This window comes from Cyrtonyx montezumae, unplaced genomic scaffold (assembly GCF_038088225.1).
Source record: "Cyrtonyx montezumae isolate F1298 unplaced genomic scaffold, pur_monq_1.0 scaffold_8, whole genome shotgun sequence".
NCBI lineage: Eukaryota > Metazoa > Chordata > Aves > Galliformes > Odontophoridae > Cyrtonyx > Cyrtonyx montezumae.
In genome coordinates, this window is record NW_027072089.1 from 75,795,027 (window position 1) to 75,939,205 (window position 144,179).

The window sequence follows — 144,179 nt, forward strand, 5'->3', positions numbered from 1 at the left end:
GCTAGAAGCAGAGGGGCAATTCTACAAAAGAAATTGAAATACAAGACTTGGGGGCAGAGGAGTTGTTGCTTCTTGCTTTTTAAGTCTGCAGCTGTTCAGAGACATTTCAGCTTTTTATTTACAGAATGAAGCGATAAGGAGCTGCAATCACTTCTAAAAAGTCAAAGAACAGCAGCATCCAGCAGAGAGCAGCTCCTTGCCTTTATCTTGCTGTTGTTATTATCCCCTCCTCTATGTTTTAATGGTTTATTATCACTCTCTAAATTACTGAATGTTTTTTTTCTCTGGTTCTCTGAAATGGATTTAAAGCACCAATCCATTAAGAAAAGACAATCATACAAGCTGGAAGAAGTGAGGTAGCACTGTGGAGTCAAGTTTTAAAAACACTTAAGCACACCTCACGTTGCATGCGTACAAAAAATTGTGTTCATGAAAAAACACACTGATTAGCACAGAAGTGAAACTTTGGGAAGGCACTGGAGTAGTCTGATTTTTTCAGCTATGCTTGTGCCTTTGTCACCTACAATGAAGTGCTTTCAGTGCTCCCTACCAAACACCTACAGAAAGGTGCTTCAGACAAATGAAGAATTAGTACTGAAAACTAATGCTAAAAAACACCACTCAGAGTAGCACATGCATTGGGCAAAGGGCCACATTTATGCATCCATGCTCAAGAATCTTCCAGGTTACCTCATCAAATATATTTGTTATTCACACTAGGTAAGGTGCATAAGTGAACTTCCTAAAAAGATACAAAGGAGGTAGAAAATGTAAAGCTACAATTCAATTTTTTTTTTCTTTTTGTGAAAGGAAGATGCACAGATGACTACACAACAGGTACTAGGTGACTCTTTCAGCTCACAAATCAGAACAGAAATGAGTGGTGTGAAGCAGGCAAATTAAAAACAAAAACACGAACACCTACAGTGAAGCCAATGGTTGAAAAAGCAACAGTAGACACTGTGGCTGTTTGGGACCATTCCAAGTTTCCCTTTAAAAAAAGGGTGCCTTATACAAGCCTCAGATTTCAAAACTGAGAAACTGGATGACATAGAGGCAAGTCAGCAGACCTGGTTGGTCTAGTCTTAAAACTGTACACAACCTACAATCTACATTTCTAGAACAAATTCTGCTCTACTGTGGATACAACCATTTTTCAATGAACTTATCTGGAACAGCATATGTAAGGAGCATCTATCAATCAGCTACACTGGAATCTTCTGAGCAAATAAACCTGTCAGAAACCAATTTGATAAAGCAGTAAGATGAGAGCAAAACTAACCTTGTAAACATAAATTTTGTACATTCTCTACAAAAAACAAACATGGTATTCCCTTGCTTCAAGATTACCTTATTTTCTTCCCCCCTCCCCCCAAATTTTACAATACTGACTTAAAAGAACGACTTTCATGCATCTATGCCACTGTGCAGGTTTGAAGTGGACAGTTCAAAATGTTTAAAACAAAAGTGAACATCTCTTTGACTTAGATTACTGACCAATCTATGAAAATGAACCAAAGTTTATGGCTGTGGTTTAGAAGAGCCTAAAATTACATTTAGCTTCAAAAGTGAAGTTGGGTATATACTCTGCTGACGTAGGATGTCATCACATTTCCTTCCTCCACCACTGAGTTCATACAATAATTGACACAACACTGTGACACAGGAGACTTGCTGAACAGCTTCTTCTCCTACAGACTTTTGAAATTAATATTTTATTATTTCATACAAGATAGCAAAAGAATAAAAATAATCCCACAACTTTTCATAAAAATTAAAATTTAAAAACAAATAATACTGGAAAAAGAAAAAAAACCACATAGTTAAAACCAAACTGAAGAAACACTATATACACACTTCAAAGTAGAGATTATGATTTTCTATTTGATATCAACAGGCACTCCTCATTCATCATCCACAAAAAACTAGGTTAGGTCTCCATAGGCCACAGTCAGAGTTATTAGGTAAGTAAATATGCCACTGCTTCCGTGCCCTCCTTTTATTTCCTTGCTTCTTCAGTCTCATCTGTCTCTCTCTCTTGATGCTCTCTTTCCCACCTCATTTCTTTCAACTCTTGTCTGTATTTCCGTTCAATGAACCGTTTCTGATGGGCCATCTGGGGAAAGTTATCTGACACAAGAAAAAATATTTTACATTAATAAACAAACTGATAACACAGTGAAAGTTTCATTTTTTTAAGCTTTCATGAGATCAGGGTGGGATGAATAATATTATTACCATTTTTGCTCAGTTCTAGTAATCCATAGAAACCAGGACTGTTGTAAGACTGGTTTCTTTATGATTTCCACGTTTCTCCTGCAACAAAACACTGAAATCTAACACTCTCAGAAAAAACAAAATATAAAACTCTAGTCTAGAAACATGGCCAAGTGTTACTTAGATTTTACATTCAGTTCCCTTAGCAACAGGTGGTCAATTCTGAAATATGAATGCGATTCCACTGTCAATGCTGTCAAGATTTTTTGCCTTGTTCTCACTCCAAAAAGTATGAGCCGCTGGTTCCAAGCATTGCACAGGAGTTTCTTTTATTATTACTTTAGACCATGAGGAACCCACTAGATGCCCCACATTATGGCAAAGTTCCTAATGGAAAAGTAATAGCGTAGCAGAATAGATTGCAGTAAAATCTGTTCTTGAAAAAGTTAGTGTTTAGCTATGTGCCAGCATACAGGCTTAGTGCAGTCTAGGGGCACGGATGGCTGAAGACTGGCTAAAACAGACTGAGATGATGGAGAGATAGCTGGGGAAGTAGATACTTCTGATTTCAGACACTTGCCACTGGGCTGATATACAGGTACATGAATGAGAATGAAGGCTGTAAAACCAGCTTATGCTGATCAGAACTGCTCTCTATTTAGTGCACACCTGGCAGAAAATGGCATTTCTGCCTGACACGGGTGCTGACATTCATCTGCAGAGGACTGCTTGGACCTCTACCTTCAGCCAGCCTGAAAGAAAAAGGTGGGAGCCTGTGACTAGCAGCAAATCCTGCCAGGGTCATACAGCAGCTAAGCTTTGGGATCAGTGCAGGCTACCCACATCAGAGATGAACACAAAAGCTTGCTGCACTGACCTTTAAAGCCATAAACAAAGTCTGGCAAACGTCTTGGCAAATGTCCTCTGCGCTAGCTAGCTACCACAAGAGAATCTAGCTGAAGCTGCTCAGGGAGGAGGCCCTAGGCACCAAGAGAGGTCTAGGTTCTGGGTGGGCTTTTCCCAAGGAGAATTTCCCCTCTACTTTCCGGGTCCCAGGAAGCAAAGAATTTTTTCAAAGGGAGAACACAGTGCAGCTTGTGGAAGAGCAGAATGACTTTCTGCTACTGCATTTTATTGGCTGGTGAAATGTGTTCTGTTGTTTTGTTGTTTTTTTTTTTTATAATACAGGAATACAAAACACTCATCAGTTATTCACAACTTGGGTATAGGAGGGTATATTTATTTAAAATATAAAACTACCTAAACAAAAGTAAATTGTTTTTAAATTGTTGTTACATTTAAAACTTCAGTGCTTTGTTTAATGGAGTTCTGGGAGATTTTGTTGCTCGTATGTACCATAAAACAGAAACTGTATTTCCACCACTTTGCCTGTAACGTGATTCTTTAAGAACCTGCAGAACTCAGCTCGGTTGCAACCTGTTTCATTTATAGCCCATTTATGATGTAGAGAGATAAGCTGACGTAATCAACATATCACAACTATCAAATACATGAGCCCTGCTCCAAAAATAATGCTTTCTATTTTATTCTGTTGGCCCACAATGTCAGAGGCAGATGTTGGCGGTATGGCAATAGAAGTTAAACCTTCTCTCACCAATATTCTGTTATATTTTGTTGTCATGTGACAGATGGCAGGAGAGTGGCAGTTGGACAGAATGGCACCTGACATGGAAGTGCATACAAAGCAATGGTGAGTCATTTATTTCTCCCATTCAGAAACAATGGCACCCACTGACATTCATTGAAGCTTGCTGAACATTTATGATGACCAAACAGTGGATGGAAGTGAGCACAGTGAGGCAGTGGGTGGCGTGTTTCAGTAGTGGCGACAGCAGATCACCTCCACTGATGTTTAAGAGCATGGCATGCAGGCTCTTGTTCGTTGCTGGCAAAAATGCATAGCTAATGGTGACGACTGGTTCAAAAATAGTGTTTTGTAGCTGAGAATTTGCTCAATCAAATAGTGTTATTGTGTTCTCTATATCTGTTGTAGTTTCCATGGAAATAAATAAGAGGCATTAACTTCAGAGCAATCTATGTATGAATAGGTACATGAAAATGAATTTTACTTGAAATTAACTACACATATTTCTTTAAACAAAAAAGGTGCCCTGACCTGAGAAATATGATCAAACTTCAAAGTTGAGCTTGCTTTGAGGGGCAGATGGAATAGAGACCTCTAGACCTCTACCCAAACAAAAACATTAATCAGAAAAGAGCAGTGAGAAGTCTTACACTAAAATAGTTCACAGCACTTTGAGAGGCAACACTCACAGGAAAAAACAAATAAAACTTCAGGAAGATTTTGCAGTTATTTGCTGGAGAAGTTACTCCTTCTACTTGTCAGATTTACTGGTGGTGAGATGTCTAAGCCTGGCAGGTGGATATGAAAAAGTCTAAAATCCCTGTAATGACAGGGATTCATTGTCTCCTGAAAGTTTAAGTCCTGCAATTTCCACATGCAGAAATAACAGATTAAAAACCTCTGGCATTTGGGGAACTGCAGATATTTCAGTCAATTGTAAAAATGTACCTCTAGCCTTTCCACATAGAGTTTCTTTTGTGCACAGAATGCATGTCATCTGTTTGTTTACAATGGTATTTTAACTCTAGTGACTGGTTTTCATATAAGATGTCTGCATACGCACACTTCTTTCACTTCAGATTTCACTGCAACTGCTCCCATGCTGGCATTCCTTTGCATAATTTTGAAAGATGCATGCAAGGATCACTGTACCTTCAGCTGATATAAGCTGCTGCTAACAGAAAAGTATCAACTTACATTGGCTGGAGACCTGCCCGATAGATTTTAACCTGTCTAACCAATTTAATCGTAGCCAACTTAAAATTAATTTTCCTCCTCTGAATTACAACACGAGATAGATATCCTCACTATCAAACTAAGCAGGTTTATCCCACTGCATTTTTAAGCATGGAATAAATTCTAAATGAGACTACTGCACATGGTTCCCTTCGTGAAGCATTCACTGTAACATGTCAACTCCCTCTGAAATGATGAATGCTACCTATTGGTCTCATTAACACCACTTTTATAGAATTGCTTACAAGTACTAATAAACAAGCCTGTTACTCAGAAGCTGAAAGTATTCAGTACACTGTATTGGATTTTGCTCCCACACAAAACTTGCACCTCACATTAAAGTCCAAACTAAAACCAATTTTCTTTGTTACCCAAATATCTTACATTTCTCAAGTGCATCCATTGCAGCTCCCATTTCTGCTTGTTGAATACTGTGAAAGCCAAAAAAAAAGATGTTAAATGTGATTCAACTTGTACAGAATAAACCAAAGTATCTAATAAAGTTACTATGAGACAGAGTTTTGTAATAAAAACCTCTGGATAACCATGAGCTCATCATTTCCAGAGTATATATCAACCTTTCTATAATTATGAAAACAATAGCACTGCAACTCCAATACAACATTTTAAAAGTGAGATCAATAATACTGCTAACAAAATATTCTACTTTATCTTTTGCTGAAGCTTTTTAGCTGAGAGAAAAAAAATGGATTGAAGGTATGAACTCTATAAAGCCAAAGACATTTTTATAAATGCCACCAGATTTGGTAGCAAAGTAAGATTTTTTTTTGTTTTGTTTTGTTTTTTTTTGTTTGTTTGTTTTTGTTTTGTGTTTCTGACTAAAAACTTTGTGATTTTTGAAGCCATTCCAAAATACCTAGAAGTGATAACATCTGATGAAAATTAAGAATCTTGCACCCCAACTTTGCCAGCCTAACCTGAACAATAATCTAGCAGCAGGGCCAAAGACAAAATTAGTATTTCCAGCACTCTGTTCTGCAGTTTCCACTCTGGAGAGCCACAAACAGGAGTTCATTGCTGGCCACCTGGTTTTTAAGTTCAACAAAAATGAAGTTTAAGATCTAGGAGTGTACAAACATTGAGCTCTTCAGGTATTCCTGAGGCAGAAACTCAGAATGATCTGACGAATGCCCCATGGCTTTAATCTGTAAGGCTAATCAGATTATTATGTATCTTCACAGTGGGTCATTTTGGACACTGCCACAGTCAGACAAACTTTAACAACATGCAATTAAGTTTTTCCACTATACCTTGGGCCTTTACCGCACCCTATTCTTTCCCCTTTGAAATAAACAGCTACTGTGTATGTCCTGGCATGAGACGGTCCCACTGTCTGTAGAGTCCTGAAATGAGAGACATGATTTATTCAGGCAGGAAGTATTAAAAAGCAGAATCTGTCAGCGGCACATACATCACCAAGCTTTCAGTCCAGTAAATACATTCAGTGGAACTAATGCATAGCAAGGAGCAAGAGTTGAAGGATGGCTTTATAAACTACATTAACCCACAGATCACCCAGATTGTGCGTGTGCAACAAAGAGAAGTAATTTACATAAGATGCATCTCATTAATATTGAATGTACTTATTCTTTGATGTTTAGTCAGGAGCACTCTATGAAAATCAAAACTTTCACCTATAGGCAAAAATGTATACTATGCACAAAGTCCTGAAACACTAAATACATTTGGAATAAAATCACTTAAATTACATGAATCTGTGCAATTGCAAGTAAATACAGAAATATGATTGTGCACTCTATAATTTTAATCACTGAGAGAGGACTTAATATAGGACATGGTACCTCACTACACCACGAATTGTCACAGTACTTTTCCATCAGCTTTGAAAAGTTTGAGTTTCTGTCACAAAACAAACTTCCCTTTTGAACTAGGAATGTCTAGGACATGCATCAACAACCACCTACAGGGGAAAAAGATAATTCCCCAGACATACAATGAATTTGCTTTTTCTGCTGTCTCTTCCTTCTGTCCCACATCTCTCCCTGCTGTCAGCTTGAGTTCTGTCCATTAACTTGTTTCTTTTTCAAAGAAGCAACAATTTCACATCAATTTTTAAGCATCTAACTCTAGTACTCTGTGTGTTGTGTAACAATAAACATGAGCAAATAAAAATCACCCCAGTGTGGCTGACTGGGGTGCAGCACTAACTGTACTGAAACATAACCACAAGAAAAAGAATTTAACAAGGTAATAGGAAGATAACAGTGTATTACTAGCTCTAAGCTGTAAGACAGAAATCAATTTATTGCCATAGCAAAAACAAAACAAACATTTGGTACTTGATACTCAGTGGGTTTTACAAGAAATGGGAATCATATCTTTTGTATTCATCTCCCTCACTCAAGATGAAGGTGCAAGTCCTCAAACTGTGACACTGAGAAGTGATGTTTGCATAGCATCAGTTACAGTGTTGAAATGATCATATTTCTGAAGAGTACTGTTCCTCACTAACTGAACTGCTACAATTCATTGAGAACTTTACTTCAGTAAATGTGTTAAATGCACTCAGACTTTTATCCTTCATGTATTTTTGATAAAATAATCCCAACAGTAAAAATCTTGAACTTTCTTAGCCTTTAACTCTTCTTTTGGGGACTAATATTGCACATATTCCTACATAATTGAGTATATGTGTAAGAAGCATACAATTCTTAAATTGTATTATTGCCACTAAAGTAGCTATTATCTATTTTACAACTGAAAAAGAAGGGAAATCCACCCCATCCAGCTTTAAGCATCTAACTGAGGTGTCCAAGCTGAAATTCATTGCCCTGAGCTCTTCTGTTACTATACAGGAAAACAGATACCAGATACAGAGTGAATTGCACACCACAAATGTCCAGGATCTTTGTTGCCCTTCAAATGCACCTGACTCTGTGGTCTACCATCAGAATACGTGACAAAGCATTTATTGTGTTTCTGCAGGGACACAGAGAAACCTCATACTATTACTGAAAAATCAGATGGAGGTATCTTGACTTCATATCCGAATAGCCGCTGTTGCAATCATTACATATAAAAAAATTCCAACTCCTTACACTGAATAAATAAAAAACACAGAATTATGTCAATGAAATATTCCATCTGTCCATCACACGTAACCTTTTCCCCTGAAACTGTAGAAGTTAAAATCACTTGCTAATACTGTCATGGTTTAGGAGATCTAAAGCTTGGAAAACAAATAGTTCAACATTTTCCATCTTCAGACAGAGACTGGAGGGCTTGGATAACCACAATAAAACTAAGCTATGGAAAAGACATAGAATGACTGAGATCATCTCCCTCCTTATAAAATAAGGATTGATAAGTAATTTGTATTTGTAAGATGCTGTTTCTTACTTGTAAAGAGGAATGTCTGGTTCTTTTCCTTCGGTCCTGAGAGTCAAGCAGCACTGCTGAAGCTGAGATTTGGGGTCATTCCAATCTTGATTTAAAATGAATTCCTATAACAAGTTCACAAAAATGTTTTTGCAGTTGAGAGATTGTGGTAAAAGTCCAAAATATGATAACATATTAAAACATAGTAGCGATAGTCAAGGAGGAAACGGAATGGTCTTACCTTTAGCCGTGGAAAAAAGCATACATTCATGAAAGTGTGAACATATTCCAAATCTTTATCAATGTACAGGGCAGCAATAAAGGCTGGGGGAAGGAGAAAAAAAAGGTACTGTCATTCATCCAAGGAGAACGTTAATGGCTTGCACTTTTAGAAACAAGCATCTCTCTGAGTACTCTAAAGCCACATTCAATTATGTTTCACAGCAGCAATCTGATGAGGGGATTATTATCTTGCATACACAGGAAAAAACAAAGTTGACCAAGAGATTAAATGACTTACCCAAATCCACTCAGTCATTTAAAGAGTTAGAAACAACACTCAGCTCCTAATCTCACATTTTAACCAGCAGACCATGGCTACTTACTAATAAATCACTACTAGGTACCATAAAAGAAGTTTCAGATATAAATCACTACTGTTTGTGAGCAATTTCCATTTACTAAGAGGATTTGGCAAAAGCCAAGGAGCTTGAATGGCTGACAAAATGTATCAAAACACACATGATACAGATTAACTTCCTTTGCACAATATTTATCACAGTTTCCACTTTATAAATAAATAACTTAGCACACTTTCACAAATAGACAAAAAAAAAACTTTAATTTCTGTGTAGCTTTCCTTCTAACAGAAGGATCATTTTGAAATATCTCAAAATGTAGTTAAATGAACCACAGAAATACTCCTGGCTGATGGTATTACTTTATCTTTTGATAATAACAAGAACATAATACATTGAAACTGCTGCTAAAAGAGCTTGACTCAATATCAAGTTTTAACTCTTTAACATGTTCTTTTGACCCAGTCATCATTATCACCATGGTCAATTCTAATAAGACAACAGTTTTGTATCTGCAGTTATACCTCCCTTGCATATAGACTTGAGTAATTTAGGTTGGTGTTTTAAAATCTTGCAAGTACAGATACAGGCATAATTGATCAGAAAATCTGAACATTCTTTTTTAGTAACGATTTGTAAGATTTCTGATGGCTTAAATAAGCCCCAAGGAAAAAAAAAAAGTTGCATAAGTACTAAGTTGTTATAACCACACTGACTCACATTCCAAGAGATCAGCCAAAGTTTTAGTTCGAAGAGATACAGGTCTTTTCGTCTTGTCATTAGTGATGGCAAACTCTTGCATTCCCAGCTCTTCTGCCACTTTGGCCTGCGTCCTGTTGTTCACCAAAGAGCTTCTCAACAGCTGCAAAAGAATTTTACCCAATGGCAACAATTAGCAATGCCAAACTATAAAATGTTGTGAGAGCTGGGGGACATTATTAGTTTTTATTCTTGCTGCCTCCCACTTCTCTGTTTATTCGTGTTTTGTTTCAGCACATACTAAATTATTCACGTAGACACACAAACACACCTCTCCACACCCTCATTCTTTCTACTGCTGATTTCTCACTTACATTTCACTTCTCATTAGATTTTAATACTTTTTATATCCATTCCTTCTACAGGAAAGTCTTGCATTTAAAATGCTAGTTTGGGAGTTTCTTTGCATTCACAAACCATCTCTTCATCACTCCTATACTTCTTCAGTTATCTGCATTTTTCTACTATAAGTAGTACACAGAGATAAATAAACTACTTTATTCCACGCAAGGCATAAACATAACATTCTAAAGACTGTAGCACAGTCCCAGGTGTCTACCAAATAAGAAATGGGCAGCAATTGAAACAAATGTACATCAAAGCAAAACTGTCTAGTTTCAGTACCAGAAGGTAAGAAAGATGCTCTGTTCATTTGGGTAGAGAAGAAAATGCTTATCTGGATAGCCCATATGTACTATTACACTGTTCTACTGAAAGCAGTATAGCTGAACTAATGAATCCCTGATGAAGATCAGGCTCTAATACTTCCAGTGTGTGACAGTGCCCAGGATATCTGGTTCTCCAGCGGAGTCTCCAAAGTGCTTACCTCTGACTCTAGGCAGATTGCTTAAACAAACAGAAATCTGTCAAAGATAAAATCTCAGATAGCTGAAAGGAGTATTTTGGACTTTCAGGTTTCCATTCAATTTTCTGAACGTCTAACAAAGAGGAGTTGCTGGTTTTTCTTTTTTTAAACAGATACTGTAGTGTAATAAATAAGGGATATTCTGAGAACTACACCTCTCCTTTCCACTGCTTATATATAATCTAGATTCAAGAAGCTGCATACAATATTTTTACCTCTTTGTCTTCCATGTCACATTTGTACAGCTTATTAGATCCAAGTTATATTCTACCTGGCTCCAGAATGTCAACAGAGCTTATGAAAATAAAGATTTATTCACTACACTCGATACTTCATCTTTGACAACAGATAAATAAAGAACAGTATGTTCATAATTTGTTTGGCAATGATGTATGAAGCAGATACTCACAACTTGATCTTCATAAACTAGGCAGACTGCAGAAAGGATTAATACCTTTCTTTCTAACCTGTGCTAAAACTCATCTTCCGTTTGTTCCTTTCCAAAAATCATTCCTTTTTATGTCCTTAAGATAAACAATCAATATTCCTCCCAGTCAAGTCCTAACTACAGTATGCAACCTACAAGACAGAAATGCAACAAAAATCATGCGTCAAATATCAGTTTCTTGCAATGGGAGGAGCACAATTTCTTCTAATGCATTTGCAAAGTATTTATTTCAACAGGAACCAAATCCATGATTAGTACTATCATAAAAGAGCCACATACACACCACACAGAGAATTACAGATGACAAGAGCCAGTTATACTACTACCCATGACTGCAGCACAAACAGTGTTGGAGAAGTATCTTCCAACACTCACTTTTTTTTTTTTTTGACAGATCATTTAGCTGTCTCAAAATACATATGTAAAATTATAATCCCTTCCTTTTTCTTATATATCATTAATTTTGACTTTTCTTCACAAGTACATCAGAAACCACTGCATAGCCAGTCAAGCAGGATTTTCCCACCCTCTGACAACGCTGTCTTCAACCCAACAGGCACCATCCATCTGATATTTCAGTATTACTTCAAATCTCACCAGGAGAAAGGAACACCATGTTTGCTGTCTCTCTTCAGGTCCCACATCATTCATCTCCCTCTTACTCCACAAGCCTAATTTCATTTGTCCTCATACTTAAAAGACTTTCAAAGACTATTTTCTTTTCAACTGTATCAATCCACAAAATTAAATTTTCCTTCATGGCACTGCCTAGCTCTTTGTATTGTTATGTATTTTCAGCATTCATTCTACTCTTTGTAGTTTCCCCTAAATCTTGGGCAATGTGCAGCTTGTTCTACTTGCCAATTCACTTATCATTAAATTAAGCAACACAGTGACATTCTGATCACTGTTCTGAGTATTTACACCCATTACCAGCAACACTAAGTCCTTCCTGCCAAGCAATTCTTGAAAGATTTATCTTACTATAACAACACTGATGCCTACATTCTTAAAAGTCACCTACAAACGAAAAAGGATTTCTGCCTTATGTTTTTGTTTCCTCTGTGAAAAATTAATGACAAGCCTCTTTCCCTTTTAATTTTCACATCAAAAGATCAGGCTTTATCAAATCCTTCTCCTGAACAGTGCAGAAGAATTCATACAAATGTAAATGAAAGTTAAGTAATGGTAAGGAAAGATGAAAACGAGAGCACATATACTTCCTCCTTCTTGAAAACAGCTAAGTAGTATTTTCTTCAAAATACACTATCTGTCAGAGATTTAGTATCACCACCTCTTTATTGATTTCAGAAAACCATTTACAGTAGCAAAGACATTTAAAATGTTACTCCCTAATTTTAACTAGAGAACTTGGCATACATCCCTAATATATATCAATTTTTTAATCTAATCACCACTTGAAAAATAAGAAAAATTTAGAAAGACTAAGGAAAGCGCTGTCTTCTTCTCAATAGTGCTTAATGTGAGCTGCAGTACTAAAGGATTCAGTTAATCACAATAAAAAGCTACATATCTTACAGTCCTATATTTACAATACTGTATAGTACTGAAAAATCCCCAAACATCATTGTTCAGAGCCTGAACAAAAGAGTGACTGAAAGGCTGCACCAATCAGAAACAGGTAACCATAAAATTAAAACTAAATTCAAAAGTTACTATGGGGCATCCAGATTAAAAGCAATAGGTAAAACACAGTAAAACAAAGAATTTCTTGTCTGGAATGGTAACCCTGCTACCCTGTTGCAGGTTCAATGGACAAGAAGTCATGAAAAAACTCTTACATAATGTGCACATTTAAATAAATGGTTTTAAAAACCTGTCTTTAAATATGACCTAGTCTTACTCTCAATTTTTAACTTACATCCTTAAAACTATTGATCTATTCCACAGACAACAAAGATTATTGTACTGAGCTCATAAATCACCATTTCCTACTCACTGCACAACTCATGGCTTCAAATTTACCAAGTCTTACTAAGAACAGTGGTTGCTGGGATTTCTTTTATTAATCAAATCTAGAATAATTCACTTGCCACTTCCATAATTTCAGTCTCCATCCCACACTTGCTTTCCCGGAGAGCATGATTGATGGCAGTCTCACCGTTAAGTGCCCTTCATGATGATCGGGGAAATGTATGAATAAATACTCTGTGGCTACCAACTGCATTATGGAGTCACCCAGGAATTCCATCCTCTGATTGTGGCCTCTGAAAAATGAGACACCAATGCAACAAAATCAATAAGTACTCAGGAAGGAAAAAAACAAAAGCAGCATGCATATACAAATTAAAATAAAGAATGATCTGAAAGTGAGCCTTACTTGTTTTTAAATACGTTTAAGACAGATTTCCAGTGTTAACACTGGTGAGATGAAAACACAACAGAAACTGCTGTAATGCTGACTTTGAGCTAGAAAGCAAATCAGGGTAGCTACAGATAAACACAATTATTAGATCACAGGTCTAGGACAGCAGTTGACATCATGTCTGTGATAGGATGAAGTCCAACTATAACTTCTTATAAGTACCCAAACCAATGAATGCACTGACTGGTACAAAAAAAGGTCTGTCAAGACCTACACAAGAAATAGAAGGATCAGAGTTTAAGCCTATGCTGAGAGCTTGGACTAGGTATCCACTTGTACAACTGTTCTCTTTACCATAGGGTCTAGCAGCTCTAGTCAGACTCCCAAAACCCACTGCATGTTTAGGTGCTGTACATACAATACAGTACAAGGGCTGCAGTTGTCCAAGAAGCATGATTTTACTTTCTGACCCTGTTTAAGAACTACCATGTTCTGATGAAGCATCAGAAATGCTGTCTTAAAGTCAACGGTCCGTGAAGCCCAGCAGATACACCAGGATGGTTCCCTAACACCCTTAGAATTCCCAAATTATCCACTACTGACTACTATCAGAGAGAGGATATTCAATGGCAAACATTTCAGTTCTTTCTCTTCTGGAGAACAGACATATCATATAGTTTGTCATTGTCAGCAAATAAAGCAATTTCATCTACTAACAGTATAGCCATAGAGATGTAAGAGGGCACTTCCCAAAATACTCACAGAGTCAGGTGGTTAAAGCCTACAGTCCTCAGAGTGAATGCACGTGCTAGAAGTCGAACGTGAGTAAAGATGACTCCAATTGCCTCCTCAAACTCTGTAAGCTTTTGAAGAACTGGAGAGGTCTCAATGAGTTGCCTGTCAGTATTAGACTCCTGCAGCTGTAAGATGAAAAGCAATGACAATCCGGTACTTCAAGATATTTCAAGAATTTTTCAAAGAAAAAGATATCTTCTGTAAAACAAGGTCAAAGAACACAGTGAACAAGTCATTCCGTGTACAGCTTAACTGAGTAAACCCAGTTACCTCTAGGCTTTTGTCTTTCATAATTAGCACTCAATGTGAGGTCTGATGAACTTGCTTGAGATGTTTTTCACTTGTTTGTTTTGTCATTTGTGTTTGCTATAAATACCTCATGATGCTTTAAAAAAAAATTACATGTTGCTTATACGGTCTTGCCTCATGCGAATAGCATGATAATTAAACAAGATGAGAAAAAACAAACAAATCAATTTCTCCCACTTTAGTATTAAAAATGAAGAACAGTACATAAAATTCACAAAGACAAGAAAATTAAAATGATCATTTTAGGTCATTAAACATCCTTATCAGTTTCTCGTCTGACGTCCCTATTTTTGACATTGTTAAATGGCTTCCTGGGGCTGGGAAATTACTTAGGCACTTCCTCCAACCACACTAGGCATTTGTCCTGTATACCAGTGCCTCAGAGGAGAAAGCACTCAGATGAGGATGCCTGAAGGAAAAGTAGTAAGCGTGCAAACATATTAAGGACTGTCTGGATAAATACCTAATCCTCCAACTATCAACTGCAATGGACTGCCAAGTTTTACACTAAGCACACTTAGTGACCTGCAGTAGGTTGTGCGAATTTCTTCCACAAACTCTACCACTGTCACATGAAAACTTCCAGTATCTCCAGAAACATTCAGCAACATGTTCCAGATCCACTACCGTTTTCATAAGAACCAGCTTACTCACTTTTGAACTCCTGCTGTCTGTACTGGAACAAGCAGTGAGCTAACTGCTCATCTACTCATGTTCCAGAGATGTCTGTTCCAGGCCCTCCCTTCCCATCATCTCTTTCCCCAACCTGAAGATTGCAATCTAACTTGCTTTTCTTCAAAGAGAAGCTCGTCCGTACCTTTGATATCTTTGCTGCCTTGCTAGTTCTTTCTTCCCAGCATCTTTTATATTTCCACTATAGTCTTCTCAAAATGTGAAGCAGAACACCTGATAATACCCAAAAGTGTACATGAGCCACTCTGTCTGTTATCACCATTTTTTTGAAGTAGCATTATGATCTTTTCTGGTCTGTTTTCTGTCCCTTTTCAATTAATTGATAACATTCAACTTGCTTTTTTATTTAAACATTACTGAGCTTTAACCCTATGCCTCATAGGCTACACAGGATTTCATTCTGTTTTTCATAGAACAGCTACTGATTTCATATTCTGACTGTCAGGCTGCAATTTTTCAGCCACATGTCAACCCTGCTACCCTGAATAATTTGGTACTGTTAAAAAACTGCTACCTCGCTGCTCCTCCTCCTCCCTAAGGTGAGAATGCAAAGTACCTGCATTTCAGCCAAGATACACAGGGAAATGTGATGATGATCTCCATTCCTTGTATGATGTGGTCATTTCAATCCCCCTGTTTCTTATGCTTTGCCATTTCTTCAAATCTATCTGAGGAGTGATCAACTCACTTTTTTTTTTGTTGTTGTTTCTGTTTTACTTAATATTTTCTTAATCATAGTTTCCACTTATTTGGCTGCTTCAAAATGACAGGGTTGCAGGCCTACAGCTCTATATATTTCATCTGGAATTGCTATTATTTAATTTGAATCTTATTTGCCATATTGTAATAGACACTTCAAAAATTTTAAAAAGATACTCAGGCTAGCTCTACCCAAAGGCAAGCCTGAGGAGACTACGTGTTACTTCTTGGCACACAAGAGAACTAGGATGGCTTCTGGGACATGGGATGAAAATACACTTTCATCATACAGAAGTTAAGACAGGAGTAAGAAATGACAAGCTGCATGTGCTATATCCAATTTCTAAACAGAATCTAAGCCTTCTTCATGAGAATTGAGACAAAGATGATTAAAAAAATAATTCAGAATAATAGAAGTTTTCTTGGGAACTTATGCTACCATTTAGCATTGCTGGAGCTGTATTCTTTAAAGTTTATATTTCCACTAACACCCCTTTCTATTTAGTGTTGTCTTATACCCAGCATAAAGTTGGTTTTAAAATGCTTCAGATGCACTGATTCGTTGTGAAAGATTTTGTCTATGTAACCACTGCAATAACCAAAAAGCTATATGCAATTTTTCAGATGCAGGACTCATCCAGATGCTGGAGGGTGTGCTCCCAAAAGCGTTTCAAAGGAGTCTGACTGACTGCACAAAACATCAGAGATTTTTGGACAAAAGAAACTCTCTCAGATGTCTGTGTGATCCTGAAAACCTTACTGCCTGGATCACAATGCAAAAACAGCCATTCTTGTGGCACTCCTGCACACTTGGAAAATGTGAAGGTGGGAGCTACAGTGCAGAGAGGTTCTGTGACTTGCTCTAGCTCTCACCCAAAATTTACTCAGGGAGCATGGACTGAGAATGAGCCCTCCAATCTTCTGACCTTGTAAGCTAACAGCATGAGCACTTTACAAATGTGTGGAGGATATATCAGTTTTCAGACACCTTCAGAATTTCAGTGTTCACTTGCTATTAAAGGTACTAAAAATCACAGGAACAATCATGCTGTCAATGAACAAAATAGCTCCAGCACGATGCTCTTAAGACATTTAAATAACATGCCTTTCTACTGCTAAAGTTTCAGCCTTAATTTCATGTTAACAAAATACATGCACAGACTGTTTTTGTACTCTTCCACCAGCTTCCACAAGATGAACTGGAAGATGTCAAAATGTTACCTCTCACTAGATTTATCATATGGGAAGTACAGTTATATATCAAACACGAGCCAAGGAAAGGTGAATGATTAATCCAATGAGAGGCAGAAATTCGTTCTTCATCCAAAAAGATCACAAAGGCAAATACATATACTCCACTGGCCACTTTTTTAGAGAATTTTCTAAGATGTCACTACACTGAAAACCTATAGAAAAGCATCCCTGAAAATAAAAGAGATATGAAATTTATTACAGAGAAGAATACACTTACTTGGAGTGGGTGTAGTGGATAATTAAGCCATACATCCCGCAGGTCCTGTGAACATTGAGAGATGCCTTTAATGCTCAAGGGAGTCATTTAACAAATTCCACAGTACTAAATAAAATGTCATTACTTGAAATACTGAACTATTTCAGATGCTGACATTGCTTATTGCAAATTCAATAGTGCTGGCAAACTAATTTTTAAAAACGTGTATTTGCTGTTCAAACTGCCTGTAGTTCTCCCAATTAGCTTGTGTCAAAGAGGTGGAAAAATCCTTGAACCAAATACAAAGCGGTTAAAGAAATTAATAGAAAAAAGAAAGAATTTTTCAGGCCTCAGGTTCAACTTTATTTGCATGCTTCAGTAGCAAGTTTGATTTAACTTGAAGTGGGAACTAAAGAAAACAAAACCCTTGTGGTTCTTGTCTTTCATACAGGTTTCCTTCATTATTTGCTGCTTGGTGTCCATAAGCACTGAGTGACAACAGGCTTCAAATTTCAGCTACAGTTTGTTATTTCATGGACTTTCAAGATGGAAAAAGACTGTAATTAACCTCCTAACCACTGCCACGTGTACTGTCCCAGCAGAATGTACTGATTATTTCCCTTAGTCATTAGATGGGAAAAATTCCAGCTAACAGTGACTGAAGATCAAATATGCAAGAAAGAATCTGACTAATAAGGTATTCATTCAGTTGCATAACACTTTTTGCAAAAATACATCAAAATCTATTGGGAATCATACGATTTACTTAACTTATGGAACAGGAATAGTTGTTCAACGTGGCATCCGTTCTCCAAGGTATGCTGTCCAGATGGATCCACAGTACCAGCCACTTGTCAAGAGTAGCACTGCATGGAAACCTGCAGGTTTCCCACACCACACACACTTCCCTCCCCTAAGCCAACCAACACACAGCTCACCTGAGGGAACATTATTGATTTTTGTGCCTGAACCAATGCAGCTTGCTGTCATAAATGAAGTATTCCATTTAATTTCTAGGAATTGAGTTCCAGGTGTCTTCATTTGAGATTCCCAGATAAAATATTTTTTGAATGAAAGTTGAGTCATAAAAATACATAAATACCTTGTCATTGAAGAGCAAACGTCCAAATAATTGTTTGGCTTCCTCAAGACTACCCTCCAGATAAACTGCTCCTATATGAGGAGACCAAACATTAAAGTACAATAACACATTTAGTTCCTAGAAATTACTAAACACTCATTTACTAGTTTTTTAATAGCATGCTGTGGTAATAATCAAAACAGAATTTCCCATTTTTTGAGAAATCTGAAACACCAGCATAAATCAATGGCTGCAAAATGCACGGAAAAAGCTGACACAGTTAAGTCTTTGATAGAAAATGATGCATCCAAAGAGCAAAGTTTAAGCAAATTAGGCCAGAAGCAATCTATTTCTAGGAGCAGTCTGCACTTTTCCAGCTGTCTATACCATATGTGTAGACAGTGACAGGCATTAAATACATTTCAATATATAGCAAATAGTTTTCATTTACTCTGCACTTTCAACATTATATTCTGCATATAAACATGTCAGAACTATTCCAAACTTCAGCGCCTCCCCAGTACTGCAACAATACATTATCTGAAATGGAAACTGCATCTCTCTCAATTTCTAGAGATTACTTGCAGATACACATATTAACTGCACATTCAGTCCTTGCTATACCTCCACCTGAACATTCGTTAACAAACTGCACATTCCATGCTGGCAAAGTATGGTTTTTGTGTGTATCATATGTACTCTGTATCCACACAGGAGCTTTTAAAATTCAATATCAACACTCTGTCTTCTGATTATTTTTACAGAAGGGCTATGGAAAACCTCTAGCTAGACTTCATAAGCACATCTGCTTAAAAGCAAAGAAAATACACAGCTACATGAAGAATACACAACAAAGCAATCAATGTTCCCAAAAAGTGAGAGCGCTGCAACACTGTGCTTCCACCCCTTCCATCCTTTTTAATTCCCTCAGTAGGTCAACTATCTTCTTTAGACACTTAGGAGAATGGCTCGGGAGTTTTACGAGAGCGTCTTGCCCAAGGCACGTTATGAGAGCACTGAATTTCAAGCAGGCCTAGGCAGTCTACTTTTGCTTACAATTTTCATCCCAAGAAAAAAACATCAGACTTCTAGAAGTGTTCTCAAGTAGGTGCTTCAAGCCCCACATCCATTTTAACAGCCCTTCTGCAAGGTGCCAGATTTTTGCTACAGTCCTGACAAAACCTTACTGCTCAACCAAATTCACGAACAACTTTGTATTGGATGTTAAACAGCAAGCTTGTCCTCACAAAGAATCTCAATGCTTGTCCAATAGTCCTCATCACCAAGTCCCAGACAGGCTGAAGGATACAAATGATGCCAAAGATACAAATCTAGTGCTCCTTTTCTGTGTTGTTGGGTTTTTTTTTTTTTTATTTTTTTTATTTTTAAATTAAAGATCAAAACACTCACAGAAAGCAAAATACAGTTAAAACGACAACTCTCATTTCTTGATAAGATAAAATACAATTTGGCCCAAGGCAGAACATACAAAACTTGCCATCTAAGCCTGCTGTGATCTTTTTTCAAAGCAGAACAAAAAGCTTTGGGAGCCTGGATAGAATGTAAAGACTTAGAACAGAGTTAAGCCTTTACCATAGTTAGAATCACATATAGTACACTTGTATGAATGCAAAAATAAATCAGTCAAGTTTGAATTGTTTCATATACTCAAACAGATTTATAAAAATATGCTACTTAAAATAGAACTTGTGTGGATATAATAGAGCAGATTTCTCCCTTACTTTTTGCTGACTTCAGTAACTGTGGTCAAGCACTCAAGACTTCTCCCACATAAATTTATCACATACAGTCACTGATTAACATCCTACTGACCAGAGCAAATTTCACCCAATTCCCCTTCATCCTCCGCTAAGTAGGTTTTAGTAGCTTAATGACATACTGCCATGTTTTCTTTTATTTGTAAGAGAAATGAAAAATGGAAAGACAAAAGCAAAAAAGTTACTGGTCAAATGTCACACTTAAACCACAAGTTATCAGGGCACAGAGTGATTGGGCTGGTGCATCCTGAAAGCAACCCACTAAAACTCAGGTCTGAAGCAGGACTCCCTGTCTGCAGGTCTGTGCAAATACTAATGGAAGCAGGGAGTTTCCACTTTAAATGCCAGGCCATGGTGAAAAAACTGCTACTTCCCAGAGGACAGCACATGCCAGTCCATAGCGGTGCATGAGTGGTAGAGTCCCACAGTGACAGATAGAAACTCCACACCACAACATCATGAAATGGGTGCATATTCTGTATGTGGGAAGCAGAACACTGAAGATGAGATATTCTCCTTTATAATACTGCACATCTATAGTGTTACACACAGGGCACACGTACAAGAAATGTGAAGAGATGACAAATTTAAGCTTTACTATAATCTACCCTTACGAGAGATACTCAGGACAAACCTACATTCTGTGCAGACATCAAAACATAGGTGTTTGCATACACAAAAACACATGCTTTACCTATTAAAGCTTCAAAGCAGTTGGCCATGGCATGGCGGAGGTCTGATTCCCTGCAAAGGTCTGGACCATGAGCATAAAGCATAAATCGATCTAGTTCCAGCTTCTGCAGAATACATAAAAGAGTCAAAGATGTGGTTATAAAAGTACAAGAGCATAAGTACTAGTCACTAAAGCTCAATTACAGTACTATTACATAGCAACTGGATTTGAAGGAACGGTAAAGCTGTTCTCTGTAGTTTTGGTTCAGACACACACTTCACTTGACAATTAGAACACTATGCTTACAAAAGGCAACAGTGCAATGCTGGTAGAAAGCCAGAAATCACCAAACCCAAGTTTCAAGGCAGTCCGGATCAAAACACATTACTAGTTAGACTTAGGAAAGAGTTCAAGAGGAGGGTTGAGAGTGTGACAAAAAACACTGCTATCAGATGGATGTTAAAATGGGCCATGTTTCTTGCTCACAGACTTTGCCTTCAGAAATGCCAAGGGAAGGGGACTTTAGATTCCTTCAGGAAGAGGATGAGGCAGGACAGTGACAAACGGGAACTCTGGCAGACAGAATCCAGTAAACATCTGACTTATCCCTTTATAAGTTTCAACAGGTAGTAGTACCAAAAGCCTCTGGGCACTGAAGGGTGAAAAATGATGTTTTAATCCACAGTGCCACCTAGCTTTCTTTTTCCATTCAACTGTGCATCATTAACATTCATGTTTCCTTAAGCCATAATTCTGCTTGCCAGTCAGAATCTTAGGTAGTAAGATACCTTATATAATATATGATAATTCTGCTATAGAAATGCAGGCAAGAGCTACTAGCTTCTCTTTCTGTATTCATCTTCTTGACACAAGCCCATTATTGAGATTTTTAAGGAAGAGAATTGCGCATCTTGCAAAATTTGTATGAGAATAGGTTCTTCACAAATGGGTGCAAGTTGCTACTGACTGATTTCTCATTAACTTTCAACTTCATCTTTCCAGAGTATATTTAAGAGGCAAAAGTGAAGAAGCTAAGGTTTTGGGATATGTAGTTTAGACACATTTCAATTTGAAAAAAAGAAGTCTTCCATTTTCAGCGAGCAAGAGCTTATTCACTGCTCCTGAACAGAAGGAACTACTACCTACCCTTTTATACAGTGAGATAAGCACTTGTTAGAGTCAATACCAAAGTGGAATATTATTATTATTTTTTTTAATATTAAAGATTATTTGCATTTGTGTTCATTCTTTTCTCCAATATCTAAGCTCCATTTTTGGAGCTTGCATTCAGCATGTTTGGCATACGCTTTATCACTTATTTCTGATCAAGACACAGGGCTCAGATTGTTTTTAACATTTCTGCTACAACTTCCCTTAGAAGCTACAAAAAGTTATCCTTCAATTAAGACAGCACTCCGTACACTTTCAAGAACTTAAGGAGTTGAGAATTTTATTGAGGAAATAAACAGAACACAACATGACACTACTTGGGTTAAAGGGCAAGAAATCAAGAAGGACACAAGGTACGTGAGAAAAGAAAATAGGAACATACAGATTTTTCAAATACTTCCAGCTGTATCCAACACAAATTGAGATAAAAAATGTCACAATAAATTTTCAGAGATAGACCATTAAGAATGACAAATATTGTGAACAGAGCTTGAAAAAAATATATGAACTTGCTCAATGTTGGTTTTAAAAAAATAAATTCAACTGTCAGACAGTTTAATACCATTTTTAAAAACAAAGCCCCAATTGAACTGTTTTTCAATCAATTCATGTCTATCTAAATCATTAAAGAAAGCTTTGGAGGAAAATGATTGTATTCATTTGCTACTTTGCATTTCTTCTGAGGATTCAGCAAAAAGGCATGATAGAAATCATGCATTTTTTGCCAAAATCTCAAGACTGTATAAGCTTGTTTAAATTATTATGTGAGTATGAACAGACAAAATTAAAAGAGACTTCAAAACCATCTGCAATACACAGCGGAGTGGTGGGGGGATGTGCACACACACCCACGATGTAATACACTGTATCAGTAAGCCTCAGTCTAGTCTTTATAAAAACACTCCAAATCTATGAACACAGACCTCATCAGCTTCATATGCCATATTCCCACCCACCAGTATCATATGGAAATGTAAAAAATAATAAAAAAAAGCTTATTTCATTCAAATTAAACAATTCAGAGGCTATTCAATTTTTCCCATGCTGTAATCCTTTTCACCAAAACACTTCCTAATATATCATTCTTGTTCAGAGTATATTTGAAGGTAAATGCCTAAGTTACGGAGTGGACAAAATGAAGCCCACCCCTCAATCCCCACACTTTCACTACTGCCTACTGTCATACTCTATCAGTCAGTTCTTCGTAGTCAGCCAGTTTCCCCTCCAGCCCCACTACCCTTCTGCTATCATTTTTGCTATCTGTGCTGAAGTATTTAAATACAGAGACAACTTCAACTAAGCATCTTAAAAATCTATTCTGATAGCAAAAATTACTCAATTACTCCTCCTGAAAGCCTGCTTTGTAGGAAATTCTAAGTCCTACTTTAATATTATTTCCACGTTGAAAAAAGCTCCTGTATCCCAAACCTTGTGCGCAAAAAATTGCGAAGACTGATGCTTGAAGAATGATCCTTCAAGAAGCAAGTCAAGCACTAATAATCTTGTGTAAGGGTTTCAAATACAGACATGTAAATTATAGGAGCATACCTTAGCCAACATGGCCAGATGCTGGTTCTGAACTATAGCAGTGCGGTATGTAGCTAATCCTCCTTCCTCCAGAGTGGGAAACAGGTAGTACAAGTGGACACTGGGCAAAACAAAATCAAATCAGATGCTGTCAGCATTTGGTAAAAGATGACTCCCGAGTCTCTTTATGGAACACTGCTTTCCCATCAGTTCCTAGCTAGCAACCCCACTCGAAGGTAAAGGAAATTGAATATTAACACATTTCTCAATAATATTGACTGAGTAGCATAGGGAGTAGGGAAGGAAGAGTTTTGCCTCTTTACCAGACAGCATATGATTTCCAAACCCCTTCAATAACAAGCAGTGCCCTCATTTCTGTTATTCTGTTATCTGAAGGTGTCTAACAGCAGTGGCCTCAGCAAGGCTAGTACTTAGAGGACGTTGAAGAACAAAGCAGATGGGTACCAGGAAAGTTGAAGACCACATCACAGGGACATTACAGTGCTTTACTGATTATACTTGGGATACAGTATTTAACAATTTCTTACAGTACTTTAGCAAATAATTGCTCTTAAATGCCAGCAAAAACAGGCAGCTTAAAAACGACAGCATTGAACAGATGCTAATGGAGCTAAAGAACAGAAATCAACGCTCTATATTTACCACGTGTGAAGTCGTTAATATTGCGAACAGAAAAATCAGTAAAAGAAAAAATCAAAGGCTTCCAATTGCCCTTAACAACACTTATCATCATAAGATACTTCATAAAACAAAAACAAAACAGGAATTCAGTGACCCAAACAAGACCTGAGCAAAGGATAAATGATTCTCACTATATGGCTATCTAACCCATGCCAGAACAGTTTTCTGCATCCCACAACTGGATGACATTATAATAATTAGTGTTCCCCTACAAATATTTTATTAATCCACAACAAAGGGAAGGATCTGCAAGTGGGTACAAGATTTAAGAAAAAAAATTGGTGTGGAACTCAGAGGCAATCTTTTCAAGGATCATAAGTCACAAAAGCAGAATCCTGATCTTGTGTTGGGAAATAAAGTTACAGATTTAAATAGGTGCTTACATGCTTTATTGAACAGAAACTTGGCACAGTTTTTTTTCTTAATTGAGACAAAAGTTAGCTCAAAGTCAAGTGATGGTTGATGAAGAATGACAATGAAAAACCTAAGACAATTTATTCAGTAAGTCTTCCATCTTATCAGCCTGTACTTTTCTGTGAGAGAAAAGGCCATGGGTTTTAAGGGCAGCAGAGACCTTTATAGAGTAAAAGCTTTTAATAATGAATAGCTAATGGCTAGTGGAGTCTAACAGTGAATGGAGATACGAGCAATTTTGTTATTTTTAACACGAACTTACTGTAAAGTTTTTCTTAATGCAAACAAGACTATTCCCTTATTAACAATGGTAAAACAAAGTCAGAGTAGATAATCTTTATTTTGTGCAAATTGGTTGCACTAAAAAAACAGCGAAGGTAACTTTTAAATTATCTCTATATTATTCACTAATTTCAGAGTACTTGGAATGGACCCAAACTAGAGCAATTTTGATGAACGATGATTTCTTCTATTATTTCCAAGTAATTTAGATTTGTCCTCAACATATTCCTAATAGCTAGAAATTAAGAACTGCAACACATTCAATACCACCAGTAAATGTTTTTCACTGCCAGCTAGAGAAGAAGCAGCCATGGAAACAAAATGGCATACTAGAATAAAAAAATCTTTTCCGTAAAAAAAATCGTTAAGAAGTTGAACTTGTCTGTAGCTGAAATACTAACTTCTAATAACTCCAATCAAGTTTAAAGCACACTCCATGAAACAAACTCTAGTTTTTCCATCAGCAGCATGGGAAGCATTTTCAAGACTGCCAACATGCACAGAGGTGAAGCATGCACTACAAAGCTGAATAAGCCAAATGGTATGGGGATAACATACAAAAATGAGGGCTACTGAAGAATTCTCCACTTACCTTGTTAAGAACTCCACCACAGCATCTCCCAGAAACTCTAAACGTTCATTGTGGTTAATCCTGAAAAAGGTATTTTTAGGTATTTTTACTATCAGTTAAATATCACATGCTGGTTATTTACACAATGTAACTAGAACACATTTAAGTCCCTTGCTGGTCAGACATGAATAGCCATTCTTGTAGCCTTCCCTCGCACTTTCTGGTGTACAATCTTTTCCAAAGCAGAAAAACCATATCAATCCTGAAATTCATGAGTGATACCACTGTCTTTGAAATTTCCCTAAATGCTATTCTAAGATACTGCCAGAGCTTAATAAATGTAGAGAAGAAACAGTACTGTTGATTGGCATTGTGCAATACCCTACTGACACTGAGCTTCTTCACCCAGCAAAGGGCATCAGGCAACTGAAACAAATGACCACCTTGAGTTTTTCATGTGCAACTAGGGAAGCAGATGTAATTAACATCAACACCTGCAGGGCGTGGTGATACTGCAGCAGATCTTTTGGTATGGAAGAGCTACAAGGTAGTAAGTGCTTTCATTTTTCATGGCACTTTTAAATGCCGTACAGATATGCGCACAGTCTGGCTGTCTGTAATCTCCTTTGAGCTCAAAAGGAAGATCTGCTGGACAAGAAGATGCACTCGTAGATGCTGTAAAGCCAGTAAAACTTTATATTCCCTGTGTTTTTCCTTTCTTCTATGTCTGCCCATGTTTTCCCTTTGTTTTGCATGAAGTTAAATTTACTTATAAAACAAAGGACAAACAGCAGACAACAACTGAAAAAGTATTCAAGTTCGTCTCCAAATACATACAAATTTCTGCTCTACATCTTGAGGCATGTAAGTAGCATCGTTGTGACTTCGCAATCGATTCTAACACTTGGTTAAGCAAGGCCACAGACACAGGATTTCATTTTTTTTAATTAAATATTTCTCAAGTGTTTGACTGCTTTTACAATAATTTGCATTCCCTCAACAATTACATAGTTTATTTACCTTCTGAAATAGCACACCTTTGTTAATGGCTGAAAGAATTCAAGTTCCTATGCTGTTAAAAACAAAGTGTGATGAATACAGCAACTCCATCACATCACACCATAGCAGAAAACACATCTTTCAGGTGCAGGATTTTGTATTTGTGTATTATTTCCACAAGAATCAATACCATTTAGCCTTATCTCTCTTTGCTCTAAAAGAGCTGAAGTAAGCTTGATATTAACCAAAGAGAAGGGTATGGTCTAGGTGAAACAGCATTTGGAGACTACAACAATCATTTATTCAGAATTCAATTTCTCCCACTCCCCAGCTTCCCCCAGTATGATGACTCTTTAAAGACCAAGTAATAACATTAGTTAACCAACATACCCTCAATCCTGTAGTTCACACATTTAGATTTCACATACAACTGCTTCTTCCATTATCCCTGTCAGCTTTGTTTATTCAGTTTGGCTACATATGGTTTTTGCAGCTATTAAGCTCAACTAGTATTTATTTGCATGGACTTCTTAGTGGTTGTTTAAGCATTATTACTTAACAATGCCAATGATTCAGCTTTTTGCCCCCTCTGTTTATGCACATCTTTCATTTGGAACAGTACACCAGCAAAGACCACACTGGACATCACACTCATGTTAACAAGGTGTCACGCCAGGGAGAAAGTACTGCTATAAAGACAGGTGATGGAAAATCCAATTTACAGCAATGTTAACAATAACAAGAAACCTTACTTTTCATTCTGCAGAACGCAAAAGGTAACATTTTACTTTTCCTCACCTTAAGGATAAAGAAGAAATTGTAGGACTAGCTGTTAAAACCTTCCTCAGGAGGCCTCTGCAGGTATCACTAAATATTTACTATATCACTGCTATACAAACTTCAGCATATCCCCAGAAAATAAAAGTTAATTCAAAATGCCTTCTCATTTAAATTATTTTCCAAAGCTTTTACTAACCAGAAGTTCATAGATTTTATTAAATGTCTCCTTTTGAAACAGTTTCTCTCCTTGCAAACAGAGAAGGTAACTAATAGTGTCAACAGATCTAAAATCAATTATTAGTGTTACCTGGAAGGAGCTGGATCGTCCTGTCCCAAACGGGACATAATATTTATCAGGGTGTTTATCCCTAGAAATATAAACAATGTGCTATTAAACAAACCACTACTAATTCAATTTAAACAGACTTAGAAAGTAATTACACAAAATGCTGCTTTGTAATACCTGTAACACAAGATCTTCCTGTTTAAATTTAGAGTTTACTTACAACGAGTACCATCTTCACAGGTGCACTCTGCCTGACTGACCACAGACACGTATCAAGCTGCTTTTGTATGTTTGTGCTCAGGGTCAGACAGAAAGCCAGCACGGAAAGACGTGCCAAACATTACAAAAACAAGGAACAATTTACTTCACTACATCTGAACGTATTTTTAAGGGGTAAAGAGTACTCTGCAGACTAATCTCCAAAATCCAGTCATTTAGAAAGGTCCCACTGGTTTCTGTGTAGAAACATTTAAATACTTCACACTAAGTGATCTCAGGAGAGCAAAGATCAATGAAACTATAACAGACAAAATTTTCTGACTGATTAAGAATGAAGCGAGAGAAAGTGGTAGTGGAGTAATCCATACCTTTTTTTCTCATATGCATATGGTGAACTTTTCTGTCTCCGTACTTTGGCTGTCGAATCCCACAGTTGGATAAGGAATTTCTGGCATGGTCTGGATTCATTCCAAAGTTTAAGTGATGGCTTGGATGAGTCATGGCAAGCTACAACGTAACACACAAAAAGAAGTCCTAGGCATATTTTTGCAAATGCAAGGAAAAACAGATTAGATTGGTAGCTAATAACTGTTATTTTTTAGTATGAAGAAAGGCTACAAAGTAGTCATAAATTACTAGCTTGGTTCCAGCAATTTAAATGTAGGATGTATGACTTCAGATGTCAGAAAGAAGTGACACTTGCGCTCAATCATCACTTTACCTAATTAACTTTCAGTAAAGTTGCTGGTTTTTGTTGTTGTTTTTTTTTTTTTTTAAGAAATAAATTAGCTTTGAAGAAGAAAGCATGAATTGTCAATTTGCCCTTTTTGCTTACCAGCTTTTGCTGACTTGCTTTAAATACAACAGCGTTTGATTATTTAAAAATATATTACAAAACCACAGAACTTTAAGAGTTAGAAAGGACCTCTAGAGCTCAAGTCTAATGCTCCTGCTAAAGTAGGTTCCCTACAACAGGTCACATAGGTAGACATCTCAACGGATCATTCTAACATTCATTCCCTAACAATCTATTAATTCTAACATTGTACCGTAAGTGTTGACATTAAAAATAAGAATAACTCAACCACTCAAGGATTTAATTAAGGTTACTTCACTAGCAGTAAAGTTTTCTTTTAAAATAACAATAAACAAGTATGTTATCTCTGCCACAGTTACTCACAGCAGGACTTTCCCACAAGACTATTCAGAGCCACTCTTCAATTCAAAGTTAACAGCAATGGCAGGATTGGTCTTCTGTTTTTACATCTGTACTATCTAGCACCATCAGAAGCTTAATCTTCTGCTGACACCAGTATATCTCCAGTCAGTGGAGAAAGACTGGGTATTTCAGGGGAGAGATCCCGAACAGAAGCTCATTTCCTTTCAGGAACTTCAGATGAAACGTAAGTTTGTTGAACAAACAGACAAGCAAAATAATTTTAGGAATACAAAACGGCAAGTAATTTAGTTTTTCCACATCTTACCTGCAGCAAACATCTATCTCGGAAAGTGTAGCCGATCAACTTGTCCAAATGCATCAGACACTGATGGTAGCGAATATGGTGGGTGAGGACAGGAAGCATCATTGCGTGCTAAAACAAACCATAAAAAGAAGCTTTCACCTTCATTGTACAGAAGACACTCAAGTAAGCTATAAACAAACACATTCCATTTGTCACCCACTGACTTTGGTTTAAATGAAAAAAAACAAGAGAATTGGAGTTTCCCAATCCCCATCATCATGGATTTGTCCATCTACATAATCACAGAGAGAACGCACATCTATATAAACACAAATAGAATGATGTATACATAATAATAGTCTTCTACTGGAGCATTTTGAATGAGTTTAAAAAATGTCCAGTCACTAGCAAGGTCCATTTTCAATAAGCTGTGACTGAATATGATGAGAACTGCTTCTTCACTTTGAAGAATTAATGGCTTTTTGAAATCCTGCAGTCTGGCAATTTCTGGGCTAATGTGGTAAAAAAATAGGAACAATTGCTATACTATCATCTAGTCCTCTGATAATCTTTCTGTTGGAGAAAAATTTAAATTAAAATTAAGCTTATGTTGCATCTACAAAAGTCTCCCTCTTTCAGAGTTTTAAAGCAGTATTTGTATATAGTGTTGTTGTTTATGGATGAATTTGCATTTAAATAAGTAGGACCAATTTATCAGTAAAGCAGTATAGCAAGCATGACAACCACCAACATCAAAAATCTTGCATAGGAGTGAAAAGTGAGAGCACTGCAAGAACTTTACAAATGTGACCACTTCCGTGGCACTGATGTCAAATTTCAGTTTGTTTCTATTAATGGCATTACAAGACTATATTCAAAATAATGATGTGTTTTAAGGCAATATAAATTCAAGAGTTATCTGTACTGATTTCAGAAAAAAGAACGTGTCTGATTAGAGAAAGTACACATATTGTGTGGAAAACTGAAAAAAAAATACAAAAAAGGTGATGTGCAATTTATAGAATAAGTGATGCTAATAATTTCTGCATGCCATTAAAGAAGGAACAGCAGAAAAAAATGTTGTAGAGCTGCAATATTGAGGAGATAAGAATAACCATCAACAAAGGTTTCCACTTAAGTAAAAGAAGGCCAGTTCAGTTCTTCAGAGCTGAATACATAGCTAAAAGGCAGCAATGTTGAAGTAACTAGCTAACAGTAAGAAAGCAGCACTCTGGATCTCTGAATAGCAGAAAAAAAGCAAAAGCATTGCAACCAAAACGAATAAATTAAAGTGAAATTGCTTCCCTGTTACTCATTTAGAGCCTCTTAAGGTAATGAACAAGTTGAGGGATATTTCTCTCATCTCCGCAGACCCTTTGGATGTGCTTCCTATGGTTTCCTTCATGGAAGGAATTAGTTACAATAAATAAAAAGGTTGCTTCCCTGCCTGTACATTCCAATGCACAGGCTGCCAGAAAAAGTCCTTCAAGCAAGATTTGATTTTCTTTACACTTAGCAACCAGTACATGTGGCCCTAAGTTTGAGAACTGGAATCTGAAGTTTTGGACTGTATAAGCTGTGGTGAAGTGAACGAGGAATAGTTATCTCCCTGGGAGGCACACAAGAGGTCTTTGATTTGACTCTTGGAGTCATATTGACAAAGTGCTGCTTTCACAGCACTAAATACTTGATTGATTCAATTAATGTGTGTCATGTTAGATTATAGCTATTTGATGTTCCTGATGTTTTATTTATCTCCAAAAGAAAATAAAATGGAGGCTTTTAAAGTTGAATTAGTCTAAAGAATGGCTAGTGATAACTAAAAAAAATTCCCATCATACAGTACGGGTACAGAAGTTACCCTATATCACATTACTTGAGTCTGGTTATAAACATAACTTTACGCATAGATTCTAGCTGTGCTGCATGTTTTTCCTGCTGCAGCTTCCATGGCAGGCAGCAGACCCTCCCAGACACCTCAGCTAGTCAGCAGTGACATCTTCCCCAACACTGCCAAAAGGCAAAGCTGACAGCCTCTGGGTAGGTGCTTCTGACCTGAAGCTACCATTAAGTCCGGCAAGACAAAATAGTCTGAAATGCATCATTTCTCTCCTCATCCTGAGCATTTAACTCAGCTGAGGAGGGCACATCAGAAGTAATATGGGCAATAAAGAGTAAGCATCTTTTTGGTGGGCCCCAGACTGCACCAAGGGTCAGCATGGATGATAAACAGGAGAAGCTGGAGGCCATTGTCTGGTCAGAAAGCTATGATATAGTCTCCATCATGGAAACATGGTAGAATGACTTGCACATCTGGAGTGCTGTAATGGATGACTACCAACTTTTCAAAAGAGCTCGGCAAGGCAGGAAATGTGATGGTGTAGCCCACTATGTTAAGAATGGGAATGCATGGAAATTAATGATGGTGACAATAGAGTTGAGATCTCATGGGTCAGAATGAAAGTGAAGGCCAATAAGACCAATATTATTGTGGGAATCTGCTACAGGCCACCCAACCAGGATGTAGAGATGGACAAGATGCTTTATAGACAGTTGGGTCAGGTTTACGAATGGTAGATCCTGTCTGACAAATCTGATTTCAATCTATGACAAGGTGACCTGCTTAGTAGATGAAGATAAGGCTGTTGACATGGTCTACTAGGCATGTCGACACAGCAAGAGCAGGGTTGGTCTCTTCTCACTAGTGACAGGATGAGAGGAAACAGCCTTAAGTTGTACCAGGATAAGTTTAGGCTGGATATCAGGAAACACTTCTTTACAGAAAGGGTTGTTAAGCACTGGAATAGGCTCCCCAGGGAGGTGGTTGAGCCGCTATCCCTGGATGTGTTTAAAAATTGTTTGGATATAGTGCTCAGGGACATGATTTAGTGGAGGGTTGTTAGAGTTCGGTAGTGATGGTTAGGTTGTAGGTGGACTCAATGATCTTTGAGGTCTTTTTCAACATGAGTGATTCTATGATTCTAAGTATCCCATCTCAGTGCAGGCCAAGAATTGCACTTCACCTACTGGATAATTTTATTTGAGCTTAGAAGAAGACTCCCACTGCACATTTTCAAACCATTATGCTCAAGCTTTCTTCCTCTCTACTTCCGAATAGATCATATTGAAAATGACAAAGAACAGTGTTACAGCTATGTAGAACTTGGAACAGCTTTGAAACTTAAGAGCTTTAATCTTTGATCTACAATGCTTTAAAAAGCTAAGGAAAATGAGCAGTTTTAACTCACTGCACATTCACTCTGGCCACAGAGTTGCTTTACATGTATTTAGTTTTAGTCTCCTTTAGTATGGGAGAAAGCACACAGCAATAATAGCAACCTTTTTTGTTTGTTTGTTTACAGATATACTTTTTACCTACTCTTGACCACTTAAAGAAATAAAACCAAAGGACTTTTCTAGAACTGCCTCATTTAGATATTCTGGTTGCAAATGCACACAGAAACAGAAAATAACTTCATTCCCATCATCAAAATGAGAATAAGAATATCCAACGACATGTTAAAAGATTAATCTTACAAGATGATACAAATGTTATGGTTTTATGATTTTAGTTATATTATTGATTTTTCACATCATAACATCATGTAGTGTATTGGGAGTTAAAGAGTTAATGCTCTAGCTGCATGGATTATCGATAGTTATGGATATGCCTGTCTCAGAAGAGAAGAAGAACTACATTCCCCAGAGGACTGTGTGATGCTTTGTATTTTTACGTGTTTCCGCTCAGAGGGAAAGATAAAAACTGTCTGTGGTCACAGGACCATTCCTCTTCCCTTCAGGACCGAGCTCAGCAGTGGGTGTTTGTTGCAGCCGTCTGCCTTCAGCGTTAGCGTAAGGCCTTTGGTTTATTGGACACTCTCTCTTGCTCATTTTATTTGATTCATTAGCCTCAATTCCAATTATATTGTATTACATTGTGTTATTTTGTTCTCCAATATCTTATTTAGAAAATTAGCTTTCCTCCTCAGATCATTGCCACTGTTTTGTTTCTAGGCCTATCTCCCTTTTCCCTTTCCCCCTTCCCCTTTCCTGGGGCATAGGTCACTCACACCAATCATCACGGGACCGGGCCAAACCAGTCTGGTAAACCGTTGACAAAATAATGAAGAACTATATCAATTCTCTCCTGAACTAGGATTTTATATTGTTTCCTTAACCTATAAAAACAGACACAGTTTACCATGAAAAAAATAGAAAAGGGCTCTAACTTTGCTCTGCTACTAATTCTTTGGCTTCAGAAGCAATAGTAGAATCAAAACAAATGTTACAGACAGGAGATAAAAGCTATTCTAGTTACTAGTTTTTTCTCTTTTATACAAATTCCCCTTCTAGCCCTAGAGAGGTTTCAATACAACAGCACGATTTCTGATTATACCTTTACAAAATCAACCCTAAGTTAATATTGATTAAATTTTTAGTCTTTAGTTCTTAATCAACACCTCCCTAACAGCAAAAAATGACCTAATTACACCACTAGTATATTTATTTGGCTGTTATACAATATGTTTCAGTCATACGATATTAGACAAAAAGTTTCACTTATTATATTTAAACTTCATTTGTAATCATAAAGTTGGTGGCTGTCATCTGCTTTGAAACAGGATCCAGCAGAGATCTATACCTTGAAAATGTCACACATATGGAACATTAACTTATCTGAAATATATCTTCCTACCTAGGGTTATCCTTTCATAAACCATGTTTGTTTTTTTCTTTCACCTCTTTTCATGCTTCAGTGAGAAAAATAAATTAGAAATCCTTAAATAGAAGAATACCTTAAACTAAAAGCATATAACACCAACTCAACTGATGGATGCAGAAACACCTGATGTTCAACACCAGACCCAACACATGGCTGATATAAGGTAAGGCTGCTGCATTTCAGACCTCCAAGCCTCACACTGGCCACTCTTGCAGCCCCCCTACACCATTTCCTGCTTCATTACACTCAACGGTGGCAAGCCTCTGGAAGGGGCTACAAAATTAAACCCACAAAATAGCTTTTTAAGGGGAAAGGAAAGGAGGCTAGAATAGTTCCCTAAAGCAAAAGACCATGCTGAGGCAAAGGTATTAACTTCCAGTGGTTGGTTCTTCAGCACAGAATCATAGCAAACTCTTACACAAAGTAAGTGGCAGCTATCAAGAAAAACAACACATCAGACATCTGTACAGTCTAGTCACCTGGCAGACATCAGAGCGTATCCCTGTTTTCCAGAATCCCTGGCTACTCAACTCGACAGTCACTTCACGTCTCATTGTGTTCTTCTGCCGGATTTTTTGCAGGGCTTCCTAGACAGGAAGAAAATGGAGCTCTTGCAAAGAACTTTCTACAGCAAAGCAACACTGAAGAACACACATGCATTCACAACATTTAAAGTTCACTTTTGTCAGTTTTCTAAAACAAGTCTAAATCTTGTAACCATCAGCCACAGACTGTGATGAACATCCTGGGGAATAATGCAGATAGTGGATTTTGTTATACCAAGAAGTGACTACAGTTTCTCTTGTAGATGAGAAAGCAAACCAGTTCTACATGTACTTCTATAATGATACACACACAAGCAAGTTAAGATACTTATAATGAAAACACTTTTTTTCACTGTGCAAAACAATCTCTTCATTCAAGTCTATGTCCATATCTATTTCTAGTTTGAAGTATTCAGTAGGAATAAAGTAATCAATAAATTGAGTAAAATAAATGTCTTGCTAAAGCATGCTAGCTACTTCACAACAGTTCCTTTCACTACTGTCAGTATCATCAGTTTTGGAAATTGATCAGCTAATTGATCACTGACCCTGGAGTCTATTACAGTAAAATCTACCAATACTATTACAATGAAAGAATCAAACATTTTAAAAATCTGTTCTGCCTTGACCACAGTTTGCTTAGTGTTGTGCCAACAGTGGTTTTGTCTGTATGAACTATGAAACGGATGCTTAGCTTCTTTGACAGAACCATTTTTAAGGAGTATTTTCTATAAAAATGGATGAAAGAAAAATAGCTGAAATAAATCACCTTCAGATTAAGATCTCTTCATTCTAATATTACCAAGTCTCTGGAGTATGGCAGCTCTTCACACAGTGTGCATTTATGTAAAATCTTCTTCCATCTTTAGTACACAAAATTTCACAAAGCTGCAATCCATTCTCCTTCTCCTCCTTTCCGCTACAGAGCACCTGCTCAAAGCCATCTATTCTCAGCTTCCAGTCTGAAGCCTGTGAGCATCTTTGGGCAGGAACAGGCTCTGCCTTTTGCTCTGCACGGACTCACAGAGTGGTTTTAAGAGGTATATCTATCCAGTTTCATTAAAGATGTTTCTAGACAGTACTGAGAAGTCTAGCATAGGAGGATAGTTAGCCTAGGTTCCTTTTACATTCAGTGAAGGAGGATAGACTGCTTCAAAAAATGCATTTCTCTCTCCATTGACTTCAAAGCAAACCTTAGACTCTCAACTTACGCTTCTACTGTAAGCACTGGAACTTAGGTATAAAGCCTCTAGGCACTACCTTATCACAAACAACAACATGCAATCACATGAGGCGATGAGGGCAGAGGAAAGAGAAGTGCTTATAGCACCACAATCCCTTGAGCATCATCTAAAACTTGCCTTTGAAGACTGTGCCATTGGGTGTTTTCCAGCAGGTGCTGCACAGCTTGCTGTACTTTCAGTCTGACTGGCTCAGAAGCACTCCAATTATTCATAATATGTGACAACCTTTAAAAGCATTGGTACAACTTAGGTGTACCCCTACAGCTCCTACTACTGCTCCTACATTTACTGATCCTCGATTGGAAAATGTATTATTTATCATCGCATGAAGCTCCTGCTTCAGCCTCACACATCTCTCTGACTGCAGACAACTACTTGAGAAATTAGTCATCCTAGAGAATATTCTAGGAACAGAGACCAGAGCATCACATAGTGATAAGCACCAAAGGAGAATTTTATCTTCTGAAGCTAAACTATCACCCCCTGAAAATGAATCCACTACAGTTTTATGTACAAGTAACCCATTAGCTCCTAATAAAAACAACCATAACACAATGGTCTCCCCTTCCACTTGCTCTTCTCTATGAGGGGAAAGATGTAGCAAAAAAAAATTCATCTTCCAAGAGGTCAAGACAATCTCTCCTTAAACATTTTGTCACTGTTGAGTTCTTAAATCCTGAGTAGTTCTTTTCACCTTACAGGGAAGGTAGCCAAGGACCTACCTAGTACCTATATAAAGAAAACATTAGCTAAGTCTCTTTCTCATGCAACAGCATAGCATGCTTTGTAGTTATAATAAAAACTGGCATACAGTCAAATACATCAAAGAGCTTCCACAGCCACAGCATTAGCAAACTAAAGATACTTAAAACAAGCTTTTTAATAAATAGAACTACAACAGCAGTTAATTCCATCACATACTGAAGAAGTTCATTTCTCTTCTACCTATTTTTTTATGTAAGTCACTCAATTAGAAGTGCCTGGTAGACAAACCATCACACAAATGCAAAGCTTTAGTCCATGATCTTAAGTGATGGGTACCTTAGGACATACTACTTTAGTCTCTCTTTAGGAAACTATTATTCTAGTTTTAATTCCCTACTGGCTGAGCACATGCACTTAAGTATTGTTCATTTCTCATTGCTTTGAGGAGAAATTGAAAAAGACAAAAACCTCAAAACACACCTCATTTGTCATTAAGTTCTACTGAAAATAAGAGCCATCAGATTATACCAACTGTTCCCTTAAAACATTCCATCACCTGAAGATCTTAAATTCATTAAGACTGCCTATTTACAGCTTAAAACTATGCACAACTGTGGAAGTTTTTAAATCTCAAAAGATAAACGTTTAAGATTATCAGACACCTAAAAGAGCATTCTGAAATGAAAAGTCCTTCTCTGTGCTAACTCCTGAAACCACTAAAGGCAAGAGCTATAAAGAAGTTATGGTTCCACAAGGATCATTTTCTGTAATTGGTTAAAACTTGCAGTAGTCTGCTAGTTGAAAAAAGGAAAAAAGTCCATTCACTAGCAAGCAAGGATAAAAATAAAATCTGTATTAACAGCCTGAAAAGAAAACCTTTTGTGAAGGATTTCTATTGTTTCCATAAAATGGGCAGTCATCCTGAATTACTGTGCTCAGTTATCAGATACAGGAAGGCCCAGCATACCTCTCTCTGCGATAATTTCTGTTTATCAGCTTGTTTGACTTTGGGACTGTTAGCTAGCAGGTGACGCAGCTTCACATAACTCTTCCACAGTTTCTGATATCTGAAGGACAAAAGCAGAAAACAAGTATTTTAGTCAGTACAGTAGAAGTCTCTCTAGTTTGGCCTTCTAAACTAATATACGCAGACAAATCTGTAGGCATCCTTTTGCTCCAGAAAAATCTCAAAGCATTTTCCAAGAAAGGTGTCAGTGTCTATGCAGTTGCTACAGCAACATGATCACATCAGCAGAGGCATTAGTGAGCAGTGTGAGGTGAACTGCAAAGCTCAGGACAGAAGCCCAAGTGTGAGATACCCACCCACTCTCACCACAGGATGATCTTGGCTCACTGAAAAGACTTGCCTACAGTGTGACACCTCAGTTAATGCAGGTGAAGGTTCCCTCTTCACTCCTTACCACTCAATGAAAAGCAGTTAACTTTTGCAAGAAGTATCTGTCCTTACGCTGGCTGAAATATTTCAATGAAGCACATGACAAAAAGGCCTACCAGTTGTGAGCTGCACATACGCACTTTGTGAAAGTTTCATTCCCTGTGGAAACCGAAAGTCAAGTTTTCTGCAGCTACCATACAAGTTTCATAGCATAATCCAACCACCTTGCCTTCTTCATTTTCTTTTAGGAACACCTCATTACACATGTATTTATGTAACAGCTCATCTGTGGAATCCCTCCAGTGATCTATCACTGATTTTCACAAATGAGAATGAGGATATTTCAGCCTCAAAATGAGAACTTGACATTTTGAAGTAAAATATACATTTTACTACTAATATGGGCAGAACCGACTGTGTCCTTGCAGTTATGTTTGAGAAATAACGAACAGATGACAATATGACAAAGTGACAAAAATTCTGTATTAGAATGTCAGAAAAAAACATACTGCAGAAAACTATTTCCTGGGCATTATATATATTACAAACATACACCAGAGTTAAGGCTGAGATTTACAATGACACAGTTTTGTTACTTTGATAAAAGAAACACATTTAGATTCTCTAGACAGCTCTAGAGAGAGAAAAAAAAACAGAAACCAAGGAAAGCCATAGAAATTTTAAAGAAAAAGTACAAAATATTGGAAAAGTAATTTCTGTGGTATTATAATACTTTCAATTAGGAAATCCAGTTCATACCTTCTGACCTAATTTTCTTGTAGTTAAAAAAGATTAAGAGATTAAAAGTTACACCCATAGTTTAAAAGTACATTATTGTTTATACAGGCACTCACTCTTCCCACTGCTGTGGCTTATCTAGTACTAACATACAAGTTTAAGTTCACACATCATTTTTTTCCCCAACTATCAATATATCAAAGCTAATTAAAAGATGTCAACAGTGTGCTGAATTTAGCAAAATCTGTATCACTAATTTAGAAGCCTTTCAGACTAGGAAGGTGTCATTTTCTCCAAATAAATGGAATAACACTGAAGTAAAAATTTGCTGACAATTTATAGCTACTCAGGAAATTATATCTAAAATCTCAGGGTTGTAGGATAATGCACGTGTCATACATTCACATGGGAGTGATCAACTGCAAGTGAAATTCAGTATTGCTAAGTAACACTGGAGGAAAACGCAAGAGGAAAGTGACAAAATATAATGGCACAAGAAATAGCCTCTATTTTCTGCCACCATTCAGAGAAATAAAACTGAATTGGAAGAATTTCCTGAAATTATTAAATTATAACAAAAAAAAGGTGAACAAAACCCAGAAAACACTTCTACACCACTACACAAATCAATAGTGAGACAAGTGTCTGCCCTGTCTGAGCTGGTATCCTCTCCACTCCTTCACTATGTTTGCATCTCAATTTAAAAAAAAAAGGTACAGGCAAAAGTAGCATGGATGCAGAAGCTTTAAAGCTACAAGTAGTAGACTCCACCCTACAAGTAATAAAAAGATACAACGAATGTGACAAAGCAGAGAAACCAAATTGCCATGAAGAAAGTAAAAATGAAATGGATACATTATACATTACTAAATGTAAGAGCTGAAGAGCATCTAATTAAAAGTCAACTAGCTGCTCTGAAACAAAAGAAACCAGTCATTTTTTTAATGCAATGCACAACAGCACAGTTATCTGGAATCTTCTCCCTGTCAGTAGACAAAAAAACTTCAAGCAGTGATTTGAGAAATTTAGTGAAGGTAGATTGAATCAACAAACTGATCTAAATGCATCCTCAAGCTCAGAAAACCATATGCTACACTGCTTCAGGAAGAACGGTTTTCCCCTTTTCTTGATAAAATATTCCCTCTTCAAAAAGAAAAAAAAAAGACAACTGTCTACTCAAGGAAATAACAGAGCTACAGCAACCTTTGGTCTCACCTAAAAGAATTACTGTTTGGATAAGAAATGTCAGATTGCATGTGCATTAGAAGTTCCTGAACTAAATCAGAAAAAGTTGTATCATTCTCAAATTTACAAAAGCTATTGTCCAATGCCATGAGCACTAAACTTTACAACAAATTGATAAGCATATTTAAGTCACAAGCAACAATGAATTTCTGAGCAGAAGATAGAAGGAAAAGCATCTTACTGAGGATCTCCAGCATAGCTGAGTTGAGCAGGTCGTATCCCAAAGTGGACAATAATGGGGAAAGTAATTACATCAGGATTGAATTGTTCACGGTCCAGTTGATCAATACGAACTGAGCTGGGTTTCTAGGAGAAAAACAAAATATATTTAATTGACAACAGCTCTGTGGAAGATTTTGTTGCCTCTAAACCACACTGCCCAGGACCTATGAAGCAGTAATATTCAAGCTTATTAAAATACACAAAAATAATCCTTTATATTATAATCAATATTTGGCAATAGCAAAGGTTGAAATAAAGTTAATGGACTTAACTCTCCCAAAGACGAAAAGAGAAATCCATCTTCATTTTAAAAGTTAAGAAATATACAGTCGGATTACTTCTGAGAACCCAATGCAGTTCTCTTTGGTTGAGCAACACTTTGGAGATAAAAATCAGGACTAGAATTCTGGCATCCAGGCTGCCACATGCCTGAGCACTTGACTAAAACTAGGTTACCTGTCTAATTTTAGTTCTCTTCCTGATATCTCAATGTAAGCAAAGCCATTATTAGATCAATTCAATCACACAGACTGAATAGCGTAAAAAAAATTTTAAAAGTCCAATCCTAGGTTGAAATGTACAATGAGGAATATAGTCCTGTATAACGAGACTTCCATCCTTCTTACTCTTCAAAACAAAAGGGTTTTTTTTTTTACAGTTAAAAAGGACAGCATAAAACAAACCCATTTTCACTTCACCTTTAAAAATGCAGAAAGAGCAATTACATGTCTTTGCAGGAGACGTACTGCTTATAGAGCTCTTGATAACTTACCTAACATTTAAGAAACTCTGTTGAAGTTGCAGTTTGTCTCTAAGTAAATATGTTTTCCCATTACCTTCCAATCTGCTTTGTTATATGCCTGCTTACTCCTTAATTCACAATCAGCTGTATGAGGCCAATATTTTCTGCTTGTCTAAGGTTTCAGAAAAAGGACATTACTTCTAGTTAGCTGCATCTCAAAACTTCTAATTGAGCACTGTGAACATCTCAGAAATGTTTCAGAATTACAGAAACAGCTCCCACCATTCTCTTCACAAAACAATAAGAATTGCATCAAGAACAAAGCTTTTCACCCTTCAAACCACCTTTGGAGAACTGTTCACAGGAATCATTTTCTGCATGGATAAGCAAAGCCAATTCTAGAAATAAAGGCAAACCTCCTCAGGTGGCAAAACTTCCAATCTATTCTAGAAAAAATGATTAACTAAAACTTGGGATTTGCAGATAGAGAAACATTTACCAAGGGAAAAATGCTTATCAGCTTCCTTTTGGATACAATGACAGAACATAGCCACCCTCTCAAAAAAAAGTTACTTAGCTGATGCTAGCAAGTTTTAAACAAAGAAGAGAAAAGGTTTTCCCCACAGCACTTCCAATAAGACGAATAGGGCAGCAAAACCTAACAAAAAACATGGAGAGGATTTCTAACAGGTATAAAGTAGTTGTCTCTAAGCCAGAACTTTAATTCTTGGAGCTTAAGTGTCTCTATTTTTGTGGGTTTTTAACAGAGTCAAACTGAAAAAACTGGGGGGGTGGGGAAGGGAAAGAGGGGGTGGGGAAGAGTGTTAAATCTTCACAGAAGCTGCTTGTCTTTCCCCTCTTAAAACTAGGAATGTTAAACTTTTTTTTCCCCCCACTACTTTTTTTTAAATATAGTTTTATTTCACAACAAAAACTCTGAGAATGAAAATGACAGAATATGATTAACAGAACACATTAACTAAGATAACTACGCTATGTACACTGATTAAAAAACACTATATTAAGGTTTTCATGTTCACATTTCATGTTTCACATTCTACACAAGCAAACTGATCCTCAAACGTGAGTAAGGACGAAGAGCTTGCAACAGATCTGTTAAAGGGTGCACACCATAGCAGGCTGCGTGTGTCAAACACAGGCTCAGGATCATTTAAAAAAAAAAAAAATCAAGCTGGTTTACATCACCATAGAATTACAGACTTGTTTGAGTTGGAAGGGCCCCATAAAGGTCATCTAGTCTAACTCCCCTGTAATGAACAGGGACACCTACAGCGAGATCAGGTTGCTCAGAGCCCTGTCCAGCCTGACCTTGATTGTCTCCAGGGATGATGCATCCATCACATCTCTGGGCAACCCATTCTAGTGCCTCACCACCTCTACTGGAAAAAAAAAAATAATCCTCCTTATATCCAATATAAATCCCCCCCTTTTTGTTTGTAACCATTTCTCCTTGTGCTATCATAACAGACTATGCTAGAGAGTCTACCTGTACTTTTTCTCCATAGTTTCCCTTTAGATACTGAAAGGCTGCTCTCAGGTCTCCCCAGAGCTTTCTCTTCTCCACTTTGAGCAGCCCCAACTCTCAGCCCACCCTCACAGGGGAGGTGTTCCATCCCTTGGATCATTTTTGTGGTCCTCTTCTAGATGTGCTCCAATATATGCCACTCAATTACACAGTTAATGTGCACTTTACAACTAGGACAGAAGAACTCCTTATGTCTTGATCACAGTTACTGCTTAAAACTTGTGCAGGTTATGAGAGGTATAACTATGCTGTGTCCCATACCTCCCACAGTATGATGAACACCAGCTCACCTCTGAAACTTTATCTGTATTAAGCAACATAAGAAATACACAGTATAAAGTATGTACTAGCAAATGGTACATAAGCAAATTAGATGTTTTTTATCCAGACTTTCATCCCTCTCTTGTTTGCAAAAGGCTGTCAGAGATCACCTAATAATCACAATTAGAATACTGTTTTTAACATCTCCCCCAAATCCAATAAATTCTAACAGAAGAGAGGCCCATTATCTTTGTTTCCTATTCCAAAATCAGCAGTCAAGGTTTTGCTCACAGTAGAAGGCAAGGTTGGGGACTGCACGCAGATGTAGGAACAAAAGCATGTTACAAATACATGGATTTGTACTAACAGAAGAAGCAGCAGCATTTTGAAAAGAAAGTGAAGTATTAAAAAGGATTAAAAACTGAACCTTTAAATCTCTCCTAAAAATTTCCACTGAACTAATGAAACTATGAATAAATTAAAGTTACAAATAATGCTGAACTATTGTTAGTGGTTAAATGGGACACACGCCTATCAATTTTTCCCCCTTCTATCATGCATAAGATTCACTTCACATTTTATAGAAAATTGGGATCTGTTCAAAAGAGAAATTACTTCTGAAGTGACATTGTAGAAGAAAGCAACAAAATAAAACCTAGTATATTTACTTTGTTGTGTCAAGTGGATAAAAATGAATTGAAAAGCTGTCATTTTCTAAAAGTTTCACATTGTCTCTCTAATAGACCTGTTTTATCTTCTAACCCTTAAAAATGCTCAGAAAATATTTTAACCCCATTTTTCCACTTTCATACTCAATTGAATATGCCACAATGAAAAAAATAAATCTACAAACTAAGAAAAATATCATCGCATTCTTCAGATAGAAGTACGTTCTAAGGATGGCATTATAACATGACAACTTTTCACGTGTTGCAGATTTCTTTTATGCTTACACATTCTGAGGTCCATGCATCATTGAAAACACTTTGTAGAATGCAAAGTTTGTCAGTAAAAAAAAAAAAATCACAAAACCTCAGAATTAACACTGTCACTCAAATCACGTTGGCTTGTGCACAAAGGCATTTGCAGTACTTTGAGGGATGCTTAAAAGGAATGCATATGCACACCCTCGTGTTAAATAAAGGCCACCAAGTTTTTAAGTCAGTGTATCTTCAGCAAAATTATGTTAGAGTGTTCCACTCAAATGCTGAAGACTACATGCTACCAAATAATCACATAAACCATTAGCAATATTAAGTTAAGCAAATAAGGCTAACAATTTCTATTATAAGAGTCTACCTTGGTTTTAACTACCTCACATATAATTTTCCACAGAGTTCACATCTACTCTGTATTTCACGTTCCCACACACGGTCTTTATTTTCCTCTTGGTGTAGGAAGTTTTAGAACAAAAACACTGAAAAATAAATTAATCTGACAAGTTATGATTAATTTACAAAGTCATTACTAAATGTAATACCACCATATTAAAAAAATAGGAGTTTGAAATATCTAGAAAGGTGTCATGATTTCAGTTAGGGGAGAGGTTCTTCAGTTAAATTCCCCTTCAGGCAAGATTACACCACAATTTTTTTTTTCTAATGGAGAAGCTGAGTAGTTGTGTAATTAAAGGTGGAAAATAAAGTTGGAAGAAAGGTCTTGCAATAAGAGAAAAGAGAAAAACACAGAAAACTCCAAACTGAGGTCCAAGACATGAGACACTATTACTGAGATACCATCTCTGTGATACTGGCTGAGCCATGCAGACAGAACTTTGCAGCTTTTTGCATGCACTGTGTAATCTCACGGCCCACATTTCTTAAGCACAACATTAAAAAAAAACCAGGATAAGTTTCAAGTTGGGCACCGGATATTAATGGATGTTCATTTATGTACATAAAATTCTTCAGTAAGAGCAACAGCAGTGTAAGAAATTATGTAGGGGAAAAAAATAAATGTTATTAATTTGTCTTAATTATTTGTTCTACCATTCCAGGGCTGGTAACGATCATCCCTTTACATTCTTCTGCATACTTCTGCCATTCCAGTTCTTCCCACTGAAGCATGTTGGCAATCTCCTCTTCAGGCACCAAAGCTTTATTGCATCGTAACAAATAGAGAAGAATCTGATGCATTGACAGTACTTCCTTCCCTCCATCTTAAAAACATAATAAATGCATTTCAGATATTCACTCCTAAAGCACAAGGAAAATATGCAGCACATAAAATATTCAGATGAGCAAAATAAAACACAAAATGTTTAAGCAATTTGACAAAAAAGGAAGCAAAATGTTTTACTGATAATAGTGCGCATGCATAAACACTACTTTGCTAAACTGAAGCAATAATAGTAACAGGAGCAAGAACAAGTTTCACCACACTGTAATGCTGAAGTTTCTAACTTGTCTGAAAAATTTCTAAACGAGTGGGCAGAACAAATCAGTTCTGTAGTCCAGTTATGCCATCCTTTTCACACTTCTTTTACAAAAATTCCATTCCTTTTACAACAAAAGAAAAAAAGCCTTTAGGCAACCAAGCAGCTTTTTAAGGGCCTCTCAAAATTTTACAGGATACTTTTGGATGAATGTAGTAAGTTATCCTTGCACTTTGAATTCATCTGTGGTGCTTACATGCTGCACCTGCACTAATGAAGACTAAAGAGCCTCATGCTGTCTTCTGTCACTAAATGAATCAAGCGCATGTGAAAACTGCTAAATACTCTGAGTCCTCTGGAAATAAACAGCAAAGGCTGCTTGTAGAGAATTAAGACAGTGTAATATCTAACATCTAACAGCCAGTTACAGTTGTCAACACATGAACAGCAAAAGATGAGCGATAGCCCTGACAGAACACCACTCAGAAGGCACTGACTATTCAAATTCAGTATGTCCACTCATCTGAGTAAGAAGACAGACATGTGAGCTTTAATTTTGAGAGAGGAAGTCAGAGAGATCTGTACCAACAATGGAGAGCTAATCCACATTTATAGAGGCATCTTTAAGTTTCATCCCTGACAGAAGTAAAAATGTCAATCTCCCTTCCAAGAAAGCCACAGAGTACACTCTATCACTACACAGAGTAAGGGACAGAGAAAAAGTAAAGGTTTCAAGTGGTATGGAGGATAATGCCACAGCATAGGGAACATGATCCCAGCGCACAAAGTAACATCCTAAACCTTGAATTTTCAGACCACAGTACAAAATAGGAAAGACAAGTAGGAAGAATGAGAAATCAATTGATTTCTACCTTCAAGGAAGCAGTTGATGGATATGGGGGGGATGTGCTGTAACAGTGTATTTTCTTTGAACAGACACAGTGTTTTGCAACAATACCTGAAGGACATGGATTCCTACTCTCTAGAAATTTAAAATCCCCAAGGACAACTTGGAGAACAGCATAAAATGTGTACGTATACATATAAGTAATTAGAAATATATCATCATAAAGATGCTAGAAACAAACTATGTACGAAGAAATAATGAAGAAATAATAGGAAAAGGCCTATATATAATGTGTGTAAAGAAATATATAGTTATAGAACTGGGATCCTAAGAATAGAAGTGCAAAGGAGTACATGTTAGACAGACTAATCTCTCCCTGCCAATAAATCCAACAACACAGGAAGCGCTGATTTCTGAACTAAAGCAAAATAAGCCAGAATACAGAAACTCCAAAGTAACTGGAAAGCACCTTCAAGCTACACAGTCCAGGCAGGTCAAACTTGTTCTCATTTTGTGATGAGGTCAAGTTAATCAGCCACATGTGGCTTGATAGCTTATTTTGTAAATTGCTTCAGCAGAACCAAATCAATGTTTGCTAGCAAGCCTCACAGCTCTGCTTCTGATTGAATGGTGTTGTGCATTCAGGAAGGAACAACAATTAGAAATACAGTCATCTAGCCTTCAGTACTCTCCACAGTAGCAAGCCAAACCTCATTTAGTTACAGCTATAATTAATATAACAACTAAGTTTCAAAGCCCAAAGCAGAGAGCACCTTCAGGCCACAGCCCTCTTGATGGAGACCATTTCACATCTAATCTGTGCTCTCAGTCCAGCAGCTGAGCATATCTTCCTTTCCACACAACCCTTTCAGAACAATCACTGGGCAAAATCTCAGCAGGACATATTTTCAATGGAGCCATGACATTTATATCAACTGAAAGTCTGTCCTACTATCTTAGGATGCGTTAAATGCTTTTGTAAGCTGTTCACTCAAACTGAGCACAGCTCTCTGCACTCAAGCTTGTCCTTGGCTGGCAGGCTAGGGTTGAACTGTACTGCATTGGTGTTTCTCTTTATTTTACTGCTGCCTACAAGGTCTAAACTTACATTAAAGATAAAAGAAGAAAGATGTATAGCAGCCTGTGCTCAGAGGTGACAATCTCGCTGACCCTCAGAACTGCACATCAGTGACTTCAATGTAATCACATGGCATGTATTCTGAATAGTAGTGAGAACACAAAATTCAGTTTCATGTGTAAGAGTAAATAATAGCACCCCTCTAACGCCACAGCTCCATCACAGGACGGGTAAAGAATGACCCAGCACTGCCTATGGTCATCACACAACAGATGAAAGCTGAGTGATACCTGGCCTGTCCATCAGAATTCTGGTGCTGAGTAAACACTACACATGCCATCAGTGAGCATGAAAGACTTCAAATGGAGACACCAGTTCTTCACAACTCAACTATTAGACCTCCCATGAATTTAAGAGCTTATTACATTACCTGGAAGAAATCTCACAAATCGCGGCATGAAGTGAAATCTGGGGCAGGAAACAGAATCATTTTCAAGTGAAGGACCTTAAATATGATGGAAAAAAAAAAAACCAAAACTTATGAACAGCAACATATTTGATGAAGAAACAAAACAATGAAAAAAATCTAAAATATACAGTATTCTATTTAAAGCTAGAAAGAAGAGTATAAATTTTATCCACTTAAGTTTTAGAGACAAAGCACTAACATTTGATTATTCCCACTCAGTTAGTGGTTTGTGGGTTTTTTCCTGTTACAATAATAAAAATAAGGAAATTTCCAAGATGTGATTTTGTATTTTTCTCCTTTCTTATTTCACCATCCAAAGCCTTTAATGAAAAAAAAAAAGTATCTGTCATTAAAATAAAATTAAAAAAAAATCAGAACCAGTGGTGCAAAACAACGTTAATATTTGAAGATGTTTAGCCAAAAAAGATCACACAAAATGTATTAAACTTGCACGCTCCTCTAAAAGTTTTAGAACAAGTACATAGAACGTCTCTATCAAGTCAAGACAGCAAAACCCACCCTACAGATTCTGAATTAAAATTCCCTTTAATTTCTCTTTGTTTTCTTTTAGACCAAGGGAAGGATCATCCCTGAAATTCTCCTCTATCGTAGTCTTCACAGGAACACACATTTTTGCCTTATCAAGTTAGAAAAATTCAGCTATAATAACTCACCCTTCTAAAGCTGTCTGTATGACACTGCTTTGTGAGCAGACTGTTAAATACTACACGAATATTTGTTTTTTAGCTTATAAGAAGAGGATATTTTACCTGACACCTTGTACATGACAATACTCTGCACACAATACTGTCTAATATCAAACAATAAGAGTTAATCTTCAATAAAACAGGCAGTTTTCAGATTAAGAAATTTAGTATATATAGGAGAAAATAATGCCAGATGTTTGCATTTTAATTGCTATAATACCCACTAACAACCCTCAATAAATGTCATCTTCTTGAAAAAGAAAGTGCAAGCTTGCTCCTCTCACTTAATACAGCATTTGACTACTATTTTGAGGTCATTCCCCAGTTTACGTTTGAAACACAGAAACACAGCAAAACACGTCTATTTCCTGAAGTTTTTTTTTGTTTGTTTGTGTTGAAATAAATAGTACCTTTAAGATTCCAGTCATACAGCTCCAGAATATCTTTGAACAGGTAAGAAGAGAACAGCTCAAGGCCTTTCACACAAAAATTCTGTGGAATGAAAACAAACAGGTTTATGATTACATAATATTGTAATGTAGATAACCTCACTACCAGCATCTTTATATTTGTCAACTGCTAGAAATGGGGACTTTGGAAACAGTACTAATGCATCTTTAATCATTTACTGCAAGTGGTCTAATAAGAAAAGCACTATCAAGAAAGCACCGTAATCAAGATTCTTTATATAATGCCTACATCCATCCTATAGGCAGAAATTACAAATCTGGTAATTCAACATGCACCTAGACACTTTCTCCTGAGTAGATCCTACATGCTAATAATAAAAGCTTAGAAGTTATCAGCTGTAGTATCATGATCTTCTTCCATAGCACCATAGCATGGGGGGGAGGGGCAGGGTGAAGAACAAACAAACAAAACCAACTCTTGCTCATCAGGTAGGAAAACAGTTCCTCCACAGCAAGCAGCTTTCAATCAGAAGTGTAGGAACTGTTGCTTTAAAAAGTCTTTCTCAACCAACAAGATCAGCTCAGGACAGAGTAACACAGGTTATACATGTATGGAGACAGCCATAACTACTAAAGATGGTTTGCAAGTAGGCTCTAGCTACAGGTGCCCCAAAAGACAATACATCAGATTCAGCAACAAGAAATGACCTGCACTGATTACATTAATCTTGCTGAGGAATTTCAGAGATCTTGCATACATTTTAGACAGTGTTGAACAACAAAAAAAAAGGAGATAACTAGAGAGAAAGATGAAACAGACTAAAACACTGATCCTATCTTTGTAGTTAATGTGCAGGGGTATTTACATACCTACATCTGCTGTTCCAATGCAATTCAATTCACAAACTGGCTTTACCAGAGATTAGTTTGTAATAAAAAGAACAGATTATGAACTGAATGTGCTTTGTTTGTATCCACCGGAAATTTGTTTTTGGCAACAGCTTATAGTAAGAACTGATAAGTGATCCTTAGAGCTTCATACTCAAGATTAAGTTTCAGCTTGGCACTGACTCACGTGGGTTGGGAAACCTAACACTTCCACATACGTTATTTTTGTCATCTATAAAAGGCTAATGCCCAAGCTGGCTCACAGACAGAATATCTGGCATAATGTATGTAACTTAAAATGAATAAAAGCACTTCTTTCTATTCAATTTTAATATATGTCAGCCTAGGTGGATGGATTTACGTTAGTATCTCTGAGTAAAAATTCCTTTTCAGACATTCATCCAGAACACAGCCTGTCTCCTACCATCTTCTCTACAAGAAGGGATTCTGAAGAGTTTAATCCATTAAGCATATCAACAACTCTTAACCCACTCTGACTTTTTGACTAATTATCCTTCTTACCTCAGGCATCATCTCTTCAATGAAATGAATTGTATAGTCAATGTTAAATCTGATTACTTTACATAGAGGAATCTGGAAGGAAAAAAGATTCAGCATGAAAAGCCATACAGTATCAAATGTACAGTCAATACAATTTTTGTATGCAAAGGTATTACTGTCAGCTGTAAAGGGAACTTCCTAAAACAGCTGCTTAGTGGGATCATACAAAGACAGGAAAGGAAGCATTTGCAAGAGAAGTACCAATTCTAACCTTCATCTCTGATAACACAGGGCTGAAGGGATAGTAAAGCAAGATAAAATAATGCCATCTACTGGAGATAAAGGTTTGTTTAGAAGAAAAAGCAAAAGTTTCATCAAAAATTCCCACACATGCTCTAACTTGTATACTTGGAAGTGAATTTATTTTTGGCAATACATGTCAGATAAACTGACCTGAAGTCAAGCTGCTTTTATCACAATTATCACCAATTCAAGCTATATGATCCCCCCAAAAAACTGCTCCAAGTGACAAAAATACAATCTAGGAACTCTCAGGATAAATACAAAATACGTGCATAAGTCCAATTTATTCCAAATTTATAATTCCAAATGTATTTTCAGTAAATATTCCTACAAGCACACTCACCTAGCTAGTAAGACAAACATGTAGTTCATTTCTTTGTATATGCTGGAAAAGGGCATAGACTGGTGAAGGCTATTTTGTGGCTGCTGATTTGTGCATTTTCTTGGATTTATATCTTTAAGCCAAAAAGCTAGGTGCTAGGGTTGCACTGAAGTCAGTGGACCTAAGAGACAGAGTATTCTTCTTGCATCTTCTTACAGCCCACTGCACTGTTTTGTCTACATACACCTGCTGATGGCATAAGGATTTACACAAAGCAACCAAACATAAAAAACTGCATTTCTAGGATTCGATACAAAGCTTTAATCTATTAAATTCTTAAATGTTGTGAATACAATAAAAAAAAGCTTTTCAAGTACGATGTCCCACCTAGAATGTGAGAGGAAAACCTGCCTCACTCAAATCACTGATGCTTTTTAATAATGTATACCAGGAGTGTTTTCTTTCTAACACACAAATTCAACCAGCATAGAATGCTCTCACTAAGAGACTCAATAGCCTGAGTTATTTTCTTGCTACCAAGTAACAAATGAATGCTTAGGAGAGATGACTAAGGACAAGATCTGCGTTATCTTGAGTTCTGCATAGAAAAAAAAAATACATAATGAAAGAACATTTGTTTGGTAATGTAAAATTGCTACGGCAGCTCTACTGAAAGTTATGTAGAGCAAAATCTTCTCAGTACAGACAGGTAACCTCATTCCAAAAGGTTTTATGCCTGTCTGTAACAGGAACAGGCTATAGCGCCATGTTGTATATAAGCCAGTAGAAAGGTAATCTTTTGCTGCTGATCATTTCACTCAGTGGGAATGAGAAGTTACTATCTGATTCTGACCTCAACACATGTACTTCACAATAAGAATCAGTTTAACATCTGCATTGCTCATATTGGACAAGAAGAGTTCTCCTTGCTCTCGGTATAGAACAGTTGTTTGGTTTTTTTTTTTGACACTCTGTCTTCTTGTTACATAGCAGGCATTGTATGATAAAGATAAAGTGGCCTCTTCATCCTCTCCAATAGGAGAAAACACCATAACTGCTCCTTTTTGCTCATTTGCAACATTAAAATAAAGCCTTGGGCTAAATCTGTCTTGAACCCCAAGGCTGAGTCACTGCTGCAGGACAGAAGCACTTCACAGTGCTATCCCACCAGTTGATTACCACAGATTTTCAGGGTTCTTGTCAATAGCAGATCCTTCTATTCAACACTTTATCTCTGGTGTCACATTCAGAATGTAAGCCAACTGTCAGATGAAAATGCTTTTTTCTTCCAACCCTGCCAGTGTGTCCCTTAGTTTCAGTATTCTTATATCACAGTCCTGTACTGATGACCATTTTTATACTAGCCTTTTACATTCACAAGGAAGGTAGTAACAGGTATAAGAACAGAAATAGTGTTAAAAAAAATTCAATATCAAGATAAAAAATAAAACATACAGATTTTTAATTTGCATATTTTTTGTTCTGACACTACTAACATTTTTATTTTTATAAAAATATAATAATAATTACAGTTTATACTGCAAAAGGAGATTCAGCTGGTATTAACTTTTTGTTGTTACATTTGCTTTCAGAAAAGAAAAATCAATTGCCTTAAAAATCTACGAATTTTAATAAAAAAAAGTGTTCAGTTACTTAAAAAAATAGAACAGACATTAGAAAGTATTAGGTACACATAGGTAATTCTTTGGAAGAGAGAAATCCCTTCAGGGAGAATATTTCAAAAAAAGTCCAGTCTTGTCACTAAGGGAAAAATAGTTTCTTGTTTTTTTTGTTTTGTTTTTGTTTTTTTAAACAAACTTTTCAACTTCACAAAGCTCCTCATCCAATTTAAAACCAATTAACACTTTAACAAGTTCTTCAATGATTTATTTCACTTTCAAACTGTGAGCTGTAAAAGCATTACTGTGATGCACATCGCAATCTCAAGTCACAGTTTGAAGGCAATGTGTACCACCATTACACAAGACAAAACCTGAGACTCATTACCACAGATGTTTTACACCTGTCTCTAACACTGGCAATAAGTTTGTAACACACCCTGGAGTGAAGTTGTACTTCAGGGCAAAAATAGTTTGCCTTCCAGACAAATCCCAAATATGCTGTAAGGAATATACTTACGTTCGTTAGCGGGGCATGTGAAAACATGGAAAATCCTTCAAAGATATACTCATGGTCATCATATTCAATAACAGTAGGCCTGTCTGTCTAAAAAGGCAAGCAAAAACAGCATGGAGTGAACAAGCAGCAGTACTACTTCCACTCTGAAAACAAAATTAAAAATAATTCTAACTAGAACTCCAAAGTACTTACTAAGAAGTTCGTGGGAGGTGACACTGTAATTCGATAGTGGTACAGTCTTCCAGCATTGTTGGTCATGGGGCGACATGGTTTAATGGGCTTAAAGAAAGAGATAAGTAGAATTATATGCAAAGTCAAGGCAAATTTAGATGAAGAGAGAGAATAAAGCATTTCTAATAGCCATGAAATATACACTAGGAAAAATTAAATAAAGCAGGTAGTCATAATTAAAGCCAATTTCTCTTTTCCTGGAATGCTTATCTATACTGTCACTGCTAGAAACATTTCTAAAGCTATTCAACACAAAAAAGTGAAAAACACTGCTGTAATTTTTTCGTTTGCCATTTGACTCCCCATGTTTTCCATACACACAGCAATAAGCCATTTACATATCAGGCCAACTTCCTCTTTTATACAAATTTGTTTCGAGAAGCTGATTTTAAAGCTTTACAGAAATAAACTTAAGTCTTGCATGAGAAGATCTGAGTACATTATCATGAGACAAGTATTCACTCATCTGTTGGGGGTAAATCTGGGCTTCTGAAAGACTGGCCCATCCCTGGCATGTGTAATCTTGCTCTGCCAGGTCATAGCACTTGCCTGCAAGAAGATACAAGTGGGGTGCTACACAAGACAGCTCTACAGAAGTCGGCCACACAGTTCTGTGCCATCTGCAGAACCTATACACAAAACAGGATGGTTACTCTGCTCAGCTACAGGCTATGCTTCTCGCTGTTGTGACAAGACAGTTACAAACCAGCTAGTTTAGAAGCTAGCCAGAACTTCCTGAGGGTCAGGATAAAAATTAATATATACTAGAGTTTCTGAAGCTTCACATTCCAAGTTGGCCTCACTCCTTCACATAGCAAGTTTTATTTATTAGTTTTCTCCTGCTAAAGTTTTCCTTCTGATTGCCTGAAAGAAAAATACTAAAGACAACGTGGGGAGGAATTGATCCTCAAGTGATTTATGGAGAGCTTTAGACCAAAGCCATTTCTCTGAAATGGAATAATTTATCTCTTGTAACAGAAACATTCAGAAACCCTCAACTGCAGAGAAATAAAAGAATGTTCAGTAAATGTTTTAGAAACATACTGAAAAACTAAATACTTAAAGGAAATTTACAAAGCTGAAATGTAGAACTACATGCTTCTTTTCTTAAATATTTACAACCAAGTTGTTTCTTTTAAATAAAAACCTTGAGGTGGTCTCTTTCCAGAAATACTGACCACAAAGCAAACAACTATTTCTATGGAAAAAAAAAAATCACCAAACAGTACTTCAACTACATCTCCCAATAAAGGGTGCTACCATTACAAATGTTTCAGGAAGCTGATGGGCTTTTTTTTTCTGATCAAGTATTAATTAAAAACTTAATACACAGTTTGACATTTTGTGATGCAGACATGCTTTCACTGCCAAAGCTACACCACCTCCTGATAAGTTTGCTGATTCTTCAGAGGCATATCTTTTAGAGAGGGTTCTTACAACATACTCATCCACTTGACAATGGGAGATCTTTCCTACATTATCCTTTTATTACCATAACTGTGCTTCAGATGCTTTAAAAACCCACAACCAAGCTCACATGGGCAAAAGTTTTCCACAGTTCTCAGGTGGATTTAATTACCAGTATTACATTCTAAATGTGAGGTTACACAATGTGATTTAATGTTTCAGAGGAGCTGTTACTAAGCCTGTAAACCATGGGGGGAAAAATAGAAAAGAAACACAAACAAGCAAAACTTATGAACCCAAGAATGAGTTCATTGCAGTAAGTCTGTATTCAAAACTGCAACTTTTAGAACTGCTTACCTCTTCACCAGGATAAATGCCATGTCTTATCCCTGTTCGCCGGGCTTTAGCGCTGCACTTGCACAGTGGTCCATCATTCATCTGTCAAAAACAAAAAAGGATTCTGTTTTTATTGAAAAACTATAGGTGATTGTGTCTGGAAAAGTATCTTGGCTTTAATGCCAGGAGTGCTGATGCTTCTAAAAGCCTGTCATGCCTAGATTAAGTGGATGCTCTTAAGCCAGTAAAAATGGGAACTGTATGGACTAATGTAAGAACAACACACAATAGCATTATAACTCCACAGCTGTTTCGGAAGCACTAAATGGGAAAACAGTGTCAGCAGAATTGTACCATTCCTGCTGTCATATGCATCTTTTCCATTTCATATACATACAAACAGTATGTCTATCTAAAACAAAAATCAAGCTTTAAACATGCACACACTGAAACCTTGGTGTTTAAGCAGCCCCACTCACTTCATTCACTGAAAGCCTGGCCCTAACTAACCCATCTGCAACACAGCAAGGCTGTCTAACAAGATACATAAAGCAGACCATTTGAAAATTTTACTTGGTACTTTAAAGTAATGGGGAAAACTCAAATGCATCCTGTGAACAGATCAGTAAAGAAGAGGAAATGGGAAAAAACATCCGCTTCAGTATTCCATGTGGGTGCATGAAATACCTATAATTAAAGAGAGCCACAGCACAAAGTACAAAGCTAGTGTCTGTCTTCTTACCTTTAAGACACTCAACGCAGACTACCAATTCCTGAAATGCAGTAAAGCTTTCTGCTCCTAACATTACATCCACTGCTGGAATCCAACAAAACGCAGAACCATACCAGAGAAAGGAGCTGAGCTCCATATCCCAGGCTTTAATAAGAGTTTGAAAGTTAATCCAAGAAGTTTACTTTTTAGACTTAACTCAGAAACACAATACGAGAGCCAGCAGAATTTTCCATACCAGTATAAGAAGTCTGAAAACGTAAACCACACTGGGACTAAACGTCATCAGACAAAAGAAATGATGTGAAGACACTCCAGGAAGTAAGAACCAGTAAAGTACTGCTAATGCAGTCTTTTGACTATTGGGAAAGGGATACAATTTTCTTGCTGCGGTGTTTATTCCCTGAAGGAATAACCAGCACTTCTCAAAAAACTCATCCTTAGTTCTTAGAGTTGTTCAGCATTAACGTTGGCTCTGTTACATTAAACACACAGAACAAGACTGATGGAGATATGAGATACCCATAAAGCCAAGGGCTTCAGAAGCAAGTCAGATATACAGGAGCAAATCTCAAAGTTTGGGAAGGAAAGCTTTTCAGCAGAAACTCATAAACCACGCAATCTTGGAACTATTCATGCAAGTTATCCTACTTCATATTACGAGCTAGAACATTACTTTGAAATGTGCCCAAGAGCAACACACATTTTTTTTCAGTTAAATGCCTAAACAGTTCACTAATTTTGTTTTCCATATAAATAAAAGCAGCTAGCTCAAATTATTATTATTTAAACTAAAAGCATAAATATGAGTTGGTAATAGAATATTCAATAGACCTCTGAATTACCACAGCAACAATGAGCATTGCTGTATCTCTTGGCATTATGATTTGCCGCATTCTGGACTCATGAATCATACAGAGTGCCAGAAAAATAACTTTACTGGGTTGCCATTTGACAAGGAGTTAGAATAGACCATAAAATATTTAACTAAGAAAGATGAAGATGGCAAATTTGCAAAACAAAAAAAAAAAAAAAACCCTAGTCTTCTGCGCAACGTATACATTCAAAGCAACATTTTCTGAGCTCAGCAATTACATTTAATGAGAACTATAATCTCCATGCAATTACAAAAGAACCATTAGACAAGAAATTAGGAGCATTAACAGAATATTTAAAACATTATTTATCATTATGAGCTGAGAGCTTTTAGGTGAATAATTTGTAAAGGAAATAAACATGCTGCCTTCTCTCCACCCTAGAACTCATCTGTGCACCTTTATCTCAGGGCTAATAGGACAGAATTAGCACGCTGCAAGCAGGTCAGGTTTTATTAACGCTGTCAGACATGATTCCAGCCAAATACTCCATAGGATTCATGATCCGGAACCACATACTTGAAATCACAAGTTAAGTGTTTTGAATAAGATGAGACAGAAAAGTAAAAGGGAGAGGGAAGCATATTGAAATAGACATCTCAGCATATCTGAGAACAGTGCAGAACTTTAGGGGCACAGGGGAGAAAGACTTTCAGAAACAAAAAACTTTCTCCTCTCATCATACCTGTCCTGGATCATTGTACCACAGCTCCTCATGCAGACGATCAGGATGTGCTTTTTTACGCTTAATTTCTGCAATGACATCAAAAACTTCTGAATCCGAACTGCTAGAGCAGCTGCTGTCATCATCGGAGTCACATTCTGAGTCACTGGAGCTCTCTGATTCAAGCAGAGAAAACAAAGTTAGTTGAAAAACACTTTCACACATTCTCCTTTTAGAATTAGTGCATTATCTAACAGGTCATAGCTCACAGGGGCTCACTGAAAGTTTAAGTAATACGTGACATTCACTCTAATGAAAATGACAGCAACTGCATTTTTAACTAAACAAGACACTATATGCTATGGATGTTAGCAGACGTACATCAGTAGCATCTGTTTGCAGCTTGGCTGTCCAGTGGCACCACTGATCAGCTGTTGATGAGGAATTTCAGTTAAATAATGTTAAAATGCTTAACAAAACACGACTATAGACCTACAACCAATACAAATATTACCCTAAAGTTAAACAGAAACAAGACGTAGAAATGAGAAGTAAGACAATTCACATGAACAAGCTAAACAGAACCTCCTGCTTTTTTAAGAAAAAAAAATCAGATCGTTATGAGTAAAGAATTCACATTCAGGTTTTTTTACCTATAAAGTACTCCTTGTCTGTAGCAGCGCAAGGTCTAGTCACAAGTTTCAAAACAGCACATAGGGATACAATTATCACAGGATGCTTGCCATTACTTATCTTTAAAATCAAGTATCTCTAATAAATCAATTATCACATAGTAGAAAATATAGATGAGAAGAAAGCCTTGAAATGATTGAAAAACAAAAAACAAACTGCTGATGATGCCAAAATCAATTAGTCTTAACTTTCACAGGAGCCCTGCTCTGTAAGCTTTCCTCAGAGGTTTTTGGGTTGTTTGTTGTTGTTGTTTTTGTGTGTTTACCGAAACAAATTAAACACACAAAAAATAAATACAGTATGAATTTTCTTTGTATTTACTGAAACAATTCCTGTTATAACAAAGGAGAAAAAAATGATGAAGGAAAAAAAAAAATGGGTCGTAGACTTGTTAAAATGCCTCCTTCACACTGATATTCAAGAGATGTTATTAAGTACTGGACTTAATTGTAAAGCTTAGAGCCTGATCTCACACATCCCTATGCTCCTGTGCTTCTTAGAAACAATTCTCATATGTTTTGTCACACGTTTCCACTGATCTTCCCGACTCTAGTTTCAATAAATAAATGCTCCCTGTTTACCTGCAGTGATCTTCCTCCTCACCTGTGTCTTAAGGCACAGGGGGACAGCCTGCTCCCTACCCTTAGCTAGTGATGTCCTCTCTTTTTTATTTTATTTGGAAAAAAGAATAATTAAGATGTATTCATACATAGTTCCTAATTCAGTATCAGCTGCTGGTCCTTGGGACATATGGTTTATATAGGTCATGTGTGTTCAATTCCAACTAAGTTTTTTCTGAACATCCATTTATGCATACCCACACAAATATATGCCAACACTTGACATTATGTTTATCAGATAAATTTTTAAAGTTAGACTCATACAACTTGTTAAAGCACAAAAAAGCGTGGGAATAGCAAGAGTAAAATGGAGTCCTGAAAGACTAGTACATAACTTTGAATTTCATGTATGAAAATTATCCTTTCACAATCAAAAATGATCTTGGAGCACATTACTATCTCACTAAAATACACAACTACTGCTAATGAAATCCACAACAGAGGCATTTGGCCAGGTACATAGTAAGATTATGTTAGCCCCAGCAGAAGCACAGTTGTGGCACAGGCATAGTGCCACAGGCAGAAGGTACAGTGAAGATACAAAGCTATAGAAAAAGGAAAACAGCTAATGTTGCTCTTGTCCTCATCTTTTTTACCCCACAGCAGAGAAAAAATGCTTTCTGTGGAGGTCCAAATGAAGCTTAGACAGGTAAGCTGAACGCAGTCATGTTGTCTATCAATCACGTACATGAAAACATTATTTCTAAATACGCAGTAAACCTCACTAGTAATTCCTGAGTGAATACAAACATGCAAATCTGCTACTCAGAAAAGTATGTGTTTTCTCTACACAGCTTAAATAAAGTAGGAATCTTATTGGTTTTTCTTGTCCTTTCATCTTATCATTTTAAACTGCCAGCATGTAACCGCTGGTGTCATTATATACATCCCTATTTCAACTCTAGAATTCTAGGTATTTGACTGTGAGAGTTACTAAGCTCAGATCTGAGAGTCTAAGCAGCTCAAAGACCAAATATGAAGTATCACTTAAATATCACATTTGCCTTGCTTTCTAAGTCAATGCGATATGCCTAGGAATTTCTTGAACACAACTTATTTTCATAGCAAAAAAAGTATACTACGTAATGCTGAAATGCTGGAAATACAGTAAGAATTAAACAATTTCCAGTAAACAAAATCAGAAAATAGCTTTCAGTGACTTCAGATTGTTATCAAAAAGTACACCCTGCTGTTTCAATCAGTATTTCCCCAATAACTCATACAGTTAGCAGATTCATCTCACTGCAAAAGAGCCACGTGGGAACTATGATAATGCAGATAAACTCTATTGCAAATTAATACTTCTTCCCATAAGCTTTCTAGATATAGCATCTAGCTCTACTTCAGTCAAATTTAAAACTCCATGGAATCACAATAGTAAGCAGGTATCAGCCCAATGATATCACTAAAAACACACAACTTTCAAAAAAACAGGTTGTCTACAGGTTGCTCCATTTCAAAGTCTTGCCATCATCTCCACATACCGAGATCCTCATCCAGCTTGGTCTTCGGTGGCTCCCACGGTGGCCTTGCTGCTTTGGCCTTTGCCTGTCGTTTTCCTAGTTCCTCTTCAAACTTTTCATACAGATCTCGGAGCTTGCTTGTTCCTACCACAGTTGAGTCCCCCTATTAATTAAAAAAAAGGGGAAAAAAAGCAAAGGCAGTGCTGGCACAAGGGAACAATATGTATAAGTGTTTCACAATGAAAAGCATAGGTAAAAAGAGAGATCTCAGTGTTATAGGTTAAAGGAAATACAAAAATACTTTTATAAAGCTTTAGTGTATAATTACATTGCTCCATGAAGTAAATGAACAAAGAATTTCACTTGTTGGCCAAGCCAAACTGAACTGTGACTAAATATATTTAATAAAGCTCAGTATCAATATCTAACAGCTCAGATTTAGAAGAAACAGAAGACCTTCTGCCAAATATCTTACTGTTCACAAGAATCTTATAATGCCCCAGAAACACAAAACTTGGCCCATTTTGTTTTCTACTTTGAATTAGTGATTTCACCCTCCACATAATTCTCAAAAAATAAACTTCCTCACTCAAACACTACTCTCATGCCCTCCTAGCAACCCTTACTGGCAAATAAAAATAACAATAACAAAAAAAAAATGCCCTCTTTCTAAGTGCTGACAAAGTTTTATATAGAGGAAGATAAGGCAATTCTGTCAGTTTTTAACAAATACAGGCATATATTTCATCCAAATGAAAATAGGTAAAAGAAATAGATGAAAATAGAGAATAGATCTATAAGGTCTTTTCTGTTGTTAAAGTCTGAGCTGGGTGGGAGAAGGATTCAACGCTAAATGACACAAAACAATTCAGCTGAAATGTTCACATGAACTGAGCAATCAAATACTCAAAAAAGGACAGCATACAGTAATTTCAGAGTTCTCATGAACATACCACTTGATCCATGGGGTCATTTGAATAATAGCTTTCAGAATGGGTACAGCGAACCCAGACAGGTTTAAGTAATTCATCATCTTCATCTTCATTTTTTTCAGATGCATTCTCCTCTGACTCTTTGTCTTTGATACTAGTATAATTTTTTTCTTTGTTGGTGCTCTGGCTCTCAGACCACCTTTCTCTTTCCTCTTCCCACCGTGGTCTCTTCCTTTCTCTGCTTGGAGAGCGGCTTAGCAGGAGAAAGTAAATAAAACCAATTGGTTTTTCATTATAAAGACAACCAGGTAGCTTCCAATAAGCATATCATTCTCCCATATGAATTACATCAAAGTCTAATAGCCCTTCCTAGCTCTTAACTTTCTGCTGTAACAAATACTTCGAGCTTAAACCTATTATAAGAAAAGTTAAAAATTGCAAGTGCTTCCATATTTAAAACCTTATTCAAGAAATAGAATGGGAAAAATGCTATTTTAGATTAAAATTTTTACTTAAATCCTAGATGAGCTGTTTTTAATTTTTTCCCCAAAAATCTGTAATACTATAATGCAATGGAAAGCACAGCAATGATAACAGAGTAGCAAAGTCCTAGGCTTCAGCAAGTGAGGATATGCTCAGTGCAGCAGCCACAGACACAGAAACAAAGGAAAAAAAACTGCTTACCCTCAGAAGGTCTCAGCAACACAGGGTTCTCCAGTGAGATACCCTTACCTCTGCTGCCAACCCTTAGATGAGGTCTGGGAAGGGGTGGATTCTGGCTCCACCCCTTCCAGTCACTCAGGTGCGTTGCTTGCACCTGAACTCCCTGAATTTCACAGTGAATTCAACTATCCAAGATTTAAAAGGAAAGGGGCATCAATACAAGAAAAGCTCCTAAATAATGATCTAAACATGAAATGACTCTAAGCAAATTTGGTACTTTACAGACTTGGAGCAGATCTAAGAGAGAGTATGGTATGCAGTAGAGCCCCCAGAGAGTGATCTTGCTTCTAATTCTACAAAGCTTTGATATAACCATTACATTTGCAAGTATGTGAAGATGGTTATAAATCTAGCCTTATAAAAACAAGGGAGACCAAATGTGTCCTCCTTACCTTCCTGTTCTTTTATAATCTTTTTTGTAGGACCTGTCTGGTGATGGTGATCTTCTACTGTCACGGTGCCTATGCCTGTCCCTCTCACGCTCCCTTGAAAAGTTCAAAAACAAATTAAATGAGAAATCTGCCACTTTAATACATTCCACACCTGTAAGGGATACAGAAGCAAACTGAGACCATGTTATTCAGAATGACATGTCAATTAATGAAGTCATCAATCTCAACTCTGTTTAAATTCATACAACACAGAGGTATCTTTGAGACATTGACCACAGGACTTACTGTCGTTCCTCTTGTTCTTCTGTTACAAACAGTGAAGGGTAAGATTACTACACCTTTAAGCATTCTTCATGCCTCAAGGCATGGAACAAAATCCTATTCCACAGAGAACTTGGAAGTACAGCAGTAACTCAAGCCCTTTTCTCCTAACAGCCACCTCAGGCACACACACACTACAGACACAAAGCCTGCACCAAGCCAAAAACATGAATCTCTCCTACAAGACTCAACTTGCATATAACATAAAGAACTTTACTCAAGCACATTTCTGGAGTAGAAGAGCTTTAAGTTAGCAGGAATTAATGGGTACATTAAGTACCAAAGACCACACACAGGCAGGTTTCCAGACTAATAGCCAACAATCTGTTAGTCTACAATCATATGTGCAACTGTCACACTTCCTAATAAAAGAATTTGCTGATATATAAGGAATCATAAATACATACACCTCAGGTATTTTTGTGGGCTAATGTAATGACGAATCAAGATTATTTATGAATATATGTATGTTTCCACATGCATACGCACAAAATAACATGCGATTTTACAGAGCACAAAGTTCATATAATTTATCTACTTTTTTTCCCTACATCTACTCATTGTTCCTCAAGTGTAGATTTACTGTATGTCCTACTGCCCTCTGATTTGCTTGAGAGATGGATGCTGTGCAAAAAGACATAGAGGCAGGGAAAGAACAGTCTTTACAATAAGCAGATACATTGTAGACTAGGTCTACAAACTGTGGCCTTCAATCAGTAACAGGCCAAACTGAGAAGGAAGCTGCTGGAAATACATAGTTTGAAAACTTAAAACTGATTTTTTCAATCCAAACTGTAAATTGTGGAATTGTGGCAAACATCTGGGTCATCTATAAAACACTGAAAATTCCAAAGGCTCATCATACAGAAAACTTTTTTTGGAAAGTAGATTAAGATCAACCAAACCAAACTACTTTTACTAAACTTGGGTATTTTGGTTTTTATTTTTTCTCCGTTTGTTTGCTGTTGCTGCTTTTGTGTGTGTGTGTTTTAATACAGCTGTTCTGTAATTAAATTTCCACATTTCAAAATCCAAGTAGTTTAATTATGACAGATACTAAGTATAAATTCCTGTTAGACATGAAAATACCAGATCTTCTAAGATTAGAATGGGTTCCAGGTGCTCTACTTTCAAGTATCTCTGTGAATTCTCACCTAGATCATTAGATAAAAAGAGTGAGCAAGAGAGCAAATGTATGGATGGTTTGCTCTGGAATAGCAAACTATGTAAGGTCAGAATCAGGCTGACAGCTAGGAGCTATCTATAAATCAAAGGGACAGAAACTTCAAAAAAACATCCCAAAATGAGCAGTCTGCACCCATCTACCTGAGTCAAACCACATAAACAAACTGGTATGGTAAGTCCCACGGCACTGCTCAGCAACCCATTCTGTTTTAAAGGACAAAGTGGACAAGTCTGAAAAGGGGGAGCAAAAAGAACGCATCTGAAAGACAGTGGAAGAGCAGCTCTTTCCATCAGAGCTGAGCACTGGCTATGTCCCACAATAGAAGGAAAAGCAAGAGGGAGCAAAGCACGTATATTCAAATACCACACAAAATGATCACAGCTCTCTTACTGCAAGCAGAAAGTATCTGGTTACCTGCTTCGCTCATAACTCCTATGATGAGGCGACATTCTTCCTCTGTCATACTCCGTCCGGTGCCGACTGCTTTCCTGCCTCCTCCTGTCTGGACTGCGGCCTCGATCTCGACGATCCCCGTGGGTATTAGAGCGATGCCTGTCACCGTGGATGTGACTGTGCTCACGATGCCTGTGCTCATCATAGTGCTTGCTCCTCTCCGGAGACCGTCGATCACTTTGTGACTTTTCTCCCTGGTACTGACCCGCGTGCCGAAAATGGCTGCTGCTGCTGCTGCTAGTGCTTGTGCTGCTCTGAAAGGAGCCAGAGTTGTGCTGATAGCTGTTGAAGTTAGGTGGTGGGAACGACTGCTGGGAATACCCTGTGGAGTACACAGGCTGGTAGCTGACTTGCTGTGGTATGACTGGTGGTGGCGGAGGATGGGGTACTGTGGGAGGAGGCATCATGTACGGAAAGGTGCTCTGCCCAGTAGGAGTTGCTGGCACAGGAGCATTGCTAGGGGTTGGCACTGGCGGAGGAGCAGGAGGGAAGCATGGAGGCACTGGAAAGCTCTGCCTCATCTGATGGTTTGAAAATGGTGGCCTCATGGGACACTGGCTGATGGGATTCTGCGTGGAAGGGGGGACTGGTGGGGGATATGGAACAAAGTCTGGCCTGGGAGGCATGTAACTGGTGGCTGAAGGGTTTGAATAGGTAGCTGGAGGTGTGGCTTGCTGGTCATACTGGTACTGTACAGAGGGCTGCTGGGGGTGAAGCTGCCGCAGGTTCTGAGGGCGATAAGTCTGTGCTGACGTTCTTGCTCCTGGTCCCCCCTGCCCACGGGGACATCCTCGTCCAGAATGGAAAGACATGGCTCACCTTTAATGAGGAAAATATAAAAGTCCAGAGTCGATAAACCTTAGTAGGAATCATTCAATACTTTTGTAATAACTAAATACTGAAATAAGTTTCTGTCATTTTTTTTAATAGAAGCAGTGGAAGATGGCCAGCCTTTCAGTGGGAGCTGTGCATTCCTCAGATCATTATGGCCCTTTGATTTATTTCTTTAATTCTTTTAATTCACTACAGTAGTCTACCAGTAGTCATTAATCCAGAACTCCAACACGGACCATTTAAGACAAAGTTAATTTTAACAGATGACTGAAAGGACTGGCTACGGATGCAAACAGCTCCACTAATATGTACTAGATGCATCAACATAAAGCCTTCAGATACCCTGTACCACCATAGAAAGCAACCATGTTAGCACCTTCAACATTCACTCAGGTCCTAAAACGAGATCCTTCTAGCACTCTATTGAACAGTTCAGGTAGGAAGACATTTCTGACAACTCATCACAAGTCACCTGGTCCTAGAAACCATACACATTTTAAATGAGCTAAACAGCAACTCACATTCATGATTTATACCCCAATTAACCACAAGGCCAAATTCAACAGATGTTTCACAATACTTTAAATTAGGCAAATGTCTTTTTGCAGGATGAGAATCTAAAAGGTCACAAAAAAATTCAGCATAGACTGTGGTTACTCTAATTTCACTGAAATAAACAGTTTCCAAACTTCCTCATTTGGCCCTCTTACCTTACCACTGCTTATCACTGCTTCAAGCAGGCTGGAGTCTTGTTCAAAAACTACACGTGCATATAAAGCATTGCATTAATGGATAAATGAAAAACACTGTGCTTCATGAAAGTTACAGAATGAATTTTAATTAAAACACATTTGAAACCTAGGCAGGAAAATAAATAAATAAATAAATAAATAAAGTGACGTTAAGAAAACATTGTCGATGTCTTGCTTGAAACAGAGAAAATGAGTTAGGTTAATCAGTTAAGTACTCACATAAGTCAAGTCTGGTTTTCCTAAAAGATCATAGAATGGTTTGGGTCGGAAGGGTCCTCCGAGATCATCTAATTTCAGCCCCTCTGCTGCAGGCAGGGCTGCCGCCAGCAGCTCATGCTGCCCAGGGCCCCAACCGACCTGGCCTTGAGCACCTCCAGGGATGGAGCACCCACAGCTTCTCTGTGCAGCTGCGCCAGCACCTCACCACCCTAAAAGCAAAGAATTTCTTTAAGACCTAACCTAAATCTTTCCTCTTTCAGTTTAAAGCCACACGAACGCACAGCCGCCCCCTTCCCCAGGCTCACAGACAGCGGAGCAACCTAGCACCCAGAAAACGGAACAAAACCCTCTGGCCAAGCTCCCGCCTGGCCACCTTGAGGCCACCCAGCTCACAACCCATCCATCCTACCGCCCCGCTGCCGCGGCCACTTCCACCCTGCTGCTCCGGAAGAGGAAAGCGCAGGGCGGGCGCTGTGAGCGGGAAGCGCCGCCCCGTCCGGCATGAGCGGCGCGGCGGCTGCCGGCGGGCCCCGGCCCCGCGGGGGCGGGCTGCGGACGTACCCGGCACTGCCGGTGTGGGTGGTGGAGGACCACCAGGACGTGAGTGGCTCCGGAGCGCCGGGCCTGCGTGGGGAAGGGGGCGGCGGTGGTGGTGGTGGTAGTGCAGTCAGCTCGCTTTTTTGTTTTCGTGTTGGGGAGGGTCCAGAGAAGAGCCACGGGTATGATCAGAGTGATCAGAGGGAGCACCTCCCCTATGAAGACAGGCTGAGGGAGCTGGGCTTGTTCAGCCTGGAGAAGGCTGCGGGGTGACATCATTGTAGCCTTTCAGTACCTACAGGGAGCTTGTAAACGGGAGGGGAGTCAACTCTTTGAAAGCCTGCATAACAGCAGGACAAGGGGAAGTGGTTTTAAGTTGAGGGAGGGAAGATTTAGGTTGGATATCAGTGGGAAAGTTCTTTACGATGAGAGTTATGAGGTGGTGGAACAGGCTGCCCGGAGGGGTTGTACATACCCCGTTCCTAGGGGTGTTCAAGGCTGGACTGGATGGGGCCCTAGGCAGCCTGGTCTAGTATTAAAAGGGGAGGTTGGTGGCCCTGCCTGTGACAGAGGAGTTGGACATTCATGATCCTTGAGGTCCCTTCCAACCCGGGCCATTCTGCGATTCTGCAGAAGGGCCATGATTTGCAGAGTTTGTTCTGACTGCTGGGGATAGATGCTGCCCTGCAATGAAGGGAAGCTCCACCTGCTGCAGCTCAGTCTGACACATACCATGTATCACAGTCACCTTTTGCCACCTGTCATCACTGCACAGCCGTTATTCGCTGTGCTGTATATTGATGAGTTGGCTCATCTCCTGTTTTTCACAGTGTTGAGTGAAGACCTCCATCAGAGGTTGAGGTTAGGTAGTGGGAAAAGTACATCCATTCAGGTCATGTAGGTATCAGGAGTTAAACCCCTTTTTTCAAGGTGGATGTGTTAAATTAACTGTAACTCAGTTTTCTTCTCTCAGAGGGCGGTGAGGCACCGGCACAGCTGCCCACAGAAGCTGTGGTGCCCCATCCCTGAAGGTACACAACATGGGGCTGTTGGCAGCCATTCCCATGGCAGGGGTTGGAACTGTGTGAGTTTTGAGATCCCATCCAACCCAACCCATTCTATGACTGTGATAAAACCCAACAACAGCAAGCCCCTAGTCATGGAGCTGAATGATTCATGAGAAGAGTTGCTGCAGACATCTTGGGGGTTGGACTTGATGATCTCTAGAGGTCCCTTCCCACCCCTACAATTCTATGATTCTGTAAAACTCAGTGCCTTATAAAGAAAGAAAGGGGGTAGAAGCATAATCCTCTGGCAGCTTCATTTGTGAGGAGCTCCATGGCTCAGTGATTGTGTGTCATGAACTAAAATTGTTGCCCCTCTGTGTTGTTTGCTGTCTCCTCCTTCCTGTTCCAACATATAACCCAAATTTGAAAGGAGTGTGAGTGGGACTGGTGTTTCTGCTCTTACATCCATCATGTTCATGATCTCATTGGTTACAGTGGAAATTTTGTTTATGCTCTTTTAGGTGCTGCCTTTCATCTATCGTGCCATTGGTTCAAAGCATCTGCCTGCCAGTAACATCAGCTTTGTTCACCTTGATTCCCACCCAGACCTCCTTATTCCTGTGAATATGCCTGCAGACACTGTGTTTGACAAAGAAGCACTTTTTAGGTAAGTCCTATGTACTGCATCAGGATATATTGTCCACTTCTTGCTATGTTTGGTTTATGTTGAATATTGATACAGCTGTGTGAAATGTGAGCAACAGGTATAAATCAGCCTCAAGTTGTATTTTCTTTCTTTTTTTGTTGTTGTTTAAAACTTCATAGCTTTAGTTAGCAGAAGAAGTTATGTTTCTTTTATTAATATGGTCAAATGTTAATGTTGCATATTAAGAAGATGTAAGACTTATCTACTTTTAGTTCACATTATCAGACTGAACAGTTCCTCTGAGTGACAGGATAGCACTCCAGGTGGATGCTTTTTAATGAGCTGGAGGTTTTAGAACAGCTTTTCTCTTTTAATGGTGACAAGTTGAGATTAAAATAACATCTCTTATGTTGATACGATGTGTCTCTGAAGCTGAGTATGATAATTAAGACCAATGTTGATCCCTATCTTCTTAAGTAGGCATCAAGACACAGGGTATCTGTTTTTGTCTATTATTTCCTGTTCTAAAATAAATATTGATTGTTCCTGTGTTACACTGGTATGCAGCAGTGACGAGAGGAGATAATTGGTATGTTGGCAATTGCGTCACCCTGCCCACATGGTCCATGTTTAGTTTTCTTTGCTGGATAAAGGAGAAGCCTTGTGGGCTGCATCACATACATGCAGAAATAGAATAATGAGGACAGATGTTATTCTGTTATCTTGTGCTGATTGACTCACATCCACTACTGAGGCTATGTTTGAAGTCTACTTAGAGCAGCATATGTTAAAATACTCCTTTGAGGTCAATTATGTGGAATGGAGTTCATGATGCACCTCGTACTTTTACTCTCTCAGATATATTCAGAGAGAAAGACAAGAAGTCTGTGCAGTTATAACTTTTTTTTTATAACTTAGTACAGCTTTATTAAGTACTGTACTAAGAATGAAGCTGACTGGACTTCATAATCCTATTATTATTTTAAAATTTTATTGTAGACATTTCTAGTTCTTCTTATGAATCAAGATTTCAGTCCTTTTTCTTTTCTTTGGTGATATGACTCGTACACAGAATATTAACTTCAGATGACTTGCACGGGGTACTTTCAAGATGTGGAAGCTGTTAGTGCTGTTCTTGACAATGTTTTACTTGCTGGTAAAGTGTTATTGCCAGTCTTTCTCTCATCATTACAGTGAGCTGAGTATTGAGAACTGGATTATGCCTGCTGTTTATGCTGGCCATATTTCTCAAGTTGTGTGGCTTCACCCACCGTGGGCTCAGCAGATCTCAGAGGGAAAACACAATTTTTTAGTTGGGAAAGACACATCAACTACTACAATCAGGTAAATTGTTTGCTATCCACTGCTGGTAATATAAAGGATACATGCCATGTATTTTGTACTCTTGAAAAACTATAGTGATACATTTTCTTTTCTCAGGGAAAATTCAGTTTGTATTTGTGAATGTTTTGGGATGTCATGTGACTGCTTGTTTTAAGAGGTACAGTTCAAGTTGTGCCTTAGTTTCTCTCTCTCTTTTTTTAATAGCTTTTTTAAGCTAGTCACACTTCATTGCATTCAGCCAAATTTTCAATTAATTCTCATCTAGAAAGTGAAAATCTGAGAAAACAGTTTTTTAAAGGATTGGAGTAACAGAGCAGCACTTAGATCCTCCTCAAATATCCCTTATCAAGGTGAAACAAGCCCACTTTCTCAGCTTCCCCTTGTCACATGCTCCATCCAGCCCTCTAACCTTAGCCATTCTCTCAGTTTGTTGATGATACCTCTCACGTTCAGGCACCCAGACCTTGGAGGATTATGCCCAATGTGACCTTGCTGGTGCTGACTACAGGGTGAAAGCTCTTTGTGACTGTGATTTTGCTAGTACAATGAAATTTTGTTATTAGTCTGAATCATTGTAGGGGCATATGGGTTTGTTGTAGTCACCTTGCTTTAAGCTTTGACTGACCATTCCTCTTGTGTAGCATCCTGCTGGTCTATGCCAAGCTGGCATTGTTGGATTTTGTCCCAAATGCAAGATCTTTTCTTTATCTTAGTAGAATGTAAAGCAATTATAGTAGGCTATTCTTCTGGGTTGCTCATAGGTCCCTCAGGACAATCAACACTGGGGAACTAAACTTCAAGTTCCTGCTGCTTCTGAAATCATTTCTCTGTGGCTGATAGATGTTGATACTCTGTAATTGATAGAGGCAAGATCACATTTCCTCTTAACATTATTTCTTTAATCTGAACTTATGGCACTTGAGGATTGATGTGTTGAGATATAGCTTGAAAATAGAATTATTTACATTTTTTGCTATAAGTGCAGTCTAGGTTTTGGGTTGTTGTTTTTAAATTAAGTGGTTTCTATGGATATGTAGCTACTCATCCTTGTTACCTGCTCTCTTCACACTTAGAATAAGGATTCATATGTCAGGGTAAAGTACACTTAAATGCTGTGTAGTAAAGCATTATGGATTAATAACATTTGTGGGTTCCAGAGTTTCTCAGATGCAGCCATAAGGATTTTCCTCACAAAGAAAAAAGGTGATCGAAGTCAAGATATCCAGTGCTTTGTGGATGCCATAATATTAATTTTATCATATTAAATTATTGATGTAAGATGCAATTCATTGTCACATTATCTTAATAGTGCATAACGTGAGTCTTTCTTACCCACTAAAAATCTTACAGGACTACTATCAAAATTCCAGAATAAATTTTAATATTGATTTAGCATTGAAGTAGAAAAGAAATCCCATTTAAATACTTGCAGATTAAAGTAAATATTTTGTATACACAGTCTTATTGCTTTTGTTACCTATCAAACAATTTTTCTTAGAGTGACTTATTCACATGTTTTCTGCAAAGCTTTTTTACAAAGATGTGCATTAACTGTAAGTTATTGTCTATTGTAGGGTTACAGGTACAGATCATTACTTTTTAAGTGATGGTCTTTACGTCCCTGCTGATCAGCTAGAAAATCCAAAGCCTTTAAATTTACATGTCATTCTCATCAATCCTACTGAAGCATCAAACAGCCAGGAAGAAAGTGACAAAGTAGCATCAGCAAAGAGACTGAAGCTATGTAGAGATGACACAGCAAACACTGCTGCTGCCTCTTCATCAGTGGCTCCTGGTGAACTTGATAACTCAAGTGTTAAGAACAAGGAAGTACAACATACTAGTACACTGAAGAGGGCAGAAATGTTGCCAGAATGCTCAGCTTCAAGCTCCCTGAGAAACAATGAATGTCCAGTAGGAGTGGTTGCTAAAGATATCTGCCAAGTTCTTCAGAATGGGGATGCGTTTGTTTTAGACATTGACTTAGATTTTTTTTCAGTTAAGAATCCATTCAAAGAAATGTACACAAAGGTAAGTATGACAATGGAGAGCCCTCTTATCATTCATAAAAGAGTACTTATCTTTCTAGCCCTTGACATCTGTAGATAAACTCTCTTTTAAGAGAAATTAGTGGATTGGCTGATCATAATTAATCATACTTATACCTGAGGCAGAGACAGTATAAGGGAACATGTACTTCCAAGTACAGCAACCTAGCAGGACTATGGCCTGAAATAGATATTCAGTGCACATTCAGGCTTAAAGATGTATGGCATACCTCTGTATGTTGTGTAAGACATAAAAGTCATGCTTGGGGCTCCACAGGTAATGTTCCAAACGCCTGCTTCAGGATTAGAGAGATGTCAGATTGTACTCCCCACCCCTCCCCATAACATTCTTTTAGAAGGTCACAATGGTTTCAGAGACTGCCTGTCCAGAAGATATGGTGGCATTGATTATTCAGAGAGTAATAACTCCTCCTAGTGAGAGGCTGTAACTGATTTTCTTCAACTGAGCTAATGAGCAAGCAGCTGTTGTCTCTGATGCCATGGCTCTGAGCTCAAGACTATGGCTTGTGTTCAGTTTATACCTTGGACTGCACAGCAAAAGTAGCTAACTTGTGCAGTGTTATAAATATGTAGTTTTTCCAGAGTGCTGAGCAGTTAGGAAGCTTCCTTGATGTGAACATGATTTTTAGGAACTAGCTAATCTGCTATGAAAACTATAGAACTAAATGAAATTTTTACAAATTTTCAGTTACGAATTCTTCTGCAATATCACAACTGTTTGTAGTAGTTGAACTTTAAAGGTTGACTGCTCTGAAGGTTTTAATTTCCATTTAAGAAACTAATTTTTTCTCCTTTTTCAAAGACAGAATATGAGCTCTTACAGGAGTTGTACAATTTCAAGAAACCTCACGGAAATGCAACAGAGGTATGGTATTTCTTGTGAGATACATGAAGGAATTTGATTTACACAATAAAAATGACTTAGCATAAAGAAGGAACCTATGAAAGACAGTTAACGAAGTAGTCTTTAATTAAGCTATACAGTATGCTGAACACTAATTGGCAGTGTCTTAGTAATTCTTTTCTAATTCTTTAAATCATTTTGTGCTAACATTTAAGTACATAAATATTTAGCACGAATGTAAAAATTTCTGCAAACAAATGGTAATTGAGAAGATAAAAATGAAAACACAGCATGTCATCTGCTTTGTCTCTTTGCAAGGTTCAACAGGATTTTTTGGTGTTGTGCTCCCCCCTCCCACTCTGGGTCTTCCTTTCCTTGCCCTAGTTGATCTTCCTTTATAGTGAGAGTTGTACTAAACGCCTAGTTGGTATTTTACCTATTTATTTAGATGTACATTAGATCTATATTTCTGTCACAATATCATAGTCCAAGAAAATAGACTAGTGTTTGTTTCTGTTACTGTTGTTTTTAAAGTAGTGTGGAGATTGGATCTTTAAGGTTAGTTACTGGTGCTGCATAAAAAGATGTCTTACTCATACCCCAGGATCACAAGGTGTACTTCAGGAATGGTTAATACCCTCAGCTTTCCTTAAAACTTAACATGAAAAATTACATGCACAACTGTATGCATGCACATATGTAACCCTACTTAATGAAGGCAGCCTCTTTGTGCCTTTAGAATATTTTTAAAAATAAGTTCATAAACTTTTGCAGGATCAGAACCACAACAACCATTTTAAATTAACTCCATATTCTTTCAGGCCTGAAAGAACATTGAAACCTCAGCCCACTCACTTTGCTTTTTTTTTTTTTTTAATTTATTTGATTTAGTAATATTTATGTAAACCTAAAGTGTGGAAATCTCAATGTGTTTTGTTTTAATGTTTGTTTTAAGGTACCAATTTCTGCAGGTAGTTATTCAAATCATAAAGAGAGATGTCCTGTAGCAAAGAACTACTTATTTTTTTCCCAATTTACACCAGATAACCATTTAAAAGCCTGACTGGTAGTGTAAGCCATGATTTAGCTAGGAAAGTCATTCTTACCTCTTTTTTCCTAACATGTTTTTTACATGCATATTTAAAGGAGGATTTGCTGGATTGTGTTGAAAACCGTGTCCATCAGCTAGAAGATCTAGAAGCAGCATTTGCAGATTTTTGTGACAATGATGATGAAGAGACCTTACAGAAGTGGGCTTCATATCCTGGGTAGGAGATCTCTAAATGGCTTAAACATCCTGCTGTTGGTTTATACCTATAGCCTTTGGAGAAGAATCCTCCTGAACTGATGACACAGTTAGCAGTAAAGTGTTCGTCCTTATTATCATCATATTGGAATCCTTCCTGGTCAGCTTAAGTAAGTTGAGATTACAACATTTCAGATAACTAAGCCTTTTGTTGATTCTTTTCTGCTAGAACTACTAGAACAGCCTCCTTTCCTGAAAGGCCATTCTTTTCCATAATGGTAGGAGTAGGTTTTGATTTTTCTGTGGATCTCACTTCTGCTACCTTCTTTCCCTTTCTACTGTCTACTACAGTAAAAAAAAAAAAAAACTACTTATCAGTGTATAGGGTAAGTACCCAGAAAGAATAGTACCCACAAAAAATAATAAAGGTGGACAGTATATTTTGTATAGCTTATCCAGGTGGTATAAAGACAGCCACTAAATTAAGAAAGGCTCACCTGTTGCTGATGGTTGAGGCTCACCTGGAATTTCTTCAACAAGAGATCCTTCCCCTGTGGTGGTCAGCCCTTAAATGGGGTCTGGGAGAGGTGGAGACAGACTCCACCCCTTCTGGTCACACAGTGCATTGCCTTCACCTGTGCTCCTGCAGCTGACTCAGTGCTATCTATCAGTGTTTCAGGCCGTGATTCAACAGTTCCCATACAGCAATGCCAGTAAGGTTTTTCATGCCACCTCTCCTTTCATGGGAGCCTTTCTGGAGCACAAAGATGAGGCTTTCATTCCTGACTTCTAGTAGTGCTGCAAAGAGATGTCCAGACTTAACCTCTGCTGGATTGTCTTTGTAGAGTCAGTAGCGCAAACAGAATCGTAGCTCTGGAGAATATCTTCTATTAAAGTAACACTGGGTGAAAAGTTAGCATATGCTATAGGCTAGTAACCTGAATCAAAAGGATGTGATTTCAAATCAGTTTTCTGAAAAATATACAATAGTTTTTATCAGTATATTTTATCTGTACAAGCCATGTCTTACACTCATACCTTGGAACCTTTGTGTTCGGTCCACTTCCTTTAGCTCTGCAGTGCCAACAGTTGTTTGAGAACTGCCTAACCCAGCACTTTGCTGACAGAAAAGTTGGGAAGCTGGATAGAACCTATGCAAGTGTACCATAATTTCTTTGCTTCTAGAGGAAAAAGTCAGACAAAACAAAAGTTGAAGGAGTCTGTTGTCTTCAGTGCCATGGTAAGCTTTCCAAAATACGCCTTATACAGCTTCATGCAAATTCTGTTGTCTCTGGCGAGGGTCAGGTGATCAGGTTTGGTGACTTAGATGAGCGATCCCTGTGAAACAAAACTCAAAAAAAGCAATTAACTCTGGAGAATATGGAGTATATGGAATACTTGTGCTCCAGAATGTTGATAGATGGAAGTTAGTGAAATGTTGAATGTGTGAGAGTGTCCACATAACATTTCAGCAGCATCTGCTATGCTTTTAAAAAAACATTTCATCTGAAACTGAGCAAAAGTCCCAAGTTTTCCCCTATTAGGAAGATAGCTTGTTTTCCCTGTCAAATATAGCAGTTATTGCCAGACCTGTGTAACAATGACCACAAGCATTTCTTACCATATTAGCACTACTTCTGAGTTGCAGTAGATTCTCTAGGATTGCCTATTTAGGGCAAAGTCATATGTGGCATAGGTATGAGTATAGGGGTTTCTTGAGGAAGATCTGGTGAAACAGCACACATGACACTGGTTCTCGTTTTTCTCAGGTGCAAGATGATGGACGAGCAACATGTTAACTTCTACATTACTTTTTTTTTTTTAATTTGCATATGTGTTTCCAACTGCTAATGTAAGTTTTGGTTGTGTTTTTAACTCCAGATTGAAGCCCATTGTTCAACTAGTACACAGTTTGAAAAGCAGAATGGAATGCCCAGACTATGAAATGGTAGGTCACTGTGTAAAGGAGCAGAAAGTAATTCCAAAAGTATAGCTTCATCAGGGAGAGAAAAGGACATGCTTCATTTTAGGTTTGCTTCTTGACTCAAACATTTGAAGTTTTTGTTTGTTTGTTGTTGTTATTGTTTTTTTAATTTATTATTGCTTAGGCAAGCTGCTTTAAAAGCTTCTGAAATTTTAATCTGCTTGTCTATATTTATGCAACATTAATAAGATCTTTCAGGACTCATGTCTCAAGCTGCTTCCTGTGAAGTAAGGTTTCACTTCACCAAGATCTGTTTATTTTTAAGTACCAATTTAAGTACTGACTTCCTGCCTGAAGATGTAAAAATTACCTGCTGGGCTGAGGTAGTTTAGGGACTTATTACATAGATAAGCTATATCGCTGATTTGTCAAACTGAAAATTTGTTTAACCTACATGTAGGTCCACCAGGCTGGTCTGACTTGTGATTATGTTGAACTTCCCCATCATGTTAGCACAAAAGAGGAGATTGAAGGCCTCTTACAGTCCGTCAAGGTTCTACTGAATAACATGCCTAAGCCCACGCTTGTGACAATTGCTCGGTAAGACTTAAGGTTCTTTTTTACTCTGAGACATTCATACTGTGCTTACAAAACTAAACAATTCCATGACGATAGCATTGGTTGACATATCTTAAAAGGAAATTCTATCTTCAAGAGAAAATTGTGGCATAGTGAAAACTGGTGTTTAGAAGCATGAATCGTTAGGCAGTGACAGTGCCTGTACTGCTGAGGGAATGTTCTGTGCTGATGTCCAGTTTTACTGGGCTTTAGAGTGGCCAGTACAAATTTCAACAGCAATGAAAATATGATGATTTAACCTTCATCACAGACTATATAAATATAGCCTTGTGTGGCGCAGAGGGTAGCTGTCACTGAGGTTCATATTCACTACAGTTAAGATAGAGCATGGGCAAGCCTGCATGGGGTAAAATATTATGGCTTTCTCACTCTTGGTCTAGAATTAGTTGCACTACAGATAAGGTTTCTGTTTTCAGTGAAATTTTGGATGGAGGTGGGACAAGTTTTCATCTGTAGTCTGAAGGGTATATACATTATAGAAAACTCTTAATAAAAGATTTTCATAGAGTAAAATTTGTGCTTCTGGGACTGCAAGGAAATTATTTGGGAGGACAAAACAAAGTCTGAGGCCAGGGTCCTGAGAGAATTTAATTTGAAGACCACAGTGTATCTACTGACAAGTTATTGCAACTTATTCATGTGAAGAGCACAAAGTATGCCCTAAAATACAGGCAGCACTGCCAGTATCTGACTTGAAACAGTTCTTGTCAAGAACAATAGTGTGTCTAATACTTGCAATAAAAGAAAGTTGTATTTCCTGTGCCAGCCACAGCGTTGGAAAATTTGTTAGGAAATACCAAATCGTTTATGTAGGTTTTGATAGATCTAAGATGTGGAAATGTCAGCTCAGCATTTTTTAGCAGTAGCTGTCAGGGGTAAATGTTATGTGCCAGGAATTGTGAAGATTATTTTTTCAGTTCTCCTATCTATTTTAGTTTTCTTATCTAGTGTTTTATCTAGCAGCAATTGAACTTTTTCAGTTTTTCCATATTTTCCATTTTGTTTCCACCAATGCTTTAAATAAGCATTTGCTTGAATGCAAACTGGCAACATGTGTTGGAAGAAAGCGGAACTGGAAGAATGGTCATATTACTAATCAGCTGCAGGCCTTCTATTCAACTTCTGGCAGATCACTGTTGCTGAAAGCACTGTGCAAAAGCACAGTAACATGCTCTGAAGAGAGACTGGAAGGCTGAACTTAACACTGTTTGGAAGTATCTTCAGGACCCCAGATAGAAAGCATTATAAAAATAAAAAGTGTTGATGATAACTATACTCTCTCATTCTTTTTTCAAACCTTTGTTACAGATCAAGTCTGGATGACTATTGCCCTTCAGAGCAGGTTGACATCATTCAAGAGAAGGTTCTCAGTTTACTAGGTTTGGTTTATGGCGCTCTGGATGTGCACTTAGATTACTCAGACAACTCTTCTTTCTGACCTTTCTTCATGCATTGCTTTCTAATGCAGCAGATGAATTTAAATTGTGTATTAGCTGTTATTTCAGCAGATGGCACTAGAATCCAATCTGACCAAGAGTTTAAATTGCACTACTTTTTCCAGACCAGCTTCATCTCAAGTATTACCAATTTAGGATTGTTTAGATGGTTTTGCAATTCTTATTTTTTCTGTCTTGCTTATTCTTAAAATTGATGCAAGAAAAACTATTTTTTTTGTCTGGAATAGAATAGAATATATTTTTTCACCCAATTTCTTTAAGTATGTTTAGAAAAGTAAATTTTAAAAATAAATCGATTTCTTTTTTGTATGAATTTCAGTGAGTAATGTTTTTTTCCTAACTTACATTGTACTTTAAAAAAAATATTCTCAAAAATGCCATTGAAACTGTAAGTTGGCATAAGGATCTTTCCGCACTGCTGTGGTTGAAAGGTCCAGGCACACCCCTCACGTTCCTCTAGAGCATCTCATGGCTTCTGGCCCATCCACAGAATGCTATTTATAACCTACATTAATATTATTTAATTTTGTTGTAGAGTATTTCAGTGATGACTCAGATAATACACCCAATATACAGACATTGACTTGGTCTAAGAACAGTGTAAATACCTCTGTAAATTGTTTTTTTTTCCTACTTTCTAAACTCTGCTGAACAAATTAAAAATAAATGTGTATGAGGAAAGAAAGCAGCCAGAGTTCCTCTTTGTTTCACTGGGAATGTAAGGAACATGCTGCTGATAATATTTCTGCTGTCTTGTTTATTGCCAACAAATCTCTTTATTATAGAGAGTTTTTTGTTTCATAATAACAAACTGTTGAAACTTTGGCTAATGCACTGCACATAACAGTAATTCTAAACACATACAGGTTTTTTTTTTGTTTTGATTTGTTTTTGTTTTTTTGTGCTGGACTTTGTTTTTGATTTCTTAAGCTAAAGCACTTAGAAGCTCCAAAGTAAGACATGTGCTGCATATGCTAGAAAATACATCACTGCAAAGTGATGTAGTTTGTAGTTACTAAGATTTTCAGTATTCTAATTTTCTATTTTGAGAAAGCATTTTACCTTGATTGCCTTGAAAGCCAACAAATCAAATGGATAGACTAATGTAATGACTAATACAGCACTGTTAGGAAGCACAATATGGTGATAATGAGATAGAAAAAGTGTGGAAAAAGAAGATAGGAGAGAGGATTGAGAAGGAGGGAAAGAAATAGTAGAACATTATTATACCTTATGTATCACATAAAAACTAAAAGAAAAAAATGTTTCCTCACTTCACCTGACAGAAGTAATGCCTCTTTACTACTGGAGTTAATCTTCACCATCTGCTGACTTCTCTGAGAGCAGAGAAATACCCAGAAAATAAATTTGTATCTACAGAAGTCATGAGGCATAAAGAAGATTAAACAATAAGAGGTCTATTGCGTGCAACCTTCTGTTACGTAAAACAACTTTACTATGTGATTACTGCTTCTTGGTAAAGTCACTGGTACCTGCTGGTGGCCCTTGACTGTCTTAACCTGCTCCAGTGTCTATTAACTAGTTCATTGAATGGCTGAAGTTGGAAAAGAACTCTGGAAGTCATCACCAAATGACCTGCCCCATTGAAGCAGATCACCCAGGAGCTTGTCCAGATGGCTATTGAAGATCCCTGGAACTCTCTGAAAGGATCAGAATTAATGGACTTATGGACTAATACCTGAAATAACACCAGCCTGTTTTATTTGTCTATATTACACTTCTTCTCTGTATCCCCAAAGTCTATGTCCATCCTTGAAAGTAAGCAAAGAGAGACAAATCCCTAGAGAATGATTTAGGTGCCTAATTTGGGTTGAAGAACTGTCCTGAAGCATCTTATTTTCTCTTTTGGTAACATACAGTGTTAAGGAGGGCAGTTCTCCTGTTTTTATGATCTTCAGTTAGTGCCGAAAATTTGGCTGATGGAATCCTGTATGGGAACAGCTGAGTCACGGCCTGAACCACTGATTGAGCACCTGGAAAAAAGACCCTGTCAGCCCCTGGCAGCACAGGTGAAGGCAATTCACCCGTGCAACCAGAAGGCTTGGAGCCTGGTTGCAGCCTTCTTAGACCTCATTTAAGGGCTGACTGCCCCTGAAGAAGGGTCTTTTGTTAGAGATCCCTTCTTTGTGGAGTTTTTCCTGTGAGCCTAGCTCTTCAGAGGTGGGTGAGTATTCTTTTTGTAACACCTTCTTATTGCACTCATCCTGCTGCTGTAACTCCACTCTTAGAGTAAATTAAGCAGCTTTTGCTTAAACTACGTTTGTTGTGCTGCTAAGTTTTTCACTTTGAGAGTTCACATATGCAGAAATAATGTGAAAAAGATTGAAAACAAGTTAACAGTGGCAAACCCTAAATCTAGGAAATAAAGTGAAATAAGAGTTGGAATCTACAAATCTGCTATCATTCCATACTTCCGATTTCATTAATTCTTATACTCAATTACTACGGAGTAACAGCAGAAGCAGTGTAATGTGTAATGCACAGGTATATTAGCTTATTAAAGGCATAAAAAAATACTGAATGGCAGGCCTCATGCATATGAATAGTTCCACGAAACTTTGGTATGCAGTAATTGGTGATGTTATTGTCCCTTCTCCTAAGGCACTGTAATGTAAATGTTGTCATCTTTGTTAAATAAAGCAAAGTGGTTACAATATCTGGGTGGAAAAAAAGAAAAAGCAATTCCATAAAGATAAAGGAGATGTAGACCTTTACCTGTGTCTAACATTTTAGCAGTGATTATGTTGTTGTTAAATGCAATCTAAATTCTATCTGTCAGAGCAGTGCTGGATTAATTGTGTTTCAACCTCTTTTTTTCACGTGAAACAAGTATTCCCATTGTCTTGGTTGTAAAATAAATGATAGCTGAGGAAAATACTATTTATCTTAGTCTTGACAATGAAATAAAGAAGTAAAAAGGCACTACGTATGGATTCCAAAGCACTTACAAGTAGAATAAGTCATGATAACATAAGTATTGTGAAATTATCTTATTGGAGTAGGCAGAAAAAAGTAGACAATTGTTCTCAGGGTTCTAATGCCTCTGACGCATGAAGAAGTTCATATTTCATAACTGGGAGTTGTCTGATTTCTATTTGCTGTTTCTAGATATCCCATTTCATATATAAAAGACTGAGATGGAGACTTATGAGAGAAGCCATGTAAGAAAAGTAGATGTTTTGGACTGCCATCTTAAAACACTACTGAGAAAGATCAGTGTGGTTTTTGAGCAAGAAAACATAACTGCGCACATACTGACTCAGGTTATAGACTGTATACTATGAATGAATTTAACTGAGTGAAATGGTGAGTTACTTAAAACTGCTTGGTAGTTGCTTGTTCTGGCTGCTAGGTATAGATAATTAACAAAGGAAGTTTTGTTATGCAGACTTCCCTTGAACTCACAAAGTTATTTTTATTTAAGAGTAATGTTTTCACAGTAGATAATCAGTAAGTGGTTGCAGTAGTTTTCACACTGCTTTAATATCTTACATCTTAGATCTAATTATAGTTATCTCGTAGTGACACAGCTTGAAGAAATAGTTGCATAAGATGGGCACCAATTAGGCTTTTAGCCTGTGTCCTAACTGTCTCTCAGGATTGCTATTTTTGTCTTTTTCAATATGTAGAGAGAGAGGACTAGAAGTTTCAGGCATCTGAAACAGAGCAGGTAGGAAAAAAATAACTGTAAGTTCCACAACCCTTATAGAGAAGGGTTATATGCCAAATAAATATACATATGAGTTTATAAAGCATTTATCTTTTCATAAATGATTTGGATGTTGGGACATTGGAATGAGGTGATATTTAAGAGCTTCTCCAACCTAAGCTGTTCTATGATACTATGGATGTAGGGCTAGAAACTTGAGTGTTTGCTGATAGTAGTAAATAGGGAGGAGCTGTTGACTCCACTGAGGATGGGGAGGCCTTGTGGAGAGATCCTGGCAAATTAGAGAGCTGGGCAATCAGTATGTGTGTGAAGTTGAATGAGAGCCTGATTCTGCACCTGGGAAAGGGGCAGTCCTTGTTATACATACAGATGGGAGGGTAAGATGCTGGAGAACAGTCCCGCAGCCAGGATGACAAATAGTATCCTGGATATTGCACTGCCAGCTAGCTGAGGGAAGTGACTGTCCTGCTCTGCACTGCCCTAGTGTAGCCTTGACTCAAGTACTGTGTTCAGTTTTGAGTGCCACAGTACGAAAGGGATATAGAACTAAGAGTATCCAAAAGAGGGCTACACAGATGGTGAGTCTAGAGTGGAAGATGCATGAGGAGTAGCTGAGGTCCCTTGGTTTGTACAGCCTGGAGAAGGGGAGTCTGCCAGAAGGCCTCATTGTCACATATGGCTTCCTCACGAGGGGAAATGAGCAGGCACTGATTTCTGCTCTCTGATGACAGGACCTGAGGGAGCAGGAGAAGGAGCAAGGAACTGTATCAGGGGAGGGTCAGACTGGGTCTTGGGAGGGGTTCTTCACCAGAGGGTGGTAGACATGGAACAGGCTGCCCAGGGCAGTGGGTGCAGCCTGGAGTACCAGAGTTCAAGGAGCATTTGAGCAATGCTCTTAGGTGTATTGTCTGATTTATTTTTTTTTTAAGTGGTCCTGTGTGGAGCCAAGTGTTGGAATCAATGATCCTTCTGGGTCCTTTTCTACTTGGGGATATTCAGTAATTCTTAAATGTTTTTTAAATGTCTTTCCTCATTTTTAGGTGCTCTAAGAATAGGAATTAAATGTGTGTTCATGCTGTATTGAGTCCTGTAAGGAGTTGAACTGATTTTTTTTTTTAGAAACAAAAATTCATTTTCATTGAAGTCAGCAACAGAGCCTACTGTACCAGGTTTTCACTCCTTTTGCTATTCTCATGTGGAAAACACACTTTAGAAGTATTTAATCTGGAAAGCAATCTAGTTCTAGAGAATGCTGCCGCTTCCAGAAGAACAACAGCAAAAACCAGCAGGATTTATTTGGAAATTACACTGAAATGAGAGAGAAAATGCTACCCTAGAATATTTTTTCCTGGATAAGTTTTGCTTTTAATTTCTTCTAAAATAGTTTATAAACGTTAGCAGTTGTTCTACAGAGACTTCATGCACATCTCCAGTTGTTCTTTTTACTATTTTTGACACAGACTGATTGTGTAAAGAGGTAACCCATCACACTGCTTGAGCTTCCTGTAGGCTGTTTGAGAGCTTTTGAGCACTCCTCTATTGCAGGACTGAGTGTGACCTATTAGAGTCACTTTAAATTCTGTTGTGATGAAGACATGTACAAGCTCTGGCAGAGGTTGCTGCTGTGAGTCATAATGTGTGGGAGGAAGGTAGGCTCTGTAAAACCAGCATGATAAGCAGAACCAAGCTACAGGTGAAGCTTAGAAGCTTTTTCTAGTAAAATACTAAAATGAGTAGAATTAAGAGTATAGGTATTGGGAATCCTCATTAGAGACTATTGTATGTTTTGTTTTTGTACCTCCTAGCACTGGCATCATATGCGTCAAAAGTCAGCAGCCTTTTCTGCATGCGGGAAAATACTAACACAAAAGGGAAACATGTTTGTTCTTCTATTCCCAGAAAAGACAGCTGTGTTTCCATATGCTTTCACAGGTTTTCACAATATATATGTACTTTTTAGATATAGCTGTAGAAACTGTGAATCTTCCAGAAAATTTAGATGAAGGATGTACAGAAGTCACTGCATTAAATACGAATATGAGGACATAAGATCAACATCCTTTGTGAAATATGTGGTATCTGGTTTTTATCTAGTCACTTTTTACTTAGTGCGCTGGAAAGTGTTGGTTTGGTCTCAGAATAATCTGTAATGAAGAAGTGGAGGGGAGATTAACGTGGTTTCAGTCAGTAGTATGATATCCCTTTTCAAGTATTTTGTTAAAGAAATATTTGCAGTAGAATATTTTCTTAATATGGAATAAAACAGGTGGATCGTGCCTAATTCCTAAACATTGTTACGCTGACCTGGGATTCAAGTGGATGTCTTAAATTGCATGGTGGTTTTCACTCTAATCAGAGAATTGTCTGGTTTTATTTTCTTACTCATTATCTTTGGTAGGGGTCAGTGGACTGCACTGCCATTAGCTCTCCTCTCTCTAATGCATGCGTGCCATGTGAACCTACACTTTTTTTGTAGGAATCCCAATTTAAAGCATTCATTGCCTCATTTACCTTTGGTAAAATCTAACTCTGTGTAGTCGTAAGGATGCAGCTACAAAAGCTGCTGGAGAAACTTCTGCTCTGCTTGGCAGAGTCTTTAAATGTCTGTGTTCTTGCCACAGGTGTCATTGCTGATGGAGCTAGAGGCTTCTCTAGCACAGCTAGGGATAACTTGCGTGCTTCCCACTAGGTGGAGAGGTGTGTGTTACTGTTTGTACTGTCCTAATTATCTGAATGGCTGCAAACATTTGTGCTCCCAGTGTGATTAAATTCCTTTTATCCTTTTTAAATAAAAGGAGAACAGAATAACCAGCCTCTTTAATCTAGTGGAAAATTTCCATTCACAAAGTACCCTGCATCAGTGTTTGCCCTTAAGATCCATCTTGCAGATAAACTAGTGAAAAAAAAATACAAGTGGTATAAAATGAGCCTGAGGTGTAGGAGCTAAATGCAGAAAGTTTTCTTTAAAACTCAGCTGTGGTTGTGGTTTAACTGACAGGCAGCCAAGCACCACAGTTGTTAGCTCAGCCCTTGAGGTAAGGACAGTTTGATAGGACAGGAAAGGAAGGCAAAAGAACAGTGATAAAAGAACACAAAAAAAAGTGATGTCTATCCAGTTCCTGAGCAGCAGCAGCCCCCAGCCAGCTCGCTCCAGTTTTGTTGTTGAACATGAGCTTCCTTGCTGGCAGGGCAGCACGTAAAGCTGAGAAGTCTCTGATGTACTATGAGAATTGCTCAGCAGCTGCTAACACATTATTGTGTTATCAACTTTATTCTCATCCTAAATCCAAAGCACAGCACCATTACCAGCAACTAGGAAGAAAGTTAACTTTATCTCAGCTGAAACCAAGACATAGTTTTATGAGTATGAACTTACATAAGTAACTGATACTTCAGTGCTGCAGGGTTCAAAGACCTATTGCAGAATTTCAACTACAACTGTGAAGAGATCAGTTGTCTGAGAACTAGAAAGCAGTTTTCTATGTATAAATGGAGTGCTCAGCATGAAGTTCACAACATGTGGATTGGTATATTAAGAACAGAAGTGGAGTTAGTCTTACTAATTAAAGACCACCATGATAATGCTTCAAAAATTATTTAGAAGTCTGTAGTAGAAAAACACATGTTTTACTTGCATGGCTGAGATGATTTAATGCCTTTCTTTTCAGTGTGTTTCCCACAACTGTCTCTGGATTAGCCCCACCACCTGATCAAGGTTTAGATCTAGTTATTTGGACTTTATTTATCACATTGAGACAAATCAATTTCTAGGCTCAGTATTCCCAATCAGAATCCCTATTACCTGAATGTTATCCTACAGAACAATCCTTGCAGAAATAATATTCTTTCTCCTGATAGAAATGCTGGAAGACTGCTCAGTCCTTCCAAGTGCAGACTGAGGAGAGAACAATACATGTAGTTCAAGGGGATTCCTCTTCCTGGAGCTGTTTAGGGCACATTCCTTATAAGGGGAGAGATGGTTTCAGGGAAATTGGCCCTAATTATGTTGTGATATTTGAGAAGAGTATGAGTAGATTGCTTTTTATGGTGTGTAATTTCCTTGTCCCAATGAATGATCATTACAGAAAAATCACACACCTTGAAAAACAAAAAAATCTGTCAAATCCATCTTTCTCTTGTGTTTTTTTTCTTTTTTTTTTAAGATGAAGAAAGAAGTATGGCTTGACCTCCTTCTGGTACAAGAACATGCAGGTGTTTTATTGCAGTATTTCAACAATTTTTTCAGAACTAACACAAAGCTCCACTTCAATTTTCTCTTTTATTCCTTCCTCAAACCACCCTTCCAAAATTAAGCATCAGATAAACTAACTTATGTCTTGATGGGCTGAGCATTTGGCATCTATATCAGATCAGAGAAAATGCTAACAGCCCTTGCTGCTCCTTCCCCTTCATGGGGCTAACCCTCACCCACCCAGAGATGCTGCAGCATGGCCTGTGCCCATTGTGGAGTCCTAGTGCCCTACTTCATCCCTGTACTGCTCTAAACAGCTGGCTTGCTTCTGAGCTTATACACAGTGATCACAGGACCAGCAATGGAACCTGCTCCTATCACTGCTCAGCTCTGCTGCTGGAGAGTAGTGCTATGAGGTTTCATTAGTACTTAAAATATATGTGCCTTAAAGTTACAGTTTAAGTAAATTTAAATAACTTCTTTTTTGGCAAGTAACTAAAACTAGCATTTCTCAGTACTGCTGTAGCATGGAATGTTTTGTTCCCTTGTCTGGAAAGTAGCTTGTTTTTGTTTTCTTCCCATAAGAAGCACAAGCTTTTAAAATTGATTTTTATTCCACAATGTGTTAAGACAGGAGGGCTGAATATTGTCTAATAGTTTAACATGCATACTAGTTCATAGAAAGGAAGGTAGGCAATGCACTACTTTTATGTATTCATATGCATGCGAAACCGAGCAGTACACCTCAGAGGACAGAAGGGCAGGGAAAGCAGTTTTCAAAGCTCAGTGAAAATTTTAATGAATGTAGAAGATCATGAAAATATTGTGTACTGCTGCCTTTGACATGAGTGAGATTAAAATACTAAAAATTAACAGAGATAGAGAAGATCATCTCAAAGTTCAGTGTTGATCAAATAGAGAAACTGTCTTCTCAAAGACAGAAGGAAACTTGCTTCTTAATCACACTTACAGTTTCAGTCTTGTTATCTGAAAAGCAATATGGTAGTGCCTGACAAAGGAAGTCAATCATCAGAGGTATGAATAGGTCTTTTCATAAGAGAAGATATGAAATAGTCTAAAAGCTTTCACTCCAGTAAATAATTGGAATTAAAGTAAAGATTGGTGATGTTCAGAAAGTGCAAAAGGAAGATTGTTTTTCTACAATAGGAGAAATAGAGAACATCTGATAAAGTTGTAAGATAGCAAGCCTGAGAGACAAACATCAGGGCATGTTTTCTCTAGAACACCAAAGTTGTGCAGCGCGTGAGCAGGTAACGTGTAAATTGTGTGAGTTCAGATGGATTTGTCTTCAGTACTTTCTCTCTAATAATCTTTTTAATCTATCAATTAGGATTACTGAAATACATTGTAGTAAGATCTTTCGCAAAGTCTGCAGCCTGCCAGGAACTGAGAGAGTGCTGATGCAAGGACATTTCTGTTAATGTCAGTCAGCTCTTCAGTGTTTATGTGAAGCTTACAAGTCTCAGCACATGGAACAACTTAACATGTGCTAACTCATAAAAGTTGATTTTCTCTAAGAATTTTTGCAAGGTTGGTTTCTGCGTTATAAAAGTAGAAGCGGCATTAGTGTTAATTTCTAGGAAAGTGACATTTCTTTGTTTTTATTGTTGCTTTGTTTTGCCGTCTGGTGGTTTTGGTGCTTTTCTACAGTGTGTCTGCAAAGTGTGCAAAGCATGTATTTCTTCACTTCCTAACCCTGTCATAGAATTGCAGGGGTTGGAAGGGATCTCTAGAGATCATGTCCAACCACCCTGCCAAAGCAGGTACCCCACAACAGGTTGCACAGATAGGTGTCCGTCGGGTCTTGAATATCTCCATAGGAGACTCCACAGCATTTCTGGGCAACCAGGTTCCAGTGCTCTGTCACCTTTACTGTAAAGGAGTTCTATGTGTTAGTATAGAACTTTATGTTCAAGTTTTAGGCCATTATGCCTTGTCCTGTCGCTATGCACCACTGAGAGGAGCCTGGCCTCACCCATTTGCCTCCCACCTCCCTTTAGATATTTATAAACACTTATCAGATCACCTCTCAGCCGTCTTTTCCCCAGACTGTACAGACCTGGGTTACTTAGTCTTTCCTCATACAAGAGATGCTTGACTCAGGCCTCTCGTGGCAGACAAGAATTCTACCACAGAACTACTACACTGCTAATGAGATTAGGATGTGCTGTCATTGTCATCCATCTCCTCATGATGTGTCCATACCTACCAGGTAAGCAGAAGGACAAGTTTAGCCTCAGCAGGCTTCTCTTTAAAGAGATGAGCCTTGCATGAGTCCGTCAGAAAGGAACCATTGCATAATAGCACGCTGAATGGGAGGAACATTTGCCTGTCTGGAGAAGTTTTTGCTAACCACTGTCTCTAAAGGAAGGTGTGTGGGAAGAGAAGCAAGTTTGTAAGGCCAGCAAAAATCACTTACAAATCTGCCTCCTCTCCACCAGGACACTTAGGAGCTTGTCACAACTGTCAGCTTCATCAGTGCTGCCTTAAAGGAAAAAAAGATTATTAAAAAAAAAGCTAGTTTTAATTAGAATATTAGGAAGAAGAAGAAAAGGTTACTTCAATATTATTGACTTTTTTAATGCTTGTCTTGTTACACACACTAGCATCAGCTGTTAGTCTAGTTTTACTTCCAGACCACAGACTCTAATAATGTCTCCTCGGCTCACAGTATGCTTTTCTGTCAGAACCAGGCACACTTTACCTGAAAACACTTTGCAGAAATCTCAAGAAGAGAATTGTTTTCATCCTTGCCACTAGACAGACATAAGAAAATCACTGACAATGTTAGTTTCACAGCTGGATTTGCTTTGTCAGAGATCAAATATTTACCTTGCCGCAGAAATGGCTTCCTGCTTGAATGCAGTGTATTTGTTTCCCTTTGCAATCAGCACTATATTTCTGCTCTCAGAAGCACCTGTCAGTTGGATAAGATTACATGCTACAATATTACATTAGTGAATACTGTGCTTCTGTAATAAAGTATGAGTGCAAAGCCTTTTAACTTTGAAGTTTATATTAGAAGTGGGGTAGAAACTATTTAATTTTGGAGGTGTTGCAGCAAATGAATGGATTAGCCACTGGCCTAAGATGAAAAGATTAATTCATTGTTTTTTCCTGGAGTACTTGGGTGGAAAGAAAGCTTAAAGCCCACTCAGACCCAACCCTCTTCTAGGGGTGGGGTTGCCAACATGTTCACTTGTTCATCCACCTGTGAGATCTGAGAATGTTAAGAGAGATTTCCTGCTACTCATGTCTCTGGCTTTCACTGCAGGAGTAGCAGTAACAGTGAAGTCATTGATGAAGTTTGCCTTGCTGCATTGTGTATAAAGCCCCTTCACTGGGGCACAGGTTATTACTACTAAAATAGATGTCTACATTTTCATCTGCATTTGCTTTTTATGAGTTTACTGTTAATCCTCTTTACCCACTTGACCTGATCCAAAGCATCTCTCAGATGACTGGATATAGAACTGAGAATATCCAGAAAGTTAAGTACTCCTCAAGATGTTTGCACTTCAAGATGGCTCTCTCTCAGGCCTAGTATTTGCTCTGACTTTCTTACCAGTTCAAAAGAGCACGTCTAACACCTGATGATAGTCCTTATTCATCATAATTAGCGAAGTGACTGGCATTAATTAGCCTGAAATGACAACAGTGTATTACAATGAAGCAGAAGTAAGAGAAACCCCGCAACATCCTCTAACAATTAGAATTTAAATTACTGTTTTAAATTGCACTTCATTTTCATTTTAATTCTTAAATCTATCAGTGCTGATTTTCTTATGTGTCAAGAAATGGAATAACACCAGCATTTGTCAGCTCTGTAGCTATTATTTTCTTTCCTGAGACACTGACTCGGGAGTCTCTTAAAATGAAATTGTTTGCAGTTTAGGCCTTTCTTTTCTTCAAGTTTTAAGAAGGAAAGCCTTTAAAAACTGCATTTATCAGCTACTGCTTTGAAATACAGAATATGTAGTCTTGCTTGATGTGGTCTTGTGAGCTGGAGATAGGCAATGTCTCTGAATTTATGTGCGGAGAGTGGGTTGGATAGAGCAAATGGAAAGCAGAACATTTTTTAAAGAGGGAGACACCTATGATCAGTATGTTTAAGAATTAGAATTAGTGAACCAGGACAAGCAACATGAATTAAACTTTCTTGATGTGCAGAAGTTATAAGGGAACAATATAGTATCTCTTGAGTAAAAATATCAGCTACTTTATCCATACTACCACAATACTGATACCATCTTCATGTGCAAGATGATGCACTTAAAAATTCCACATACTTCTTGAGGCTAGCTCTTTTTTTCATGAATGCACATCTGCCCCAGGAATCACCAATGAAAAACAAATTTTACACTCTTATGCTGTTTTCAAACAGTAAGGATAAAAACTTTCAAGTACGTCATGGGCTAGACATGGTCATCACATTTCTTCCTGAAGAGAAAAGAGGTCCATTAATAAAATGAAACTACTGTTCATATAGGAGCTCATTGCATTTCATTAGTAATCAACTTTTGCTTGAGGAAACTGAGGGTCCTAGAAAGAGTCAAATTACCCAAGGCTGAATGAGCCTTTAGGACTGTGCTAGTTTAACCACGTTGTGATAAGCAGTGATTCTAACAGGGCTGATGCAGAGGTAGGCTTTGAATTGGATGCTGTGATGCAGAAGAGTGGTCTTTACAGTTGGAGAAGGATGTCCAGAATCTCCAGAAGGAACTCAGACAGAATGTTAAGTCTAAGCGAGTCCTGCATAGGAAGCAGGTATCTGACACTTCAGATCTCAAAACTTACTTGCATCCTGTCCTGGGATGAAATGGAGACTTCTCAACTTCATTCAACTCAATGTAGATTCAACACTCACCACCATCCATTGTGCATACCACAGGATCAGGGTCACAGGTTGGAAGGGACCTCAGGAGATCAACCAGTCCAACCCCTGGCCATTTTTATGCTATCCGGAAATGGTGCTTGGAAAATTACAAATAATCTCACTTTGTGTTTCTATGCAGCTAAGCAGCTGGTGATCCTCTCATCGTCTCAGTTCTGGAGTTCTGTGAGCTGTGGAATGTATTTGTTATGGTCACTAGGTGGAGCAATAAATGTACCATTTGAGAGCTGCTTGGAAAACTGGAAGTATAAGAAACCTAGAGCCTTCACAAGTACATCCCCTCACTGAGCTGTGATGATGAAAAAGAAATGAGACAACCTCTCTTGGATATTCAGGAACATCGATTTTCCTGAAAGCTCAGCACTACTGTTCACCATTTTAAAAGCTGGCGCATCTCCAGGATAACTGCAGCAAAGTAGGAGAGTCCCAGGAAAATATGGAAAGATGAATATGAAAACTGAGAAAGTGTTCTAAGTAACAAATTTTTGTGGAAAACAAACAAAAAGAACCCCAGAATCTTCTAAAAATGTTTATTTTTAGTAAAAATTCTTACCTGAGCATGGCATAGGTGCTTTTCCTACAGAAGGAGAAGTCTTTCTGTAATATATGGGACAAAGGCTGAAAGACTGGTTACAACTACAAATAACATCAATTGAAGTCTTAGCAAGGAACTGGAATTTTACCTAATGTGGTAATTTCACTATTTTCAGTTATTTTTCTTTGCTAAAATCACTGGTAGCTTATCTCCACAGGAGCATAATTTCACTACAGTTCAATACCATGAATTGTGTATGTGTTAGCCAAGTTGTTTAAGACGTTTTCCTTTTGGGCAGTTTGTGTTCATGAATGCTAAATTTATATAATCTGAAATCTACAACTAACTCAGACTGAGCTACTTACTCCAAAAATGCTGGTCTTAAACAACTGCAAAAATATTAATTTTTGTAATAAGAGGAAGTTTGAAAGGTTATTTCTACTTTGGCAGAAAGAAATCAGGAAACAAACCCAGAAGCAGGTATTTCTGTTTTCCCCCTCTGCTATACGTGGTTCTTTTATTGACCACACATTCAGATCTTCTGTTACCTGTGTCTGCCCCAACTTTCTCTCAGCTTATCTTCAAATCTTGCATACAGTGTAAGCCAAGGAGATTTTAATGTATTGCAGCTGTAGTCTGTACTGTAAGGATGGAACCTTAATACCCTGCAGAACTATGTAAGTTTCTTTGAAAGTAATGCCTCCTATTTATTTCCATGGAAACTGCAACAGGTACAAAAGGCACAATGCTGTTTTGTAGCTGAGAATTTACTCTATCAAACACTGCTTTTCAACACAGTCATCAGCTATACGCTTTCAGCACTGAGCAAGAACCTCATGCTGCTCTTGCAGCAACCTGTACCAGTGGAAGTGACCGACCATTTTACAGTGTTTCAACACCCACCACCTCTATGCTCACATCTGCTGTTTGTTCTCCATCAGTATCATATGCACTTTCATGTCAGGCACCATTCTGTCAGGTTGGCCCTCTGCTGCCATCTGTCATGTGGCACGTCACATGTAGTGGAATAGTGGTAGGAAGGTTCAGCTTTTATTGTCATACCACCAACATCCACCTCTGTTGTTGTGGGCTGATGGAATAAAATAGGAGGCATTACTTTTGGAGCAGCCCTTGCAGTGACACTTCCATTAAATGTTTCCTAACTGGTTAACATTGTACACTGAATAAATACTTAATATCATTCAAGGCAAGCAAGGGGTGGAGAAGTGTTAGACCTGCTGCTGGAGTTCTAGCCCTAAGTTTGCACCTAACTGGCCTTAATCCGTAATATAATAAAACGCGTGCAAATGTGATGTTATTTTTGTATGTTTTGTCAATGGCCTTGAGTAAAGCTTTATGCTAGTGACTCTGCTAAGGTTAGCTCATCCCATAAGGAAGCTCCCTATCAGACAATGCAGGCCCCAATGGCAGGCATGTAAAACCACTGGGATGTTCTTAACATACAACAAGCTGTTAGCCAGGGAGGGTTACTGTGATGCGACCCTCTCCAGTCTAGTCACTCCTTCCCTGGAAAGATTGAATATCCTTATTTGAAAAGGCAAATTACAAAAGTGATTTGCAATTAAATGGTTAAAAAAAAAAAGAAACAAAACAACAGTTACCAGTTGAAAATTCAGTTTGGACTCTCATCCTGGGTGTAATATGAATGTAATACAAATCTTTCTTTTCCTCTGAAACTGACCCTGCTGGGAAGTGATTCTCTTGCTTTCTTGACTATCTTTCTCAGCAGTAGCAGCAGCAGAAGAGAAATTTTTGTGCAACTGACTCTTTGACCCCATGATCCACCTCAGTCCCCAGATAAACTCACTCCTTATTCTTCAGATAAGAAAGGGAAAGGAGGGACCTGCCATAGACATAGACAGAAAGCCTGCAATGGGAGGAAGAACTGACAATAGAGGACATGGTAACCCTGGCTCATCTCTTGTCTGTTTTCCCTGAAAAAGCTCTTCTAGTTCCACAGAGACAAGCAGTGAAGCCTCAGAGTGCCTGGAGTCAAAAGGCAGGTGCACAAGGAAGAATGTCGCTGCTTGGTATATCTGGTTTAAGATCCAGTGTTGTACTATACACAAAATAAATTACTGCCTAATTTTTTTCTATTTTTTTCTGACAAAATGTTCATTCTGATGGTCTGTCTTGAAAGCTGAGAGGCAATTAAGACGGAATTCTCTCTGCATACTTCTGCTGCTGAAGAATGCCCTCCAGATTATACTGTGTCATTCCTTCATGATGTCAAAGGGATCAGCAGGGACAGTGAGCTATGGTGTGAAGTGCTGTCACTTAAAGAGGCATTACTGTGCCAATATTACCCAAATTACAAGGAGTGCTCTGAAAGCAGTGCCTTCCATATTACTCTGTTGGCCCACAACATCAGAGGAGGATGGTGGTGGTACGGTACTAGAAGCTGAAACTTCCCAACAGTATTCCATTACCTGTTGTTGGTGTGTGACATGGCAGCAGAGGGGCAGTCTGACAGAATGGCACCTGACATGGATGTGCATATGAACTAAAGGTGTGTCACTGAATTTCAATATGTGGAAAAAATTGCACCCATTGACATTCATTGATACTTGCTGAACACTGATGGAGATCAAGCATTAAAAGTCAGCAAAGTGAGGTGGTGGGTTGTGTGTTTCAGCACTGATTGCAGTGGGTCAGCTCCTCTGGTAGATTATTAGAGAGAAGCATGCAGACTTGTTCATGACTGGTGAAAATACATAGGTCATGATGGTGACTATGTTGAAAAATAATGTTTTGTAGCTGAGAATTTGCTCTATCAAATATTGCTATGGTGCTCTTTGTATCTGTTGTATTTTCCATGGAAATAAATAGGAGACATTACTTTCAGAGAAACTTATGTATATGAAATTGAGATAATTTGCTGAATCTCACTGTACTGTGTACCATTCTAATATTTATGCCCTTTGTGTTTGACTTCCTATTCAATATCTCCTCCAGCCATTCTACTTATCTCTATAACCATGTTTTTGAAAACAAATATTTATTTAGTGAGACTCCTAGCTGTATGAAAACATTCTCAAATGCTTTGCACAAGAGGGCCCCTTCCTATTGCTTGATTTTGCTCTATTCTGAACACTCCTGTTCAAGCTAAATCACTTGACTTCAATGAATCAAAGCCCTCCTCAGGGCTTTCTTGTTTTTAATTTAGCTTTATTTATTTATTCACCTAAAGGTAGTATAGATCACTGGGTACCCAATTCCCAGCAGTACAAGGTTGTCTAATGATTTTCTGCTATTTTCTCTGCATTTCAAGATGCCTGATATAGAAAGTCCCCTTTTTCCAGACAGTTTGCTCCATCTCAGAGTCCCTTCCTGCCTTGGCTCTAAGCCAGTTATTAAACTGGGAGATGGTCATTCCTCTTCAGTTTGTACAGAAGGCTAAATCAGCCCTCATAATAAATCTCAGTATTTCCTCACATCTTGAACACTGAAAGACAACTCTTTCTAATTTATTTATTTTTAAAGAGCTTGGCATTCCTATAAATGAAAACAGACCTTGGATGAATTCAGTTTTCATGTCTCTGAGAGCTATTTTATTTCAAGTATATATGAGACTAGTTCATGGCTGGCTCATTAAGGCTACTGAGAAGTGCAAATCAAAAGTTGACGCATTAGTGACTTCCATTTCCCAGAGAGTCCAACAGTCTCAATGCAGACTACAGCATTGTGTCAGCCAGAAATACTTTACTGATAGGATTTTTTATTTCCTTGTTTATGAATTTAAAGGAAAAAGATTTAAACATACAAAATATAAGTGATATGGTATCGTTTTCATAGGTGTTTGACAGCAAAAAACATCCAAAGCAATTTTTTGGTCTTCTAGTCTTTAATGAAGTCATTTCTATTCTTACAGGTTTGACACAATAAAATTTGTGGATTAAAATTCCTCTCTTTTTTAAGGTTATGGATGTTGCATCTTCATTTCGAACAAGTCACTTCATGTATCATTAGGCGGTGCAGAAGAATAGAAGCTATTTCATTTTGTCCTTTCTTTCTTGGATTTCATAGAGACAAGCAACACCAGCAACAAAATTTCTGCTCCTTCTCAAACTGGTTCATCCTCATTGTTTTTCTTCTCTTTGCTTCTAGATATATGTCATTGACACTTCACACCCTCTGAAAAACATTATTCTTCTTAATTTACCTTTCTGTTAATCATTTATAGAGCTTCTTTTGTTCAGGCAAGAAGAGATAGCAAATATACTGTCTTGGACTTGGAAATTCTTTCACTCTTTCTGGTTCTGGGTTCTGTGTTGCAGAAAGAAATGTAGATGTAATGGAGCTGCAAGCTGTAGGACATGTGGAACACAAGACATCTCTAAGCCCTGAACGTTAACTAACCCTAATGCCATAGCATTAAATATCCTACCTGTTAATTAGTCACTACCTGTACACAATATAGAGTAAGTAATACTAAAGTGATGAATAATCTCATTAAAAAAAGAGGTTTCAAGTTACAAGTATGAGAATCAAAAGACCGAGTGCCAGGTCCTGCACTTTGGTCACAGGAAGCCCGTGCATTGCTACAGGCTTGGGGCAAAGTGCCTGGTGAGATGCTATAGAAGATATGGGAGAGTGTTAGTCAACAGCCAACTGAACGTGAGAGCAGTTTGCCCAGATGGCCAAGAATGTCAATATCCTGGCTTGTATCAGAAATAGTGTAGCCTGCAGGAGCACTGAGGTGATCACCTCTCTGTACTCAGATCTGGTGAGGCCACACCTTGAGTACTGTGTTCAGTTTTGGGTCCCTGACTACAAAAAAGACATTGAAGCCCTGCAGCATATTCAGAGAAGGGCAGTGAAGCTGATGAGAGGTCTGGAGCACAGGCTTTATGGGGAGTAGCTGAGGGAACTGGGATTATTCAGTCTGGAGAACAGGAGGCTCAGAGGTGATGTTAATGCTCTCTATAACTGCCTGAAAGGAGGTTGTAGCGAGGTGGGCATCTGCCTCTTCTACTGGGTAATAGCAATAGGATGAGAAGTAATGGCCTTAAGTTGCACCAGTGGAGATTCAGGTTGGATATTAGGAAAAAATTCTTCCCAGAAAGAGCAGTGAGGCATTGCAACAGGCTGCCTAGGGAGACGGTCTGGTCACTGACCCTGGAAGTGTCCAAGAAATGTGGAGGTGTGACAATGAGTTACATGGTTAGTGGGCATAGTGAAGACAGGTCAATGGTTGGACTAGACCTTAGTGGTATTTTCCAACCTTAATGATACTATGATTATACAATTGTGCTGCCTAAGCACTTTCCAAAATATTCCTATAATGTCATCAAACAACTGAAAAAAAAGTCGTCAGTGAACAAAATGGTTGGGAGTGGCTCCTTTGGGAAGGGACACTTTAAACCACTAAATGCTTTTTTGGGGATGATTTCCCACTAAGGTATTTATTTTCAGTGTTACTTGTGTTTCTTTAGGTTCCTGGGGAAACTCTAGTAAACACTTGACACAGTCAATAATCTTTGAAATAGTGCCTTCAGACAGAAGTAGTAGCAGCTGCTCACTTAAAGGTATTTTTAGGAAAACATTCTGAATATAAATGTCTGTATTTCACCCTCTTTTTGTTTATGTACAAATAAAAATAATTCCATTAGAAAATTTTCACTTGGGAAAAAAAACACACAAAAAATACCGTGCAAACTTGCCAAATAGTGGCAAATAACAAGAAAAATATTGTCAATCGGAACGTTGAAATATTGTCTAAAACTTAAAGTTTGTGGGTTGGGATTTATTGTACTTAATTTCTTCCATACTTTTTCATCAAGAAGTAGTACTTATCATGCTCTATGTCACATTATTGTCATGAAAGAAAGAATTTATTTAAAAACAAAACCAGGAAAACAGTAGCCTGCAAATCACATCAGCTGTGCTTGAGGTACATTCTGCATTCTCCTCTAATCATGTTCATAGTCCCACAGGAGTAATCAACTAACTAAAGGTCTTCAGCAGCTGGACTAATTATGGTGAATAATTTATTTACTACATTTAGCTTTTTTGCCTGTTAATAAAAAGAACTGTCTACATCTGAATTTTGCAGATTGATTTTCTCTGTGCAATTTTTTGTGTGTGAATGAAACATATCTTTCCAGAACACTTATTTTTGCACCAAAAATGTATATTTTTCCTGATTATATATATATATGTATGGTTTTTTTTTCCTGGAAACTGTCTCTCACCATCTGTGCTGAGTTCCTAAATTTGAGGTTTTTCACATCAAGCTGGTACTCTTTGTCCCAAACAAAGTTATTTTTGTCACATGAACATTGCTATCTTATGCTCAGAATTTCAGTTCTTTTAGAAGAACACTCAGAGTTCTTTAGGTGTAAAAAGGAAGTAATCATTGTATTGGCCAATATTTTCTAACACAGCATATTGAGGATCACCTAAAACAAGTTAATTTAACTCATCTGGCAGGTACAGTGTGCATAGAATATGTCATAGAATCATAGGGTGACTCAGGTTGGAAGGGACCATAAAGCCCATCCAGTTCCAACCCCCTGACATAGGTAGGGCTGCCACCCACCAAATCAGGCTGCGCAGGGCCCAGTGGCTCAAGAAGTTTATTTGAAGTAAACATATACAAAATGCTTGTTTGTCTCTGGTGTTAGAATAATCTTTAGCTTGACTCTACAGTATGAATTTACACAAGAAAGACCTTTTATGTAATGCATACCTATAACTGTGTGTACCATCTGTAATTATACTGTATATAATGGTCTATAATTTGTTTTAGACATAAATCAGTCTTTACTAAGGTACACTTTACCCAGACTTCTCAGTCCCAGGGAGCTTTGCACTGAATCAAGAAGGAAGTGATATACCATTATTTGCTATGTTTGTTGCCACAGAATTTTTGTTTCCTGGATTCCGTGTGTCATTTTGGTTGATCCACAAAGACTAGTTAGTCATCATGAAAAGGGTAACTATTTATATATTAAGTACCTCTGACACCACTGTAACAATTTTTATTCTCTGAGTGTTCTCCCTGCAGTCTGCAAGATCAATATTGTGGCTAAGTTTTGATGATATAGTTTTGATTATCAGAAGTGTGTATTTCATAAGGGTAGAATAATATCAGGTATGAACTATCTGTTGAGAAAGGTCAAGATGTGTATATTACCTTCACATATTGAGAGTTAGGAAAAGAGAAAAGCTGTGGGTTAGTTTGTTTGTTTAATATATAAAAAAATAAAAAATAAAGACAATACTATATTTTTAGTATTTGCCACATTCTGAAAATTTATCTTCCAGTTGCAGAAAATAAACCTGAGAGGAAATTTGTAGAAAATATAATTTCATTTCCCTTTCCCTCCTTCCCTTCCCTTCCCTTCCCTTCCCTTCCCTTCCCTTCCCTTCCCTTCCTTTTTTTTTTTTTTCTGGAAGCAGAGTGCACATATCTTTGCATCTGGGTATTTGACACCACAGAACAGCTCTCCTTGTTATGGTTTAGAAGCTTTAATTGTTTCATAAGCTGTGAAGTATTTCAGGATAGCAAGGGATGCTGGAGGTGGTGTCCAGTCCTGGAAGGAAGAGACAGTGATAGACCTGTTTATCTGTTCTCTGTAATGAATTATGAAGCAAAAGGAGCTGTAGTGACACTGTAAGTAAGTCCTCTTCATTCTGCAGATAGAGAACAGTTTTATTTAAAAAAAAAAAAACTGGATTTGAGGAGAGCTGCAAAAGTTCTCTGTAATGAGTGGTGTCCTTAATAAATAAGCCATATATCACCACATTATGAGAGTAAGCATAACTGTTGGCATCTATTTTCCCATTTCCTCAGATAAGTGCTGATTCTCCTTGATCTGAGCCTCTTTGACCATTACAAAGTTTGCAAGGGTTTGGGCTTAAGCTGTTCATCCCAGGGATCACATAATGTGCACCTAGTGCATTGAGTATGGACATAGCCATGAGAAGCAATGTAGCAGTCAGAAATGAAAGATGAAACCCACAGATCATGAAAACACTGTTGAAATCGAGATCAGCAACTTAGTGTAATAGGAACAACCATTTTCTGTACCACAGCTTACTCAAGGAAGTCCTGCAAGACTCAGTGCCTGGGAGAAAAACTTGCTTTAATAGCATTTATCTGTGAATTTACTTCTTATGGTTCTGAAGGTTTTTCTAACAATGGTCTAGGGGGATGCTAAAAGGAAATGTGGAAATAGCTTTTTCCAACTAATTTGAAGCCAATGATTTTCATATGTACGGAGATTAAGCAGAAACAGTCTGAAAGTCTGATGAGAATCAAGAGAACATATTCCTTGAACAATGGCAACAGAAAAGAAAAATATCTGAAGCAGCCCTTTACTGAAAACAATATAACTACACTTTATTCTATGGTGTAGCAGAAATGCTAAGTCACAGCTTGAAGGAGTGATTGAGCACCTGGTGGGAAGGCAGGACCAACCCAGGGGAGCTCATGCAATGTACCTGAGTGACCAGAAGGGATGGAACCAGGATCCACCCCTTCTCAGACCTCATTTAAGGGCTGGCAGTGGGAGCGAGGGTTTCTTATCCAGAGATTCTTATCTGAGACCTTCTGAAAGGTAGGTTTCTTCCCTCTCCTTTGCTTTTGCATTTGAGTGAATCCTTGTTTGCAGCAGTATGGGACCTTGCTGCTCTGCTGTTGTTGCTGTGTTTTCCATCGTGTTACATATGGGTTAAAGAAGGGTGTAATGTGTTTGATGCTTTCAGTTACTGAGCCCTTCTGATAACGTAAGAAGCTGTGGATTTTGTTGAGACGTTAAACAACTGCTAAAGTTTGTCTTATCAGTTTAGCTCGAAATTAAACCATGGAGCTTCAAGATTTTTAAAATGGCTGGATATTAGCTCCTCTGGAAATTAAATCATCAATAATATACATACGTAAAGTACTTGCTAAGGCAAGTTCTGGTTGCATGTTAGGAGAATGCCCTTCATTAGAGGGAGCTGGGTGTAGAACAGGCTCCCCTGGGCAGTGGGTATGGCCCTTAGTGCTAGAGGTCAATGATCTTTTGAACACTGCTTTCAGGCATACAGTTTGGATTTTGGTTTCTGTGTGGAGCTGGACTTGATGTTCCTTGAGGGTTCCTTCCATCTTAGTATGTTCTGTGGAAGTAGATTTCATTCCTATGAGACTTTAAGTGTATTAACACACAGAACTTGGAAATAATCACAAACACTTTATAATTTTTTTTCCACATAAACTATATAGTTGTTGTAGTTAATTACTTCATCTGGAAGGTTCCAGATCTGTTAGCAGAGTGGTTTTTCTTTGGAGTTACATAGTGATGGATCTTTGTGGTTGTAAACATATGAAAAGCTTTTGTGGGTGGCTTAATGGCCTCTTGTACTTTTGCGAAGGGTGCTCTGAATGCCTCTTACTGATGTGGAGATAATTGAAACATCAGATTTCTGAAGTACTTTCTCGAATGGTAATGACTGCTTCACCTTCACCTGGAGGGTATGACATCGTCAAGCTTCTTTCTGTTTTCCCAGCTCAGCATAGCTAATTATACTTCCTTTTTGGATTTCTACAGTGCATTAAATGTGTTAATATTTCAATTTTAACATTCCTCACACATAAAGGAGGTAGAAAGCATGCTAAGAAAGGTGATAGACCTCTAAGAGGAGGTAGATTTGATTGTTCACGTATTGCGAAGTGGAAGCATATGCTACTGCTGTCATTTTTCTTTGTGCGTGTATTCTCCCTCCCTACTAGTCATTAAGGAAGTCTGTCTTTTGCTGCAGCAGAACCTTCATTCTGGTTGTTTTTCCTGTAGTTGTGCTGTTTCTTCTTGCAACTCGGCCTTACCTGAGGTACTCAGCAAGGCGTGTAAGTGATAGTTTTGCTGCATCTGATGCATGAGACACTGAGCTTTTGTTAAACTAAGCAAGCTCCAGTGCTTCCAGGGATATTTTGATTCAGATTCAGTATTGACTGACTACAGAAAACCACAGAAGTAGCTTTTGGTCACCTTGCTATCTTGAGCTTTGTGACCAGAAATACCTGGGTGGAGAAGCATGTGCTTCAGCTTTCATAGGAGGCGCTAAAAGGCTTGGGGAAGTGTTTCTGAAGATGTCACAGGTGTTATGTGGAAGTGGTGAAGTGGTTGATGTTCTACTCTGAGCAAAGCAGCCCACAGAGATTTTTATTGCTTTTGAATAGTGAGATTTCAAAGAAAGGTGCAGGCCCAAATGATTGATTATTTAGCCTGCAGATCTCAGTAACTTGAAAGTGATTAAGTCCTAAGCCTTGTTGAGTATTGATTCATGCAGGCTTCTTCAGGAAAACATTAAGAAAAAAGCATGCATGTGGAAGTTCATACTTGTCAATCTGTCATCTTCTGTGAGAGGAATTCAGCAGGAGCCACTGACTCCAGCCAGATCCTCCAGAAACCAGTTGTGAGTTAGAAATGTATATTTTTTTGCATTTACTCAACATTTAGGACTTGAATCGGTCTTTTACATCAGTGTTAAAGGTTTTTTCTTCTGTGTCCTCAGCTCTAGGGCTTTGAGGGTTTAACGTGGAAAATTATGGTATCTGTAAGGCTTAAAGTTAGAGAATTTGGCAATACAACAAAGATACTTTTCATGTCTGTTCCTGGAACAGGATCTGCCCCAAATACAGCCAATAAAAGTAGAATCACAGAACGGTTGGAAGGGGCTTCTGAGAATTTTTTGTACAAAACTGCTCACGTAGAGCCATTGACCACTTAAAGTTATTTTTGGAAAGTATTGCTCATACATTGACCGGAGGTCTATAAAAGACACCAGGAGATGCCTCATTACTTCTAAGTTTTGTCTTGTCCTAATCCATCCTACTCAATCTTGTACAAAACAGTGAAATTTTAAGAGCTTTGTACCTCTCACTCACTGGGTAAACTAGTGGCTCTTTTTGAGATGTGTGTATGCACTAGTTCAGGCATTTTCCAGCTGAATTAGCTTAAGAGTTGAGGAAGAGGTGGGCATAACGGAAGCCTTTTGCTAAGAAACTCTCATCTTGCTACTTACATATTGAGAGCTTTCTCCTCAGCAGGTAATGGCTTTAGACATAGTTTTAGTATTCCAAGTTAAACAGCTCTTGTTATCTTTATTCACTGCTGAAGGAGATTGTGAGCTTAGTTCTTAAGACAATTGAATTATGCTAGAATAATAGCACTAAATTGCATTCAAATTGAAATGTGAAGAGTTCTGTATCTTCAGATTAGATGCAGAAACTGAATAGCTCTTTAATGTTAGTTTATTTTTCATTGTTGTTTTGAAATCCATTTGTACTGAATCTCTCATATGGAGGTAGATTGAATAGAACTGGCATTTCTCTGTTTTGCAGTTATTGTACCACTTGATTCCTTTCTCTAAGATCACGTTTCAAGAAAAAAGCCTTTAATGCTTGCTGATTCTTATTCTGTTTCATGTAAAAAGATTTTAAAACTCTTACACTTGATTTTTTTTAACAGAAAAACTGTGAAAATGCTGGTGTAACCCATAAGCCCTATACTATATTACTATGCTTCCATGAGGAAAACAGAAGTACAGACCTGTACTGCTTTTCTGAAGGGGCATGCAATCTGGCAATAGGCTATAGTAATTAAATATCAGAATTGAGATTTTTTTCATCAGAAGTAGTTGCTAAAGAGGTTCCCTTTTTGAAGATGTGCTTTTACTGTATAGAATTTCTCTCTACAGTACTTTCCCCTCTCCTGTATGATTTAAAAATGGGCTATTACCTTTTTCCTCATTTTATTAAAAAACTAGTAGCGTATGTAAATTTTCAAGCTATTTAGCATTAGGTAAAACAGTGAATTTTTATTTCTCTAAGGCATATATTAGCGTGGCCTTATCCCTAGACATAATAGCCTTATAGATACTGTCTTCTCTAAATGGTTGTGCATGCTGTTTCAAAGTGAGGCACACCTTCTGAGGCTTGGGGCTGGACAAATAATTACTGAAGTGATTTGAAACCAGAATTTGCTACCGTGTGGGTGGAGGTTAGTGGGACTAGCTTCAGAAGAAAAGCAGTTAAACATACAGGAGCTGCGGACTGATTCCCAGGGTAAACACAGTTCCTAAGTGCCATGTTTGAGTGTTAAACCTCAGATCCTTGTCTGGATCCTTGCAAGGGTTCCCAGTCAAGTGTTGCTAGAGATTTCTAATTGGGTTGCTTGCTTCATGAGACTGCAGTTCATGAGGGTGGGTCCCCACAAGTAAATACAGAAAAATGAAAATGAAGGAGGATGAAAGCAAGACCTTCTGAGGAGGGTTTGATGTCCCTTTGCCTGCAGAAGCTTGTTAATAGAATTCATGTTTCTGCTCAGATTTCCCAATCTCTGCCCTTATGCCTCGATGGCAGTGAGAATCAGCAGTAGCTGTCTTTGAACAGGGCTTTCTTCATACCTTCCTGCTCAAGAGTTTTTCTTAAAGATATATTTGTTACCTGTTGGCTATCCATAAGAAAACTTAAAAACTATGTACTAGGGGCTGCTCTTGAAGATAACATGATACATGTATGGAATCTGAACATTTGTGCACGCTTTTCAGTGTAAATACTGTGTGGGAGCTTCACTGTTAGGGTGATGGAGCAGTGGTGCAGACTGCACAGAGAGGAGGTTGAGTCTCCTTCTCTGGAGATGTTCAAGACTCACCTGGACGCCTACCTGTGCAACCTGGGCTAGGGAGCTTCTTTGGCAGAGGGGTTGGACTTGATCTCTAGAGGTCTCTTGCAATCCCTGCAATTCTGTGTTTCTCTTCAGTTGCATCTTGTTTACTCAAACTAGTACTCCTTTCCAAAGTCAGGAAAAATGATTAAGTGCATAAAACTGTCTTTACAAACAAAACCATAACATTGGTTGCATAGATCTGATACATACAGTTTCACTTCACATCACTACATTTTATCCTGCTCAACATGGAAATTCCCTATGCTTTGTAGTGATCTATTGGAGCTGAAATTCCATCTGTGGTACTTCTCTTTTCAAAAGCTTCATTTCAGATGATCGTATCCTTACTCTTCTTACTTCTTTTCATTCCCTTAGTCTTTCTCCTTTTTCTAAGTGATTTCTAGGAAACTCTATTCTAAATTTCTCTTCCATTTCAAATTCTCCCTAAAGTGCAGCATGTGATTCGTTAGAGTAAAAAGCCATTCCATGTATAAAAGCACAGGTCAGTCTGATGTTCTCTTCCTCAGGTGTATTTTCTGAGATGTAGACTCTGTGCAAGTTAAGATGGTCATTTATCTTGATTTTTACACTCCAAATGATGTGTGTATTCACTCCAATATGTGGTATTGAAAATAGCAAGTGATGCTCAAAAGGAGCAGATAAAATGGCAGTGATTCTAACTCTTGTTCTCACTGTTGCAGCATGATCATTGTTTTAGTTACTGCATAGCACTTTAATCTCTAAGTCAGTAATGCAGACAGCATGTGTTTCACTTAGGAATGCAATACATATTGCATTAAAAGTGGCCTATGATTGAGTTCTTTTAAACAATTACTAGATAAATGGATTGTTTGCTCTCGCTTAGATACACTGTTCAGTTAATGGAGTTTTATTAACATTCAGCTTGGAGAACAAGACAGGACTTGCCAGTTAATTGACTGTTTAGCAGCCTGTTGTATTTGAAGATCTGAAATGAACTTTTCTTCATACTTAATGAGCTAGAGCATTTTAAATTGGAAAAATATTTGCCACAGTGCTCCAGCTGTTCCCATTATAAATGCCTGGAGACCCTTCTAGTGTAATTTGTTATGCTCTCATTTAAAGTTCACGATAATGTATTTTAAATGGTAATGTATGGATTTGGAGGAAAGATAAATCACCTTTTACATGAGATTCTTCGAAGACTGAACAAAGCTGTGCTTCAGTCTCGAAGCAGACATTGGAATCTAACTTGTTTATGGGTAGACCTTGTGTCGGAGACTGACACCACAGTTTGGCAGTGTGCTGTACAGAAGAGGATAAGGAGAGGACTTTTTACACCCAAGAACCTATAACTTGGGATGTTGTGGTTTTTATTCTGTAGGAGGAGGCAATAGGGAAGAAAACTTGTTTTGTGTAAAATCCTGAATTGTGTCCTAACTCTTGGAAGAAAATCAAAATTTCTGCAAAGCTGTTTTTCTCGTTAGATTAACTTTGCAAGTGTTTAATCAGTTTACATCTAACAGGAGCTAGAGTACCTGTGAAGAGGTGATGGGAGGAATTGATTGTTATCACCTAATTTTCAGTTCCTTCCTTACACTGGAAAATGTACAAGCTCATTTGAAAAGTTCCCTTGCCTAGAAGAGGGATTTCACATTTCTGTATAGCTAGAGAGAGGATCAAAATTGTCAAAACTCTTGCTTATCTCAATTTAAAAGTATTCTAACTTCTATTTTGTATCTAGAAATTACAGAGAAGAATATCTCAATTTCATCAGAGGACTTGATTACAAAACATAAAAAATGCATGGCTTTATCTAAATGTTAATACTGGAGTTCAACTAGTTTTATGCCTGCATGTGCTTTTAAGGGAAAGAAATGCATTAGTCATGGTGAGAGTAGGAAGTGAAAGCACTAATCTCTGGAGAACTCCAAGCCAAATAAATGTAGGATTGCTATACAAGCTTTAATCCAAGTCCAGCTGGTTTGCTAGATCAGGGATGTTGGTTCTTCAATTCATAGCCAAGGATGACATGTAGCTGCATGTGTACAGGTGGAGAAACTAGGGGTTAGGCTGCTATCAGAACAACTTCAGGCTTCAAAGATGAGTGCTATTCCTTACTTTTTTCCAGTGTAGTAGAGTGACTGATTATTGAAGCATACTGGGTACTGCACTGGAAATAAGAGCTGCTCCAAAAGTAATACCTCCTCTTTCATTATACTGGCCCATGATGTCAGAGGCAGATGTTGGTGGTGTGACAGTAGAGACTGAACTTTCCCATCAGTATCCCATTACATGTTTTTGCCTTGTCAGATGTCATTTTGTCAGACTACTCCTCTGCTGCCATCAGTCACGTGTATGAAGCAAAGATATCACTGAATTCCTCCATGCAGGAAAAAATGGCATCCATTGGCATTCAGTGAAAGTTGCTGAATGTTTGTGGAGACCAAATGGTGGATGCAAGTACACTTGAGGTGGTGGGTGGTGTGTTTCTACAGTGACTGTAGACTGAAGTCCTGCTACCAAAACATTACCTCTTCCACCAAAGTTGTAGGAATGTATTAATTAAAAGGACAGTCTATTTACTTTTTATGTCAGCAATGCAAGAATGCTGTATATCTATCCATGGATTATAAAGATCCAGTATTATAAAAGTTAGTAAACTGAGCTCTGGCAGCTCAGCACTGCAGTTTGCTCACACCCCTATCCAGGGGGACTGGGAGAGAATTGGTGGGAAGAACCCATGCAAGTAACGGAATAGAATTTCTGCTAAGACAGAAAATGGAAGAGGAAAAAGGATGATATACATCATAATTAAATATGCTTTTGTATATATGCAAAACAAATGATGTGCAATGCAATTATTCACCACCTGCTGACCAAAGCCCAGCAGCCCCTGTGCAATCAGGTTAGATCAGCTGTCATAGTTCTGTCCAGCACTGCTCAGCAACAGCTAAAAATTTCAGTATATTTATCAACGCTGTTTTTCTCCTAAAGCTAAAACATTGTATCACACAAGACACTATGTAGGAAAAATCATCTCTGAGCTGAAACCAAGACAATTTTCTAACCAAGCTGTTTTGTGCAGTGAAGAGACTGCATCAATATGCCTTAAAGTGGAGGTTTTTTTCCATTTAAACACAGATGTGATTTTTGGTAGGTTGGAGTAGAGTCTTCAGCATGCAGTTAAATTCAGAACAACCATCTAATTTCAGTAAACAAGACTCCTGTGTTACAGAGCATCTGTCTGGAGAGATAGGCATTCCCTTCAAGCATCACTTGGTATGGCAATTTTAGTTTTATTTTATCTGTGTTATCACTGTACTTGGGAGGCAGTGAAATGAGAGCTTCTGAATCTGTTTGAGACTGATTAAACCAAGGGGCTTTCTAATCCTCCAGGTGGCAAAGAGACCTCACTGAGTGTTAAGGGTCCTGTTGCTCACATGTAGCAGGGGTGCTGAGACAAAGGGTGAGAAAGGAATGTACAGGAGGTAGTGTTGCCCTCACTGGTTTAAGTTAAGTGCTCTCTTGACACATACAGTTCCTTCCACCTATTTGGTACTGACTCTGGATTTATGGAAATAGAATTGCATGGAATTAAGGTTTGAAAAGACCACCAAGATCATCTAGACCATCCATTATCCTACCACCACCGTGCCTGCTGAACTATGTCCCTCAGTGCCATATCAACACCTCTGGGGATGATGACTTCACCACCTCCCTGGGCAATGTGTTAGTGTCCCACCACTCTTCATGAGAATTTTTTCTCTAATAACCAACTTTAACCTTTCCTGGTGCAACTTGAGGCCGTTACCTCTTGTCCTGTCACTGTTATCTGAAAGAAGAGACTGATTTTCCCACCTCTCCACAACCTTTGTCCAGGGCATTGTAGAGAGTAGTAAACAATTCCAGTTCCCTAAGCTGCTCCCGGTCTGAACTGTGCTCCAGGCTGTTCATGGCTTCATTAGTGTTCTCTGGACATGATCCAGGGCCTCAATGTCTTTCCTGTAGTGAGGGACTCAAAACTGAAAGGAAAAACAAACAAGCAAAAAAGTTAGCAATGAAAATCCTAAAAGAAGCTGGGTAACAACTTTTTTCCACCATCACGTAGGTGTAAGAGCCTGCTTTTTAGGAAAAAAAAATAAGCTACTCATGCATCATGGAACCTTATTTTCTGTCCATTTTCTTTGACAGAATGTTCTGTTGCCTTTACTACAGTCAGAAGTCACAAGCCTAAAGCTAGAGTTTCTCATCCACAACAGTACAATTGATTCATTCATAAGTAAGGCTCTATGTTAGAATACTTCAGTGTGGACAGATTGAGGCAGGTTGTGTTATTCTATTTATTTTTTAATAGAGAAGTAATAACTGAAGGTCAGTATATTTGGGCAATGGATGAGCTGACTTCTTCCTGAAAGAAGCTACTTAGAAATAAAAGCCTAAGGCTTATCAAGCTGATGAATCTTCAGCCTATTATTTCTGCAGAAAAATATGGGCCCTCAAGAGCTGCCTTAAATGTTCTGTTTCACAGTGAATTGTCAGTGCTGTGACACTGCTTAACTGTTCAGGGATCCTCTATATTTCATCAGATTCTACATCCAAAGGGAAATTGTATTATTACAATGCATTGAGCATATCCAATTTCAGACAAAATTTTTTCTGAACTTTGTTGCTTTGCCTTGTAATGTATTTTTGCAGCTACTTCTGAATAGATACTGGAAAGTGTCATTAATGGAAAGTGGGACTCTTCAGCACCTAGCAAATTCTCACATTTCAAACACAGTTCCTAGAATGGGGAGTGGCTTGTGGTATGTTGTTGAATGGAAAAATAAAAACACCTCATCTTGCCAGGATTCTGTAAGTAATTAATAAAATGTAAATAAATTCAGTCATGTACAGCTTGGCATTAAACTAAGGAAAACTGCAGCACGGAGAAGATGCAAACCAAGACTATGAACAAAAGCAAAGCTGCAGAAATCACTACTAAATATTTAAATATCACTACTGATATCTGAAATGCTTGTTGTCAGAGATAATGTTTAGGCTTGCAGAGCTTCTTTTTCAATCTTATGAGGTACTTGCAACAAAGTAGTATCCTCTGATGGTCTCTGAGGAACTGAAATATTAATGAAGACAGTTGTGCTACTTGTGTGTGGTGTATATTCTTGAAATCCCTCTGTGTTCCCGGGAGGCTGTAATCAGAAGATGTGACTTTGATTGTCAAAATGTTATAGTAGAGTTTAAATCCTAGCCGCTGCAAGTGGAGATACACCTGTATTGAAAATGGAAGCTTTGTTTAGACTGTTAGCTTAACAGCTCAGTTACCTAATAACTTTAGTATTAAAAGTTTGTTCCAGTTTTTTCTAAATGCACTCACATGGCAGGCTCTGATCAGCAAGGGGAAAAACCTCACTCCAGAACATCAGTTCCTTACATACTTCAGCTTTACAAAGACAGAAGCTCTTACCTTCAGTTTCAAACTCCAGAAATATTTGGCCATCTGTCAAATAACTAAAATGAATATGAAAATTTGGTGCGCTGTTGTTACAGCATCCCAAAACATCATGAATTTATAGAGCCTCACAGAACATGGTAAAATTTACTGTTATCTCCTTGCCAAACACATCTAACAATCCTTGTGCCTGGGCTAAAACTCACTTCCAAGGTGAAGAACAAGAGTATGGCTAAGAGTTCGTGCTGATATATGTTAAACTTGAAAAAGTTCATGGTCCTGTTCTTTGTACTCCTCAGTTTCTGAGTAAAGGTGATAATGAAGATATTTGTGGTCATTTTTCTTCTCTGTCTTGAAAGTTAAGAAGCTTTGGGCTTCCTGAGGATCCTCATTTCTGTTTCCTCCTGCATGCTCACTCTCTCTTCTTGTGTGACTGCTTCCTGATTCCTCCCTCAGGTGGATAAGGCACAGCTGCGTCAAGTCCTCAGAGTACAGAGGAGGCTGATCCCTGCATTCACATCAATTCATGAAGTTATGAGACAAAACAGAGGATATCTTATAGCATAGTCAAATAAAGAAGCTGAGATGGCTTTGAAATTCACTGACTATTGCATCTTCTTTGATTGTGTAGCAGTAGGCAAGTAAATGTTGGAGACTTCAGTGTGGGAGGACTGGAGAAAGGGTCAGAGAAACTCCAGTGTATAAGGACGGGGAAGGTAGGAGTAGAGAGAGGGCTTCAGCTGGGGAAACCTCTGAGGGGCTGAACAGAAGAAAAAGAAACATCTGCTTCTCATACAATCTGACAACTCTTCATGGATAATATCAAGTTCAGTTTTGTGTAGGGCTGTGGATAAAAGACCTAGCTTCTGCAAGTGGAAGGCAGGAGCTCTGCATATGTTCGTGCTTCTGCACTTTTGAAGACTGGAAGTTTTCCAGTATGAGAAGCAATCACAAGCCTCTACTAAAAAGCCTCTACTAAATCAAGTATAAATAGTCACTAGGCTCTTATGCACCTAGGCTTCTCTCAAACTGATATCTGAAGAAAAGCACCATGATGTGATTAAATGGGCTGAGGCATGATTTGCTGTAAAAAGGCAGCCTTTGGCAAGTCGTCAAAGATGTTCCTTTGCTTTCTTTGCATTTCTAAGTATGTAGCTGTAATGATGAGGAATGGCGATTCTGAAGGCTTACTTTCCCTCTGTATATTCCCTGTCCAAGTCTGAAAGTTGGCAATAAAGTATTCAGTTAACATCTCACTCTTTCTCAGTTCCACTAATGAAAAGACTGTCTACTTAACAAGTAATGGCCACTTAAGAATCAAGTGATTGTGCTTCATGGCAAAGCATACTATTTTAGTTCTGCCAGCAAGAAGTTTCTTGGTATGTCTATTCTGATAATCTAAGTAACTTTTCGGGCCTTATTTGGCAGAAGAGGGAATGTTGGTGAAGGGTAACAAGCTCTTAAGTAGTGTTTAAATGTTGTAACTCTGTAGTAGGAAGGTAGCATCCCAAGGGATCTGAATACAGAACTGTCAGTTTACTACAAAGATAGCTTCTACAGTTTATCTTCATTGTTAAGATTCATCTTAGCTGTAGACTACAATATTTCTTAACCACAAATTAATACGTGTTCAAATTCAAATGAATGTGAACGCTGATATATTTGAAAAGATCCCTTTCAAACAGCTACCAGAACCTGTTTTTTGTTTTTAGTAAAATTAAAACCAAGTTATTGTTTCATACAGATTTGCTTTTATAACTGTTGATAGTTTTCATAAAGGTCTTTTGAAATTACTTCACTTGTAAATGATGAATTCATAATGATCCTAACGAATGAGTAAAAGTTGTATTTAACATCCTGTAAATGAACCCCCATGTCTTCAGCTCAAAAAGAGTTTGTACTAATAGGTAAAGCTAATCCATACTGAGAAGACAATGCAAAGACAATTACAGTAGTGACCTAGCATCCCTAACATCAATTAAATAAATTGTTAGTGTTAATGCTAATGAAAATATATTTTGAGTGCTGAAGGGTAGGATAACAAGGAAGCAACAAACCTAGCTGAATACTAAATACCACTTTAGTTAAAGTGGCCGCGATAACTCAGAAGGCAAGAGTTGGAGAAAGAAGATGAGCAATGGCATACAGAGAGAACTAGATTAAACTATATTGAGGATTTATGATTTTCATTAAGTATCATTTCTCAAGGACAGAAGCACTCAGTCACGGGATTACATGGGAGACAATAACTTCCAGAGCTCTGCTGTAGGTTGTGCTTGTGTTAAACCAACTGTGTAAATGCTTCCTCTGAGTTCTTCCACAGGATGTATGTCTCTTAGGTTAATCCAGGTCTTCTGTATCATAAACCCACAGACCTTAATATATCAGGAGTTTATAGTGCTCCTTGTCATTATCAATTTCTAGCTGTCTGCCTTGTCCAAAGGCACAGACATGGGGATTAGAAAAATATTCTGTAGGAAATGTGAGTTTATAGCTGAAACCAATTTGAGCCAAAATCACTTGAAGTCTCCAAATCATACCGCTTAAGAACTCTAAATCACACAGTCAGAGCCAACGAGTGTAACATTTGGGCTCTTTTATAACTTCCATAATCTCTATGTATTTACACTGGCATACCTATCTATCCACACTCAGTGTAAACCTCACCATTTAGTGAAGACTCCAGTTCTTTAAGCTTAGTCTACTATCTGTTATCTTTTTGTAGAGCTAAAATGTATACATGTAAATAAATGTAGGTTGTAACTAACACAGCTAGAAATGCTAGGTAGCTTTTCTTTATCATGCACCTTTCCATTTTAAAAACACATTAGTTAAGGAAAGCTTTCATAAGCTCCCCAGGACAGAGAATTATCACTGTTATTTTTTCCTGTATGTCCTTATCAGTGGAGCAGAATGAATTGTAACATAGGAGAGAGGGAAATACCTTGGACTCAAACATCAAGCACTGACTTAAATGCTCAGCAATAAGAATGTTCTTCAAGCATCTACAAATTATTGGCTAGTAAACTAGTTATCTACTGAATTTCTAAAGAATTGTTTCATATTTCTAAAGAATTGAATCATATTGAGCTGAGACACCAGGTATGCCATCCTTCTCACAATGGGTAAGGAGTATCTCTGAGGATTTTTGAAGCCTGTGAAGCAGATTTTAGCACATCAGGCAAGCACAAAGTTTTTCTCATGATGAGTATTACACTGGGTAATCACAAAATAGTTCTGGAAATGCTGACTAGGAAGGTGTAAAACCAGAAAGATGGCACTCGGGGGAAAAATGATTTGCAGTAGTATGAATATAACTTTAATATCTGAATGATCAAGGGTAAAAAATCAGTACTGATTCTCCAATTTAATGGTGTTTACCTTGAAATAAATGATCTAGAGTAACTTTAGGCTAGGGATCAGTTTAAACAAAGAACTGGGCACGTACTGCTGCTTGACTTTAGTACCAGTCTGTAACACGAATTTTGGCCTCTGAAAAAAAGATTTACTGTAAAGTCAAGATAGTATCAGTGAAGCTTTAGAAGCATGAGCTGTCTTTACTGATCTTAGGTATCATCAGGTTTGTTACTGTGATTTTTTTCATGCACTTCAGCGTGGTTGGTTTTATTTCTTCTCTTACTGACAGTCAAATTTAGTCTGTCTGCTGGTGACAATCTGGTCATCTTTGTGAATGAAATGTCTCTCTTATTGGGACCAACATTTGCTGGTGTTTAGTCCTACCAGATAAATCCTCTTTCCTGTGCTGTTGTTTGGTGATCGAGGCCTGGAATGGGCTCCCCAGGGCAGCGGTCACTTCCTCAAACCGATGACATTCAAGGAGTGTTCAGACAATGCTCTCATACATAGGGTTTGGAGTTTGAGTGGTCCGGTGTGGAGCCAGGAACTGGAATTGGAGATCTTTGTGAGTCTCTTCCAACCCAAAAGACTCTGTTTCTATAAACCTATTTGTATAGCAGAATAGGTCAGTTCACAACAGCTAATGATTTCAAGGTCAGTGCCTGGAAGGTGTCAATTGTCCTTTGCATATACTGAATACATGGTCCTTATCACTTAGGTCAAAAAGCAGGAGAGATAAAAGTAAACCCAACAGCCAAATTGATGAGTTTATGTGAAGTATCACCATGAAAACAACAATTAAATCCATGAAAATTTAGATTCACTGCAAGACTTCTGCCCTTTGTATTATCTTCCCTCATCAAACAGTGCTGGAGAGGTGACAGCCATCGCACAGTTCATTCACACTGTGGCTGCTGAGCTAAATCTGCCTCAGAGAAGGCTGCCCAAATCTCTGATTGGCTTTGTGACAATAACTTGGTCAGCAAAGTTTTCAGCCTGAAATTCTTAAGCTGGCTAGCTGAGAATCGGTGCGTGTCAATCATGCATAGACACAGGCAATTAAAAGAAATGGAGGCTTCTCTTGAAAAATAAGGGTGTCGGGTTTTGTTGTTGTGTTCTTTTTTGTTAGTTTTGTTTTTTGAGGCTCTACAAAAAGGAGATTTTAAGCATTGTGATAAAAGTCAAGCACCATCTGCCACAGCAAATGAATGGAAAACTGATGGATAGTATTCAACTGATGTTCCAGTAAGTGTTTGGGAAGCGTTTTGTTTTCCCAAGACTCCTAAAAAAAATAGCAAAAGAGACACTTGAAGAGCCAGATCTTTTGGAGTTATTCCTTGGAGAAGAATTGCATACTGAAATTTGACTTCACAGAGGATATAATGAATGCCTGCAATTCTTGAGTCTGTTTTAGCAAAAAAAAAAACTTCTTCAAAGGGATCAAAAGCACTGCACTAAATTTACTTTCACTTGCTGATACATTTCTTTTGCTTTTAAAACTGTAGATACAATTAGGATCCTCTTACTACCACAATGACATTACCTGAGACACAGCCCTAGAACTTATGTCTCATGTTACCAATTGGCCTCCAAGTTTCTGTTGGGCCATTCCACAGGTCAAAATCCAGTTAAATTTCCTGCTTCTCTTCTTATCCTACCTATCTTTGCCTATTATATCAAATGGTTCTGGAAACTGCCATGTATTCTCTCAGGTCTGAAGTTTATTTTGGAGTGCTGCTGTTGGAGTAAAGGTTGGGAGTGTGGAAAGAAGGAAACAAAAGGTGGGGTATTAAATATATACACACTCACATATATATATATGTATACTCATATATATATCCATACTGAAATTCATTGTAACATCACAAAGATTATCTTGCTTTCCTTTATTAAACACTTTTCTATAGTTACCACAAATTGAACTACATATATATGTAGTTACTTACATAAGCATATAATTTTAAGTGACCAAATAAATGGATAAGCAAACAGACGGCTTAATCAAATCTGGGAAATAGAGAAGTGTGTGCATAATGCATTTTTTGTTCAATTTTAGGTAAATATTCTTTGATATGGTTATTATAATTCTAAATTGTACTGGGGAATTCAATTATTTCTAACTAAGGTCATGAAAATCCATTAGTAGCAATACATAGAAAGAGATAAAAACTCACCTTTCTGCTTAGATGGTAAATATGGCTGAAATTATTTACCTTTGTGATCCTAATGTATGATCTCTGATTATCCGAGAAGGCAACGTAAGGGAAACCAAAGCGAGAGTATAAGAGGTCAACTCTTTTAAAAAATCGCCTTCATCCTGTACTATGGGTTTGTATGTCTGGGTGGAGAAAAAATGTAGACTGTACTGCTCCTATTAATGTTATAAACTTACCACTCTTCACAGGAAAAAAAAAATAGTATGATGTGTCTAGATCATGCAGTTATTCTACATCTGTTTATTTTTTTTTTTTTTAGTGATGCTGAGGTATAAAAAAAAAAAAAAATTCCTGCCGATAGCAACATGAGTCTCACTTACTGAAATTTTGGGAAAACAATATTCCTTTATTTTTCTGTAGTTAATTGTCCCTAGATATTTAGTGGATTATTTCAATAGATTTTTTAAAGGTACAGTTGCTTCCATTGACCTACCTGCAGTCTTTTGTAATCTCCCTCTCTAACATTCTGTCTTCCTTCAGTAAGAACTTAAAAGATGTAAAAAGATACTGTATAAATTTTAAAAAATAAGTACCTCTTTCTATCGGTTTTAAAGAGTATTTGTCTGAATAACAATGCTTATTTACAGCTATATCAAGCTTAAAATTTCCCGATTCATGCATTTCTTTTTACCACCTAAAGCTAAACTGACCCTTTGGGGTAGTACAAGTTGTACTTAGATTTCAGTCTGATTTCTTTCCTTATTTTCACCCATTAAAATGTATGTACTCCTCTAAAGCCTTTTAGGTATTTGCAGGGAATTAAGGGGCGTGAGCAGCAGCATGAATGGAAATAATTTAAGCTGATCTCAGTCATTGCTAATGGGAAGTTAGATAGGATAGGGTGTTAGCAGATTTCCATCTGTTAGAATATTCAGTGTTTCATTTAGCACCTCTCTTTGGGGCGGCAAAATAGGATGGACAATTTCTAGCATTTACTCATTTGGCTTGCTGACTGAGTCACGCTCAGATTGCCTGCAAATGGAAGTGGTCATTTAAGTGAATTCCTGATCTGTTTGCAAATGTGACCCTTAGCTAGGGTTTTACTTGCAGGTTAATGCCACACTGATGTTAATGGAAACTGTTCATATACTACAGAGCCAAACTTTTCAGGCTAAGACAGAATAGCAGCTGTTCACATTTGGAAAGCTGTCTTGGCAACCAGAAGAGAGAAGTGGTTTCCTGTCTCATACAATGTGGCGGTAATTATATGCCATCAGGCACTTACAACTTAGGAGTAATGAGAATACAACTGTGTTTTCAAGTCCAGTTCATAGAATCATGTAATTGCTCAGGTTAGAAAAGACCTTCAAGTCCAACCACAATGAAACCATACTACTCTAACTTTAACAAGCCACCATTAATTCTTCTTTATTTAGTTTTTAGAACAATCAGATCTGACTTCTATCAGGACTGCAGGCTCATCATTTGCCCATTTAGAACATGAAAAAGGGGACTGCAGTGAAAAAAATCTGTCACTTGCAGTTCTTATTACTATATGCTGATTCCAAAATATGTGGTAAGAGAATAAAGAAAGAAGGAAGAAGCTTTTTGCATTAAAAAAAAAAAAAGGTGCTAAATGACCCTCTGGAGACTCACTGTGCTGCATAATTCCTGTAAGGTGTTGGGAAGAACAAGGTTTTTGTGAATGTTAGCTATTTTCCATATATTCTACATGCCTACACTGATCTAAATTCAGCAGTGCTAACATGAAATTCTCCGGAATTAGGAAGCTGGTGATCAAAAGCAGAATATTTTGGATAGTACAAGTGTTTATACTAGTAATGGGAATGTAATTCCTTAACCGGAAAGCACCTGCAATTGATTGGAGGCTCCACCTAGGGTGTATGTTGCATACATTAAATGGGGAAAGTGTCTACATATAATTTTTTTTCACTGACAAATATAAAACATGTCCAGTTCTTTTCATAGCTGTCTTTCATCTGTCTTTCAACTCAGTCATTTCTGGATGTTTTTTGTCAGGACTAACAGATGCTAATTGAAGATTTTATTTTTGATAATGAAATCATATGGCTCACTCATTATCACAGTTGTTCAACAGAAATTTTGGATGTACTTCCAATATAAAGGAATGATCCTCATGTAAGGAATAAAATGTAGACAGAAGCTTTCCACAGATGCTCATATCAGAATATGCTTTAACATCTGACTGATAATGCGCAATATTGAAGATGCTAGGAGTTACTGATTAATAATTTCAAGATATTGTCCACCTACTGTACCTTGAATTTTGGTACTGGTGCCCTGCCGTGGAATATTTTTTTCTAGTTTCTGTAGTGCCTTAGCTCTAAAGAATGGTTCATTCAAATTTTCCTTACACTACTTACATTTAAGTTCAGATACTTTAGAAATCTTTTTCTTAATACTTGTCTCTTTTTACAATGACTTTTTACAAAGGCACTACATGAAAGAGAAGATAATTGGAAAATAAATCGGGAAAGAAACACGATGACTTCCAAATATTATTTCTATTATGTGCTACTAGGATCTCAATATCTTAAAACTCACCATCTTTAATAATGCATGAAAGTATTTCACTTTTTCCCCTTTGAAATCAGGTGTGAAGTCTGCTAATGAAAAATGAAGTGTGAAAAAATATGCTGGGGATAAGAGCCTTTCACTCCTGTTGAATCTTCAAGGATATGTTAAAGTACCATGCTAGTTTAGCCTCTTGGTCGTTAATTTTTTTTCAGAGGGAAACATTTCCTGCTAAGAAACCTTGTTTTTTATTTTTTAACTTTCTGTTTGGCTATTTTTTTTCAAGAAAATGTAAACATAAGCATACTGTATGCTGTGTGTGTTGTATTTTACAACTTATGCTGTGTACTTAGACTGACAAACGTGTGAGTAAAAAACATGTGAGAGCTTCTCATATGGAGATCTCTGCAAAGTCCTCAGGTATGCAGACCTTCCAAAGGTAAGCAGTTTCTTTCTCTTATTTCTGTGCCCTCTGCTGTTACTTCTGAGTGGTACATCATTTGCTATGGCCTGGAATCTTGTTCTGCTGTGCTTTTTCATTGGGTTACACACAATATCCTAAGCGAAGCTGGAGTACACCTATGTTTAAAGTGGAAATTGTATATAGAGCATGAAATCATCTATTCAAATACCAAAGATGCAACCTCACTTTGAAAATTTGACTCTTCTATTCCCTAAACATATTAGGGTAAAATTGCTTATCTGTCTCAAGCACTGTAGTCTTTAAAGGTATAATGGCTTTTTAAATATTAAAAGTACACTCTGCACTGAGTAGGTTTTTAAAATTTGCTTCTTGTTCCTGTATATTAACCATAGTCTTGGATTTGCTTTTTTTTTTCCCCAGCTTGTAAAGTGGAGTAGCATATTGACTAAAATCTCTTGGCCAAGTTGAGTGGAGGACTGAATAGAATTATTGATTGAGACTTTGTTGGTAAGAGCTAAGGTTCAGTGCAGAATATCAGCAACTGGAGAGCTTAACTTCTGAGATTAACTTCAGCATTGCAGTAGCTGTAGGTATGTTACCATGGAAGCATGTTTGAGATAGAAAATTCAGCTGCAGAGAGGGAATTAATTCTCACAACGTGGCTGATGATAACTTTTACAATGGTAAACGTTCCCTCTTATAACCTTCTTCTTTTATAAAACTCTCCTAGAGACTGTAATTCCAGACCAGTATTTCATGATTAATCCCAATTACAGAATAGAGTGGCAACAATTCACCAGCTGTCTATAGAACTGAGATAATTCTATAAAATAGATCTCAGGAAAATGTTTACGTTTAGGCCAGGTTAAATTCAAATGCCAAATAACAAAGAAAAAAAAATAAACAGTCATAAAATGCCAATATAATTGGCAAAGCATTTAGTGTAGGAAGGGCAGATGATGTAAGTATGAAGGGAAGCACAAGGTGTTCTTATCATTTTTGTCTATCCACTTTTTCATCATAAAGCTATTGGCTTTGATCCCAGAGGCATATATTTCAGGAGTTCTGATACTTAAGTTTAAACTGAAAATAGAATTTTAATATATATAAAGAAGATGTATAGTTGGAATCTTTTCTTCGAAGGCACAGTAAGAGCTATGTTTATAGGTGCTTTGAGGTAGCTACACTACTAGTTTAAGGGAATTTTGAAACTGGACCTTTGTTTCTAAAATGTTAAGACACCTAAAATACTGCTCCATAAAAATGTTACTGGAAAAAGCATTGTTGAGTGGTGCTGGTATACTCTGTTTCTCACGTGTCATTCAAAAAATGTACTCACATTAATTTCTCTTTGGAAGGTGTTGAGTATCCATCTTTCAGCACTGTTGTCTAAGATGGCACACTAGACCTCTGACAATCTCTATAATTCAAGGGGCTTGAAAACAGCCTGCATTTATGGAAAATGATTTCCTCTTGTACAGTGTTCTCCATCATAGTTTGGTAGAAGAATGCAGAGGCAATCTGTGACTTCCTACATATATTAACATACATATTACAAAATGCAGAATATGTTGAAGATATCTGAACTCTACTTACTCTTCTAGTGTTAGTATAGTTTCTTGTATTCTCCTATTTTATCCTCATTTTCATGTCTGGTGAATCAGTTCCCACTGACTGAATGTCAAGGCTGAAATCCAAAGACTGGCAAATTTAGTAGAAAGAACTGAAACGTAATGCTTGTTTTCTGTCAAATAATACAGAGTGTATATTGTATCAGCCTGTGCTAATGGTGATGCATAAATACAGTCCTCAGTAAGCCCAGCAATGCATATTTTCTCTTGTTTATAAGTTACACTGTAATGTGTTTTCTTGCCTGGTCTGAAAAAAAAAAAAAAAGAAAAAGAAAAAGAAAACCACAAAACAAGATAAAGCTTATATGAAAGCTTATATCACTATCAAGAAGTCTTTAATCACACTAATATCTTCATTAACAGGAACTGAGCTAGGCAATCCATTGTCAAAGAGAAAAAAGTCACAAGCATTAACAGCTGGAAAAAGAAGCTAAGAAAATAATAAACAGATAAATTGATCTGTCTACAACAAACGTAAGAGGAAAATAGCTGTCAGAAAGTTAAGATGTTTTGTAAGTCCATGAATTTCTTTGTACCCAACTTGTCTCTGTTCTGCTGTTTCATTTCATTGACACTGAGTCTCACTAAAGCTGTGTCAAGGGTCCTTGTGGAGAACAGCATTGTCTGTTTCTGGGAACTGAGGATGAACTTTCTAGTTGACTGGTGCTAAGGCTGCCATGTCTCAGTTAAATCCCAGGTCATAATTAGATATCCTGGAGGTCATCTAGAGCAGCTTCCCTTCAAGCCAGGATTACTGTTGATCCTGAGTAAGCCATGGCTATATTTAGCCAGGTCTTCACAACTTCCAACAAAGGCAGATCTTTTTGCTCAACTTTGCTGTGTTACTTTACTACTGAAAATGTTTTTCTGACTCTAAACCTTACAAGCAACAATTTATGACTGCTGCTTCCAATTGTTCAGATCTGTCAAGGAGAGCTTGGCCTCTTCGCATTTGCAATAATCTTTAAGTAGCTGCATATGTTCCTTTACCTCCTCTAAGTGGACCAGCTCCCTCTGGCTTTCTCTCAGCACAAGGACTTTGACTGTTACTGTAACTGCAGAACTCCTCTAGATTTTCTATGTAACTTCCCAACTGAGGTCTTCAGGACTGGAGGCAGTATTTAAGGACAGCCTCTCCAGTGAGAGCATAGAGACGTGATAGTTCTCCCAAGTCTCCCAACTATCCTCCTCCTGATGTAGCTAAGTGTTTAATTTGCCTAATTTGCATGGAAAGCCCGATTTTGTAAATGCTAGATTTAGTAGATACTGAAGAGATCGGCTATGGTTAACAAGAAAAGAGCTGCAAAAATGTTAAGTGAATGATAAGGTGAGATGTCAGTTTGGGGGCTGGAGAGATGGGTTTGTCATGAGTTTAAGCTGGATGGAGGAAGAGTGACTTCTATGGTCAAGTGGTTGAAGGAACAGGGGAGGTATGGAACAGAAGTGAGGAGACAGGAATTCACTAAGATATGTTGTTCTCTTTCAGTCAGAATTTCACAAGGTTACTATTTAACTTCAGAGACTTCTGTTCATAATATGAAAGTGCAAGCAAAAAAGCTTAGCAAATGCATTCTTACAGTGACAAAATACTTTGAGAGTTTCAGTGTTGTCACTTGAAGTCAAATCACAGAATGAATGTGTTTAGTATTATGTCATTCTATCAAGTCCACAAACGGCATTATTTTAAGTATGTGTCCATTTTGGTTTCTTTTATTTCTGCTTTCCTGGGAAGTGCTTCTGGAGATAGTAAAATCAAATCTCGACAGAGTAATATAAATCTGCAGAAGAGTGTTATGTCAAAAGCTGCATACCATATGGTCCCGAGGTTGTGGTTCTGCAGTATAAGGGTTCCAAGGACATTGATATGGGAAACAAATGGAGAGACAGAGAGGACTGATGCCTGTGAAGGAACATTTGTGAAGCAAGGTCACGTGCAAAGGCACTTTTGATAAGGAAACTCTTTCTCGCTTGCTAAGGACTGCAAGGAAAGAGCGAGGAATATTGCATTATCTAAAAATAACATCATATATAAAAAGAACTCTCTATATTCCTATTTCCATTTGTAACCTAGTCAGAGATGAAAAGAGCACATAAAGACTAATAAGAATCAGAAAAAATAGCAGGGGAAGAAATGTGAAAATGTGACATTTAGCTGTGTGATAATTCAGCATTATGCCTAATTTTATTCGAGGTAGAAATCCACTCAGGTTTGTGACATTTCAGAAGCCAAGTCTAACTTGGTGATATGCAGTGTTAAATCACCAATATTGTGTAGGCAAGTTGTTGTTGGTGGGTTTTTTTCACTTTATTTTTTTTCAATAAAGAAATTCTCAATTCTTAACTCTAAAGCTAATAAAATTTTGTGATGAAGAGGGCACCTTCAAAGCAGGAGGAGTAGAAACATGACACAGTACTACATTCTGTTTTAATAAATAAATGTTTGGCCTTTATCTTAGGCGTCAGATCATACTGATGGAAATTCAAAACAAAAACCAAGCTCTCATTAAATGCTAGTATTTAAGTGTAATGTCTCCTTCTTTCTATTTCTGAAATAGAAAGTTCTGCTGGTGGTACCTGTGTGTACTTCTTAGTTCTCCCACACTATTGAAGTGTCAAGAGTTCTTGTAACCAACAAGCATGGAAAATTTTCTTTAGGATGTTCTTTCCCATGTATGTGTACCCACTTGAAACAGACCTCTGGCAAATCTGTATTTACAGAGCTAACTATTCCAGAGGATAACTTGAAAAAGCAGTCCTTGACATGACAAGTAGTCTGGCTTCCACTGAGTGCTGAGGTCAGTGAGGGAGTTTCTAATGCAGAAGCATTCCTAATTTTGCTCTGTTGTTATTGTTGTCATAGTGTTCTTACCCACCTGAAGCCTCCTGAATATTAATGAGGTGCTTGTGCACTGTGACTCTGTGTTGTGTTGTTTGAGATGGTTGCAGTGCATTATTAATCTTCATTTACATCTAGCCAAGAGCTGCAGTGAATAGTGAAATGGCATTGAGTGTATTAATTCATGTTTAGACAATGTAAGAAAAATATTTTTCTACCAAATCTCATTATTTGGAGGTAGACAGTTAGGAATCTTATACTGACAACAACTGGAGAAACTCAGAGATGCAAAATTTTGATTCCTTTTACTGTGTTACTTTTTTTTTTCCTACTGCCAAACCTTTCATTGTAAACAAGCCCATTTTATGCAAAATACTGACCAAGCAAACAAAAGCCAGAGAGAGCTTCCTGTGTAGACGCTAAGACAAGAAAACAAACACTTCAAAGGTTACTCAAGAAAAGTGAGATTGGACACAAAACAGTTTAATCACCTTTCATATATGGAAGGGCTCCTGTGGGGAATTAAGAGGCAGGATTGAGTGAGGCCAAAAAGGTGAGATTAGAAGTTTTAAGAACTCCTGCTTCTCCTTCAGGACAGTATGGAGTAGAAAAAGACAGAAAAGTGAAAATGAAGCAGCCTTGGTGATGACTTTTTTAGTGCAACTGAAGAGTGGATGATTTTAAATTTTTACTCTCTCCAGCAAGAAAAGGTAGTATTGTATCCCTTGAAGTTAGCTGGTGTCTTTGAGCTTTTACAAAAGATATAATTTATCTGAGCCAGATCTTATGAAGTCCATTAGTTCTCTTTCAGTAGAAGAACACTTAAGTGGGTAGTAATTTATCATTACTAACAAAGAACACATGGCAGAAAGGAATAGCAAGTGGGTTTCATCTAAATGGTACTAGCTGAGAGTATGTTGCAGTGAGCTACAATTCAGTAGGAGCTCTCTGCAGGTGAAACAGTACTTGGGCCTTTAGAGTTTCTTATTCTCTTCTTTTCCAGAGACTGATATAGGTGGCTGTTTAATTTTTTTTTCATTTTTATTTTTTTGCTAGTGTTGGTAGTGTTCCAGGACAGGAACTGAAACATCTCCTTTCAGAAGGATTATAGTCTGTATACAGAGGGATGAAAATACATGTCTGAATGTTGTTGACAAACTACACACCATATCTAATACTATAAGTATTGTATAGAGTCCAAATTGATTTTGGTACTTCTGGTTTTAATGAGTTTGTACTAACTGAATACATTTGGAAGGGAAACTTTTTATTACCTTGATACAGCTTGCAGGGGATGCAATGGAGATTAGGCTGGGGGAAATAATCAAAGCCAGTGAAAATCATCCAAATGAAAAGGCTTGATGGGGAATATATTGCTTCTGTGAGCTGGTAGAGTTTACAGTGTGAGAAAGAGACTTTGTGATCTAGCAGTGGCTCATGTATTAAACCAGAGATAGGAAAACTGCCAAATGGATCAGGCAATCATCACGTATCAGCTATTAATCTTTGAAGGTCTTCTCACTTGGAAGACAATTTTACATCTACAGATATGCTCTTCTATATACCTAGTCATCATCAGAGTGATCTAATGAGAAGAAGATATGGCTCCTTCAGGTTGTTTCTGCTTGGAAGGGATTGGTCAGGTTAATTCAAGACTTGGGACATGACCTTGAACAGCTCTTGTTGTATCTGTGCTAGCAGAAAGGGATGTTCTCTCATTTGCCTGTCAAGCATTCCTTCCCTGTGTTGCTTCTAAAACTACAGGCACTGATATTTTTGTTATGAATAGCACTAGAGCATCAGGCCACAGGGTTCATACTTGCTTGTATACTGGGGGTGACTTTCAAGTCCCTGCCCCCAGCAAAGATGCATGGTAATGATGGCTAGTTATATTACCTATCTTTGGGTACTAGAATGTTATTTTTTGCTGTTACCATACTACAGACTTGCTCTTCATCCTTGTTAGACCTGGAAGTAAGCTGTTTCCTGGTATTCTGATAGAGTTTCAAGGGTTCTCAAACTGGGACAAAGTGCTTATTCTTACCAAGGGAAACAAGATATGAAGAGTTGGCGATATTTCCCCAAAGGACTGTATGTAAAGTGACTTCCAACATTCTGCAAAGCGGTTTGCGTTATGTATTATTTATTAGTGCTCAAAAGAAAAGATTTTCATTTAAGTTTATTTTCACAATAAAGGTGTAACAAAGTTCCAGTGTATGTTCTTAAATGTGCTGAGGTTTTTTTTCAGGAGTCAGATTCCTGTGCTTCTTTATTTTCAACATCTAATAGAATCATAGAATCCTTAGAGTTAGAAGGGACCTCTGAGGGCAATCTAGTCCAACTCCCCTGTTGGACATCACAGCTAGATCAGGTTGTCACCTAGACCAGGGCTAATATGGAAACAGTATTTTCCTACCTTAGTTCATTTTGTCTCTCAAATACTTTGCATTGATTCACATTTTGCCACTGACCTTCCAGCCAAATTTCATAATTTAATTTTAGCCAGAGTAAAATATTTCTCTGAATAACAGGAGCTGGAATTAATTTTAGTAGCATCTACATAGTTCTCGACTGCACTTTGCTATACATATAATGGCCATGTTTAGATAGTCTTCAGCAGGATGGAAAGTCTAAAGGGAATAAAACAATTTATATTACTGATTGTTTTCAAGCTGTCTACAGGACTGTGTGGGGTTTTGTGACTATGGCTTCACTAACAGGAGCTATCAACAGAGGTAACTCAGTAGAGATAAAGCCTAAGTTATACTCCACAGAAATCAGTCGAATTTGTGGAAGCTGTGCTTGTGTAGTTCCATGTTGCTAACTTTCACCATCTATCATCCTTTGACATACAGTGTAAATTAAGTATGTAGAAATAATTTTTATTAATATTCATCATTGTTTTCTCTCACCTGCTACATGCAGAAGAACACAAACATTTCAGCCTTCTTCAGCTTTTTTTGTTTGTTGTTTAAATGTCCTTCGCTTTTCAGGTAGTAAATGGAATTACTTCACACGATACCAAATGAGATATTGCTTTGTGATTGCTGGCCAGTGTACAAGGGGATAAACAACCTCACAGAGCTTCCCTTCAGCTCAGTGGTGTAAATGTTCAGTGGATTGCTATAGCAACCAAAATGAAGAGTTCACTAGTTTGTCCCACTGGCATCTCTTAAATTACTCTGTGTTTTGGAGGAGAAGGAGATGGATTTGGTTCTTGTTCAATGGCAAGCTAAAAAGAAATTAGTCCCTTTGTTACTATCCCATGTGGGTCTGTACATGTGAGTACTACCAAGTTCAGGGCACTCAAGAGTCCTGTGACTTAATGCTGCTGCCTAACACTGAGACCCAGTGATACCTAAGGCTGGGAAAAGCCTGCATTTTGGAAAATCCTAAGCAGAAGCAGGTTTGCAGGCCCACAGGTGGAACTGCAACTCATAGGAGTTGTTTGTGCAACAGCACATATTCAAATTCTTGCCTTCCTTAGTGTGCCTGGGTTGTTTGAGGTAGCCCCACAGCCTGTATGTTGACCTGTCTGGCTCACTAGATAAATCAAATATCTAAGGTGGTCTGGGAGAACTTAGACTGTACCTCCTGAATGCAATTTTCTTGGTCTAGCATTATCCCTTAGCACCACAGGCATCTGTTGATTACTCGATCATTGTTTTCCTCGCTTCTATTTAAAATGCTCACCAACAAGAAATTCTTCAGGGTAAAGGTGCCTAATGTCAAGACAAGAGGGGCATCAAAACTATCAATCTGGAAAGTGTTTGAGCCTCCCTGCTCAGAATTAAAGCTACAGGTGAGTGCTTCTGACTGACTTATAACATACCTCTGCTTTTCTACCAGGAACTAAGATGCCAAGCTCTTGAGTAAGCCATGATGTTGCAGATGCTTTTATTAGTTGAAAGCATTACCCTCTTTGACTTCTTGTTACTCTAAGGCAAAATCAGAATCAGTAGAAGTAATAGCTAAACCAGAAAGTTTGTATCCCATCTTCATTGAAACAAATTAGTTTGAACTCCACATAAAAACTTTTTAATAGCATCAGAATAACTGGGCTCAACTCTAGCTTTCGGCTTTTAAGATAAGATAAAACTGGAAGAACATAGTGTAGATTCAATGACTCTGAATACGTGGCAGCAGCAGAAAAGCAGAAATCCTCCAGTGGCTGAGTACTGGAATGTTATCAGGCTGCACAAGATTGATGAGTTAAACTGCCGTAGTCATGTGTAGTGCCTGCAGCTGATTTGTGAAGCTGTAGCAGCAGAGAAGGGAGGCTTTCATTTCACATGAGGGGCTCCATGCTTCTGGGGTTGCCAGGACCAGACTATCTCCTGCTGTTTGTTGCCTCATGGTTAGCCATGCATTAGATCTGAGCTTTCCATGCTTTGTCTTGTGCTCCTCTGAAATAATTACAGTTCATGCATTAGCTGACATTGGTGCTTTAAGCTATGTCAGGAATCCTCCATCAGCAGAGATTAGAAATGTTACCAACCTGTCCTGGGATAACAAGTTTGCAGAACAGCAGCTAATGAACAGACCTACAAGTGTTTCATTTTATTGTTTGTTCGCAAGTAGGAAAAATAAGCAGTTCATTTAAGCAATCTCAAATTCTCTAAAGTGTTCTATCCTATTTTGCTTTACCACTTCTGGGGTAAAACAGAATGAAGGGACCTCATCTTGAAATATGGGTTGATGGGGCATCCTCCCCACTGAGTAATAGTGTCATTAGGATGGTGCTGCCTGAATTTGGGAAAAGACTTCGTCTCCAAATCCTGAAATTAGCTTACTTACCATGCATAGTAAAATGCATGAGGAAAGTTAATGCTGGTAGAAAATCCTGCAGTGTGAGCAGCAAACCCAGTGGCACTAAATGTGTGATAAAATACTCTCCAAGAAACTGGTTGAATATATCTATGGGGAAAAAAAAAAAAAACCTGAAACAAATACACAGAAAGAAAAAATTGTCTTCTCTACAGAACATTTCTCCCTTTTTTCATACCATACTTATTTGTGAATAGCCTTCCTTCCTTCTTCTTACCGTATTCAATAGTAGGTACTTTATTTCTTCACTGAAACTCCAGGCAATATAATTTAAAGCAAAAATGGCAACACCTTCTTAGGATTTAGTTGGATTGGGGACTTTTTCACTTCAGTGTGCCAATGTATGTAGAGGCTGTGAATATGTGAGTGGGAGAAAGGATGTTCTCCCTTGTTCTCACCAGAAAACTCACATTTTAAAGTGCTGCCTTGCTTGCTCAACCTATGATCTGCAGCAGAAGCAGTTCTGAAATGAATGTGGAGATGAAACAGCTCAGCTTCTGTTATGACTGACTGATGAGAGCATGTTTGCTACTTTCTTAGATGTACTTGATTTATATTTACATACAGAAGTACAGAGAATTTCATTCTAGATTAGATGAGCTATTAGAACACTGAGAAATAAAAGCTGGAGTTCATTTTTCAGTTTGTTTGACTATCTCTATGTAACATAAAAAGAATAAGCTTTTCTCTTACCCTGGGCAATCAACATATGAAAGAGGGAATTGTTTTCCCTTGGCAACTTCCATAGAGCAAGTTGTTATTGTTAGGTTACTACTTGGTTGAGATAATACATATGTTGTCCGTGTGACTGTTTATTTTATCTGCAGTAGATCTTATGGGGAGAAAAAAAAAAAAAGTCATACTGCTGTTTATAGACAGAATTTCTCTAGCATTTGTGAAGGCTTTTCAGCGAGAACAATGATTTTTCCAGCAGAGTAACGTCAGCATGGATAAATATTTTCAAGCTGTCTCTCTAATCTTGCTAACACGAGTTAGCAAATATTTCAGTATTTCATATGCAACTGTCAGCAACCTTGTACAGAAGTCTGTGACACTAGTATTTAATCTACGAGTCTGCTGTATGAAGTAACTGTTTGTGGGACTCTCTGGTTTTCTTCTCAACAGCACCACTGAATCACAGTGAAGATGCCTCTCTGGGTAGAGGTGGGTACAAGTGCCCTGGTATCTTCAACAGATTTCTAACTGCTGGACTCCTTGCAGTCATTTCAGTCAGTGCTTTATAGCTTTTGCAAGCTTGTGGCTGGTGAAGAGCTCTCATGCGGTTACAGAAGATCTGTGAGGAAGAGTTTGATTGGAGGAAACAGGATGTCCTAGGTTCATGGCATGTTCAAACTATGATTATGTAACTGCTCCACTTTCATGCTTATTTCTTGATTAGGAAACATGACTGCAATGTTGACATCACAGAACTGTAGGGGATGGAAGGGACCTTTAGAGATCATAGAATCCAACTCTCTTGCCAAAGCAGGTTCCCTACCATAGATTGCACAAGTAGGCACCCAGGTGGGTCTTGGATATCTCTGTAGAAAGAGACTCCACAGTCTCTCTGGACAGACTCTTCCAGGCTCTGTTGCCCTCACAAGAAAGAAGCTCTTCCACATGTGTCCATCTTCCTATGTTCCATTTTTTTGGTCCTTCCTCCTTGTTCTATCATGACACAACACTGAAAAAGAAGTCTGGCTTCATCCAATTGCCTCCTGCTCTTTAGATATTTATAAACACTGATCAGATCCCTCTCTGTCTTTTCTTCTACAGACTGAGCAGGCCCAGTGTTTGCATTTTAAAGACTGAAGTGGATATGTGAATTAGGAATTGATCTGCCACTGCTGGTTCACTTTGAGTCTGAGATGGACTACAGATGCTACAAAAAAAAAAAAAAAATATATATATATATATATATATAAATTCATAAAACTAATGATTGCTTTTATATTTTCTGAGCAGCTAATCTTGGTCATCCTCTTGTTTCCAGTGAGTGGGGAATGCTTTGCAACAACAGATGATTTCTTTGGTCTTTGCCCAATCTTTTTTCTCTATGACTGTGCTTCTCCATAAAAGCAAAGTGTTATATCTATGTAAGCTAAGTATTAAAAAAAAGGCTCTTCCTGGGAAGTTGTTTTTGGATGATCTTTCCTTCTAATAAGGCAGCTGAAATCTTGATATGTTCTATCTGAACTAGAAAGTGTTTGATGCTAAAAATCTCTTTATATATATATATATATATATATATATATATATATATATATAAATAACTGAAGCACATCTGGGGTAGCTAATATACTAGTAAATGTGTTGCAGCTGAGAGGGCTCATTACTGAAGTACTATTACCCTCCTGCATAAAGAAGCTTTGCAGCTACTTCTAAGCTATATGCTATGAGAGCCAAACTGCTTCTGGAAGAGATAATTGCTGGGTTAATATATCATGTATTTATTTTTGAAGCCTAATGAGATTAATAACAATTCCAGAAACAAATTTCAAATATTAGACTCGTAAACATCATATTTCCAAAAATACACCTATGTACTATACTAGAGGACAGACCCTGAAGACTTCCCAGTCTTCATATATGGTCAAACTGTTGAGGCAACAGCACTATTTTTCTTTCTTTGTTCTGGGTGCCTTCTGTGCCTTGAAGATATAATGTTATTATTTAACCTTTTGAAATGCAAATTTTATGCTCAGAGCATCCTTTAAGTCATTTCTTCATAGAAATATGCTGAGAAAAAGGAAAGGCATAAAATTTCACTGAGCATTTGAATTTATAAGGCAAGTAGTATTTTTGGCAGGCGGATTGACTACTCTGGAAAATAAGTACATGTTAGTGCAGAAAGAGAACTAACAGCTGAAGGGTGGCAAAAGGAGGAACTCAAGAAGTTGGAAGTGAGTTACTAGGCCTTTTAACTTCAGGTCAGTGATCATAATCCAGGCTAGCTCTGTATTGATAAGTGAGTAATTACTCTTTACCACCTCTGAGGGATCTGGGGTGATATGAATTAAAGATCTGGGCTAAAATCTAGTGGAAAGCACTGCATGTCAAGAAGGAAAAAACCCAGCTGCAATCAATTTAAGCAGAAAAAGACTGAAAGTACCTATTAAAATGTGCAAAACTGATTTTATGGAGAGAAAATAACAAATCTGATATTTATCCTAGTTGTGTCAGGAACCCAGGCGTTTCAGCTCCCTGTAGTAATGGATTATATGGATCAAATCTTTTAGGTTTTCGTTTTTTGTTTTTTGTTTTTTTTTTAATATTTTTTCCTCCCTCCATTCCTGTGATACAGACCCCTATCCAAAAGGACTTCATTTAAAATATTCATAAGGTCAAAGGGATGAAAATCAATGTAATGAGCACTGGATTAATTGAATGAAGTCACTTGCCAACTTTGAACTCTCCTTTGAATTAGCTGTCTTAAGCACCAATGTGCTACTGTAGAGTTACTGAAGTACAACTGCAGAATGTGCCTTCTGTGTTTTGCCCTTTTATGTTTCTCCAGTCTTCACAGATCCTCTTCCAGTAACAGATCTCCCACTAGGTTCTGTGATTAGCAGCACAGAGTATGTAGGGGATTTTATACAACCTTTGTGCTATACAAAAGATCCTTTTCCCCCCTTGTTTTGATGGCAAGATTGAGGAAAAATATGATAGCAAGTCCAGAGTCACAGAAATCAATGGATCAGGCAATGATCAACTGTATTTTATAATCAGTAGTTATATACTGACTGGTCAGAGAGATTTTTTCTAAAGCAAAATTTGGTGTAGAAGAAGGAAGGAAGACTGATGCTTTCGGTATTTATGTACTACATGAGGTTACACCTTTACACCAAATGGAAAGAAAGTTACAACGAAAAGGTGCTCCTTTATCATTTCCAGAACTGGAAATAGAAAGCAGACCCTGATTAATCGACCATGAATATACAAACAGCAAGTGATACTAAAGGAGACTGAGAACATCAGAAATCACAATTTAAAAAATAACCCCAAAACCCACTCTGCAAAAACTCCAAAAATTTCTGAGCAGAAGAGAGGGAAAGAAGCAACGTATCTCAGTCTATGGCACATGCCAACGTGTTTATGCTGTGTCCCAGCAACCTGACAAGAGAGCAGTAGAGAAATCTGCAAATTAACAATCCTTCAGCTTGGCTTGCCAGAGCTGCAAGCTTCTGATTTACTGCTTTTCAAGAGCTGCAGTTGTGGGCTAGGTCAGTGAGTGGTCTTCCTTAAGCTGAACACGCCTTCCACCAAATCAAAACTCCATAACAAAATCACTTCTGTTCATTCAGCTCTGCTTTCATCAGAGCCAGTGCTTAGCGCTTAAGTTCAAAAGAAAGCAGTTTACTCGTTCCAGCTAGGAACAGAAGGCAAACACACACAAAATGAGATCTGCATTTGAAAAGAAATCAGACTTTAAAGGTTTTGCTCAGCTGTTATAAGTTCAGTATGAATATTATTTTCATACTCAAATTACTGCATATTGCATTTATCAGTGTGCAGGCTACCATATAAAAGATGCTTCCATTGTGGAAAATTATGGCAGTGGCATAATTTGTTTCTGATTAACTACTTATTGTATTTAGTGAAATGGATGCAAGAACATGACCTGAGTCTTCAGTAAACCAACTGGGAGCAATCTAGCTCTATCAAAATAATAAAAACGCTAGCAATTTCTTGTCCTCTTATCTACACTTCACTCTCTACTTTATAATTAATCAATTTCTTGCTTACTTGTATTTGCAAATTAGAAACAGTGCACTAAAGAGGTAAAGAAAAGAATCATTATTCCTAATCTAATCACAACAACCTTCAAATTAAAAAGTGATCATACCTATTAACTCAAGTGACACACTGTGATTAATGGTTATAATTGAAACTACACAAGGCCATATATGAGGGCTGCTCCAAAAGTGTTTATTATGTTGGCCCACAGCATTAGATGTGGATGTTGGTGGTTTTGCAGTAGCAGCAGTAACCTACCCAATGATATCCCATTATATTTTCTTGCTGTGGGACAGGTAGCAACAGAGAAGCAAAATGACAAAATGGTTTCTGACGTGGAAATGCTTATGAAGCAAAGATGTAGATCTGCACTCTTCTAGAAGGAAAAAATGGCATCCGCTGACATTCACTGATACTTGCTGAACATTTATGGAGCCCAAACAGTGGATGTGAGCACAATGAAGTGGTGGGTGGTGTATTTCAGCAGTGCCAACAGCAACACGAAGGACAAGCCACATTCCAGATAGCCATGCACAGCTGTCATGCCATGAAATGAAAATAGTCTAACAGTGATGACTATACTGAAGAATAGCATTCTGTAGTTGAGAATTTGCTGTATCAAATAGTGTTATTGTACTCTTTGCATCTGTTGTAGTTTCTATGGAAATAAATAGGAGGTATTACTTTTGGAGTGACATTTATTTACAACGAAGGTTCAGCAGCAGCATAAAACAGATGAAATTTTCAATTTTCATCACCTTTTTTCAGGCTTTGGTTTGTTAGTGGTTGTTTTCTTTCTTGTTTGTTTTGTTTTATTTTTTAAGCAGCATGCTTACTCTGATGTTGTTTGTCCTCTTGTACATAGGAAAATATAAAAAGACATTCTGAATCTAAGTGGTAACTGTACTTGTTCTTTACTGTAGTCATTTTGAGGTAGAAAGCACAGAATCAGGGGCTCGAGACTACCAGTTAGAACAGGTAATATTAAAAACCACAACTGTTCTAACTTGGTCTGCTTGTTTAAGTGCATAGATTCCTGCAAAATGGCAAAGAATTGCCACTCATTATGAACACTAATGAAGATGAAAAGTTTACTTGTATAGCTTAAAAAGAAAGAACGAGAACCTGAAAGTTCATATACCAATTGATCATTTGCCAACTGGCAATTTTATTTTCATTATCAGCAGCATCCACAAGGAAGCAAACAAGGTAGGGATGTATTAATTTTTATCCTTATATATGCATAAGTAGATTGTCATTCCTCTGGTGTTGTATAAATGAAATGTTTGTATGTAAAACGCGTTCTCAAAGAATGTGGCAGATTGTCTATATATGTATCTTATTCTGTTAATTTAACCCACTCCAATGAATTTTTTCTTAGCTAACCTCTAACAGTGCTTATCTTATTCTCTTTCGCTTTTCCTGTCACATTTAAAATATTATGGTATGCATTTTGATCTTGGTATTTGACCTTCCAAACCTGTTAGTGATAACAGGAGTTGCATTGAGTTCTCAGTGCAGCAAAACTAGAGAGGAACAATTTTTATGAGGCTTGTTTGCCTCTCAATGCAGGGGCATAGGTGCATTGGCAATCATTGAAACACAGTCACTAACAACTTTTTGAACTCTTATTCTGTCTCCTTGAGCTGAAGCTTCATATGTTCATAACATTAAGATTCAGCTCAGAGCTTCTGCCGCTATATATTTTTCTTAACAGTGCCTGTTGGTGTTTTTGTAGCAGTGCATGAAAGACCCCGTTCTCAAGTGAATTACGCCTCTCCCTTATTTACAACTTTATTACTACCTACCTTAACTACCAAGTCCCTTCCCATTAGGTTGCAAAGCCTGCCTTTTGATTTTGAGTGACAGAGAAGTGCTCTCACCTAGTAGTTCCCCCACAGCACATAAATTGTCCCCATCAAGCTTCAACCACTGTAACTTCCACTTCTTTCTTCTGATTTTAGTATTTCCCTCACAGTTTTGAAATGCCTATCAGAATGTGTCTTACTGTATCTTTGCTTCTGAAATGTCATCTTATGAAACCCCCATGGCACTTTACAGCTCAGATAGAAGTCTTAAGAGCCAGGAAGGAATATTTAGTTGTCAGCAAGGATTCCCTTCCAAAGCTCTCCTTTAATTTGCAATGGAATGACAGAGTGAGTGGTGTCTGTGGCTGGAACTTGGCACTTTAACAGTGCAAATTAAAACTGAATTGACAAGCTATTTCCTCCCTAGACACTTCCTTCAGAGAGCAAATGTCTTAGAGAATAACTTTTTCTATTTTCCCATAGAATCATAGAAGTTGATCATCTCCTCCAACCTTCCACTGATTGCCATACTGTCCACTAAACCATGTTCGTTAATACCACATCTTTACTGTTCATGATATTCAGTCCTGGTCATTTCTGAGTCTTATCTGCAGCAAAGCAAACAGCACAAGAGCTGTACACTGTTTGATCAGAAACTATAAAAATCCCTACATCATCCTTCTGTTGGGAAGTATCATCTCTTGTCCTGTCTATAGATGCAAATTACATCTGCCTCAGTTTTTCAGTGCCTTCCATATTAAGAGTTGTCTTTTTGATCCTTCCATCACCAACAGGTTGGTTGCAGTATTGGCTTTCTAAGCTTCTCCACTGGGTTTCTAGGTGAAGGAGACTAATATTTTCCATTGTTCTCAGCAACTGTATTTCTCATACACAAGGCTGATCCTGGCAGCTGAAAACTTCTAGATGAATTCTCCTTCATAATGAAATTGTGGCAACACAGCACGAGGAAAAGCCACCTCAGCATCAGAAACAGAAATTGTAAGGAACTAACTTTTTTTTTTCTCAATTCAAAACCAGTACATATATTCATTTCTACAAAATCAAGACTGACCTGATGATAGTCTCGATTTTTCTGTAAGAACAGATTCCTGCAAGATCAGTGTGCATTTAATTTGGCTGTTAATGCCATGTTTGTTTTCTTGAAAAGAAATAAATAAATCTCAATTTTCTTGAAATTTATTTTCTGACATTTTAAAGGATGTTGATTTATTTGCCTTAAACAGGCTGATTCTGCTTAATATCTGGTGAGCTGATTTTTTTGACTCATCAGCCGTTTTCATGCTTAGCATGGTACTTTGATGAATGCCTTTATTTTGTTCCCTTTCTGCCACACACCTGTGTTAATTTCTACAATAATGTTAAGAAGCAAGTGAAATAGATAAACAAAGTTTACAAGATGCATTCAATGCTGCTCAAGTTTTCATATGATTTCTTGAGCTTCAATTTGTTCTTAAGCCTTGTAGCTCTGCCATCTTCACTTTTGTTATGCTTGAAATTATAAGGAATATGCAATTTAACATGCTGTAAATCTGTAAATCTCAACTAGATAGATCTTCAGAGAGCTGTCCCAGTGATCCTTCTGTCTATTGAGAGAAGGTGTCTGTGTAGTGCTGCTAAAAAAAAAAAAAAAAAAAAAAAAACTGTATTTTTTCCTAATATCTCCCTCTGAATAGCTACAACACCACTTTATAAATATATCGATAGGAAAATTTAATCATACATGTGATTATATTAATCTTTGGACTTGAGATTTCTGTTAGCTGGAAGGTCATGATATCCATTCATAGCCCAAATTCACATCAGCTCAGTGCATCACATGTATCATTGCCTGCACAATGTGTTGCTCCATAGGTAAATAGGTCTTGAAAGTGTTCAGGGCATTATAAAGCTGATGAATTAGTTGGGAACTACTTTTGTTGAATTTATTATGCTCTAAATTGGTTCTTAGAATTTTAACATGGTTCCCTTTCCCGATTTTAGGATTTTTTTCTTGTTTCCATGGTATGAATTTCTATTTAGATTGTTGAGCATCACTCCTGTCTCGGGATTTTGTATGTAGTCAAAGGGAAAAGGCTGTTTATGAGTAATATTGTAATACACATATTTCTGAGTCAGTTTTGTTTGGCCATTTGTTTACTGTGGATGGAGACTTAAAAAAGAATCCTATACATAACATATTTGTATAAAAAAAATTCTTATTCATGTGTAATGTTTACAGTAGTGAGCTGTGAGCCATGTGCCTGAAGCCCGGGTACACAGATGCTTACTTCCCCCAGTATCTGCTATCCAAGCTATCACTGAGCAGATGGAGATGTCAGCCTTTGTTCCTGGCAACAAGATGATCCTTGATCTTCCTGATTTGCCATATCCTGACTTTCCACTTTCTTATTAGGTTTTATGTCTTTTCCTGTAGGTGTTTCACTTCTGAATCCTTGAGATACTAGCTTGTTATTAATTCAGCACACTCACTCTTGTACTGCGTGTTCTTTTCTTCTTTCTCATCTTGCCTGATGTAGCACCCTCTGGGCTCTCACTTACAAACTAGGACGGATAGCAATAGCTCAGTAACATTCTTTTTTTTTTCTAGTAAGGCAGGATCAAGGTTACAAGTCTGGGTCTCATATAACGTTGGTCAACCTGAGTCCAGATATACAATTGTGTAGACATTTCCAGTGAAGAAGAAAGAAAAAAAAAGTAGAAATGAGGGAGGTATTGCATGGATTTGACAGAGCCTAGTATCCTTTGTCAAAATATATATACTGTTCTGAAACCATAAATGATTTTCTATGAACTGTGAAGCACAATTAGTGCTAAAGAGTCCTAAAGAGCAGTTAATTCCTTTCTCATTATGGCAGTCTGTCACTTTTAGAAGTTTTATTTACCTGGCACCAGTGCAGTACCCCATGTTTTATATACCCAGTAGAAAAGCTAAAAATTGACAATTTGCAGAAAAAACATTTGAAGGCACAAAATGTTGAAATTTCCAGTTATGGGAAGAATTTTCTCCAGTAAGGCTCATTGAACAAGTATTAAGTGCTATTCCCACTGTATTGTTTCTGATGTAAGATGATAATGTACAATCACTGTACAGTGGCTTCTCATAAATTAAATGCGATCTACTCCTATTATGTGAACCTTCTTTAAAGCACAGAAAGATAGAAACTACATTAAACTGCAGTGTTTCTTTCATTTTCATTTTGACATGTAATCATTTTCTTTCAAAAACTGTGCAACAAACATACACGTGGACTTCCAAGACACTTTCTTTTAAAGAGATTTTTTACAAGCAAGGCACTACAGAAACTAAAGTCAGCTTTGAAAAGAATTTTCACTGTATAGAAATAGATTCAGTGCTTTCTTTCAAGCTGCAGGTGATTTGCATGAATTCAAAAGCTATGTCTTGTTTTGAGTACTGTGAATGTGACTAATATTTAAACTAAACGTGATGACTGAGGACATGGGGAGCATTTTAGAATCTCAGCAAGTTCTTAAACTCTTTTTTCTTTTTAAAGACAATTTAATAACTTAATCAAATAAGTGCCTTTTTCAGACAAGTTGACACAAAATTGCTACTGCAGAACTCTGTATAAAAATTGAAAGTACATTTGTGTAAGACTGCATAAAAATGTTCTGTAAAGCACCTGAGCTTGCATGCATTTTATATGCTGTTTTGCCCAAGCTATCGTATCTTCAATAGCATTCAGAGATACTGTGCAATTACAGACATAGATAATGCAATATAGATATTAATTGAGTGCAGTTGATTATGTCAAAATCTACATTTTGATTTGTACTAAATTCATATGCAGACAAATTGGCCCTGGTTTTATTTTTATATGAAATACATGACACAACTTCCAGTAATTCCAAGGATAAATACTGTCTTTTAACAGACTATGGCAGTGTTAAATCACATATTATTTAGCAGCTATTTTTTCTAAAACTAATTTATGAGTTTGTCTGCTGTGTGGGCTGCCAAATTCAAGAAACTTTTGGATAATGCTCTCAGCCATAAGGTTTAGTTTTAGGTAGTCTTCTGTGAAGTCAGAATTTGAATTCAATGACCCCTTTGTTTCCCTTACAACTCAGAATATTTTGGGATTCTAAGTTTCTGAAGCCTATCAAAGCTATTTTACATGAACACTTTTCCCACTAGATACTGGGAATGTTTGGATTTACTTCATGTTGAATGCTGTTTGTATAAAGTAACTCATCCTTAAAACACCATTTACTAGAAAATTCCTCAAACAGCCTCATATGTGTGAGAAGTCTAAAAAATGGGCTCAGATTTTACAGTGTAATACCAAAACACTGTGCAACAAAAATTAGTAAGTTAACTGTTCTTAGAATCCCCTTACAAACTCACTAGCATGATAATTATGGTATAAGTTTAGAGCAATATATTTGTGATTTTTGTTTTTTATCTTATGCAAGCTTTTCTCTAGAAAACTGACCATGACCAATGAACATTCACACATGTAGCTACAACAAGTATCATAATGTAATTTTATCCTTCTGGATGCCCTGTGATGTGCTTTTGTTTACAGAGAATTTATGTAGGAGATGCTCAACCTAATTTCATGGGTTTTTATTTCACATTACTTAAGAGAATAGTTGAACATTAGTGTTTGTCACTTCTCTTCCTGATATTAGAGCTTCTCAAATAATAATGACAGGTGAAGGTGGATCAGTTACCTAATACTAATATTTTTATTTATTTATTTGCAATGTGTCCTTTGACTAGATCTTTGTAGTTCTTGGGTATTCTCTTCTTTGATCATTCAGCTGAGCTCAAGAACTTCAATAAAGCTCAAATAAAGCATATAATGAGCTCAAAAACTTCAACTTTGCACTCTACCACTTCCTGAAGGGGGGTTGTGGTGAGGAGGGGGTAGGCCTCTTCTCCCTGATAAGTAATGACAGGACGAGAGGGAATGGCCACAAGTTGTGCCGGGGAAGATTTAGATTAGACCTGAGGAAGCATTTATTTTCTGAAAGAGTGGTCAGGCACTGGAATGGCCTGCCTAGGGAGGTGGTTGAGGCACCATCCCTAGCGCTGTTCAAGAAGCGTTTAGATGAGGTGCTAAAGGACTTAATTTAGTAGTTGGGTAGAGATAGTGATAGGAGGATGGTTGGACTAGATGATCTTATAGGTCCTTTCCAACCTTATGAACTTATGAACTTATAATAGCTAATGAGATTTCGGCAAATATGTCAGGGAACACAGCTCTCTCTCTTTCCATCATTACAAGCAACGCCAAAGTGAGGCATTCAAAGAAGTACAATCTTTCAAAGGAAAAGAATATTCAGGTTAATATTCCTTGAGTTTTATCCATGACTACAGAGACTCTTTTTTCCCCACTGAAGGAGGGACAATTTACTGGTAATAAAATATATCACTTTAAAAATTGCATATTTTTAGTACAAGAAAATTTCTGGGCTTCTCTTTCAGAAATGTATTCTTCAAAACAGTGATTAGATCAGTCTTTATACACCAGTAAGAAGTGTATCACTGAAAATTTATATTTTCTGTTCCAGAAAACATGCTTGATGCCTGAAGTATGGTTTCAGCAAACTTTTAATTCAATCACATGTAATATCTGGAGGAAGAAAAAGAATGATCTTATACAGATGGAGAAATATTAAAGGGATGTACATCAATTTATTAAGCCAAATGAAAAGTAGTAGACTGTCACAATATAAATGATCTGCTGAAACTGAAAAGAAAGTGGAAATCTTTCTTCAAAAAACTATTTTTAAGTAACAGGCTTCTCACTCCCATATGAAATACAGCAATATGTTTCTTATTGGAAGGCATCCAAGAGTCTGGTCCTATTTACTTTAAATACTACTTGCTACACAGAATTGGAAAGGGTTTCCACAAGCAGTCTTGCAGTCATTGCTATGGGATTCCTCTGTCTAGCACTTCTGCCTCCTGAAGCTCCCACAGAGAAACATGTCCCTTCTGCTTTTAGTTCAAAACACTGACATTTGTGAAGAAATGGGTTTAAAACATTCATCTTCAGAAGAAAAAAAATGTATTTTTGCAAACAGTTTGTTGCTAACGTATAAAGACACAATTCTTACAGCTTTAGGAAGCTACAAATCTCAGCAATGGGAGAAATGAAAAAGGACATTATAAAAATGTGAAGAAATAAAACAGTGACTGCATCAATATATTTTAAGTGTGACCAAACAAGGTTCCTTGTTAGCACAGTCCAGATTTAAAATGATGCTTTAATACACTGTTACTAGTCTCCATGATAATAGCTGGTAATTTTGTTTGGTAAGATTCCAGGTTACAATACAAATATTTGCTATTCATCTTCTCCTATAGTACTTATATACACCTATTAGTCAGGATGGGTAGAGTGTTAAATAAAATATTATCTTGTTTAAATTCTCAAATTCTACTGTGTAGAATCAAAGACTTTTGGCTTCAGATTGTACTATCTGTGGCACTTATTGAAAATAATTTATTTTGTGTTATTTGTGATGGTTAAAAATCTCAAATTATTCAAACTTGTGCTGACTTTCTGAAGAGGTAGCTCAAATGTTTTCAGGCAAAAACTATAGATTTTGTTTTGTGTCTTATGTTAAGCTGAGATCCAGTCCTTGAACAGCACAGACTGGTCTGGTTTGTCTGTTTCAGACTATTCAAGGGGAGCTGATAAGAAAACTTATTCTAATAATTCCATCCATGTATCATCAAGCTTCTTTAGGGTGCACAGATAAACCTAAGAAGACAGATGGTTCTCCTTTTACTTCTTTCCCTGTACTACCTTCAACTGCAGGACTTTGAATCAGACAATGGCATCAGTCCCAGAGATCCAAAACGAAATGTGCACTTTGCTTGCTGGACAGACTTCTCCATTGGTGCTGAAAAACCTGCCTGGTTCTGGGCACAGTAGCAGCAGGTCATCACAACAGCAAGGATTTACTCATTTACTCTAGCCTACAATCTAGTATTATATTTCATTGCCACAAAGTAAATGTGAGGTGGTACTGTTTACAGGGGAAAAAAAAAAAGCTTAAATTTCAAGAATAATATTTAATTGTTGAACTCAAATTGCAGATGAAATGAAGCAGAAAAGAAAGTCTTTAAAAGTGAAGAATGTGTGGGCTTGTCTTCTCTTTCTGTTTTTCATCCCAAGATTTGTGTTACTTACTTAAAGCACTGTTGTGATAGCCAAGTAAGATAATTTATTATAGTAACTGCTCAGAATTTACCTGCTGTAGAATAAAATGGACCACTTCAGGTGGATGCGGTAAAGAAAATAGCTCTTAACGTGACCAAAAATTAGTCCAAATTCAGGTTAATTTTATTATTTATTTATTTATTTATTTAACAGCAAAGCAGACTAGGACTAAAAACTCATGAGTTTAGAAATATGAAGAATTATGGTATTAACAACATTTCAACAAATTAAATTAAAGTAGCTTTACTACATAGCTTTGAGTCTGCCAAGCAGATCCCTGCAATGGAATCCTGTCAAAACCCAAAGCTTCATCTTAAGGCTTTTCTGGTGCCCATTTAAATAAAGGAGAGTAGCCCTGGTATTCATGGTAATACTTCTTTTGTAGTACATAACTCTGAATGTACAAGAACCTTTAAATAGGGTTATGGTATCAAATATCAACTGCCAAGAAAACAGCATTTGAATGAGTGTAGAATAGATTAAAATTGGACTCAATAATGCTTGAAAAAATCACAATGAAAAAAAAAAAGTGAGGCAATTAAAATGGGTTTATTTCATGAGACTACTGTCCGAGATGCCTTCCAGCATAATAAATAGGAAACCACAATCTATATGCTTAAGCAAAGAGGTAGTGAGTAAACTGAAAATAAATCATCTCTCCCTCCCAACATCTCCAGTCTTTTAAATAATAGATAGGAATAAGTCTTCAGAGTTGGTTAAAGGACTAGTGCTCAACAGGAAACACCACTACAAAATTTCACAGGAATTGAATTATTCTACCCAGTAATCTCTACCTAGGCTCACATAGCTGTTTCCAGTGCAGAGGTAGTTCAGGCTGTTAGAAACACAGATGGAGCAAGCTGTGTCTATGCAATGTGCCTTAAGTCAGCTAAGTCCAGGCATGAAGGACTAAGATTACTGGTCTTTAAACATAAAAGTCAAGAGCCCACATCTTTAAAGAAATATTCTTCCAAAACTTTTCTTCTGATGATGTTTTTTTATCAGTTTTCTGTTCCAAAATACTTGACTTCAGGCATTGTTGAGATTTTAACTAACATATTTTGCAGCTTGATACTTGAAATTCTAGCAGCCACTGCACATCATGGAGATCTCTTTATGTCATTTCATTCAACTGAATTACATTTTCAGGTGTGGAAGCCCAAGAGAAAATAATTAAAAAATTGCCTTCTCCAAGAAAAAAAATATATTTCTCCTAAGTTTACTTGCATACAAGAAGATGACAAGTAGGAATAAGTAGCAATACCAAAGCAAAGTTGTTAAATCAGATGAAATAAATGTTTTCTCAGTGCTTAAGCTGTGATGTTTGCACAGCAGATGAGGACATGCATTTGAGAAGGGCATGAACAGTGCCAGGAATAGAATGACCAACAACATCAAGAGGAAGAAAATAATAATAATAAAAAATATTAACATCTTGACCATAGTGGATGATGAACTAAATAACATTAAGCCCTTGAGTGGCAAGTTAAACAGTGTTGCTGAACCCTCTTGTTTGGTATGAATGGTAGTCAAAACCTGGTTAACTGTTATTTCCACAGCCTTTCCCGATCACTTAAGTACTTGGGGCTGCTGTGCTCCATTTATGCCTGGAGTTAACATGTCAACAGGGCTGATGCAACCATATTCTTTAATCTTAAAGAGCATGCCAATTACACTTCTAACTGGAAAATGAGAAGTGTTCTTGAGGCTCCCAGAAGTCTTGGGACAGGGAGATGTGAGCTGCATTCAGCGAGTTCTGTATTCTGCTCTATTGCAAAGCTGGGAAAAGTCATCCCTGCTGCTCTGACTTAAAGAGATTACCACTTCTGAATCCGTTCCAGTCACTGAAACTGACAAAAAGACTTCTGGCTCAAACTCTGAGCTTGCAAGTTCATGTCATTAAGGATTCATAGGGTCTGTTTGTGCTTCATATATCCACATTCTCAACTAGTAAAATTTACTTGTGTAATTAATTATGTCTGATTTAATCAAATCTGTAGGTTACATAAGAGAAATCCCAAAGGATATGTTCCAAATCTGTGTTAGGTATAAATGATTAATGATTCACATTATGGAACACACCAGCAAGTTTTATTCCGTATCTGATTGTTGAAAAAGTTGAATTCATTGCTTTCAATTTAATATAGCACTATACAAAGGAATACTTAATTCATTCATGAACCCATACAATGAGGTTTTAAAAAAATATTCACTTAATTACATGCCAGTAAGAGAACAATAGTTAAAATTTATTGCCAAAGATAGATTTAGTTTATTACAGAGCAAATTGGCTCTTCGGGGCATTTTATAGCCATGACAATTTGTTTCAGTATTCATAGCTAGTTACTTGCAGTAACAGCAGCTCACACTATGAAATTCTACCTTATCTATGACTTTCCTTTCTCAGTTGCAAGCCATCAAAGGCTGATTGTCCTTTGAGCAAAGTCATAATCCAGTTGTCCTTCTTTTCTATAATATCTGTAGCTCTCCTGTGAAAGATGAACATTGTAGAAGATCATGTGGTTCTATTTATTTCAAGTCAGATTTTTTCTCTGTAATCAATTTGAATGGGATTGTTCTTGTCTAAAATAGTAATCATCTCAACACCCAGAGTATGTTTATGTCTTAAAAGTAAGAATTTTAAAATTTTTTCTTTAAATTTCAAAGCCTGCTGAGGACATTTTGCAGAAAGAAGGCTACTTGGAGTTAATGCGGTTAATTTAATGGAGTTAATTTTTGCAGAACCTAATCAGTGGAACTTCTTCCTGATTCATTTGTTTTATTCCAGTTTTGGATTCAAAGGGAGACAGCAGACTTCCCTATGGGTTGAGTCTGGTGAGCATATTAGGCCTTCTGTTCCCCTCAGAAAGGAGTCACAACCCATCTTTTTTTTTTCTTACCTGAGGGGGTCACCATAGCGGGGCAGGCTGACTGGCCCTAGGTGAACACCCCCAACCTGGATGAACTTTCATTCACATCATCATCTGCTTGATCCATCAAGTTCACACACATCATATATGGCCATCTAAGAGGGATTTGCTTTCTGCCCCTAGCAGAACCCTGCCTCCACATCCCTCTGTTTCTCAGGTACAATTCAACCAGTCATTCCCCAACTCACTGATGCCCCTCAGCCTGCCCACCTCCTCCTACAGCTCAGTCCCCATGCTGAGCAGTTCTCTCTGGGCACTCCTTCCACATGTATGCTTGCTAATACCATCAGATACTGACAGAAAGCTCAGGCACAGCCTGCAGCCTGAGTCCTGAATCCATTCCCTTGAGAGATCTCTCTTGGGTGTCTGAATTGATTCCTGTGGCTGGGGAGGCCACAGTGGGTGTAGAGGAAACAGCTTTCTGCCAGGCAGGTCCCATGAGCTCTCCCTTTTGGCAGAGGCAGTGCCCAAGTACGCAGTAAAACAGAAGCTTGGGTTGCTGCCTCGGGATCTATAAAAGAGGAAAACACTTCTCAAGATTCATGTGAGGATCCTTGCACAAAAAGAGTACGTCTTAATCTTTCCAAGAAGAGCTCTGTCAAAGCCAAAGACTTGTCATCCTGCTTTCTAAAAAAAAAATCTGGGAAATTGTTGGAAGTGATTGCTTTCAATTCATTTGCTGGGGTGATGATGGAAACTCTCTACTGATCGAAGAAATGTTCTTCAAGTATGTAGTGCTGACTAGTAGAGGACCTCTGCAATTTTTTTAACACTGATAGCATGAAAATTTCCATTCATCATCTTCATCTTCCTGGATTCTTCAAAATGCAGGGAGATATGCCAAAATCTGCCTCATGTGGTAAATTTCTAGAGATGAAGCAGCATTTTGTACTTTTAGCAAGTTACGTCATCTCTCTACCTGTGAAAAATGAAATACCTCTTGGGACCAATGAGATTGCTGTTCAATCAGTATAAACTCAGGTGGCTGAAAGTTGGTGCCACCGGAATTTCTAAACTATTA

General features: G+C 37.7%; 2 protein-coding genes across 3 annotated transcripts; one reads left to right on the plus strand and one right to left on the minus strand.

The window, feature by feature from the left end:
• Nucleotides 1–1,671: 1,671 nt before the first annotated feature.
• Nucleotides 1,672–65,616, minus strand: DROSHA (drosha ribonuclease III). Its single transcript, XM_065752957.1, has 32 exons — nt 65,523–65,616; nt 63,679–64,536; nt 61,758–61,850; nt 60,664–60,895; nt 59,732–59,873; nt 56,956–57,110; nt 54,687–54,767; nt 52,884–52,970; nt 52,692–52,778; nt 49,949–50,020; nt 48,539–48,620; nt 47,383–47,457; nt 44,642–44,811; nt 40,064–40,188; nt 37,471–37,570; nt 34,489–34,596; nt 29,308–29,415; nt 28,192–28,330; nt 27,626–27,686; nt 25,561–25,620; nt 23,592–23,691; nt 20,895–20,997; nt 18,444–18,514; nt 17,363–17,407; nt 14,158–14,315; nt 13,192–13,297; nt 9,718–9,859; nt 8,661–8,743; nt 8,441–8,544; nt 6,331–6,423; nt 5,444–5,490; nt 1,672–2,130 (listed from the first exon to the last, which is right to left on the minus strand). Exons 2-32 carry the CDS (start codon nt 64,527–64,529, stop codon nt 2,000–2,002), a joined length of 4,011 nt encoding a protein of 1,336 aa, XP_065609029.1. The 5' UTR covers nt 64,530–64,536; nt 65,523–65,616; the 3' UTR covers nt 1,672–1,999.
• Nucleotides 65,617–66,023: 407 nt separating this feature from the next.
• Nucleotides 66,024–77,374, plus strand: CUNH5orf22 (chromosome unknown C5orf22 homolog). 2 transcript variants are annotated; one of them, XM_065752652.1, is made up of 9 exons: nt 66,024–66,122; nt 67,588–67,733; nt 68,907–69,056; nt 70,631–71,087; nt 71,928–71,990; nt 73,116–73,237; nt 75,097–75,163; nt 75,600–75,739; nt 77,087–77,374. In XM_065752652.1, exons 1-9 carry the CDS (start codon nt 66,024–66,026, stop codon nt 77,214–77,216), a joined length of 1,374 nt encoding a protein of 457 aa, XP_065608724.1. In that variant the 3' UTR covers nt 77,217–77,374. The 2 variants fall into 2 exon arrangements, with proteins under 2 accessions (XP_065608724.1, XP_065608725.1); XM_065752653.1 differs by having other exon boundaries at nt 66,104–66,177.
• The last annotated feature ends 66,805 nt before the right edge of the window (nt 77,375–144,179 follow it).

Excerpts from the sequence above, each read along its gene's own strand:
- CUNH5orf22 (XM_065752652.1), top strand. The coding sequence starts at position 66,024 with ATGAGCGGCGCGGCGGCTGCCGGCGGGCCCCGGCCCCGCGGGGGCGGG. Across the intron at positions 66,123-67,587 it reads TGGTGGAGGACCACCAGGAC|GTGCTGCCTTTCATCTATCG; the intron begins GTGAGTGGCTCC and ends ATGCTCTTTTAG. Across the intron at positions 67,734-68,906 it reads GACAAAGAAGCACTTTTTAG|TGAGCTGAGTATTGAGAACT; the intron begins GTAAGTCCTATG and ends TCATCATTACAG.
- DROSHA (XM_065752957.1), bottom strand. The coding sequence starts at position 64,529 with ATGTCTTTCCATTCTGGACGAGGATGTCCCCGTGGGCAGGGGGGACCA. Across the intron at positions 17,408-18,443 it reads GTTTGCTCTTCAATGACAAG|GACCTGCGGGATGTATGGCT; the intron begins GTATTTATGTAT and ends CAATGTTCACAG. Across the intron at positions 8,744-9,717 it reads TTTGGCTGATCTCTTGGAAT|CCTTTATTGCTGCCCTGTAC; the intron begins GTGAGTCAGTGT and ends TCCTTCCCCCAG.